Below are 119,556 nucleotides of genomic sequence, written 5' to 3'. Positions count from 1 at the left end.
GTCGGTATCAGGACAACCAGAATTGTAGAGTCACGCAGCGGAATAAAATAAGTGGAAAGCGTGTTCGGTCACAACTTAAGTTAAAAATGGTCCATTTTTATAAAGTTAGTTTTCTTAGAGAAAATTTATCGAACAGTTGATGTGCAGAAAATGTAAAGAGTGTAGGGAGTAGAAAAATTCAACATAGAATTTTTATCCTGGTTCGAATCAAAAGATTCTACGTCGAGTTGTTAATCACTATAAAAAGTGATCAACGTTTTCACTAAAAATCAGTTTCACAGATTTACAATAGGGTGAATAAAAGAGAAAGATAAAACCTTCCTTCGATGAACGAACCGGAAAGGTGCTTCCTTCGACCAACGAACCGGAAATAAGCAACCACACTTTCCTTCGACCAAAGAACTGGAACAGTGTAGTCAGAATCTTCCTCCGACCAACGAACTGGAAGAACAGCAGTGTTTCCAACTCGAAGAGAACCGCTCCGACCTTTGACCCACAAAGCGCGAGCTTCTCCTATTCACGAGACCAGGCAATGCAATGAACCCTCTAGGGGTTTTAAAATTTCCTCAGTTACACTATATTCTTAAAAAGCTCTGAGTTAACCCTCTAAGGGTTTTAAAAAAAACTATATATAGACAATTGGTCTGAAGTGAAAAGACAGATTACAACTGCCAATGATAATCGATTATTGTTAGTGATAATCGATTATTTAAGTCAGTTACAGGTTTTTTCAAAAAGTGATAATCGATTATTCTGAGGAACAATCGATTATTCCAGGGACTTGTGCAGTTCTCATCAAGACTAGTGATAATCGATTATTTGGAGTAATAATCAATTATTCCAGAGCAAAATGGTTTTTCAAGAAGGCTCATGATAATCGATTATTCTACCATATAATTGGTTATATACGTAACTAACTGAAAGATATGAGATTTCTAAGTGTTTACAAGTTGAAATCTTTCCTAATACATTTACAAACTACAAAAGTGCTTTTAAAACAATTATAACTTGATTCTTCGAATAACCCATCAAAATCATGCATACATTCACAGGGAAAATCTAAACAACCATGATAGAACCCTATCACCATGCAAAACATATTCTCATGCATCCACATGCATCAAATCAACATAACCCTTTCAAGATAACAAAAAAGAAGCCATATTCATCATACAAACAAATAAGAAATCAAACAAAGGTAATTTTCTCTATACCTTGGCCAATACTAGGACTTTATCTATACTCCAAAAACACCACAAATCCTCTTTTGCACTAAGGTTTTCTACAACTCTTCCTCTTTTCTTCTAGAAACGTCTTTTCTCTTCATTATCTCTCTCAATTTCGTTTTTAGAATTAGGGTAACAATGTGTAGACCCCTTTCTCTCCTTTTGTATTTATCTTATTTTATTCTATCTCTATCTTTTTTTGGTTAAAATAATATCTCTCACTTAATCTATAAAACCACCAAGATTTTCTCTCTTATTTTATCTTATCTTCTTTTTAAAATACCACCAACCACCAAATCTTTCTAAAGTTCACGTAGCTTTTTATTTTATTTAGATTTTATTTTCATTCTTTTGCTTTCCACACCAACTAAAATAATTTATACACCAATTAATAAAGATAAAAGACCATTTTGCCCTTGGATACAAAAATACAAATAAAACAAAAGTTTTCCTTAACTAAGGCAATATCACACACACACATAAAACATCAAATGACAACATACCAATCGTCGGTTCTACTTAATCAACAATAACATTAGTAATAACCATACCAATTATAATCATAAAAAGAAACACCTAAGCATTACACACCAATTACAAAACAATAATACTCAAGTCTCATTACCACTTTATTCCCTATTTACCACATTTTTCTTGGGTCTTATAGAAATAACGTCTATAAAAAGAATCGTATAGGATAACCACTAAACACAATATATGTGTTAACAAATCCTAAACAATATGCGTTACTCTAAACAAATTTTGCATAAATGCTAGAACACATACCATGTTAAACATTAATGAACATCTAACGTTTTAAATGCAATATATGAATATGCAAGAATCTATTGTGTTGTTTCTCTTTATCTATGCAGATCATAAAGATCAAAGCTTTATTCTAAAGTTTTGCATTGGTTAGAAGAACGTTAAGAGATAAAAGACATTATGAGAATGTTTTCTCAATGCCTTTTTATCTTCTCAACTTGTACAAGCAACATAGCATTTGACTTCTCACAAAAGGCTAAACACCTATGCCAAAGTCAACGCCTATGAGTAACATATCCTTACAAACAAGGTTTAATACTTTATTGTGAAAAGTTTTAAACTCTATTCAAACCCTACATTTCTAGAATTTACGTGTGATTTCACATTTTCGATTTTATATTATTTTTTTACTCATTTAAATCTTAGTTTTTGTTAAATAGAATTCATGTGATCCTTTCCATTTTAATGCTATTTAGAAATTGACCACATAACAATCTAATAAAATATTTATTTAGTAGTTTAATTTATATATATATATATATATATATATATATATATATATATATATATATATATATATATTAAATAACGATCAATCCTTTCATAAAATCAACGTTAACATATTTAGAAAGTAAACAATTGCAAGTCCAAACTCTCTGTTCTCTTTCCAACTCCTTCTATAATCATACTGAGATCACCACCTCCTTCAGATCCAATATTACATATCCAAGATTTTTATTTTTGTGTACTACTTCATCGGAGATGATCACACAAATCCAATTATGACTTTTGGATTTCACAAAAAAAATAACATCGTCTCTATATAAAAAGTATAGAAACTCAATTAATTAAGAAAAAAATATAAAAATCAAATTAATAAGTAAGCTTTAAATTTAAATTCATGAACGTCAATTTAAATTTAAAGGAAAGGATGACACTATTTAATAAAAATTGAAACAATGAGTAAAAAAAATATAAACACAAATAAATCAAAACAATATATATATATATATATATATATATATATATATATATATATATATATATATATTATAAAAGGGTTATTTCAAAAATTTTACTGAGAAAAGCTTGTTTGATAATGTATTTCATATTTCTCGGAAAGCATGTTAGAGAACTCTATTCCAAAAATACTTTTACATATATCATGTTTCAAAATTTTCAAAAAACTTGTTTCAAAAAAGTTTAAGAATAAATATCTTAAAATTACTTTTACGAAAAGTACAACTATAATTATTTTAATATTTTAAAATATATTAAAAATTCTTTTTAATTATCAAATTTAGTATAGCTTGAAGATGTAAACGAAACGGCATGAAAACGCAAAAAGAATAAATATAAATGTAAAGATCGAAATAAAAAACAGTCTATTTAATAAGATATTCTTATTTTTTTTCTTAAATATGTAGGAGAAATTATTATTTGAGTTTATATTAATTATTTGCGTTATAAATAATACTGCAAGGTATGGATATTGGTCAGAAAGGTTTAGCTAGACTTTGATAAAATTTCTTATCTAAATTAGGCTATATACCTACCATGCATGGTTGGGCTACCTACTACTTTTTGCAGATACATTCACCAAATTCATCAATGGGCAATGCTGTCATTCTAAGATCATCTAATAATTTCATTTGAAACAGAATCAATTATAGAGATGATGACTCATAAAATAAAAAGTAGTAGAAAGGAAAGCATAATATACCACTCATGAGGAGTTTTCCATACATAAGCCAGATAAGTGTTCAAATCTTGCGTCTACTTCTTGTACTGTGTGAAAGGATTTTATTCTAAAAGATACCATCTTAATATTAATTATTGAAACTAAAAGAAATATATATATAAGTCTTCTATGTTTAAAATTATTTAATTTGTTGTAAAAAAAAATTTACTATGTGTTTCCGACGCGTCTTTCTTCCTTTCGAAAGCTGGGATTGTCTGAGCTGCTTGTCTTTCTTCTCTCTTAGGCATGAATTTGAAGAACCTTGGTTCTTAGTTGAGTATTTAGTGAAGGGTTTCACTGTTGAATGTTTGGGTGTCATAAGTGTGAGTTGAATCTCTCTGGTGGCCCTGACTCTTTATTTATATTGTCTCATGGACCTTAAGCTGATATAAGCCCAATAAAATATAAACAGACTTACCTAAAAATCTGGTTGGTTGTTTATAACCTGCTTATCAATATCTTTAATTAGATATTCTTTGATTATTTCATCATCTACTCGACTATTGACCTAATAACTTAAACATTGGCCCAATTGCGGCCCAATCTTTGACATGATTGACTGTAGTAGATGAACCGAACGGTCATGAGTGAATGGACCGATCGGTACCAAATGTTAACCGTTCGGTCTCCACTAGGTACGATACATTATGTATTTTATATATATGTTTTGCTTGATTTTTCATATTTATGTTTTTATTTTTTATGTGATGACAAATAATTCATGTTTTTATTAATATTAGTCTAGTTAAGATTTCATATTACATAATTATGTTTAATATGATATTGTTTTGGTGCAACAAAATTAACATTTGAAACCTTTAAAAAAACCAAAACACTTAATTAAATTAAATGGTTGTTTTTGATTGATGAATGTCAACACTTATATAATGAGATTAAGAGTATTGTTTAATAGGTCAGGTTCATGATTGAATTGTTAGACAGTTTTAAACTATAATAACTATTATCTTTGATCATATCATACATAAAAAATTGTATATGCACACCTTTAATTATTTTTATTTTTATCCAACACTTGATAAATAATTAATATTTTTAATTTTTTTATTTAACTATTTATAAATTATTTCTTTTTTTTAAATAAAAATAGAATTTTATTGGTTTTAGGCATATGTAAAACAAAAAATAGAATTTACATATATCATCGCCTTGTTTAAATTCTCGTCTTGGTAGATATCATATTTGTTTGATTAGACTATATTTATGTAGTTGAGTCATATTAGTTTAAGAAAAAATTTTACAATACTAAAAAGTTATATATTTATAAAGAAATAAAAATGAACTATTAGTAATTGTGACATAAAAAAATCATAACTTTACCAAAAACAATAGAAGGCATAATGAGGAATTTGTGAGAGAGAAAGGTTGACACAACGAGTGGACATCTATATTTGGTTCAAGTAAGGACTATGCAATTATCAACCACAACAGTGAACACAATAATGACACAAAAAATTATTGATGCACACTTACAAATTTTTAAAATTAGGCTACTAATAAAATTTTAACAAATATAAAATAACATGAATTAATATGCCAATATAATACTTTTATATTGAATTTGTTTTAAATTAATTGATAAGAAGTATATTTTAAATTGTTTATAGTTTAAATTTTGAATAATTTTGAACTCTTGTAATTTTTTTAATGAGTTATTTGGTTATATTATCTAGTTTTAAATATTATAGTTTCGTATTGTATATTATATACTAATGATCCTATGTGTTTTCTTAAAATAGTTTAAATTGAATTCAAAATAAAAATACCATACTTAAATAAACGAGATAATTTCGCTGTATTGATTATGTATCTTAAATTACAGTAATTTGATTTTACTTTAAAAAATAAAATACTAATTTAATACACATTATAAAGACAAATATATAGTAAATATAGTAATTAACATTTGAAGTTATTGTAAGAACTAAAAAATAGAGTATTAAATGTAGTATAATGTTTTAAATAATGATATTCTTTTATTTTATTTCAAAATAATAAACGTTATAAATAGAATTTTCTTACAAAGAGTTTCATTATTTAAAAAGCACCATCTCTCTAAAATCTTCTTTCTTTAAAACATCATCTGTTTTCTTTCTAGAAACTTTAATTCTTTACTCATCTATTGGAAGATCAGACACCGTCTCAGGGTTCCTTGACGCGAGATCTTCACTTCTAGCCGATTGATTTCAAATTTAGAGCAAGTTGGTTTCTATCCTTCGTTCTTAAATTATGGTGTCTTTGCATGTAGGGTTTTTCTTCACTCTTTTGAGATATGAATCTTTTCATAAGGTTCTCTATTGATCAGTGATACTGAGGGTATACTTTGATTAAATTATCATGAATTGTAGGAGCAAATAGAGGTCTTGGAGCCGTAAGAGAAATTTTAAAGTTCTTAGAATTTTTGGACATTTAACTATTGCACATTGTATTTTTTCCAATTTGGTCCCTTTATTTTTATTGTCTCAATTTGGTCCTTGATTTTTATTGTCTCAATTTGGTCCTTGATTTTTATTGTCTCAATTTAGTCTTAATTTTTTTTAAAATTAAACAATTTTGTTCCACTTCAAATTCAAACAAAATTTAATTTTTATATAAATCTTAACAAAATTCTTTTATACAAATTGATATTTTTTATTAGAAAAATAAAAAAGTTATGAACTAACATATGACACATTTTTATTTACTTAGTACTAATGAAAATAACTTAATTGCATTAAAGTTTTCAAAACAAAAAAAATAGAAACAAATAAAAATACAAGGAGCGAATTGAGACATATGTAATGACACGGTGCTTGACAGTGATAAATGACATTATCAATGCCACATCACACTAACATTGTCACGTGACACAATGTCAGCTTGACACATGGCAAAAAATTTTATGTTTCAAAAAACATAAAAAATAAAAATAAATAAAAAAATATTTAAAAAATTCAAAAAAACCATGAGTTAGCACGTGACATCTCTATAACAATGTTAGTACGAAACTAACGGCAAAAATGTAATTGCTACAATTTTTCAACAATAAAGACTCAATTGAGACAAAAAAAAAAGTGTAAGACCTATTTAAAAAAATCACCAAAAATAAAGACTATATGAATTATTAAACCTATAAAGAATAAGAAAAAGCATTAAATAATTTTGTGATAAAAATGTTTATATGATAATATTTAGTAGAAGAATAATACGTGCAACATTTATAAATAGTAAATTAAGGCTTTTTCAATCGAGATATTAAAAGACTTACAAAAAATATATTTTTAAAGACTTTTGTAAGAATGTAATGATTTCTTAAAAGATTTATATCATTAAAATTTTGTGGATTTTATAGAATTTCTAAAATATGAAATTATAGTATTTATAATAAATTTATGAATTTATGTGAAATTAAAGTATGTTTTATATTAAAAAACTAAGTTAAATATATTTTGCACATTATAGGTGGAGTGAATATTATTTTTGAATTTCTTTTACAAAACAACATCTAATTACTTGTAAATAGAATATATAAAGATTGTAAGATGTTTAGACGCGAGTTTTTATAAGATAAGTAAATGCAAAACGTTTTGAACAACAAAACAATAAACTATAGATTTTTATACTGTTTCACTCAACGTAACCTATATGTAGTTCTCTTTTAAGAATTCTAAAGGATGTTTTACTAATCTTTTTTAAGATTACACAAGTTTTACTTTTCAAAGTTTACATCAAGAATTCTCACGACTTCCTAGTCAACACAACTAATCCGAATTTAACCACTTTCGGTTTAGAATGAGTATTCTTATCACTCTTAGTTTCAAAACTAGACAACACACCTAGAAAATAAAAAGTATAAAAAAATAATATCAAAATATAAAAAATTAGGAGTGTAGAAAAAGCATTAGCCTTGTAATAAAACTAAAAGTGTGTTGAAATAAGGATAAGAGAATACAATTTTTGAAAAGAGAGAAAAGAGTTGTTTGAGTGAACAGTGAAAGGAAGAAAGATAGGTTGGAAATTGAACTGTGATTAGGCACTATGGCACTGACTCCATGGAAGTCCATGTGTGAAATCATTACTCTCCTGACTCAACACATGAAGCAGAGGAAAACTTCCCACAAAATTTTCCTTTTGTTTTCTTTGTTTTTGAGTATTTTGGCAAATTGGCAGGCCCAGCAACAATGGCGGGGATCGTGATCCTCAGGAATCTACATGTCACGTCCCTCTCAATCCGCACCGTTTATAGTTAACCAGTCAACTCAATCTTTCAAAGTTGAATGATAGTTACAGTGCATGGAGTCCACAGCATAAGGTGGTGGATTGCCAGAATACCAACCAAGAACAAAGAAGCAAGAACAATTAACACACACACACACACACCAGAGGTTGAACACGTACAGCAAAAACCACAAAGATAAATAGTTCATGCCACTTCGCTGTAAAGTTCCTTCAACACAACAATAACAACGTAGCGTTGACCCATTACTTCGACCATCCTCAAGTCACGGTTCACCTCCACTTTCATGCCCTCATCAATCAATGTTATGTGTTGTGTTATGTTGTCTCTCTGTCTTTTTCTCTCTTATCCTAGTGTTTTGTATTGATTGCTTTGGTGGGTCTATTTATTTTTCTTTGTAACCAAATGGGTTGTAAATAATTTCTCAATTGGTTTCTGCTTCATTCACTTGTTTGCTCTCTCACCGCCAAGCATTCTCTTTAACAACACGGTACTCTTGTTTTTCTTTTTTTTCTGTCTTCTTCTGCTTTGTCTTGAACCTCTCGATTGTCCCGTGTTCACACGTGCTTTTGTGAAACCTTTTTCCTTATTCTCTCTTTTGTTTGCTCAATCATTTCAGCTGTTGTTCTTCCTGGCAAAATCAAGCCAACCCCTCATGCTTTTTTGGTTTGTTTGAGAGAAATGATGGCAGTGGACTATAGTTTTCACTTCCTCAATGGGGTTTATGTGATGATGTTGTTTTGCGTTGGCATTGTACTTGTGAATTCGGTTAATCAAGAGGGGTCAAGTCTCTTGATGTTCAAAGCTTCCCTTCATGACCCAAACAACAATCTCTACAACTGGAACTCGTCTGATTTGACTCCTTGCAATTGGACTGGTGTATATTGCACGGGTTCAGTGGTAACTTGTGTAAAACTTTACCAGCTTAATCTATCTGGTACTTTGGCTCCCACCATCTGCAATCTTCCAAAGCTGCTCGAGTTGAATTTGTCAAAAAATTTCATCTCTGGCCCCATTCCTGATGGTTTTGTTGACTGTGGTAGTTTGGAGGTTTTGGACCTTTGCACAAATAGGCTTCACGGACCCCTTCTGGCCCCTCTTTGGAAAATCACAACACTTAAAAAGCTCTATCTGTGTGAAAACTATATGTATGATGAAGTGCTGGAGGAGCTTGGGAATTTGGTGTCACTTGAGGAGCTAGTCATCTATAGCAATAATTTAACTGGGAGAATTCCCTCTTCAATAAGAAAGTTGAAGCAGCTTAGAGTTATAAGGGCCGGTCTGAATGCCCTCTCAGGACCAATACCTACTGAAATCAGTGAATGTGAGAGCTTGGAGATATTGGGGTTGGCACAGAATCAGCTAGATGGTTCTATTCCAAGGGAGCTTCAAAAGCTTCAGAACCTCACTACTATACTTCTGTGGCAAAATTCTTTCTCTGGAGAGATTCCTCCTGAGATTGGAAACATTAGTAGCTTGGAATTGCTTGCTTTGCACCAAAATTTACTAACTGGTGGTGTCCCCAGGGAACTGGGAAAGCTGTCCCAGTTGAAGAGGTTGTACATGTACACCAACATGCTGAACGGAACAATTCCACCTGAGCTAGGAAACTGCACAAATGCTATTGAGATAGACCTATCTGAAAATCATTTGATTGGGATCATTCCCAAGGAGCTGGGCCTAATCTCTAATCTTAGCTTGCTTCATCTGTTTGAAAACAACCTGCAGGGTCATATTCCAAGGGAGCTCGGTCAGTTAAGGGTGCTAAGAAATTTAGACCTGTCACTAAATAACTTGACTGGTACAATTCCACTTGAATTTGAAAACCTTACACATATGGAAGATTTGCAGCTATTTGACAATCAACTTGAAGGTGTGATTCCTCCTCGGCTTGGAGCTATTAGGAACCTTACTATTCTTGATATATCTGCAAACAACCTTTTTGGTATGATACCTCTTCATCTTTGTGGATATCAGAAGCTACAATTCCTGAGCCTTGGGTCAAATAGGTTATTTGGAAATATTCCTTATAGCCTCAAAACGTGCAAATCTCTTGTGCAGCTTATGCTGGGGGACAACCAGCTGACAGGAAGCCTGCCTGTTGAACTGTATGAACTTCACAATCTCACTGCACTTGAACTCTATCAGAATCGATTTTCTGGGATGATAAACACCGGGATAGGTCAACTCAGGAATCTAGAGAGGCTTCTCTTGTCAGCTAACTACTTTGAAGGCTATCTACCGCCTGAGATTGGAAGTTTGAAACAACTTGTCACATTCAATGTTTCCTCTAACCGTTTCAGTGGAAGCATTCCTCAAGATTTGGGAAACTGTGTTAGACTGCAGAGGCTTGATCTTAGCAGGAACCACTTCACTGGTATGCTTCCAAATGAAATTGGAAGCCTGGTGAACTTGGAGCTCTTAAAAGTTTCTGATAACGTCCTCTCAGGAGAAATACCAGGCTCTTTGGGGAATCTTATTCGGCTCACAGACCTGGAACTAGGTGGCAACCAATTTTCAGGAAGCATTTCTATTCATTTGGGAAGACTTGCGGCCCTTCAGATTGCTCTTAACCTGAGCCACAACAAACTTTCTGGGTCAATTCCTGATAGTCTTGGGAACTTACAAATGCTAGAGTCACTTTATCTCAATGACAATCAACTTATTGGTGAGATTCCAACATCAATTGGTGACCTTCTCAGTCTTGTAGTGTGCAATGTATCTAACAACAAGCTAGTAGGAACTGTTCCAGACACCACTACATTTAGAAAGATGGATTTCACGAACTTCGCTGGGAACAACGGTTTGTGCCGTGTCGGTACCAGTCATTGCCATCCATCAATAGCTTCCTCTCATGCTGCAAAACAAAGCTGGATCAGAAATGGTTCCTCGAGGGAAAAAATAGTGAGCATTATTTCCGGGGTTGTAGGACTAGTTTCTCTTATTTTCATAGTGTGGATATGTTTGGCTATGAGGCACCGTGGCCATGATGCTTTTGTCTCACTTGAAGGGCAAACTAACACTCATGTCTTGGATAACTACTACTTTCCTAAAGAAGGGTTTACATACCAGGATCTCTTGGAAGCCACTGGCAACTTTTCAGAAAATGCAGTTCTAGGAAGAGGAGCTTGTGGCACTGTGTACAAGGCTATTATGAGTGATGGTGAAGTGATTGCTGTTAAAAAGCTGAATTCGCGAGGAGAAGGAGCAAATAATGTTGACCGAAGCTTCCTTGCCGAGATTTCAACTCTTGGTAAGATCAGGCACAGGAACATTGTGAAGCTGTATGGATTTTGCTACCATGAGGATTCTAATCTTCTCCTATATGAATACATGGAAAATGGAAGCCTTGGTGAACAACTTCATTCAAGTGCAATCACTTGTGCACTGGATTGGAGTAGTCGATATAAAATTGCTCTTGGAGCAGCAGAAGGCTTATGCTATCTTCATTATGACTGCAAACCTCAAATTATTCACCGTGACATAAAGTCTAACAACATATTACTTGATGAGGTGTTTCAGGCTCACGTTGGAGACTTTGGCTTGGCAAAGTTGATTGATTTTTCTTTCTCAAAATCCATGTCTGCTGTGGCTGGTTCCTATGGCTACATTGCCCCAGGTGAGAAAATGTTCATTACATAGGTGCAGTAATTACAGCAGTTTTACCTGTCAAAGTAATTGAGTGACATTTTAATCTTTTGTTATGATTTACTTTACGATACTGGTTTTAGTCAGATGTGACAATGCTTTGGAGGGAAAAAAATTATTAAAATGCAGGCCACATAAAGACATGAAAATGTTTAATGCAAATTATTATGAGTTGATATTATGGTGAGCTAAACAGGTCATACTTTTACCAAATTTTGGCACAACAGATAAATTGTTGAGTCTTGGCTGTGTATGAAAAAGGGTTTGTTCTATTTTCATCAGCAGTAACACTCATTGTAATCCTTCTGTTTCATATGGTAGCTTAATTACTTTTTTCAGAATACGCTTACACGATGAAGGTGACTGAGAAGTGTGACATCTATAGCTTTGGGGTAGTTTTGCTTGAACTAGTTACTGGGAGGTCACCTGTTCAACCTTTGGAACAAGGTGGTGACCTAGTCACCTGTGTGAGAAGAGCAATTCAAGCATCAGTACCAACATCTGAATTATTTGACAAGAGATTGAATCTTAGTGCTCCAAAGACAGTTGAAGAAATGTCTCTTGTTCTCAAAATTGCCCTGTTTTGTACCAGCACGTCTCCACTTAATAGGCCTACTATGAGAGAGGTCATTGCAATGTTGATTGATGCCAGGGAATATGTCAGCAACTCACCAACCTCTCCTACATCAGAGTCTCCATTGGATGAGGATGATGCCATTTCTTCCAAAGGTTAGAAAACTTGAATGTTCATAATCATATTTGTTTCGGCTAATGCCTGAAAATATTATGGCTTGGGTTTACAAATAAAGGATCAATTCACCTAATGCATTTTGGAATCTGTATGTGGTAACCTATTCATGTTTATATTCAAAGGCATTGTTTTGAATTCAGTTTCCTCATAGACTGTTTCTCAGTTTTCTATGCTATTACTGTCCTGTTTGCAATGTGCTCTAATCTACCACTTCACATTTAACTATTTGTTGGGAATCCAAGTGTGAGTCTAAGTCTCACATTTAATAGAAATGAAAGAGTAGAGCATTATAGAAAATAAAGGTCAAAGACCTATTAATCCATTGTCTTAAGATTTTGGATAGAGAATGGTATCAATCCCTTATATGGTTCGGGCTCAGATCTCATTAGTGTTTGTATCTCCCCAGTGAACCTCTTTCTTGATAGACCCAACACTATTGAGTAATGAAGGTTAAATTATTTCATTGATAGATATCGTTCATCTAAGTTAATACTGCACGGTGTATACAGGCATAAACAAGAGTTCGCAAAGAAGAAAGCCAGTAACAGTCCTCCAAGTTATTACATTATTTTTCTCTGGTTCCATTTGCATACATTCTCAAAATATCTAGTTTATTCCAAAGTTGTTGTCTTGATCAATGTACTGATATTTTGGAAAACTAATTGGCTTGTTGTCATGGTTTGTGCAGATGATGGTGCTAAGTCGTAAGTTATAAACTCATTTATAGAGAGCATGTTTTTGGTACAGCTTCATTTCTACATGCTTGAGTCTCGGACAAAAAGGTTCCTTGGCTCAACTGAATAAGTAGCTTAACCTAAGATAATGTCACAATCAATTTGTTATACCTTCAGATGTATGACCATTCTATTAATATAACAAACCTCACTCTTCTCAATCAGGCATCCATTATTTGATGTATATGATAATGAGTTTGAACACAGATCGTCCAAAAGTAGGTTCATTCTGCTTATTGTTTATTGTTTTACACAATTTGGCTAAATGTAAGCTGTAAAGTTCTGATACGCCTTCTTATTTTCCCACGAGGCTTGTAATTGTAGAGATTCTAATTTGCAGCATTAAAGCTGTTTAATGTCACATGTATATTTCTTTGTAGAAAGTATGGGTTTTCTTATTTCAAGTTTCAAATGGACGTGGAAATTTGATGTCTATCTTACTCTCTTCATACAAGTTAAATTTAAAATCTGTGTATATTTATGAGGAAAAAGATAACTCCAAAACTTACTCGGGTTTTGAGGGTGGTAAAAGAAAAGATGAAAAATAAAACCAATGGTGCATCATTGTAATTATTGTCCACTTTATTTTGGATTATATGTGATAAGAGATGGAGATAAAATGACTTTAAAATCATCCTTCACCCCGGCTTATCACGAATCCATACTTGTATTTGAAAAAAAAATATAGGATGAAACTGAATTTGACTCAATTAATGTGACTTAAATAGATTTCAAACGGATTGAAGGTGAATTGATTGGTAACTCATCAATAATAATATTTTATTGTTTTTCCATCACTTTTTATTATTATAATTGTTTATTATTTTTTTGTTGGTAGATTAACAATTTAATCTTTTTAAATATTAAGAATGTTCAATAATATTGAATAATTTGTATTCTTAATTTATTTATTTGTCCAATTATATTAATTAACACTATGATTTTAAGCATATCATATTTGCTTATCATGATATATGAAAAAAACTATCATATTATATACTTTGCTTAATCGATTATTTCAACCAGAGATGTAATGTTCAATCTGTTTAAACTCATGATTCATTTACAAACAATGAATGCATATATCAAGTATCAAGCACAAACACAATAAGGATAAATCAATTGTTGTCTCAAGCACAAACACAATAAGAATAAATCAATTATGTCATTTGTTGTGAAAGAAATCATAAAGCATTTTTTTTTCATCATAAAAAACATAGGTATTTAGGATAGATATGGCTCCTCCTCAACACTAATAATAAGAGTTCTTTTAGGAAGGATATTTATTCTTATCTTTCATTTGAGGCGTTGGAGGAAGTTAATTAGCTTTTAGAAATGTTACCTTAGCAACTTAATTATATATTTATTTACAATATGAAGGTGTTTAAGTCCTTTATTTGTGACAAACTCCATCTAAAAACATGATAGTTTGTTAGAGCATAATAGTTTCCATGTCGACATCAAACTTCTTTCACCTCCAGTTAACCTGACAAATTCCAATGAGAGATTTGAAAGTTTTCAAAAAATTTAATACGGTTTTGATATATTAAATAGAAAAAATTATATTATGTAAGAACAAAAGAATTATAATATCAAAGTTAAAATTATATGTAAAATATAACTGTATCCCATATTTATACAAGCTTTAGCAATTATATCTTACAATCAAGATAATTTTTTGTTGTGTTAATTATGTATTAATAAATTAATCATATGATACATTTCTTACTATGAAAACTTTATTATTCTTAAACATCCATAGTCAAATATTTCTATAACCATATTGGCCTTAAACCGCCGTAGTCAAATGCTACTTATAAATCAAGATAATCATGTAAAGACTCAACTAGAATTTTTGTAGATTGATGCTTCCATCTAATAATCAATAGCTGAGAAAACTTTTTCACAAAGATACAAATTCATTTTTCATGTTCCTTAAAAGGTGACACAAGAAATCAACTTCATCTATCCACACATCACAAAAGAATAAAAGAAAATAAAAAATCTAAATCAATACAACTTTCAGATCCACCCCCTTTCCTTTTCCTTTTGACTGTTCTTTTGTTGAATATCTCTAGTTCCTCCTTTTCTACAACCTACTTGCCCCCTTGGTGCCAATCTACCCCTACTTCCAATGGAAACTCTAACTTTCTCCATCCCAACATTTACACCAACCTTCCTCATGTGCTGATGAAGTGGAGACTTCACTTGGATTTTCTTATGAAGGCTTCTTCTTAGTATGCTACCTATCCTCTTAGCGCCAATTCTAACTTCTTTGGGACTCTCACAATGAGTCTGTGCAGGAACACAGTTTGTTTCTACTTCCCCAATGACATCTTTCTGGTCAACTTGGTTTGTTAAATTTGGTAACAGTGGTGATTGGAACTGTGTTAAGCTAGGAATACTTGGGAGTGGAATCAGAGAGTTTCTCCTTGAAGCAATAGCTGAAGGAACACGTGGTGCCATCATGCAGATGGAAGAAGCTCTTCCAGGCCTCTTTGGCAGTAGGGCTTTTTCAGCCATGTCAGGATTGTTTTCTTTCTCAGCATGGTCAATGCACTTGATGGAGCTCTCCATCGTAGCAAAGGGCATAAAAGGTTTAATGAGGTTGCTTTCTGTGAGTGGTTTAGCAGAATTAATTTGTTGGTCTTTGCACCATCCACCACTCACTGAATCATTGAAATTCTTGAGACTTCCTAGAGGTCGACTTGCGAGTGCTGATCTCATAAGTGCATTATTTTGCTCTTCTTGATGTTTCATTTGGTGCTGCTCAGCTATCTTTGAGTCTACATGTTGACGTGCCAACTTTCTTTCAATCAGAAGCTGTGATTCCAGTTCCTTGACCTTTCACATGATACAATGATGAGATACTCACAAGTGAAGTAGAAGCCATATAAAGGAAGACTACGTATAAGCATAAATTTTTTAAATTTGCGCTTTGATATGATACCTTCTCTTGCAGATTTTTGTTTCTGATATCTCTTTCCTTCATCTTGGACTCTAATCCATGGATTGTTTCCTCCATCTTCTTGATTTGCATATCCTTCATCTTTATCTCTTGTTTAACTTTATCAGCCTAAAAAAGATGAGTAAAAAGAAAGATATCAATTAAGCAGTGAAATGTTAATACTTACTTTATGAATACAACAGCATTCCATCAACCATACAATTTGTTTGTGTCTCAAAAGCTCAACAGTGTCCAAATGCTTTCTTGCAGGGCCCAATTCTATTCCTCTTACTCTACTAGCAAAATTAAGAGAGCAAATTGTCTCACTTAAATCGTTTTCATTAGGACTGATCTGTACAAACATGAGTGCTTTTGAATCTCCTCCTACAAAAACAAAATTTTTCATCAAAATTTATAATATTTGTTTACATGCGGAGGACAGAAACTAGGCATGGAGATTCTATAAGATGTATAGATAAGTACCTAATGAGTCTTGCAACAAGTGTGTAAGCTTAGAGTTCCTGCATCATGAAGATCGTTAAAAACTTCAGTACCAACCAATAGAAACAAAATTTCAAAGCTGCAAGATGGGCCAATATTTGTATTTCCATGACCTGAATGGGATGTGTGAACTTTTCGTTGCAAGAGCTGATATGACATCACCAAGTGCAGACAGAGACCTGTTAATATTCTGTGTCTCCTTCAATCTATCACCATGAACTTCTGTCTTTGCCACTCGTTCACTGCCCGCTAGATCCACCAACCATAGCTTGCTTCTCGTGCATTCCCCATTCAACAAATTCTCTCCCTTAACCATAACACAGTGAATGCTGTATACAGAAAGAACATCTCACCATTAAGTAGTGTTTCTCTAACACCATAATATTTAAATAAGGATTAGGAATGTAATTAAAAAGAGCTGAAGCTGACCAGTGTGATCGACTGCTATGCTCATTGGAATTGGTTGAGCTTATTGCCCTTGCATTGCTTCCAGTTTGTAGGACTTCCCAGACTTCAGTCATATTATTCACACGTGCCTCAACCAACCCTGGAATGTGATGTATTCCTTCACTAGCTTGCCTTATTTCAAGTCTACAATTAACCATATTTTGGTGAACTACGCCAAAAACTATTCTGAAAAGCTTACAGAATACCCCAAACTAAGTTTCCCTTAATTTCCTTGTCGATGTTTTTGAAAGTACTATTAGGTTAAAAAGAGCAAGAAAATTAGGCAATTGGTTAGTAGTACCTTTTTGCAGCTGATCCTTGATGATTTCCTGCAACCAGCAAATCTCTTATTTGCTCATTGTACACTTCTAAGACACTTACTGAAATATCATAACAATAAAACTTCTGTCTCTCCTTGATTATGTCGAACATTTTTTCGAGAGTCCTAAAGTTTACACCTCGAGCCTCTTCACTGCCCTCCATTGTGAAAGTTTTTCCTGTTCCAGTCTGTCCATATGCAAAAATGCATACGTTGAATCCATCTAAAACTGATGTCGCAAACGGTGCTGTGTCTTCAAAAATATCAGCTATAATAAAAGAAAACAATACAAATGAGTCAAAATGAATCTCCAACAATACTAAAAATTCACGGCTTTAACCAAGAGTTACCTTGTTCAGCTTGGGGATCAAAGACAGCATCGAACTTGAAAGTCTTTTTAGGAGCTCCATTTGACATTACAGTTAGCTCACCATCTTTCGCAGATTCAAAATCTAAGGCCATGGTTGCTCCTGCGGCTATCTCTTCAGCATTGAGAGGCCTACAACGGCAAAAGACCCTTATGTTTCCTGTGAAGAAGAATAGTGAGTGAATCATTCTACATATTATTTTTATCCAACAAACTCTAGCAAAACAATATCTGCACAGCTTACCTCTCAACTCCAAAACCTTGTTGTAAAGCTCTTTCCGTTCCTTAACCCCTTCGGCATATTTGGACTTGAGATCTTCAAGGGACTCCAGTTGCTCATTTACTATAACATATAATTAGGAATTAGATCATGCACAAATGAAAAACCGCAAACTGTAGCGTGTACAAGATTGAAAGCCGTATTGCAGCAACATCTACTTACTTTTGGACCTGATAATATGCCCCATTTCTTTCATATCTGCTTGATAGTTTTTGCTTTCCTCAGCTTCTTCTAATAGCTTCATGTGTTCCATTTTCAAAATCTGTAGAATGAAATTGTTTAACGCATTTAAATATATCCTTAACCTTTTCAATTTGTTTGGTCACTCAATTTAGTTAGCATATCGGTACCTTCAATTTCCTTGTTAAATCTCTCAGTGACGAAAACCACCTACTTTTCTCTTTCACTTGTCCCTCAATGGCAAATGCTGCATAGCAAAATATTGGTTAATTACATCAACAAAACCTTATGCTTTTAGTTATATAATATATAACTACAGAAAGAGAGAAAGGGAAATACCCAAAGATCCTACGTGCATGGACTTGCGCATTAGCTCATTCTGAAGCTCTTTCAAGGAGTTCCAAGCTTCTTGACACTCTTTACTCTTCTGTTGATTCTCCTTCTTGACCTCTCCTAACTCCCTCCTTGTTTCTGCCAGCTCCTTTCTCTGACACTCAAAGTCTCTTTTCAGCCTTTTAAGTTTCTCTTCTACCCCAATATCATCAGCATCCTACAAAAACATCATTGTTTAGGGCACATTATCACTCTCATTTCTCTTGCTCAAAACAAAAATCGACCACTATTCACACAGAAGCATACTTCTGAGAACCCCAATTCTGCCTCCTCAGACACTCCATTATCTTCTGTCATCTCAGCATCTCCTGAGTTTGTAGCAAAATTTAGTTAAACAACAACCAGGAGTTTGAACTATAACCAGCAGCAGCGTAAAATGCCCAACCATGTTCAAATTTCAAAACATGTATTCACAATTAGAGATAAAAAGATTTGAACTTACTTGGAGGGGAATCATGGGGTGCCTCATCCTTGGTTAGAAGGGGTGGAAGAAGTTCAAAGGAGGCTTCAGGGCTCAGAAGCTCTTCCTCTTGCTCAAAAGTTTGACAGAGGTTGGAGAATTTAACAGTTGGCATCTTAGGGCCATTGTCAACTTCAACTTGAGACCCCTTGATTCCATACTCTAGAGAAAGCTCCACAGATGACTCCACATTCTTGTAATATTGGTTCTTCAAAAACTCAGGGGAATCACAACAGCTAATTCCAGCAATATCCGGTGAGCCACCACAAATAACCAAATCTGGGGATGCTAGAGAATACCCCAAAATAGATCTTCCTGTAACAATATTAGCCCATCACATTCTAACATAGTTTAACAATATTAGTCCTCAGGCAACACAAAATTTTAAAATTAAAGAAAAAACAAAACAAAAAGTGAAAAAAGCTTGAATTGTGCTAGAAAATTCCAAGCCCATTACCATCAAACACATCTTTCACAATTGGGTCATCGAACTTCATGCTGTTCCCTTCCAAACCTCCATTTTCCCGAGAAAATCCTGGAGCAGCAATTCCCAGCCCTCCTAAAATCACAAAAATAGGGTTCATCCAAGACCAGTAAAGATTCACCATTAGAACAAAAATATTTCATATTTTGATCTCAGTTCAGTGCCCTAACCGATACTGGCACTGTCACCACACACGGGCACATCCTCCATAGCCAAACTCCGAGAGCTCAGTGATGTTTGCGAAAGAGCTGTCACGTCAAAAAGAAGACAAAAAGTCACAAGCAAACCAAAAGGGTGAACGAGGAGATCATCAAATTCAAAACTTGGGAGTTGGAATCACTTTTTCGGTTGCTTCTACAAGAGAGAGAAAGGAAGAAAGAAAATGAATGAGAAAAGTTGAAGGGTACTTTCTTACAATTGGAACAGCGAGTATAAGAAGAGGATTCTTGTTGCAAAGAAACGTCGGTGAGAAGAAGTGGGTCATGGTCATAGCGACGCCATTGATTAGTATCCTCCATTGTTAGAATGACCAAACTGTTTGAACTTTGAATTCAGCAAGAATAATATAATTACGATAAAAATAAGTCGCAGAATAAATGAAAAGAAGGGTTATGATAACGATGATTGATGGTAAAAAAAGTGGAAGCTTTTTTCTGAAATAGAAAATTTTGATTTGGTTAGAAGGAAAGTGAGTGTGAAGATGGAACTTACCTTAACGAAAATTCGACCGTTGGGGTTTTAAATTTGAAATGGTGCAAGCGGGACAGAATTTACAGAAATCAGTTACAAAACGTGGATTTGGATTCTTGGTGGAGTTTCTGCTTTCTACTTTGGATAGTAACTTTGGATTCTTTGAAATACAGCAATGTTATTGGAACATGGGACTCGTTAAGTACTTTTTTTTTTTACTTTGGTGATGATGATGATAATTTGTTAATGTGTCTTTTCGTTGACATGAGTTGGAATGACTTATAGTAAAAAATAAATTATTTTCATCTCTATTCAAAACATTATTGAGTTTAAAATTAAATTTCGAATTAATAATTTAAGATAACTTGTGTTTAAATCAAATATTTATATTGATTTTTGTGTTTTCTGTTATTTTTTTATATCATTTTTTTATTCTTATGTATGTATCTATATTAACTTTTTAAAATAATAAGAAAGTAGAAAAATAATTATTGTAATTATAATTAGAATTCGTTTAAAATATAGGTTTTCATAGAATCAATTATTTCTTTAAGAAAAAGTTTTCTTAAAAAAATATGAATTTTGGCACTTATGTTAATCTTAAAAATAGTCAGTAAAGTTTTCTTATACCAAAATATTCTTCTTCTTTTTTTCTTTTTAAAGACACTAGTCCTTATTTTATTTTTTTGCTTTTTCAAAAGAAAGTTGTGAATTTTATTTTTCGTTTTGTTTTATAAATATCCAATTATCCAGCAGGAAATGTTTAGTTTAAATACAATTATATTTATTTAATTAAAAGAAAGATATGTTAAAGAATAAAAGTTTAGATCAGTGATAAGGATATAAAAATTAAGTTTCCATCAAAGAAAAATTAATTGTAAAGTCAATTTAGACAGAGAGAGAAATTCAAGAAGATTACTAGATATATTTCATCCTAAAAATTAAAGTCAACTTTTTTACTATTGAATATAATAAATTCATTTGAATACCTCAATCAACAAGTAATAAGAATAATATTTACTTAACTTAATTTAATTATTAATTTAAGTGGCTATTAAGTAAACAAAAAGTAATAAAGTGTCTATTTAAAAAAAATTAGAAGAGACATATAACATTAGTAGTTAACGTTTGGACAAAGAAGGAAAAATTTATTGTTGTCTCCAATTTGGTCTTTAGTCTCTTTCATCTTTTCCAAAAAAAAATTACTCTTATATAAAAAGGAGTCAACTTGAAGAACAAATCTCTAATTTTGGAGACTTGGCCTCTTCTTCCTTTTCTAGAGTACTTCAAGCACTCAAGGGTAGGCTGTTCTTCCTCTCCTCCCACCTTTCTCATCTTTCTAACACCATTATTCAAAAGGAGTTAAGAGAGAAACATCCAACAATTCATATTTTGATTGTGTTATCAAACAACAAAGTGTAAACAATGATCATACTTCGTCTATAAGACAAAAAGTTTTTGTTTATAAAAGATTATATAAGACATAATTGTTTGTATGACAAAATATATAAAACATTTTAGATTTTTTTTACATTTGATAAGTGTACCTATTTGTCCTAATCAAATACAGGAAAGAACATGACTCAATAATGTCCAAGTCATTATTAGTCTAAAGTGGCTAAATGATATTAACAAAGATATTTGTGGGTGTAATTATCGTGTATTAACTGAATATATGGTCAAATATCAGTAGTTTGATAGCGTAAGACCCAGAAAAAATAAAGTTATGGAAAGGTGTACTAAACGATAATTATGTTTAGTATTATAAGAAATTATATATGTAGTAGAAGTGAAGTGTAACATAAATATGGTTAGACTTCCTTGTTATGAGTCAAACATGATTGACAAACAATATCTGATATAATAGAAACATTTAAGTAAATGTTGAACTTAACACTAAAACTAAAGATTTAATATTCAAACAGTGTTGAGCCAATAAGAGTCTAACATAATGAATCGTCAAGGATATTAGTATAACGCGTTAAATGTTATATATGATATATGAATATATGATATCTCAACTGCATATAATGCATAAACTTAAAAAATGTTAAACGTTATAAAGCTTTTAACAAAGCGTCTAAATCACTATAGCATTTGAACAAAAAATGAAATATAGGGAAACATTAGAAAGAAAGGGGGGAAGGGTTATTTGAATAGTGTTTCAAATACTTTTGGTAAAAATAACGTTTAACAACTATTGTGAGTGTTAGATAAACTACAAAAGTAGTTGTTAGGCAGTTGTGTTTTTAAGTAAGCATTTAGGAAAATGTTTTGAACAGAAAAACAATAATACAAGTATTTTTATATTGGTTCACTCAATCTGAGCTACGTCTAGTTCTCCTTTAAAACCTGGGGTTACATTAATCTTATACAAGATTAGAAACGAGTATAAACTACTCTTGGTATACAAGTATTATCAACCACTTTAGTCAACCAAACTAGTCCGAGTCTAACCACTCCTGGTATCGACCCTAGACAACTGTCTAGAACATTTAACTCAACTAAGTTAAATAATACAAGTATTTTAATTCACTTCTGATTCTACAAACACAATCAGTGTTTGATCACAAATACATATTATAATAACTTTCAAAGAGAGGATAAATACAATACAACGAAATCTAATAACTTGAAAAGTTCTTTCTTGTTCTAAGAACATACTCAAACGATGTATGCTTTTAGAGAGAATAACAACTTAAAATTTCAATGATAGCAAAACTTCTTTTCTTCAGTGAGTCCTTCTTATATAGTTTTTTTCGAAAGATGACGGTTACTTAGAAAGAGTTAACTTTCTTGAAAATAAGTGACTTCTTGTACGAAGATTTGTACTTTTCTGCATCTTAGGAAGAGTAGCGTTGCTTTGGCAGTGAGAGCATATATTATTGTAAGATATAAAACTTAAAACATTCCAGGAATGTCTTTCTATTTCACATCTTCTTTCTAATTAATGTATAGTGTTTTTGAGTAAATCTTTAGAAAAATATTTGTAAAATCTTCTAGATTATTTTTTAATATATTGTTTTCTTATTTTTTTTAAAGATTAAATTGTTACAAACAGAGGTAAGGATAATATAATAGATATGAATGAAAATAATAAAAGTTATTCTCTTTTTGGTTTCTTTCGTAATTTTATCTAATCCAGTCATTAGTCCAGTCATTAGGGAATAAAACAAAATGCAGACAAAAAATTAACCAAAGTATTTACATTGTTGCACAACGTTGGATCATCTAAATATATTCCATCTAGGAGCAAAACACAGTAGAAATAGAAATTTTCAGATCAGTGTCACATGATGCATCTATTTTTTTTCTCCTTTTATCAAAAATATGATGATGCGTCCATTATATAGCATCATACAAAAAATGAAGAAAAAAACTGCAATTCTTCCCTTGTCTTATGTGGTTGTTACAAGTATTTTTGGGTCAAGGCGTTCAAACTTTTTCCCTTTACAAGGAGCTGAAACTGATATACTTTCTTATATACAATTTTACATCCAACAATGCAACAAATCATTTTGAACTCAGATCTTCAGCAGTGGCAACCTCAATATCAATATAATGAATGAGGAGGGAATTGTTACCTCTCTCCAATGTCACAACATCAATTGGAGAGAAATACAACGTATTTGAACCTGGAATGCATTTGGGCTGTGTCAAACACAGGATAGGAAACCAATCTGATAGTGGCATACATCAGTCATCATTCTACCGTGCAACTCCTACTCCCTCCACAGCAGCTGCCATTGATGCTGAGGCCTCTTCAAGGGTCCTCTTCTTCTCAACTGTGTTGAAGGCTTCAAGAATGTCACCCTCTTCCCAGTCATCAAAGTCTTCCAACCCAAGTCCACACTCAAGACCAGCATTTACCTGTTCACACAAGGGAGAGATAGAGATTCTGTATTCAGGAAGTAGCTACAGTAGCAAGGAGACAACACAGATATTCAACACAAAGAAACCACAGCTGAATTATACAATACACTGGCAAAATGTTGTTCAATCATTCTAAAAAGAAAGCATGAAAAAAGCTATTACACAGTAAAAAAGGGCAGCATCTGAATAAGCTTCACTCGGAACATGTAAAAATAGCGGTAACAAAACAGGTTACACAACCCAATGCAGGTTGTAGGCTATAGCGAATCAGACAAAAATTATCCAAATTCATTTGTGCCACAAATGAACTCCAAGCCTTCTGAAAGCCTGATTTTCCTGAGCTTTTCTGAAAACTAAGCCCGGATAAAGTCATGATCTGTCCAGGCTATAAAAAGTTTGCGTTTAATTTGAATTTAAAATTTAAAGCCCACCCTACATTTTATTGGGTAGATTCATGCAGTCCCGGATCAAGTACTAGAAAAACATAAAATTTATACCTGATTCACTATCCAGGTAAAACAGAATACAATATCATCTTTGTATAAGAAAGTTCCACCTTACTTGCCTAATGCAGGCAATTTCACTTGCAATAAAAAAATTTCATAGCCCTTCACATGTAAAACATAATTAAAATTCTACGATCCAAAGATTGCAATACAATTTTGATTTTGGATTTGGAGTCCCGTGGAGTCATACCACGTAATCAAACGAAGATATTCAAACTTAGTTGTATCATATCTTCTTAGAAAGTAAACGTTAAGGTTAGAAAGTACTTCCTTATATATTATAAGTTGGCTATATCTTTTGTCAATTTCCAACACAACCTCTCTTGTAGAGAACTAGATATGTCGACCACCAGACGAAATATTTTGTGGGTGGTCCAATAGCAGATGACAACATAAACCCAATAAACCTAACTAGAATAGTTAGTATCATCTTAGAATGTGAACATTAAACTTATCTCAATCTTACAAAACTAGCTTGAGAAGGTAATGTCTAGTTATATATTTAGTTAATGTGAAATTTCCAACATATCCTCATATTTTTCATATCTAATGAGCAACGAATTGACATTCATACCATAAAACAAAGTACTGTACATGAGAGACTCAATAATAATCATCATCAAAGCATCAGAGAGGAAAATTGGATAAATTACAAATTTCTCATTCAAGGTAACATACTCAGGTTAATGATAAAGTCTCAAAAGTTGCATGATGGGAATTCATTTAATGCATGTGAAGTACAAGATTCCCTTAAATAAGATTATTTTTACTCAGCAACATGATTGCAAATCCAACAATTGATAAATATGAAAAATACATGTTTTCAGACTTATTAATTAACTCAAAATTTATATTTATTCATGAAATAATGTGTTTTCCTCATTAAAAAGTTATAATTAGAAGTAGGAAAGTGTGTAGTAAATTGTACAGGAATTTATACATCAAAGTGGAGTGCTATCAGATGTTTCTCGCTAAGCCAGCATTAAATCGCTCAGCTAAATAGAGTTTTATTCGCTCAGCGCACCAGCACGACTCACTGAGCGAATAAAGGACAATTAAAGATATGCTGGAGTTGAATATTCGCTTAGAGCATAAAGAGTTGTGCGCTTAGCGAATTAGTTATTTTTTCAATTGGTTTTTAAAGTGGAAAATAGACGGAAAGAACTGCTGACAGAAGTTCCGGACAAAGGAAAGAAACGAAAACATCTCAGGAACTTTCAGAGACTACTTCAAGGCATCAAGACACCATTGTTACAAGGGATTGTTTCAAATGTGTACGTTCTAGATGACTAGGAGTAGTTAAATTTTTCTTTTATTGGAATTGGGTGTAATGAACTCACTCTGATATAATTTTCTTGTTCAATATATCGTTGTTCGTTCATATGCTCTTTCTTGAATTTACTATCATTGTATGGAAATATAATGTTATTTGAATGTTTCCGATTACTGGAAAGTAACTTTGAACATGGACATAGATAGAGCACCTAAGTGATTTGAGATCTAGGGATAGACTCAATAACTTGTCATTCTTAGCATCAGACTTAATGCAAATTGTATGTTAAATTGACTAAGGGATTAGCATTTTGATATATAAATTTATAACTAGTTGCTAAGGGATTAGGACTGGTATGCCTTGATGTGAATGTTTGAATGAAATAATGATATATTGTATAGAGTTTTATCTTCATATGATTCATGAAACTCAATTCCAATGAAGTTTCTTTTAAATATAAATTTCTTGCACACCAATTATTTGATAAAATACCAAAAAGAGTTTCTTGTATTGTTTTGTGCATTTTGATGTCTAATTGAGTTATAAAAGGAAGAATTGTCATGTATTGCACAAGTCTCTTGGGAGACGATACTTTTACTTATTCACTGTATTACTTGGAAGGATTTGGTATACTTGCCAAAAAGTTAACAAGTTTTTGGCGCCGTCGCCGGAAATCGAACCCGGGTCACCCGTAGGCGGGAATTAATGATTAAAATATATTTTCATAACAAAAATAATTATATAAGCTACTCAATTTTGTTGGATTTACAATCAACCAGGTAAATTTAAAATAGTGCAGATGTTGACAAAGAAGTAGCAAATATAGCATTCTTTTGAAACCAACTCATTCCAAACGCTCCATTACACTAGCATTATCTCCCGGATATGCATATTTGATAGGTAAAGGTCTAGAGTCAATATACTAACAAATGTTTACACTTGAAAGGATTAATTTGAAAGAAAGAAGATTCTTATTTTTGTTAATTGATTTGAAACAGTACATCAACTCCTATATACAGAGAACTCAAATCCTAAAGTAATAATTACAAGAGATCTCTAGAATCTTCTAACAACCTCTAACAACTTCTAACAACTTCAAGTAATACATTTAATATCCTACCAACAACTTTTAGTATTGCATTTAATATCCAACTAATAACACTCCCCCTCAAAGAGGTGAATGGATATCTATCATTCCCAGCTACATGTGAGATCATGAAATCGCTAAGTGGGAAGACCTTTCATGAACAGGTTTGCTAATTGAAGTCCAGATGAGATGTAGGAAGTAGTGATAAGGCCACTATCTAGTTTCTATTTAATAAAGTGTCTATCTATCTCTATGTGTTTGGTCCTATCATGCTAAACTGGATTGTGAGCAATGCTAATAGCTGACTTATTATCACCATAAAGGATCATCAGTTCTTCACATGACTTTAAGATCAATTAGGATAATTCTCATCCATAAAATTTCACACACCCCTTGTGTTAGAGCTCAGAATTCAGCTTCTGCACTACACCTTACAACAACATTTTGTTTCATACTTCTCCAAGTCACCAAATTTCCACCCAAGAACATGCAATATCTTGAAGTGGATTTCCTATCTACGTTAGAGCCCAATAATCTGCATCAGTATACACTTCCATTTTTTATTTTTCATCCCCCTTAAACTGTAATCCCCTTTCTGGACTTGTCTTCAAATATTGAAGGATCTTGATTACGGCTTGTAAATGTCACTCCCTTGGATGATGCATTGTTGGAAGTCCCACATCGACTAGAGATAAGGTCAATTTAGAATATATAAGTGGGTGCAAACCTCACCTTAGAAGCCGGTTTTGTGGGGTTGAGTTAGGCTTAAAGTCCACTTCTTAACATGGTATCAAAGTCATGGCTAGAGTCTATCCTAACGATATTTGTTGTTTGTTGGGCATATTGTTCCACTCGTTATCGAGCCACTATCGGACCACCCATTAATATATATTCTCACGCTCAAAATGTATATACCTCGGCGTGAGGGGGTATTTGAAGTCCCACATCAACTAGAGATAAGGTCAATTTAGAATATATAAGTGGGTGCAAACCTCACCTTACAACAATCATATCATTAACATAGCTAAGAGTAGTGTAAGTTTACCTTCCGGGGGATGCTTGATGAACGAGGTATGGTCACCTTGACTCTGTCAATACCCCATGGAGATCATAGCCTAAGTGAGTTTACCAAACCAAGCACGAGGCAACTGCTTGAGTCCATACAAAGCTTTTTTCAACCTGCACACTTTATTCCCTCCTTCAATAGATCCAAAACCTGGAGGAATTTCCATGTATACTTCTTCCTCTAAATGTCCATGCATGATAACATTTTTCACATCAAATTGTTGAAATTTTCAACCAAAATAAGTTGTCAATGAAAGAATTATTCTAACCATATTCATCTTTGCCACTAGAGCAAATGTTTCCTCATAATCAACACCATAAGTCTGAGTATATTCTTTGGCAACTAACCTTGCTTTGTAACGGTCTAATGTGCCATCAGATTTATACTTTAGACTATAAACCCATTTGCAACCTACTGGCTTTTTATCTAGTGGCTTGTCAACAATTTCATCCTTCAATGCTTCTTGAACTTATGTAGGGACTTTAATTGCATCAATGACAGAGAAAAAACTCTAGTGCAGTCATGGTTAGAGAGCAAGTACTAGAAGGTGGCTTACTTATAGACTCCATAAGAGATTTTAGACGTTCAATATCAGCATGTAGTGCAGGCATTCCTTCCTCAGGTGAAGAGGAAGAAGGTGTTTTGCCAAGATTTTGAGAATTTGAAGATGCCTAATAAGCTTTCCTTGAGGGTTGTCCTTTTAATTTTGTTAGATGATTGAGAACTTTCTCCTTTCCATGTAGCTTGAAGCAAGTGTCCTTGGTGTGGCCAGATTTCTTACAATGAGAGCACCAACGCTCTTCCTTACCTTCTAAGCCAAGTTTCATATTTGCAAGATTTGAAGTCCCAGGTTTGGAAGTCTTTCCGGAGAACATGGCAGCTTCTTCAGTGTATGGCTTATTCATGATGACCATTTGACAAGCCTCCTCACCTCGGGCAATAAAGAAGACTTCAGAAAGAGAAGGAAGTCTTTCCTTCCCAAGAATTTGAGCCCTAATAGGTTCATATTCAAGATTCAATCCTAATAAGAACTTAAATATTTGAAACCGTTCAACAAACTAAGCAAGTGTGCTAGCATCTCTACTATTCTCAAGCTTCAAATTTTGATACTAGTCCAACTCAATCCTGATAAGAACAAATATCCTAGATTTTTCAGCAAACTGAGCAAACATCTATGCTATTATGAAGCTTCAAATTTTGATATTGGTCCAGCTAATCCAAAGACCCTACAGCATTCCATAATATTCTAAAACAGAGAGAGTTCCCTGTCTGGCAGCAAAGATCTTGCTTTCTAATTCATAACATTTAGGATGTCCTGTCGCATAAAATAAGTAGTTGCAATGTCCTCCCAAATTTCACTGGCACTAGAGTAGAATATATACTTTCTACTTATTTTTGCAGTCATGGATCCTATTAACCATGTAATGATTTGTGAGTCATCATTATCCCAAATCTGAAAATTAGGGTCATATGGGGAAATGGCCTTTCACTTCAATATGATTGAGTCTACCAATACCCTTTAACGTATGTCTCATAAATTGAGCCCATTGGAGATAATTCCGATCATTAAGGCAATTGTCATCAGGCAAGTGCGGAAGATCAACATTGCTTAGTGGAGTTGCCATGCCCAAAAGAAATAATTGGAATTCCTTAGCCCTCTCCTAAATGAAAATGAAAGGTAAGACAGAAACTCCAATGTTGCCAACAGAAATGGCACCGGTGACAGCAGCTGTAATGGGCAGCACGACAGCAGTTGTGATGGCAGAAGCGCAACAGTAGCAGTGGTGCAGCAGTGACAGCAACTGTGATGCAGTAGCAGCAACGGTAGCAGTGATGCAGCAGCAGTGATACAGCAGCTATAGCTCCGGCGAAAGCTCCAACAATGGCTCTGACAACAACTCCAATGGGTGGCAGCAGATGGGGGCAGCAGCAGTGAAAAAACCCCAACTTGGGGGCACTTCAGGCCACCCAATAATTAAAAGAAATGGCTGCACTTTAGGCAATGCTAGCGAAAACTGTAACTAAGACAGGAAAGAAGAAATGCAAAAGCAGGGCTCCCTAGATCTGATACCAACTTGAAAGGATTAATTTGAAAGAAAGAAGATTCTTATTTTTTTTTAATTGATTTCAAACAGTACATCAACTCCTATATAAAAGGAACTCAAACCCTAAAGTAATAATTATAAGAGAGATCTCTAGAATCTTCTAACAACCTCTAACAACTTCTAGTAAGACATTTGATATCCTACCAACAACTTTTAGATTGCATTTAATATCCAACTAACAACATTTACTTTTCATAAAACTAACATAGCTAATGCCCATTTGTCATAGCCAAATGCAACAAAAATGGACTGCCAATTCTTGGGTTTACAATTGATAAATTTATATAAATTAAGAAACATTTGTCCAACCGTTTTCATACTTATATTATGCATTTGTTGCAGTGTTATTCTTGTGTGGGAATTCTAAAACTGGGAATTAATACTGGAAGCAGAGCCATACCTCCTTAACAATTTCCTTCACTCGTCTCAAAGAATCAATAATACCAACATGAACTATTTTTCCCTTCCGCTTGACTCGAATACCACAATCTTTTAGCACCTTCCCCTCTGTAATCATGCATCCAGCAACACGACCACTACCACTGCTGAATACAGCTCGTACTACTGCTGAACCAATTGTTACTTGTTCCTATCAAAAGATAGCAATAAGTCTCAGCAAAATAGGCACTATAATATAAATCTCTAAGTACCCTTTAGAAACAGTATAAATCAAATTTATATGTCGGTAAGATATTTTTACAAGTTTGATTGTGTTTAAATGCCATGTAATAATCAATTTCCTGTGCACTCAAACATAAGTGTGCATATGTATAAACTACATAATCTACACTAACATTATAAATTTCAAGATATGTTGGTTTACCTCAACTGGTTCTAGAAGCCCTTCCATTGCATTTCGTACGTCATCAATTAATTCATAAATAACTCTGTATAATCTAATCTCAACTGCTTTGTTATCTGCATAGCTTTTCACAGAGCCTGATGCTTTCACATTAAATCCCACAATGATGGCCTTGCTTGCAACTGCAAGGTCCACATCACTAGTGCTTACATCACCTGTTGCTTCCAACAAAAACTTCAATGTAACATTGTCTTGTGGCAGCACCTGCAGAGCTTTTCTTACAGCTTCAATAGATCCCTAGCCATGACCAAGAACAATTACATTAATTGCATGTGAAGCAATAACCACAGTAATGATGACACACAAAACATATTGCAGTTTTAGCAATTTGATACAATACAGAAGATGCCACCATCATTGCATGTTTACCTATTGTGGACATTTGACTAGGCATACAACAGATTTGCACAGGCTAGGTTATTGATAGTAAACAGGATAGGTTATTCACACTTCCATACAGGCTACACTAAAATTTACATAATACACTCATGTTTAACACTCAAACAGGCAATGTTGTTTCTTGATAGATAATAAGCATGTCTGGGTAATTTCTATTAGCATACACACGTTTTCCTGCAAGAAAAATCAAAGCCCTCTTTGGATAGTTAAAGCAAAATCTGTAAGATACATGCTGCGTAAGTTATGCTTTTATTTCTGTTAGGTTTTTTGGTGACAAGAAACCCAGAATTCTCTGGTTTAGGATGCAGGACACACTCACAAACTCACAATGGGGAAAAACTGTATTACTATTCTGGAAACAGTGAATATGTTTGAAAACATCCAAGGGACCAACCTCCCTTCACACAGGAAGAAACAAATCATGTCCTCTATCAAAGATCAAAAACAACGTGTCTGTCTCAAGACACCTTCCCCCCTTATATAGCTAACCCTCCTAAGAGACACTACACAACCTAACAACCCCAACACCTTCAAACAGACTATGTTTTGTTTTTATTCCCATTTTCTCCTAACGTAGACCCTCATGGTCATATCAATTTCAATGATTCAATACAATATATAATCACTGCATGATAAATGATATCCCTGATAAAGTCATTAATAGGTTCAATTAGGCAAGCAGTTTCAAATTAAAAATCAACCAGAAAGTGTACAAATTCAAGCAACAATAGAAAAAAGAAGTGATCATACCTGAAGATCAACCTTCAAAATAATATTTAATTGATGCAAGTCAAGTCCAGACAGCTTTCCTGAGGAAACTGCTGAAGCTAAGGAAGAAAGGGTGACTTTGCCATCTCCTGCCTTTGCTGAAATGCGCTCGTTTCGCAATGACTCCGCACGAGCCTCAGCCCTTTCACGTGCAGCATCAAGGGATTCAACAACCTCGAATTCATCACCAGCAATAGGAACATTATTCAATCCAATAACCTGTATAAATCAGAAAATTTTGAATTAGGTAAAATTTTGGCATCCACAAAGAGCCTCACAATTCTTGTGGCTCTAGAAAAACCTGAAGGAGGTAACCACAAAATTCAAAATCTAAAGGTGCTATACTCTTTATTCTCCACCTTATGCTACTTAGGGCAAAATTGATGCCAACAAAATTATTTCGTCTTTATGATTCTTTATGAGGAAAGTGTCACAAATAGTGACACAAAGTAGTTAGGAAAAATTATTTTCATGTATCTCAACTTTTATGCATTTAGTGCTGATGGATATTAATTCGTAGGAAATTGAACCAGTTATTATAATCCAGAGGAATAATCTCCACAGAGTCTATCAGAGTCTATAAATGGAGCAGAAATTATGGACTACAACAGTATGAAACTGCTTCATTCTCTAAGCTCTCTCTTAATTCTACCCCTCCCACTGAATTCGACTGGAAAAATTTTCTTTAATCAGTATGCTTGTAATATGAAACATCAATAGTTGGAGAAATGAAATCTACAGAGATAGAATGAGATCAATCACTTTTTGTAGTAATTACTAATGCAACAGCTGTGCAACTCTACTTATTCTTCCCAGGCAAATCTAGAAAATGACAGATGATAGATGCATCTGTTGTACAAAAACACATTGCAAAATCTTCTAATTACAATCTTTTATAGGATTGCTTCACCCCACACCTTAACCAGACACAAAAGCAGCTCATCCATTCACATTGAAGAGACAAAACCATTATTGAGTACAAAGAACCTCAAATTTGTGTTCTCCATAGTATTTGGTTTGTTCTTGGTTGTAGAAATTTTTGCATTGTTCAGCAATCATACACGGATGTAAATGTAGATACAACAAATATAACAGACATTAATTATGTAATTTAAATTGCAATTGCAGAAATTTCATGTCAACAATGAACTCTCACCAATGAATAAAAGATAATAGAATCTGGATTAGAAGCTAGAAATAAAATTAATTTTATAAAATATTCGGGGTGTTTGAAAGATCATGTTCTCTCTCCTCTCTTGGAGTAAAATTCTTTTATTAAATGATAGAGTAGCTCCTCTAATCTCTCCTCTTATTTATTTATTTATAGACAACATGCCTCATTCCAACTATTTCAGTCCACTAACCTAGCTATCTAACTCACTAACCATCTAGTGGGTACCTAACAGAAGATGAGTGAACTTACTAGGAAACTCATATTTGATACATGCAGATAAAGTGATCCAGTCCGTGTCAAGGGAAACCACATTATTAATGTGAATCATGCAATCAAATGAGCCATAACACTGATATATAGAACACTAGTTGTCCAATTTAGCTTAGTGAGAAATGCAATCAAACCTGTACAGGTACAGAAGGTGTAGCTTCATCAACACGCTTTCCACCATCATCAAATAAAGCCCGCACCTGAAAGAAAGAAATAAAAGATATTAAATACAGAGGGAAGCAAAGTAGAACGGCAGAATTCCCTAACCAGGTGTTAAGGTCATCTAGCATTGAATTTTTAAGTTTAGCCATCTACCAACCTTTCCAAAAGCTTCTCCACAAACTACTATATCACCCCGTCTAAGAGAGCCATTCTGCACAATAAATGTAGCAAATGGTCCCTTTGATTTATCTAGCCCTGCTTCGATGACTGTTCCCTTTGCACTTCTATCCGGATTAGCTTTCAGCTCTTGCAACTAAACCATTAATGCTTAGATCAGAATGAATGCCAGAAAGATAAAAGAAAGCCCAAACAAGTGTAAATTTTAAACGAACAATGATGCACAGTCAATTAGTCAATATTCTTCAGTCCCACAAAAGCATAAAAAATTAATCAAGGCATTTCCAACATAGAGGAGACTTTAGAATGCTAGGACACAACATAATAGTATTTTTTTTCAAACCACATGCATATTATTAAATTAAATAATGTTAAACTCCATATATTGGAGAAAAAATAAAGATGTGCTGAATGTGTAAACTTACTCTCGTAGTGGATTTATTACCATATATTGATCACAACTCACAAGTATATGCCATAAACAAGATTTTCAATCAATACGCAATAATATAACATTAAAATTTATAAATTAATTAGGCAAAGAGATAGAATAGTTATAAAGTAGCCTAAGTTAGTCATGACACCAACAGTAAATATACCTCAGCAACAAGCATAACAGTTTCCAGGAGATCGTCTAGATTCTGCCCTTTAAGAGCACTTATCTGTTGACATAAAAGAACAAGAGAAAATATAACTTCTTTGAAGTCAAAGAATCATAAACAGGGTACGAAATGATAACAACAAATAAGAAATACAAACCGGAACCATCGGGGTGCTACCACCCCAGTCTTCTGGCATTAAACCAATTGAAGAAAGCTCCTGCATCACTCGTTCTGGATTTGCTCCATCTTTATCTATCTGTTTAAGAGAAATAAATAATAATTTGACAACAATCTCATAAGCCATCGTCATGTAAAGCATAAGAATTATAAATAAGATTGCACCCATCATGTTGACATGCCTTGTTTATTGCAATGATTATGGGTACTCCTGCTGCTTTGGCATGAGCAATAGCTTCATTTGTTTGAGGACGAATCCCATCATCAGCAGCCACAACAATAATAGCAATGTCTGTTACACTTGCTCCACGAGCTCTCATAGCTCCAAATGCCTACGGGAGCACATATGAGATATATATTTGTGTATATATATATATATATATATATATATATATATATATATATATATATATATATATATATATATATATATATATAATTGAAGGGAAAGAAAAGTGAAAAGATGAGTTATAGCTAATAACTCAGCTAAAAACAACATGCTAGCACAAGTCATTATGTCCTGATAAGGACTAAAATACTTTACGATGATCCAGCAGAAAGAATTGCATTACCTATAAAGGAAAACATGGAAGTGGAAAATTTTATTAAAACTGTGCATACCTCGTGTCCAGGAGTGTCAAGGAAAACACAGGGTAACTTTTTGCCATCAACAGGTACTTCCACTTTATAGGCCCCAATTCCTTGCGTGATCCCACCAGCTTCAGAAGCGGCTACCTGTTAACAATTTGTGCATCAGGCTAAAATTGAATGAGTGTAATATGAGATCGACAGGAGAAGCTCCAGAAATAGCATAATTCTGACAAATTCTCATGCTTTGAAAAGAACAAGATGCAGCCAGCAAAGAAGCATCCAGAAAAGGGGGCAGACTACGACAAAGATTTCACTAACACAAACAACAATTATTACTAATTATTAAGCAACTATCTCTTATTGTATATTACAACTCACAATCTAGCAATAATTTTAATTTTCTCAGGTCAGTATCTCTTTCCATAAGGGCCATTGAAATGCTTGTGTTTTGAAAGATATATTAATCCCTAATCCTTTACATTAAAATCCATGGATTGCACATTTAGGACCATATCCTTCCTGGAAACCATAGTCCAACCAGCATTGGGAACATTTTATGCATGTGTAAACTACTGTACCTAATCATAATTCATAAAATTTGTGTAAGACATGGTCGTAAACATTGACATAACATAACCTTTATATGCTCATGATTCCTTAAAGAAACTGAAAGAATCATAATGATTTGATTAAATTTTCACTATACCTTGCTCTTCCGTATATAATCCAAAAGAGTTGTCTGCCAATTGAGAACATAAAAAATGTCAGCAAATGTTGGAATTCAGGGTAATAATAAAACAGAAAAATGAAAAATAAAGAGTGTATCACTAACCTTGCCATGATCTACATGGCCCATAATAGTGATTACAGGAGGCCTATCTTTGAGTTTATCGAGGTCATCTTCATCAAGAATTTCTCTTTTCTTCACTAAGCCTTCAACTTTGACCGGGTCTGCATCTATGACTTCAACATCATACTCTTTACAAACCATCTTTACCATATCGTTGTCAAGTGTTTGTACCCCATCTGGTTTAATCCCCTTGGAGTATAGATAACCAAGGATTTCACCTTCACTGGTTGCCAAACAATAGGCCAACTCCTCCACCAGCATACCACTGTCACCAACCTCCAGAATTTCTACTTTGACAGGAGCTGCATCCCTAGCAGCCTGGAGTCGTGCTGCCTTTCGACTTGCTTTACTCCATTTCCTTCCTTTTCTTGCTGTTGCGGCACCAGGAATAGAGACATCAAGCTCTGATGCCTCATGAATCACATCAGCATCATCATCATCCAAAATTCGTCTTCTACGTCCTCCCCCAGCCAGAGCACCTTTCTTCCGAAAATCATCTTTAAACTTTCCCGGGGAAGGTGCCTTCCCTGGTTTTGGAGGTGCTAGAACTGCTTGCGCAATTAGAGGATCAACTACTGGTTTCTTGGAAGCAAACTTGTCAATCAAGATAGGTGACTTCTTTTCTTTGGGTTTAACTGATGTTTCAGCTGCTCCTTTGTCCCTCAAGACAACAGGTTTTTTGACAGGTGGGGGAGCTATAGAAGGTTTAGATAATAACGCAGGTTGAGGTTTTGAAGGTGGTTGAGGTTTTGAAGGCAATTGGGGTTTCAAAGGTGGCTGAGGAGCACGAGTTTGAGAAACCACCTTCTCCCCTCCTCTAGTTTGAGACTTCTCCTCTTCAATCTTGTTATAATTAGGCTTTGGCACTTCCTTCACAACCTTCTGCACCGATGCAACACTATCCCCTTTACGCCATACACTCTTCAAGGTTTTAGACTTCTGAGATGCTGCTGAATTCACCGGTTTCTCAGCCTTAGGACTAGCACCAGCATTATTCCTTATTGGTTTGTTCACTGAACCATTGTTCTTATCACCATTCACCTTGGAATTCCCCAGCTTTTCCGCCTTCTCTAACACCTCCCCAAGTGATTCAATCACCTTATTCCTCTCTTCCACATCCCCAGGATTCCCAGCAGTCCTTGAGGGCCCCAAAATGGGGTCACCCTTATTCTCTGGTGACTTTAACACAGGCCTTGGAGGAGGCTTAAGCACAAAACCAGCACCATCATCTCCACCCTTACTACTACTACTACTACTGTTAGAATCAAGGGACACTGAATTCCCTTGATCAGCAATAAAATCAGTTGTGGTCACTGAATATCTACACACAGACAATGATAAACAATGCCATCTCTTTCTCCCCTTACAATTTCCTCTGGAAAAAGAGACCCTCTTCACCACAGAGTGAGACCTTCTAGAGGAACTCACACTCATGAGGCTCCCCAAACTCACTGGAGAAGCGAGGGAACTCATTGTTCCCTGTTTGTTCCCCACTAAAATTAACATAATGAGACCCACCCCCACAACACCAAAACACAAAAATGTTTCAAAACTAAAGCACCTTCTAAAACCTCATCAATACCCCATCATATCACGCACCCCTATCAACTACTCAACCTACCCAGAGCCCAAATTCCAATCAAGGGCAATACCAACACTTCTGGCCCAATGGAGCAAAAAAGGTACGGTACCTCCGTTCAAAGAGAGAAGAAACTTTAGGTGCCAAATTAAGGTGGAACATGCAAACAGGTTCTGGTAAGAAGAAGAAGATGACGACGATGACGATGATGAAAAGAATTAAGTTTGAGGTGATTCTGTGGCTATAGAGAGTGGTGAGTGATAGGTTTATGGCATTTTTCTAAGGGATGTGTGGATGGTTTTGTGCCTGCGGAATTATGTATGTGATAAGGCTTTTTCTTATTTTTCTTTCTTTTTTTTTCTTGTGATTTTTTATGCACTCTCTCGTACGAGGAAAATAAAAACAAAATAGGTTAAAATCCTTTTTGAAACAAAAACAAATAAAAGGTGGAATGAAATGTCGTCGAGTTTATGAAAGGTGGTAGGATGGAACACGTCGTGATTATAAATATAAATATTATTATTATTTTGAAATTACTATTATTATTATTTAGAATTGTGAACTCGAATAACTTATTTTTGTTAATGCAACCTCAGTAAAGTACAAAATATAGCGTGGATTTCTTTGACAGAGTTGGATATATTAATTGATTATTTTTTTCAAGCACGATAACTTACACGTCGCTTATGTTGTTTTTGGTTATAATGGACTTACACGTAGATTGGTTATATATATATATATATATATAACATCCCAAAATACAGTAATTACCATAAATCAGAATTAATTACAATTAATAGTTAATAATGCAGTCTTTTCATTAATAAAAACGAAAGCAGAAGTCGAACGGCTTAAGTACAGAATTACAATAGATAAAGACGAACGGTTTTACAAAAAGAAAAGTAAACGAACGTCCAATTCAGAAGCGAACGACTAAACTAAAAATGAAAGACGGACGTACTACTGCTCCGTTTTCACTTCCACTTCTACTAAGTTTTCTTCTTGGATCACCTCCTCTAAGGTAGCCTCGCCTTCTGCTCACATCCACACGGATGATCATTACAAGACAGGACGAACGTACATAGACAAATGGACAACACAAGGAAAACGAAAGGGTAAGCTTATATAATTAAATTCATACAATCAACATGTATATTTAACATTTCAATTCACACACACATGTAACTTAACATAGATCTATATATATATATAAATATACTAGACAGACCGTCCGGATTGTATGAACCGTGTAGCTACAGGCGTCCTCGCACCCGAGTGGTGTAGTAACTGGGATACACTCAACAGCTGCCACTCGAGGTTAGTCCGTTCTTACGTCGCCCATGTTAACTTATGGACTAAGGACCTCCTGCCATTCCCACACATGAACTACTCTCCTCTACGTGAAGATGAGTATCACGGAATATCAGGATGGACCATGCCAGCATTAGCATAACCACAGTCATACTTTACCCAATTCAAAAATCAACATGTATGAGACGTTCCTCCCTGGAACGCTCGTCCAAAATCCAATATCATAATATCGCTCCATATGGCGTTCACACTTTAAATTATTATAATTCCTCATCTTTTACATCTTTAGATTTAAGAGTATAAAATAACGAACGCTCAATCCACTGAAGAGTTATGACGAACGTCCAAATAAAGGCACTGGATGAACAGGAAAATATATATAACGAACGTGAATATCTATTTAGTCAGTTAAATGAACTGACTAGTATGAAGGTACCTTAATACTTAGAAAATCTCATGATGAAGACCTTAGACCAGATTTAATGTAAGAGGGAGGGTCAATAGTACTTAGGATTACCTTTGTAGAATTTTGCATATGGAAAAGAAAAAAAAAACGATGCCAGTAATTGCACGAACGTAAGGAACATGAATACTCTAACACTTGAACGGACGCTATTTTATTAAAGGGGTTATTCAATAATATGAGCGCTTGGTATAAGACCGAGCACCACTTATGGTGAACGCCAGGTAGATGACCGAGCACCATGAATGACGAACGCTTGGTATAAGACCTAGCGCAATATAGGACGAACGCTCAGTATAAGACAGAGCGCTATTTAGAACGAACGTTTGATATAAGACCGAACGTCACTTACTTCAGTATATTTTAATTTAAGGTGTACGACTTCCCTATGCTGAGCCGAACGCTCAAACATAGTAATTCAAATGAGGACGCTCGTTCTCAAACCGAATTCTTCCCTAATGAAAGAATTCTACCCTAAGTCTTTTTCAGGGGAACCGAACGGTATAAGACCGTATGATAACGAGCGTAATTTATCATAGAGAGTAATTTAAGATTCAGATTGTTCTTCTATCCTAACTCGATATTTCTCATATAATTCATACTTTATAGTTTCATATCAATATCAAATTTCCAGACTTTATACAAATCATATTAATCATTCATAATCATACGTATCAAACATGATCATACATCACAGCCAACATATACTCTTATTCATTCAATTCATCATCAATCATACAGTTACACTCATACTATACACATACATTCATTCGTTTATCAACAGGCATGCATTATCTTCAATCATACAACAAAATATGAATTAAATACATAAGCTTCCCTTACCCGTATCAGTATGTGAAACGTCCTAAAGCAAGGGTATGATGCGTCCTCTAACAGCGTTCTACTCCAAGATTCACTTACTAACTTTCACTTAATCTATACACCAAAAATCAAAAATAACTCAGATTTCACCCATGCATGAACCCAGAACCTGGTTTCCAGAAAAACCTAAGGACGAGCTACTGAAGGAGAACTTACCAGTTTCAGTTCTTGAAACTGTTCGGTCCAATGTGTAGCTCTCAGTTCAGCGAACGCTCCTACGGTGCTGAAACGTGATCGGAGAAAGACTTGGTGAGTTTACAGTAGAGAGAAGTTGGGAGATTCTAGAGAGAAGGTGGAGAAAATGGAGGTTTGAACTCAGAGGAAGATGAAGAGTGCGTGCAGGTGAGAGAGTTTTTCGAAAAATCCATTTTTGTTCAATCCACGTTCGTTCGGACGAACGTCTCCCAAGCCGACACCTGCACACCCACTTCTGAATTGGAAGCTTCTCTCGTGACACGTGGCATGCGTGCATGCGGTGCAAAGTGCGCTTTTAAGGTTTCTGAACCGTGAACGTGGGTGCATTAACGTGATGTGACAGAGATCATTATTACTAATTATTTAGGGTTTCACAATATATATATATCGGAATCTTAAATTTGGATTTTGGACACTAAAAAAATGACACATATTTGTAAAACCAATTCAATGATACACAATGCAGATAATGCAATGTTACGCACAATAACTGAATAATAATTTCATATATGGATCGAATAATAGAATTCACAATAATTTGTAAATTCCAACCATGTTTAAAATGACTAAATGTTAATAATATAGGATAACTAACAAGTTACTAATATCCTGAAAATCTTAATACTAATAATCCTTATAAGGATTTTCTAGATCTTGAGGTTGATTTTGTGGTTGGTCTTCATTTATGTATTTGGGCTGATTTTGTTGGTTTGACATTGGAAAGATACTTTGTGCAGTCATTGTTGTCGGAGATGAAAGATGCCGCATTATTGCACCAATAAAATTTTGTAATGTGTCAAATCTGGTATGGAATTGTGAAGTATTTGTCGAATTTGTTCCTCACTACTAGCTAGTCGCAACTCACTATTTGCTAGTCATGACTCACTCTATGCTAGTTTGTTTTCTAGTTGATTAAACTCATATACATTAACTTGTTGACTATGAGATGATTGTGTCTGTTGTAAGTAACTATTGACACAATCATAATGAGAATTCACATGTCTAAGCTCATAAACTCGTCCCTTGTACCTTCCACCCGCTGCTTGTAACCAACATCTATTCTTTAGTTTTTCCTCCTCAATAGGATATAGGGGACTGGTTTCTGACATACCAATGGACGCAGTCTCAGACAGAGAAAATCTAATTTGAAATTCTTCTTGTTCAAATAAAAAAAAATGTTTGCATTAATAATATATAGTAAATAATTAACATGTGTAATGTAATACAGGTTGTAGAAACTAACATGTGTTGTCTAGATCTATTATCTACAAATTCTCTTGTTGAACGTCGAATATGTGTTTGTTAAAATATTTCATAATATGAACCAATCGACCGAGTTCATGTAAACAAATAAATATGTAAAGTAAAGAAGGGGATGACTTATTTTAAAAGGAATTCATATTATATAAAGAAATCTAACCAAAGGAATAGTGTGATCATGCATGTTAATAGATCCTCCAGTGTGCAAACTTCCCATCCTCCAGTGTGCAAACTTCCTCGCTTTTCTGAATCACGGTTTCTTTTAGATGTGTCACACTTTTCTCGATATTGCACCAAGTCAATGAACTGCAGATGCATAATTTAATTCAACATAATCATGATGCAATGGAACAGGAATGTGAACCTAGATTCATGCCTATGACCACTTATGCAAAACAAACTAAAAAAGAACCTAACTTAGTACATATTATGAGATTGATGATGTCTGGTGTCTAATTGGTAATGTAAATATTTATATTCTCATTGATTACTTTTAGTGTATAATTGGCTTTGTAATCAATGGAGGACTAACATATCTAAAATATTAAGCTATTAGGTTAAGCCCAAAGAAAGGTTTACACCTTTCATGCACCCTCATTCAGATGGTTCTTTTGGCTTAAAGAATGGACAATGCATATCATTTACTCTACTGAAAGAATGGGAGTGGTGAGAATGTCCTATGTTATTTCTAATTATTTAGTCTTGGACTAAAGGCTATAATTTGGTAAAAGCTTAAGCTATTAGGTGGAGGCAGGGGGATGAGTTTAAATTTTTATATCTATAACATATATTTCTAAGATTACGTGCCTTAAGAGAAAGGATGAGAGGAAGTCATATACCCAACGATGAGAGAATCAAATTTGGTGATTTAGTTTGATTTATAGTGGAAACTGCTGCTTGAATTTTCAATCCTCTTCCTAAAAATCTTGATTTTGTGGTTATAGCTATGAACTTTTAACTTGTACATAGTTTTTTAGACCTTTCAAGATCAATGAGAATATTAATTCTTGATCATCAATGGCCTTATACAAAACTTGTTCATGATCAACAAGTGGCTTGAGAAACTTTTCAGTGTTTGATGAGTCTTTTGAGATTGTATCCTTCATGGTAAAGGGCATAAGCAACTCTTTTAAGGTCATGTATATTGTCTTGACGTTCTTCTGTCCTCTCTGGTAGTGTCTTGACTAATTTTTATTTGAAGTAAATGGTAACAAGATTTTGAAGATTAACGTTGTACTATATATAATCTGACAATTTTTTTCCATTCAGTCCCCAAATTAATAAAAATAAAACTTCTGGTTTGTTCTTTCATGTTAATTATTTTTATTATATTAAATGTTGAATGTTATGCATTTTAGCAGTGAGGCTAAAAATAAGTTGTCAGCTCGTCTTCAAGGCAAGACTAAGTACTTTGCCTAAGCTGTGAAGGAAATATGTGCAGCATTTGATGAGATGCAGAAATAGAAGGCCAGTGGTTTGACAGATGACAGTGACGATTCTTCAACTTTTTCTATGGACTCATGAATTCAATCCTTTCAAACAAAGACAGTCACCAGCTAATTGGCATTACACTTATTTAATTTTGAGCTTTTCATGTTGATAGGTACATTTTTTTTTAATTTTCTTGTGTTTCTATATTTAAATCTTTTACTTTATTTTTTGTTTCCACTTCTTTATTTATATTATTACAGGATTGTGGTGGGCATGGAAGAAGTAATGTATGTTTTGTTTCTAGGACTCCGTAAACTCCTAAGACTATGAAGAATCTTATTACAGCAACACAGGCAAAACAGAGACACGTAGCTGAAGCTCGATTTCAGCCTCTTTCCACTTACTATGTTGTGTTGGTGGAAAAGTCTGACGCAGAGAAGATGAATAGACTCAAAACAGCATACACTGAGAAAAGTGTTCCCTTGCTCATAGAAGTGTTCTCTTACACCAAGAAGCACCAGGTTTTGCAAAGTTTTTGTTACCCTTGGTTAATGGGCGTATTGTTAAGATTGTTTCACAGTAAAAGTTTGAACCTTTTTTGGTTTGGGTAGATGGGATTATGCGGGTTTGGTATCTTGTGGTGGGACAAATGTGATGGAGGTGTACTGACTTAATAATTTCTTTTAACAATTTTTTTACTATTTTTTTATATATATATATTTAAAATATACTAATCACGTACTACTGTAGAATAAAAAGTTGAATACTTTCTATATCCCTTAGTTCTATACTAGTTTGAAAATTAATATAAAAATCCTTTTTAATCGGTATAAAAGTCTCTTCTGGCATATTGTGTCGTTTTGGGCCTTCCTTTCGAAATTACTCAGTTCGATCATTGATCTTTGTTTCAAACTTAAGGTATTATTTTCAACAGTTAACTAAAATCTTTTAACGAGACCAAACACATCTTAAGATCCTAAACCACTTAAAAAGAGATTTTAGAGAATAAAATTTTTTTTTTCCTCTCATTTGAGGTCCCTGAAAGGAAAGCTTAGTCAAAACATGATGGATTCATAAGTTATTGACCAAATTAACCTATATATTTATCCCTTCTTGGATACCTGGATCCAAGATATTTATATTATTCCAAGTTAATTTGATAAAAAGAATTGGATACACTTGAATTGCTATCTCATCAAATAGTTAAATAAGAGTAATAAGGTGTTTTCTTAGTAAAAATAAGGTTTAATCATTCACTAAGTCCCTATTTTCGCATGGAATCTCAATTTCGTCCCTTTCTTTCTGAAAATATCAATTGGGTCCCAATTTTATGAAAATTGCAACAAATCGATCCTTTCCGTTAAATTGGCTGGACGGCGTTAAAAAAATTGCTGAGTGGATGCTGTGATGACGAACGAACGCTCGTCCACCAGCGAACGAACGTTCGTTCACCAGCGAACGAACGCTCGTTCACCAGCGAACGAACGCTCGTCCACCAGCGAACGAACGCTCGTGGACCTCTTACTACTGAACGACCGTTCGTTCCACACTGGACGACCGTTCGTTCGATGGTCGACGAGCGTTCGTTCGCTGGTGGACGAACGTTCGTTCGCTGGTGAACGAGCGTTCGTTCGCTGGTGGACGAGCGTTCGTTCGTCATCTCAGCATCCACTCATAAATTTTTTTAACGCCGTTTGACACTATTTAACGGAAAGGATCGATTTGTTGCAATTTTCATAAAATTGGGACCCAATTGATATTTTCAGAAAGAAAGGGACGAAATTGAGATTCCATGCGAAAATAGGGACTTAGTGAATGATTAAACCTAAAAATAAAAATAATTTTCAACTTGAAAATAAAAATTATCACATATTCTATGAGAACAACTTCCGAAAAATAATTAACTATGAAACAATTCCCTGAAAATATTATTTGGAAAAGTATCTTAAAATAGGAAATAAAATATTTATAAATTCAAATTTCCAAAATACTTAAATTCTATCGCTTATTAAATATATTCCTCTTTTATATTTTTATTTTAGTTTTCTATTACACTTTGTATCACATTATTTTTTCCTATTAAATTGTCCGCAAATGTTTTTGTAAGACCTTGGAAAATTAAACCAGTCTCCACCTGTTAAATCACATTTAATGCACTGAAAACCCTTCTATGATTTCATTAAAAACCCACTTCCTTAACTCTGCAACTTCCGCCAAGTGTCACCAGGAAGGAATTGAAGTCAGTAATGGGGGTGCAGGTGTCGACAGGAGAGACGCACGTTCGTGTGGACGTGAGGAGAACAAAATGGATTTTCTGAAAAACCCTTCCACTCTCCTGCACGCACCTTCTCACTTCCAAAAACTCAGATTTCATTTTCTCCAACTTCTCTCTAAAAAGCCTCCATCTTCTCTCTTCTGTAACTTACCATTCTCTACTCCGATCCCATTTCAGAGACCGTAGAAGAGATCCCGGCGTCCTAAGCTTTCCAGTAAACCGAACAAATTCACGTTTGAAGCTGGTAAGTTTCCTCCCTTAGTCATTCGTTCTTAGGGTTCATGCAAAACCAAGATTTGGATTGCATGCAAGGGTATGAGCTAAATTCTTCTACGTTTCTTTTGGTTAGATTTAGTGAAGAACTTAAGAAAATCGTTGAGGGTAGAAAGCCATAATAGAACGAGACCAAAGTACTACTCTTAGACGTGCACCACTATCCAGGTAAGGGAAGCTTATTGTGATTTAATTGATATTGTATGTTGTATGAATGATCGCTGTTAAAATGAATGAATATGGTATGCATTGGTTGATATATATATATGCTGATGGTTGATATGTATGAAAGATTAATGTGAATATGAGTTATTAATGTGGAATTCTGTAAAGTATGGAAATTGAGATTTGATAAGAAGTTATAAGGTATGAATTGATAGGTTAAAATGTGAGTTGAAAAGTATATGAAAAATCTGAATATGACATGCTTACTATGATAATGTACGCTCGTCATCGAATGGTCCTCTACCGTTCGGTTTTCTGGTAAACTGTTTGAAATGGAATTCTTTCATTTGGAAAGAACTCTGGTTGAGAACGAGCGTCCTCCAGTGAAGTACTAAGTTTGAGCGTTCGGCTCAGCCTAGTGGTATCCGAGTATCTGTAGTAAAACAATAATATTATACCCTCGTATTTTATAATAAGTGGCGCTCGGTCGTATACCTAGCGTCCGTTCTAATGAACTCGCGGTCTTACACCTAGCGTTCGTCTTAAGTAGTGATTCGGTCTTATACCGAACGCTCGTCATTACATTTGATTACCAAACGTGCGTAAATAGCGTTCGTCCAAATATTCTAGTAACGAGTATTATCGCGTTCGGTCATTGACCGGCAGTCGAACTCTTTAAATGGATTTTCTTTCATTATAGTCAATTACTCGTCTTATGATATCGTTATCCATTTGGATTCGGCCTAGAGCCTTTGTATTTAAATTATTCTGAATATTGATTGTATCTTTCTAGAATCAGTTCATTCAACTGATTTGAATAGTAATGACGTTCGTCAAAGAATCAAGCTTCGATTTATTCCGATTGGCAACGAGTCTTTCTAGATCTCGCCTTTAACGTTCGTCCTCGTCCTTCAGAGGGCAGAACGTTCGTTATTTTTGGTATTGGAAAATAAAGATAAAACTGAGAATGAAGTACAAGATTTTAAAGGGTGAACATGATATGGAATGATTATACGAAGATGGATTTTGAACGAGCGTTCCAAGGAGGAACGTCTTTATGATTTGAATATGGAAAATTGTATAGTATGACTATGGTAAAGCTGCTGATGGTTGTTCATCTTGATGTTCCGTGAGTGCTCGTCCTCAAGTAGAGGATGGTAGGTCATGTGTGGGAACGGCAGGAGGTCCTAGTCCTTAGGAGTACTTTGGACTGATAGGGCTAACCTCGGGTGGCAGCTGTTGAGTGTTTCCCAGTTACTACATCACCCGGGTGCAAGGAACGCCTGTAGATACATAGATTCATACAGTTCGGACTGTCTGTCTTATGAGAGTTTTCGGATGATTATATGTGTTGAGCTATTCTTGAATTGTTGACATGTTTAAATTATAGGTTGTTGCATGAATTAAATTACATAAGCTTACCCTTTCGTTTTTCCTTGTGTTGTCTTTCGACCTTGTACGTCCGTCTTGTCTTTGCAATGATCATCCGTGTGGATGTGAGCAGATGGAGGAGCGTTACTTGAAGAATTACTGGAAGAAGAAAATTTGGAAGACGCGAATCTGGTAGAAGTGGAAGTTAAAGCCGAGCCCTAGAGCGCTCGTTAAACTTTTAGATGTTAGCTGTTAGTTTTGTATTTTGAACGTTCGGTTATTTGGTTTTGTAAAACCGTTCGTTCATAACTCTTTCCTGTTGTATGGATTTTGATTTCTGTACTCAAACCTCTGTTGGTTTTTGAACTCTGATCTTTTAGTAAAGACTGCATGGTTTTACTGTTAAATGTAATTAATTCTAATTTATGGTGATTACTGTATTTTGGGATGTTACAGTTTTCCTTTCTCGTACCAGCTACCCAATATCCTTCCATTTCTCGGTCTTTGTTTCCATTTGACAAAAATACTTTGACAAAGGTTTTGATTTTTTACACTGAAATCTCTATTATAGCACTGAAATCTCGATTATGTCACTAAAATCTCGATCATGGCGATAAAGTCCAAACAAAATGGTTTTTTCTCTTTTCACCATAGAAAAGGGTTTTTTTGTTGTATAGTATTGCCACACTCACAGGACATTCTAAGTCCAACTCTTTGCTCCACAGTTTCTAGAACTCTCCAAATATTTGACCAACTTAAAATCCTTCATATATTATTATAGTATATATGTGTGTGTCCAAAATTCTTTGAATTCAAAGCTACAACAATGCCAAATTCACTAACATTTAAATAATTTAACTTCGTTTTTTATTCAGAAAAGAATCATAGTCATCAACCTCTTTATCATATTTGTAACTGAATACACTCAAAAGTTTTAGATTTTTAATTTTATTTCACAGCAAAACTTCCACATGTTTAAGATCATATCATTCATAAATACTTGTCTCCTTTAACTTAATTTACTAATATAATATATTTCGAGATAAACCATAAGTTATCTCGAAATCGAAAGAATATGTTTATATAAACCTTAAGTTAAATCATAAAATAATTATCCTAAAAGTTTATACTAATAAATTAAAATATCTAATTGGGATTATATTATATTTGAACCTGTGTATAGTTTTCTACACATTCATTTTTAAAGAACTTGCTAATTAATATTTTTAAAGAATTTTCATCCACACAATATTATTTCGCTTAAATGAAAAAAAATGATCGAACAAGAATAGTCCACTCTTGAGAAGCAGAAGGTTCTTCCGAGAACTATTGGTTCAGTCTTGTTCTTTGACCAGGAACCCTAGACCTTTTCACCTTCGTCACCTACTAACATTTTTTGGCACATTCTCAATCAAGTCACTCTCACATATGTATCTTTGACTTTATCTTTTGGACTGGAATTTTCAAAGTTTCTAACTCTTGAACACAATCTGGCTGTGTATGTCTTGAGTTTTCCTAATTTTAATAATAAATTTTTAGAATCAGCATACGTCATTGAGAACTTTGATTGATTCATATGAAAGGGTGTATCACATGGGATGTATGATACACTTTCATATTTATTTGACATAGGATATAAGGGTAAAATAGTCATAAAAGTTTAAACTTTTGTATTTTTTCAAGAAAGAAGAGAATAAAAAGTAAAAAAATATAGCATCAAATGAATATAAAAAATTTAGGTGTATCAAAGAATCATCATTCATCAAGTTGCTAAACAGACGGTAAGATTTTAGGTTATATGTGAGTAGGTATGGAAAAAAATATGGCCCTACAAATATATGCGGAAAAAATCCGCGACGGATAATAGATACCTGCGGATATTTACTATTCGCGGATTGCGAGTAGTGGATATTTTAATACCCGTTTATGAACGAGTTGAGTGCGGATATTATACTACCCAGCCCATGGAACCCGTTACCCACAAAAAATAAAAATAAAAATTTAATTTATATTTTATTTTATTTTATTTAAAATAAAATTAAGGGTTAAATATGTTTTTAGTCCCTAAACTATCAAGTGATTTTGGGTTTCGTCCCTCTTCGAAAGGTTTGCTCATTTTAGTCCTCTTAGTTTTGAAATTATGTTTAGTCCTTAAAATTGAACGACGTTAAATTTTTGTATGAGGTGGTTAACGGTGAGCCAAGTGTGTGCCACGTTTGGGGTTTCTCATCTCTTTCACACCCACCATTGTTTCCTCTCCTGAGTCGCCATTTTCATCCATTTGGGGTTTCTCATGGTGCAGGTTCAGATCATGCAAGAGGGCAACTCCGATCTCACCGCCCCTCCGCGCCCTCCTCTGCCTCCCCACAACCAACAGCAGCCTAGGGTCGGAGGGTCTCCTCCATTGCTTCAATTCTCTCTTTTAATTCGTCTCCAACCCTCTTTTCCCCAATTTCTCCAATTCAACCTAGGTTTTTTTCTTCCAACGAATTGATTCTCCTTCGTATCCCCAATTCCGATCTTTCGTGAATTTTCCTACACCCTTGGCTGTATGATGGTTGCCACTATCTAGTTCGTTTTTTTGTTTGTTGCTGTTTCGGTTTTACTGTAGAATTTCGGTCCAATTTTGTTTCTTTTTTTCTTTTTAACTGTTAGAGAGGGGAAATTCATTTTCGATTTTAGTAGTATTTTCTGAACTATGCGATGTTTGGCATTTAGTTTTATTCGTTGCGGGGGAATTTGGTGTTGTGATTTCGTGAAATTGGCAATGTACGTTAGGGAGTGTCAACCTTCGTTGAAATGGGATGGGATGGCTTCATTGATGTTAGTGGGAGCTTGCTCATTTTTCTATTGAGCGTCATGCATTAAGGAGTTTTCATAAGTAGTTTGTTTCAGCTTTCCTTTTGTCTTGCTCGATCTCGTGCTATAAATCTATTTGGAGCTATAAATTGATTCATTATTAATTTGTTTATAGTATAATAATGTACTTTAACATTGTTTGGATAAGCTTCTTCGTAAACACTTAAGGAGAAGAACATAAGGAAGTAAAATGAATTGGGTTTTTTTGATGAATTAAAACTAACCATCTTCCGCCCTTGGACAAGTTTAATGAGAAACTTATATTGAAGTGTAGTGCTAAAGTTGATTTTAACTTATGAGAGAAATTCAATTCATTTTATCTTATTTTCTTCTCTTACAATGTTTGTGGGAAAGTTTATCTAAATGTTTTCTAGCGGGTAATAATCAATATTTATGTTCTGCATTAATAGGTTTCAGGCAGGGATTGGGAGACTCAGTTTGATCTTGTAGTGCAAAAGAAAGTATTTCTTTTGACGTGCCTTCTAAGCTTTAGTGAGGTTGATAGCTTAATGTTGAGTTTTGGAAATAACTTGAACAGTAGCAGCAGCAGCGGGATAACTTCTTCGGATATGCCACCCTTGCCAAAGTGTTTGCCACTAGATTAAATTACCGTAGGCAATAGAAAATATACTAGAGAGCTAAGAAGGGTTCTTGGTGTTTGCCACAGTGCAAAAGAAAGTATTTCTTTTGACCTGCCTTCTAAGCTTTAGTGAGGTTGATAGGTTAATGTTGAGTTTTGGAAATAACTTGAACAGTAGCAGCAGCAGCGGGATAACTTCTTCGGATATGCCACCCTTGCCACATCTGAAGAAAATATGTCTAACAAAGCGCGAGAAAACCGCGCTCCACGATTGTCTCGAAACCATTGACAAGACCCTCGAACCCTAGGCTACCGTTGGTGGTGGGGAGGCGGAGGGGCGGTGAGATCGGGGTTGTCCTCTTGCATGATCTAAACCTGCACCATGAGAAACCCCAAATGGATGAAAATGGAGACTCATGGGAGGGAGCAGTGGTGGGTGTGAAAGAGATGAGAAACCCCAAACATGACATACACCTGGCTCACCGTTAGCCACCTCATACAAAAATTTAACGCCGTTCAATTTTAAGGACTAAACATAAGAGTTTCAAAACTAAGAGGACTAAAATGAACAAACCTTTCGAAGAGGGACGAAACCCAAAATCGCTTGATAGTTCAGGGACTAAAAACATATTTAACCCTAAAATTAATTTATATCTTTTTAGATTAAATTTAATTAAAATTAAATTTTAGTTTATATTTTCATTTATATTAAATTTTATATATTTTTTTGTAATTTTATTTAAATTTTATTTTAAAAATGTATAAAATATATATTTTTTAATATTTGCGGATATCCATGAGTTTTAAAATATCTGCAAATTTTTTGAAAATAGATATCATTCGCGCGAGTAGCGAGCGAGTTAGAGATGAAATTTTTGTTTTCGAATTGGGTTCCATGTAAGTACTATTCGTATTCAATCTAACTTGTTGTCATTCTTATATATCGGCGATTGCTTAATCAAAATAAATAATAATGAAATACACCAATGATAAAGAAATAATTAAATTAATGAAAAACAGTTTTTTTTATTATTTATTGGGTTTAAAAAAATAATAGGATCTATAGACCAGAAAAAGAAAGTCAAAATTAAAAGTCAAAATGAGAAAAACAGTAGATCATCATTCATCCAATTAATCTTTTGCGGCTAAAGAAAATCTAATTGAATTTTCAAAGGCACGGAAAAGCAAAATTTCATTGAGAAAAATACACATACTTTTTCTTTAATGATTTGTGAGAATCGCATAATTTTAAAATTCTATATGTGATATCAGAGCACTAGTTTTTGAATTGTGATTCTCCCCTATGCTTTTCTTGTAATGTTGTAAACTGATTATGAACTGTTTTTAATTTATGAGGATTATTTTATATAGGGTGAGTATGAAGAAAAGATTGCTTGTATGAATGCTCTTATTAGCTTTTATCAAATCTGTAAAGTTGGATAACAGTAAAATAGACATATTTACTTAGAATAAGGTAGGATGATATATATTCACATTCATTTGACATATTTAACGATAAAATTATCTTAAAAAAATAAAATTTGTAGTTTTTTGAAGAAAAAAATGTAAAAAGTAAGAAATTTAAATGAATATAAATAAAGATTGAAGTTATCAGTGAAAAGTATCTAACCAATATTTTGTAAATTCGTCGAATTTAAGTTTTTCTATTCTAATATTATCTAAGTTTTTTAGTTGCTACTTAATATTATCGTATGTTATTTAATTCAAATGTTATGCCCTTCAATTTGATTTCATGTTTATACTTTTTAATATAATATGTTATTTGGTGCGTAGTTGAATTTTTACTCGTGTATATCACCAACTTGCAAAAGTATACCTTGAAATTTTGTGCTTCTTTGACTTATGGGTTTCTTTAACCTAATTTGCTTAATTAGGTGGCTAGAGGAGTTTTATTTGTGGTCATCAGCCTTTCTTAGGAGCTTCTTTAAGATTTTATATTAACATAGTACTAGTTTATATTCGACTTTTGATTATAGTTCTAAAAGATTTTTTACACACTGTTGATGTTAGAGTAAATTATGTGTTTCAAAAACAACAGAAATTGTAGTTATTTCAAAATATGATAGCAGATTATGTGAAAATTGACTATAATAAACAAATTTAAATTCATAAAAATAAATTGTTCGCAAAATTGATAATAATTGTGATCCAAACGGTCGATAATTAGTATGCCCAACCTCATCTTATTTAAAAATAAAGTTTATCAATTACGCAAAGTGTAAAAATTTCAATCAACAAAAATCTAATATTATAAAAATTTATATTACTCTTTTATTTATTCTAAGGTGTTATAAATATTGACAAAATAACTTTTCTATAATTTACACTTGGTAAAAAATATAACTACTAATTAGTTAATTAAGATTAAAGATCACAATATTAATGGGTGATCCGATAACTAAGAAGTGGATTTTAAACTTAACTCAATTCCACAAAACTAACTTGTAAAGTGAAGGTTGTCTCCACTTATATATTATAAAATAAAAGGTTAAATATGTTTTTAGTCCCTAAACTATTGGCCGTTTCTGGTTTTCGTCCATCTTTCAAAGTAAGGTACAATTTGGTCCTCATTCTTTTCGAAACATTCGTTTTAGTCCTCGAAAACTAAACACGGTTTAAAAATTTGGTCCTCATTTAACAACAAATGAGGACTAAAACCAAAATTCCGAAGACTAAAACGAACGTGAGATTTCTAGAAAAAACCAGAAATGACCAATAGTTTAGGGACTAAAAAACATATTTAACCCTAAAATAAATTGACCTTAAACGTTGGATTTCTAGAAAAAATAATAACTAGTGCAAGAAAAGTTAAAGTGATTGCATATTTTATCAAAAATTTAAAAATTATTATTTAATTCTTACCTGTTATACCACATTTTATCTACGACTTGACCATTATAGTTTATCAGAGTCGTTATCTGCCGTCAAATTTTAGTTCGTGTTCTCAAAATACGGCTTTAAGTTCCACCATTAGTTCTCTAGCACTTTTAAGTTCGCAAGTGTTTGTATTTTTTTTTTCTTTAAGATGAATAGGATTCTATATAAAAGTTTCTAAAGACAAACGATAAAACCAAGCAGACGGCCGTAACAATCGTCAGGTTTTCACACTGTATAACTACAGTATTATTAGGGATAATTACACTCACTTGTAATTTCAACCAATCAAACGGATGTATTTGGTAATATTAATAAAATAACAAAATAATAATAATAATAATTATTATTATTATTATTATCCAGCTTAATAGATGACTCAAAGAGAGCAGCGTAACATTTATTAATTTTTTTTACCTTGGAACCTCTCAAAATGTATTTATCTAAGAAATATTATAAACGTAACTAATATCATCATATTATAGTTATTATTTAGGATAAAATATCACATTGTTATGTGTTATTTCAATAATATTATTTGATATCACAACATAGGTTAATGGTCCCAAAAAGTCTTATAAATATTCATTCATTTTCACATTCATTCTCTTTTTTACTTACTAAGATTCAAACTCTTTTAGTGACTTGAGTGTTGTAAAATTGATACCCAATTCATTGTTTGTAAAATTGTTATACTGATATTTTTTATTAAAAATAATTTTTAAACATATTACATTATTGTATATTATTATCCCATGATTTGTTAATAATCACTTTTAACCACTAAATTTTAATATAAATATTAGTATAATGTTTATACAAACAATAGATCCCATTTAAAAGAGGACCAACTTTATTATATGTATAAATGATATTAATTAATTTATTTTTATGAAAAACATGGATTAATAATTTATTAATTTTAAATACTTGCTTTTTTTTGTAAAAGTATTTATTAGTTTTAATCTTATAAAAAATAGATTAACGAAACATGAATTAATAATATATAACGTAATAGGTTAAACATTCATTTTTAATAAAAATTGTGTTTCATTTTAAAAAAATTAGAACTAAATTAATCAAAAAGACATGATTAAATTGAAATCAAGACAATAAAACTATCACGTAGCCTTGATATGTGACATTGAGAGTGTCATATATCACACTAGGAATCTAACACATGGTAACAAAAAAAGTTTAAAAGAAAATTTTTTTTAAAAAAAAAAAAATCACTTATTAACATATGATAATGTCATTAGCGTCAATATATTTTTTTCTTTAAAAAAATTTAATTGAGGCATTTCTTTAAAAGTTAGGATGTAATGAAAACTTTTTTAAATGGAGAGACTAACTTAGAATTTTTTCAGTGGAAACAGCCTTATGAAAATTATCCTTATATTTGAGAATCTTCATTCTATAATTGATGGATACTTTAATTATTTGGATCACGTATTCATGTTCTACATATATTTGTGTTGATACTTTATAGTATTTTACTGATATTTATTAATGAAGTATCTAATTTATAAAGGAGTAATATTTTTATGATAAGAATAACTTATAGTTTTTTATTTTTATTTTGACAATGTTTAATACATATGGTTTAATTTTGATTTATACAATAAATTATATATTTATCATTGTTTTTAAGAATTTACCTATGTGTTTTAATACCCATATATCACGTATAAAAAAATTTTATGTTCAAAATAAATATATGGGTACATCAAATATCTATCGTATACACAAATTTCTCGTAATAACATCAGAAACAAAGTTTATAAAATAGTACCGGTAAACCTAAATGACGCAAAATAAATATTTAATATATTCGTTTTCTAAAAAGTTATGTTTGTTTTTTGAATAAATAGTAAACTGTAGGGAGTTTTTTTCCATGTGATACAAAAATCTATATTAAGTTTATTTGTTAGAAAAAATGTTTTATATGACTTTAATAAAATATAAATATAAAATATTTTATAATTTAAGAAAATAAATTTTTATAATATTATTAAAGGCTAAAGAGATGAAAGAGAAAATAAGTAAAGTAATATAATGATAATAAGGATGGTTTTGTTCAGCGTGGAATGGTCACCGTACATGGGAAATGACTCATAATAATACAGGTCTGTGTCATTTATGATTCAACCCACGAAATAGGAGCAATTATTGGCAGCTTGTGTGACAAATGGAAGAAAAGTATTTGAAGGGAAGAGATCCATTCTATGCATTAAATAATTTATGAATTATCTAAGAAGATTTATAAGTCCTAAATGGTGACTTTAAATTAAACAATAGAACGAGTCTCAACCAAAACATCATGAGGGCACAAGTCAGAGTTCATGACTTGACCTGCATGAAAAACCTCTTCATTTATCCTTAGACTCTCTTCACACTATAATAATGGAAAGAAGCTTCTCCACTTCATTGAAATTGTTTCACCTCTTCTTTCTCTCTCCCTTTTATTCAGCCAAAAGCAAGACAAACTCACCCACACACAGAAATAGAGAGAGAGAAGATAAGATGGGTGTGAACGAAAATTTCAACAAGGATGATGATCATCATGAGTGTGTGGATGACGATGAAATCCCACTTCCTGGATTTCGATTTCATCCCACAGACGAAGAGCTTGTTAGTTTCTATCTACGAAGGAAGCTTGACAAGAAACCCATCAGCATCGAGCTCATCAAACAGATTGATATTTACAAATACGATCCTTGGGATCTTCCAAGTATGTTTTCTTGATCTTCTTCTATTTCTCTTAAACTTTCTAGAAAAGTGTCTCAAAATATCATGGAAGACTTTTCATCTATATGTATGATACAATTATAAGCTTTGAGGGTTTCCTAATAGATTCTTATATTATAAACTTGAACCAAATTTAGTACTCAGCATAGTTTTGTAAGAATAATGTAAAGTGAATACCCTTGAATTTCAGAGCCAACAACATACAGCATGATAGAATGAATTGGACTAACAAAATTTTATGAATCATAATAAAACTAATCAGAACTTCAAGTATTGTAACGAACCAACCTAGGTTTTTCAGTCTAGTGCAATTTCTTTTGTTTTTTTTTTTTATTTTTTCTGCACTGATTCCTTTTTATTATTGTGAATTTTGTTGCAACGTTTTGTGTGTAAGCAGAGAGCAATGGCAGTGGAGGAGAGAAGGAGGGGTACTTCTTCTGCAGAAGAGGGAGGAAGTATAGGAATAGCATAAGGCCTAATAGAGTGACTGGGTCTGGGTTCTGGAAAGCAACCGGCATAGACAAACCAGTGTACTCACAAGGTGGAGAAGGCAATGACTGCATTGGACTCAAAAAAACACTTGTCTATTACCGTGGCAGTGCAGGCAAAGGCACCAAAACCGATTGGATGATGCACGAGTTTCGACTTCCTTCTAACACAGACACCAACACAAGCCTTCCAAACTCCAGGAATTATGTCGATGTTCCCCTAGAAGCTGTGAGAAATTATATATATTATATTCTAGACTAAGCTCTTGTTTTTAATAGATTAATATTTTTCACTTAGCCTTAGCAAATATTCCTCAAATTTTTTCATACGATATGCAGGAAATTTGGACGTTGTGTAGAATTTTCAAGAGAAACGTGTCACAGAGGAAGCACGTGGCGGACTTGAAACAAGTATCTGCCAAGCGCCATGCATTTTATGACAAGAGCTCGAGAGCGAGCAACATGGAGTCTGACAGTGGTAACCAAGAATCGTATATAAACTTTGGTGGGTACTATCACAACGAGCAGAAACCCGTCATCAACTACACAAACTGTGATAAAAGGAATCAGTTTAGTGTGGTGAGTCAGTTGTGTTCTACAGTGGCACAGCAGCAACCTCAACTGACTGCACCGTCTTCTAACCTTTGGAGTAACCCACCTGGGAACGATTTCTTCACATTCGATAACTGGGATGAACTTGGATCCGTAGTGAAGTTTGCTGTTGATTCGCCTAGCTTGTAGATGAAGAGGTGGAATTCGTGTTGAGTTGATCGTAGTTAATTGGAGATGTTACAATGAAATCTATATCATGAGAGTGCGTTTGCTTGTTTTAGAGATTATTCATGCTGTTGATCATGATGACCTGTAGTTAACAGACTTGTTGACATACGATATGAATATGCTGTTTTTTTATATAGTTACAGACTTGTATAAATATTAATTTTACATAACTTAATTCATATAGTAAATTATGTTGGTCATGTAATTATAGAAGGAGGATGAATAGAACTCGTACAGAAATTTAAACAATTTTGGTGTAGAGAAATAATTAAAGTCAAAAAGTAGGGAGAGAAAAACAACCGATTTATACTCTTGCACCACACCATTTAGGTTATGTCCGGACTTTTAAGTAACTTAATATATTTTATTAATTAATTTCCTTGACACCAAGAACTAAGGATGTCAAGAAAACGCGACTTAGATCACATGTTTGGACTCGCCCGAAGGAGTCAGCTCGTCTGTCTTGTTAGTAACTCAACTTTGGTTGTTTTTGAATACTAAGCATTTAAAGTTATTTAATGCATGCTCGTTTTATACATTTTTTATCATTGAAGTGGTATTTATCTATTAAATTTTTTTTTTAAGATACCAAACATTGGGTAAGAGCTTCATCGTTGGATGAAACAAAAATTTTAGCTCATGTTATTATCTAGGTTGATGTTTTTGTGATATTATCTTTAGAGCAAAAGCATTTATCAAGTTACGTTTTCTTTATATTTTTTATTTAGGCTTCTAAAGAGTTTTGTCAAAGACATTGACTTGACACTTTTTTGTTTTTCAAGAGTTCAACTGAGTATCATTGAGTACATTATAACTTATGCGTTTAACATAACTCCTTTAGATGCTTTGACTTGTGAATCATTTAGCATTGCGCCTGGATGTTTTGATTTAGGAGTTTCTTTGTTTCCTACAATCCTAAGTGTTTTTCTAAGGTTTTTCTATGTTGGAGATTTTGAGCCTAATTCTTTTGTTTCTGTCTATTCTATCTTTCTAGTTATGACATTTTTATATTCTTATTTCGTTTAATGTTATTTGATTAAACTTCAAAATATATGAGAAAGTTTAGACGTATAGATGATTTTATCTTCAACAATTGGACATAACTTAGGTGAGTGAACCAATATAAAAATTGTTGTGTCTTCAATGGTTCTATTTTAAATGTTTTCCTAAGCGCTCTATTATATTTACATACATCCAATTGTTATTATATATTGTCTAACAACAACAATATTTGAAAGTGTTTACTTGCAAAATTTTATGAAAACACTATTCAAACATCCCACTCTTTTCTAGTGTTTTTGTGAACTTCTTGGTACACGTTGAGGGTGAACCATGGTTTATTTTTTGAAGATTTGTGCCTGCTATGTTGGAAAATTCTAGTCAAGCCTTTAATAGGGTTTTCTTTTTTTTTTTTTTGCAAGGTTTCTGTGTTCATTTTTCTTTATTTAGGTTTATGTACATAGAACTAGATTGATGTAGCTCTATGTTTCTATATATAACTGTTTAAACACCAATACACAACCAGAAGGCATATATAACATTATTAGTTATTTTCCATACCAAAACTGTGCTTGGCCGATCTATCAAAATGCCGAATTTAATCAATGTCTACATTGCAGTATGCTTTGTCTTGTAAATCTTTTTCCTCTTTCCAATTTTTAATTTTTATGTTCAATTTAATTTAAAATCTAATTTCAATAAAGAAATATACTTAACGTACAATTAATGTATTAATGTTATTTATTGTGAGATGTTTGAAAGAGGATAGAGGACAAACATGTGTGCAAACGAAACTAATGGCTCTTTTAAGTTATTACAATTAAATTTGTTAATATGAGTTGTATGTGTCATTGAAATATTTGACTAATATTTTAGAAAGAAGAGACAAGATCCTGGAAGAAATTAATTAACATTGCAGTGTCAGGTCCAAATCATCTTCCAAAGTGAGTATATCTTGGATTTAAATAAGAATTGTGTCAATGAAGCACATTAGATGTTTAACTTATCATTCTTTTATTTTATCTATTTGTAATAATCTTGTATAGGATATAGTGTATACGGAACGGTTACTAAGTGTTAACCGTTCGATCACTACCACAATAATGATCAAAGAGATCATCATCCACTGCATCAATTAAGGTCAATCGTGTTAAATGATGTTGGACCATAATTGGGCCAGCACTAAGGTATTATTGGACCAGTAGTCCACTAGAGGATAAAATAATCAAAGATATCTGATTAAAAATATTGATAAGTTGTTTATGAGCAACCGACCGAATCTAATGTCAAATCTAAAGGTAAGTCTGTTTTTATTTTATTGGACCTGTATCAATTCAGGATCCATGAGGTGACTTATAAATATAAGGTCAGGGCCAACCACCAGTAGAGTTCACAATACTCAATTACAATAAATACAAAACATTCATTTGTGAGCAAAAGCTCCTTCAAATACGTCAAACGAGTGGTAAAGATAGTCCCCCATGGACTATAAAACGAGTGGTAAAGATAGTCCCCCATGGACTATAAAACGAGTGGTAAAGACAATCCTCCATAAACTATAAAACAGAGCGATAAAGTCCCCCATGGACTATAGTCCCTCATGGACTATAAACTGAGCGGTATAAACAGTCCCCCATAGACTATAAACCGAGCGATAAAGATAGTCTCTCATAGACTATAAACCAAACGTTAAAGGCAGTCTCCAGATATGAAGGCTCACTAATAATCGTTTTACCATATCAATACTCTTTAATTGTAATTTGTGTAGTCAATGTCACCAGTGGGCTAAAGTTTTGTTGTTGTTGTATCATTACTCTCATATTAGGAGTTTTAAAGTCATTGAAATGATAATAGCTGCATATCATAATTTCTTATCTGTTTGATGTTGCTAAATAAGTTGTTATGTAGCCATTTTAAAACTGGATTTTTTTTCTTTTCATTGATTGATGAATTTATTGTCGCTATAAAAAAACCGTAGAAAAGTAACTAAAGGTGAATGGTGCATTAGTGTAGCAAGAATAAAAAAATTGTAGAATTGTGAACAGTGCATCAGTAAGTTAGGAAAAGAGAAAAATAAAGGCAAATCATCAAACAACTAATGTATTGTTTCTGTTATGCTTTTAAATGAAACAAGATACACCTTAATCTTGTATATTATAACACAGACTGATGTTTTTCATTCTTATAATGTTCTAATTCAACTTGCAGATGGGGGGAAGGTCCCAGACCTTGCTACAAGAGGGAAGAGGAGGATGCCGGCAATGCTTCCAGTCACGATGGTGGTGGCCGACAAATTTTATATGATTCCATAACAAATTGGGAAATCAGTGCATCTATAGTTATTTGACTCATCTTTCCAATCAAATTAATAAAACTTGCAATCTGAATGTTAAGTAAGATTGTTGTAAAATTCACTATCCAAATTTTAACCTGTTGTTAGCTGAAATTTCTAATCTATAATTGATACATTGTTAGATTTAACTGAAAGGTTTTACAAACTTCAAAAAGAATAAATCTTTTGAAAAAGTATCAATTCAAACCTTCCTTCTTTGACTTAAAATTTTTTTTTGTGATTAATAAACACCTAATTTAAAAAGTTTCACTGATCAAATATCCTAATTTCTTTACAACACGAATAGAATCTTTCCACACACCATAAGTTTAACTTTTCTTAATATAACGAGTATCAATCTTTCTTAATATAATGAGTATCAACCTCTCGAAATATAATGAATATCAGTCTCTCCTGATCAGTATAACGAATATCAAACTCTTTAGATAATATAAGTATCAACTTTTCCAAATTACGAAGTATAATACTTTCTAAGTATAACCCTTTTAATTTACCCTTGACATAAAAAACTATCAAATGGAATAATGATAGAGTAGAAATAAATCTGAGCAGGTATACTTCATAAAGTGAAGGTTTTTACATTGGTTAAGCACAAACACCCACTATTTTTTCACGACTGTTGAAATTTGACTTATGAGTTTAATATCTCTTTTTTTCCCTTTCTCATTTCTTGTGTATTTTACTTTACTCGTGCTCATTTTTTTTACGTATTCTTTTTCACTTCGGTCTTTGTATTTATAAAATTGTTAAGGAATACGAATGTTGATGTATTCATACCATTTCTTTTAACTTCCATTATTTTATGTATTCATACAATTTCTTTTAACTATCTTAAATAATATTAATTTATGGAGAATTTTTATAATCACTAAAAATAATTTTCACTAACTAACACTTTTCTTTAGTCCTATATTATAGAATTAAGAAGCAGATTACACTGTACATGCGGATTGAGAAAGATGAGATTAAGAGTAATTTCATGTTCATGACTTGATTTAAAAGCAAAAGCACAAACAGATCTGTGAGATTGTCACCACTTTCATCTCTGCATATTAGGAAAGATTTGGAGGGATTTAAAACTTTGTACTATATTACCCTGTACTTTTTAAATAATTTACTGGTGAAATTTTTTTTCTTTGTTTAATAAAATAATAGTAATAATAATAATAAATAAGAAATAAAATATCTTCTCTAAATAATAATACTAATAATAATAATAAATAAATAAATAATAATAATGTACCAACAGGACCGGATGCCGTACGGAAGGACACCCGCGAGCAGTTAACACAATGTCGCCCACCGAGGTCACAATCAAGACCGGACGTCCAAACTAACATTATGTACCGACCGGTACTCCCCAGTCATGAACCGAACGTCCACCCGGGTCGAGTACCGAGACCGAGCGTCCAAGTTAACGCTCTGTCATACCGCACATGGACCGAGAGACCTCCAAGGTCGGCCAGTCATGAACCGAACGTCCGCCAAAGTGGGCAAACAGGACCGAGCGTCCAATGTGACCGAACAGCAGAACCAGATGGCCGCCCACCCAAGTTGACATCCCTGGCCGACCATCTTTCCCACCGGCCCGCGCTTGGTCGACTACACGATTAGGCGCTAATGACTCATTTTAAGCCCTTAATGACTTATTAAGGTATGATTGGGTCGTTATCAGGCTCATTAAAGGTAAAAGAGTCGTTATCAGACCCACTAAAGGTAAAAGCCCATTACAATCAGTATAAATAAAGGTTTCAGGTATGAGTTATGGACCAATTTTTCCTTACGATGCAATATATACATGCATCACAGATCGCTCTGTCATATTACTGACTTGAGCGTCGGAGTGCCTTTGGCAGGTACCCAACCGCCCATCTGGGAGTAGGAGGACCACATCCGGGAGCACAGAGGGAGAAACCAGTCCGGCCTCCAACCCAGAACGTGGAGCAGCGTCAATCCGTCACCGTACCATACGCCACATACATGGCTCGCCCTTCTTCTGTTCGTGGGATTCAGCAACAAACGTCCGGTTTTTGTCAGCTTCTTGCGCCTCGGGCGCCCGAGCCGCTCGATCTGCTTCAGCTGGTGAGAAAGCGTCTGCCCGGTCCATGGCCGCTCCATTCTTCGTTCGCCAGCCTTTACCGTTCGTGATAGTCCGTCTGGTCTTCGACAAGCTTGTGTTTTAACAGGATCCTCACGGAAAATGTCGAAACAAATAATAAAAACAAATAATAATAATAATAAATAATGATAATAATAACAAAAATGATAATAAAAATAATAATAATAATAAATAATAATAATAATTATTATTATTATTTCAATTTACTAAATTATCATTTTTTACATTTTAATAATTAATTTTAATTTTTTTCTCCTTATAAACATTTTTACAATTAAATATAACATTATCAATTATCATTTTATATTATTTTTATAATTAGGAGCATTTTGGTAATCTTCAATTTATATCAATTAAATAATTTTTTTATCTGTGACATCGGTCAAATATTACACTAAATTTTACAAACTTTACTTCCAAATTCACTCTCATTCACCTCCAAATTCACCTCCAAATTCACCTCCAAATTCACTTAAATAAACAATAACAAATTCACTTTCAAATCCATTCACTCACTCTTCTCAAATCATCTCCCCAAAATGAACACACCAAGGATCATCTAAAATAATACCTATAAAATAAGTTATAAACAAAAGAATAAATATGGATCAATTTAAAGAAATACATACGAAATTAACATGATATAATTATAAATATAAGAGATGTCTTGTCACTAAACATACTTACGACATAAATTATTTTAGTTTTAAGTAATCGGATTTTTATTTTATTTTTAGTTCTTGAAGACTTCTCTCTGGACCTCTTCTATTATATTTTGACGTTGATTTTCTCAAAATCTATTTTTTTAAGATAATTATTAAGTAGTTTAATGTTTAAGGTGGTTATACTTGTTTATTAATAATAATTATTTATAGAACATTGAAATTATATTCCAAACACATGGTTTTATTCTTTAATGTGGTTAACTTATTAATAATAACTTATTTATAAAACATTGAAATTATTCCAAATATATGGAATAGGTAGGTAAATTTGTATAATTTAGAATTAGGTTTATCTGATTTATTTAAAATACTGGAGATACTTATTACTTAAAAAATATGAAATTCGTTATTTTTTTATTAAGTAAAACCATCAGAGTTAGTGGATTGTGAGCTTGTGGCACTTATTTATAAATTAATATTTGAGCCAATTATCACAATTCAACTTAGTATTACATCATCAAGGCATGATCTAGGCCTTTAAGGAAACTATTATTTTTCCTTATCTAGAACAAAATTTAATATTAATTGCAACTAAACATCATATTTTGAAATGCAAAACACCCAAACCAGTTGGTATCCACCCAGGTTATTAAACATTCATCAATGTAAGAACAAATCCATTTTGAAAAGTTTGACAAAAGCATAAGTTTTGAAAATGTAAAATTTTCTCCTTTAGTTTGAGATAACAAAATCGAATCTGTTTTTCTTATAACTTAATAGCATTATTGTTAATTATACTAGAAATTCTAAACATTACTCAATGCTTTTACATCAAATTATCCTTTTCTAAAGACAATGTTTTAAACTTGTAAAAGCATTTCATATTTATCATATACAACACAAATGTAAAGACTAGTTAGAGGAAATTTGTTTAAAGATTTAGAATTGTTTCTGGTACCAAAAAACTGTCAACATCCAATATATCTATAATTACTAGTGTGCATGTAGTTTTTTTAAAAAAATAAAATATATTTATAAATTAATTATTATATTAAAATAATTAGAAAACATTACTAAAAGTTATATGTACATATAAAAAATAATCGAAATAGTTTTTTTAATATTTATTACAATGTTATAAATTACATAATAGAATAATATTAATTAAAATTAAACTTAAAATTATAACAAAGTTGGTACAGAAAAAATAGTTATAAAATAATTTAATCTTTATAATTGTATAATAAAATAACTTCAAGCTTTATGGATATCATTTTTTAAATATTGAAAACAAACAAGTTATTTAACAAAAATAAAATCATAAATGACAAAAGAGCTAGAGAAAGTATCCAATAAAATGCACTTAGAAAATTCAATCCCAGTAATAATTTTTATAAATATTTATGAACATTTGATTTTCATGTCTTACTTTATGATATGTTTAACTAAATTTATTTATAAAAACTTTTAAAAAATAAAAGCAAAATTAAACTTCATTTATGCATATGTAAAAGTTTTTTATTTTCTGACTTAATTAATTTAAATTATATATAAATAAAAGTTATCATAGAAAAGCTTTTCAAAGGTATTCTTTTATTGTTGCTGTCATTTTCATGACAAAATAAGGGATCACTTTGCCATTCTTGGATTTTACAGCTCACCAACCTTTTGTAAAAGATGTTTTTCTTTAAGAGAAAATGTTGAAGAATATACAATTTGGACAGTAGAAACAATTTTAAAAATATTTAATTCATCTTAATAGTCAGAAAACTAAGCCCATTTCAATATTCTTAGTGGTTAATTTTTACTGTCGATGATTCAAATATCCTGAATTATATATCCTAATCCACTAGGAAAAGATATTATATATATATATATATATATATATATATATAATATAAACAAACAAAATCCTCGTCATGATCGTAACCTATGATTATATATCTTTTTCTATCAGTAGGGCTTTATTGAATAAGATAATAGAAAAACGGTGGATTATTACGTTAGAGTGAAATGAAGAATGTTTATAAAAGGCCAGAGAGCCCAACTCACAGCATAAACAAACATAGTGACTCAAACCTCCCACTGAAGGTGGATTTCCAGCAACATAATGGCCGCAGTTCATGCCAGTTGGTTCAAGGTTTGTTTATCATTTTATCATCCTCATTTCCTCTCTCTTAATTCATTCAAACTTATATTTCATATGTCCAGAATCCGTTTTTCTTGTACCCTTTTGCATTTTCTTCTCTTTGATGTTTTCAGTTGCTGTCTTTTTCTCTCAAAATAAAAACTTTTGGAATTTCTGACTGCAACTGTTTTCAAGGATGGAGAAGTTCATGACAGTGAAAATTTGGAAATTTAGATAAGGTTTTGGGTTTTTCTTCTTTTGATGGTCATCGAGGCTTACAACAGAGCAAGGATTTTAGGTCAAAATCAAAGTTTTCAGTGAAAATACTTAATTCCTTCCAAGTTTCATAAATTAAGATGCTAATTTACAAAAAGTAAGAAACCCTTAAATCCACTTACAAGTAATAAAATTTTTATAATGTGAAAAAATAGCAAATTCACACCAATTTTCATATATTAGTTAATTTTCTTTTTAGCTCGATCAAAGAGGAGAAGGTCAAGGAGCAAGAAGCTCACACGCCATTGCCGTTGTAGCACAGAAGGTGTATGCATTCGGCGGCGAATTCGTGCCACGTGTCCCGGTGGATAACAACCTACACGTGTTCGACCTAGAGACTTTGACGTGGTCTGTAGCCGATGCCTCAGGGGATATCCCACCGCCACGTGTCGGTGTCACGATGGCCGCAGTGGGAGAAACCATTTATGTGTTTGGTGGAAGGGATGGTGAACACAAGGAGCTCAATGAACTCTATTCTTTTGACACAAGGGCCAACAAATGGGCCTTGATTTCACGCGGGAATATTGGGCCTCCTAACCGGAGCTACCATTCCATGACCGCCGATGACCGACACGTGTATGTATTCGGCGGCTGTGGAGTTCACGGGAGACTTAATGACTTGTGGGCTTTTGATGCTGTTGAGGGCAAGTGGGTGGAGTTTCCCTCTCCGGGTGAGAGTTGCAAGGGGAGAGGTGGGCCGGGCCTGGCCGTCGCCCAAGGGAAAATATGGGTTGTGTATGGGTTCTCCGGGGAAGAAATGGACGATGTGCATTGCTTTAATCTGGCCCATAAAACATGGACGCAGGTTGAAACAAGTGGGCTGAAGCCCACGGCCCGTAGTGTGTTTTGCACCCTTGGCAATGGGAAACATATAATTGTGTATGGTGGGGAAATTGATCCTAGTGACCAAGGTCACTTGGGCGCTGGTCAATTTTCTGGTGAGCTTTATGCATTGGACACTGATACACTAGCATGGAAGAGATTGGAGGACAAGGCCAACTCCGACAACCACCCTGGGCCACGAGGGTGGTGCGCTTTCGCCGGAGCTCGGTGTGGCGGCCGTCAAGGGTTGTTGGTGTATGGTGGCAACTCTCCTAGTAATGATAGGCTTGATGACATTTTCTTCCTTGCTCTTTCTCAAGAGCGAGTGAATTAATTTGTGAAGGATTTTGAATGTGGTATTGATCATCATAGAACAATGGATGATGTGATGAATTAAAAATATGTTTATCCTCCTAGTGGGATTGAAATGGAATCTTCGATAGTTAAATGTTTGTAGTTTGTAATCTTGCTTTGGGCTTTTTAAGGGAATAAATTATTAAGTGTGAGATTAATTTTCTAATTGATGGTTTGGTGGTTCGTTTATCAACATTACGTAAAAAAAATTGAGGAATATCTTAATATGATGGTCGTAATGGAAATTGATATGCGAAAGAAGTAACCATTATTAAAAAAAAAAAGATCTTCCTTTTCAAACATTTGTAATATACAAAATAAGTATGATATATTTTAGATTAAAACTTGGTTCTTACATTTGTTTTGAAATCTTAATTTTAGATTTTAAGTATTTTTAATTGAGTATTTTTTTTAAATATATAATAAATAGACTTAAATAGTAACATAGTTTAAAGGTTTAATCCTTTTTGACATCCCTATTTATGTACGAATGTCTCATATGGGTCCTCGTTTTTTAAAGTGTATCCAAATGGTCCTTAATTTTGAAAATTGATATCAATTGAGTCCTTTCCGTTAAGTTGGCTGGACGGCGTTAAAAAAATTGATGAGTGGATGCTGAGATGACGAACAAACGCTCGTCCACCACCGAACGAACGCTCGTCCATCAGCGAGCGAACGCTCGTCGACCACCGAACGAACGGTCGTCCAGTGTGGAACGAACGGTCGTCCAGCAGTAAGAGGTCGACGAGCGTTCGTTCTCTGGTGGACGAGCGTTCGTTCGCTGGTGGACGAGCGTTCGTTCGTCATCTCAGCATCCACTCATCAATTTTTTTAACGCCGTCCAGCCAACTTAACGGAAAGGACTCAATTGATATCAATTTTCAAAATTAAGGACCATTTTGATACACTTTAAAAAACGAGGACCCATCTGAGACATTCGTACATAAATAGGGATGTCGAAAAGGATTAAACCTAGTTTAAATTATAAACATGAAAAACATCATAAGAGAGTGAGCATCTTATAGGTTTTCGAAAGATTAATAGATAAAAATATGTTTAAACGATGGTGTTTAAAAAGAGTTTTAAGAAAATGTTTGAAGAAGCAAAACAATAAAATATAGATTTATATTGTTTCACTCAACCTAAGCTACCTCTAATTTTCTCCTAAGAACTCTTAAGGGTTTATACTAATATTTAAGAAGATTATACGAGTTTTACCTTCTAGGCTTACAACGGATATTCTTACCACTCTTGATTCACCTAGTCAACATAACTAGTCCGATTTAACCACTCCTATTATACAAGTATTCTAATCACTTGTGGTTCAACCCTAGATAACACGTATAGAGTTTTAACTCAACTAAGCTAAACATGATTGATAACTATCAAAGAGAAATATAAACAATAAAAAAAATATGAGATTTTGCTAAGGCTTTTCTCTCTTTAAAATATTTTGCTTTAGACGATATATGATCATAATAAGCTTGTTTGAGCGTTCACGAGTTCACTATTTAGCTTTAGGCCATCACAGGCTGAGATATATGAGACCAAGGTTTAGAACTCAAGGATGAGATGTCACTAAAGTCCTTTTGTATTGCCATTAGCATGATCATCTCACTAGAGGAATTTTCAACTTCTCTTATACCTTTCATCGTACTTCTTGTAGACACCATATAACTTTTTCTTTACATATTATATCTTGGCCCCACAATAGGCACAAATTGTTCTTACAATGCTGAATATATGCTATGAAAACCCTTTAAACTCCTTCTACTAAAGACTCCTTACCCTTCAAACTCAAATGTTCTATGACTTGGATGATAACCTTAGATCGAGCGGGGTGTGCTTCCCACTTCATGTCTTCTATATGAGATTTTCTAGGTCAATTTCTTTTGAAGCTCAATAGGAGGTATGCCTCTAGAAGATACTGTGATGCTCAATTAGCCAAGTACATCATATAACAATAAATGTTGTAATAATGAATAAGTCATTTATTTACTTTGTGTATTGTACTATTTACACTATATTTATGTGTTTTTTTATCATGATGAACATGACTAATGTGACTAATTACCATTATTATCGTTTAATTAACCAATTCTATTAAGATACTTTAATCTTAATATTAATATTGTCAACATTTATCACGGAAATTGTTTTGGACTATATGTAGTCGACTAATCCTTGTAACATAAGAGTTGAATATATCTAACACACGTAGCTTATATATACTTAGACACATGTGATACACTTTCCTATTCTCTCAAAATTATATCTTTTCTAAAACTAAAATCAAAATTAAATCAATCCCACTCAAAATATAACTAAAATGTGGGTTTTTATTTAACGCAACAAGAAATAGAAAAAATTGGAAATGATGCCAGAGAGGACCACCAATAATACGAAATCGCTGTCGGTCCTTCTCCTTTAATTTTGTATTGCCTGTCTGACATCTTTTGGGTTCATCCCCCATAACAGATCTTTAAATTAAATTGAATTTTATAACATTTCAAACAAAGATTTCATTTATACATAGAATTAATTCTTAAGATGTATGATTTCACCTACTAAAGTTACAAAAATTAGACAGGTGATAATTTTGAATGATACAAAATTCACATTTAAATTTTAATTATGTAAAAAGTGTAACACTATACTTTGTTGTGTAACTTAATAATAAATTAGTTCTGGAAATTTATAATTTAATATTAAATTAATCTTCAAAGAATAATTCAATATTAAATTGATTTTTGGACATTAAAATGATAAAATAGACATGAAAAACTTATTGACAAGACATGGTCAGGAATTTTGGGATAAAAAAATATATTTTGCAAGACATAAACTTTTTACATTCATTTGACACTATTTTTTTTTATTTTTTATCTATAAAATATTATTTGGCATACCTAAATTTTTTACACTCATTTGACATTATTCTTTCTTATTTTTTATTTTTTTTTCTTAAAAAAATACAAAAATTTACACTTTTGTGACCAATTTCTTCTTGTATTCTATGTCAAATCAATGTAAAAGTGTGTCCTGATACCATTATTCTTTTTATCCTCTTCTTTCTTGAAATAATATAAAAATTTACATTTTTATAACTATTTTACCTGAATATTATGTGTCAAATCAACGTAAAAATATATCATTATTATTTTTTTGGGATATTAAATTGTCAAATAATTAAAACAATTATTTTTCATTTAAAAGTGATATGATTCAAAGAGATACAAATAAAATAGCTTATCTAGTTCAGTGATATAATAGTCGATATCTGTAGTTTATTCAGGGAAATTTGAAATGAAAACATTTCTTTACTTCTTTTGCTCCTCCTTGATCCTTTGAACCCTTCGTACTTACTTTCATCACAACTTTGATACACTGATAGCTTCAAAAAATGGTGACGACAAACACAGAAGAGATGGAGGCAGGAACAGTTCCTAGCTATGACAGAAGAAGTGAACTGAATGCATTTGATGGTTCGAAGGTGGGTGTCCAAGGACTGGTAGAAAATGGTGTGACAAAGGTTCCACCTATTTTCTATACCTCAAGATCTAATATCAGTGAAGACTTTACAACATCAAAATTTGCTATTCCGACCATTGATCTCATAGGCATCCATGATGACCCCACTTTGAGAGATGCTGTTGTGAGGAAAGTCAGAAATGCATGTGAGAACTGGGGCTTCTTTCAAGTTACAAATCATGGAATTCCAACTCATGTTTTGGATGAGATGATCAAAGGAATTTCAAGGTTTCATGAACAAGATGCTAACGTCAGGAAAACGTACTACACTCGTGATTTAAGCAAGAAAGTCGTTTATTTTTCCAACTATAGTCTTTTCCAAGACCCATCTACTGATTGGAGGGACACAATCACATTTTTCTGGACACCTAATCCACCCAAAGCTCAAGAGTTGCCTCAAGTTTGCAGGTCTGTGATGATTTTTTTTTAACATTGGTCTTTCTCATCGTGACTTCAACTTATGAATAATTTCTTAAGATAGTCTCATATTGGTGTGATGATATCTACATTACATTGGTGATGGGTTATTCCTTAATCCTCCTGTCCTTGCCTTAAGTGTCTTCCTGCTTTCCAATTTATTGCAGAACTTTTTTGTTGGATTAGACTTTTAAACAAATTTCAAATTGACTTTTGAAAGGTTAATATAGATTTAAAATTTACTTTTAATATGATATCAAATTATCTATAATCTATTTTAATTAAATTTATTTTTTGTTAAATTCATCTTCTTATATATTATCGTACCAATCATAAATAAAAGATCATAAATATTTAATTTCTATGTTCAAAATGTAAATTGGATTAAACTTTAAAGTCTACTTCTTAAATAAAAACTCTTGTTTATATTGAAAGTTCTGCCTCGACGAGAGATAAAGCCAATGTCAATTTATAGTATATAAGTGAGTACAAACATCACATAACATTTTATAGGGTTGAGTTAAACTTAAAGTTCACTTTTTAAGATGGTATCAAAGTTAGGTTAGAGTCTATCCTAGCGAGATTTGTGAGAACATATTGTTCCACTCCCAATTTAAGTATATAAGTGGATACAAACTTCACCGGTTTTGTACGATTGAATTAGGCTTAAAAAGAAAACTTCTTTAACAGCTTTTACTTTGGTATTTTAAAACAACTAATGTTGTTCAATTGCAGAGATATTGTACCAGAGTACTCAACAAAGGTAATGGCACTTGCTTCTGATTTGTTTGAGTTGATTTCGGAGGCTCTTGGGCTTGATCATTTGCACCTTAAAGAAATGAAATGTGAAGAAGGGCTTGTTCTTCTGGGTAACTATTACCCAGCGTGCCCTGAGCCAGAGTTATGTATGGGAACTAGTAAGCACACAGATGGTGACTTCATGACAATACTTTTGCAAGATCAAATGGGTGGTCTTCAAATTCTTCATCAAAATCAATGGATTGATGTACCAGCAATACATGGAGCTCTTGTAGTCAACATTGGAGATCTTCTGCAGGTGCGTTGATCATGCATGAACAACATTCTCATTCAACATTTTAAATGCTTTTTTCCTTTAGCTATGGTGTACTTTACAACAAAGAATGTCAGATTGAAATGCAATGCAAAATACTACCATAACAAGCTCATTAATATAATCGTCTAATAACTTTAATTGAATTGGAAAACAAAACAAGCAAATGAAATCAGGAATTTCAATTGGATTCATTAAAAGTTTGTGGTATTTTTGGTTGCAGCTTGTGAGTAATGACAAATTTATCAGTGTTGAACACAGAGTTTTAGCAAACAATCTTGGCCCAAGAACATCAATCGCATCCTTTTTTGGAATTGGTGATCGGTCAGAAGAGGGTGTCTCAAAAGTCTTTGGTCCAATCAAAGAACTGTTATCCGAAAACAATCCACCAGTGTACCGAGAAACTTCTTTAAAAGACTACCTGGCGCATCAATACTCAAAACAACTTGGCGCTTCTTCAATATCATTCTTGAAGTTGTGATTGTGTGAAAACTAAGTTATATTTCATTCTACTACTAGACTTTGCTACAACACCATGTGGCTTCAAGAACTGAAAACTAAGTTATATTGCATGCTTTGAGAAAACGTATCTGTTCGGATTACACAAATAAACTATGTACCTTAGCTTTTATAATTTAAGTTCATGTGCAAGCCCGTCTAGCTCAGTTGGTAGAGCGTAAGGCTCTTAACCTTGTGGTCGGGGTTCGTGTCCCACGGTGGGCGATGATGTTTTAGTATTTTGTTTTATGATAACTGTTCCTTTTTTAAGCCATAGGGATTATGAAATTAGATAATATTTTTCTTTGTTGGCCTTATTTATCTCAATGCAGCACCTTGATTTTTCACACCCTTCTGTCATGCATAATTTCAATAAAATCATGTGCTAACAGCATAAAAGGATTGCAACTGAGGATAAGATACCTTCCAATTGCGACCTTACGTGTAAAACCACTAAAATTGATAAAGGCGTATCAAACTTTTTTCTGTCCTCTTTCTTTAGTACACACACTGAAACCTTATTGCTCACATACTAAAACAATTATGTAGGTTTGAAAATTTGAAAGAAAACATTCTTCATCCTCTATTCCATATACATACTCTTCAATCGAGATGTTTTGAACTCTTGATAGTTACATTCATTACTCATATTTGAGGCATAATCAAAATGGTAGTAACAAGCACGCGTGAGTCGGAGGCAGAAGAAACACTTCCAAGTTATGACAGGAAAAGTGAACTCATGGCATTTGATGATTCAAAGTCTGGTGTTCAAGGACTGGTAGAAAAGGGTGTAGAAAAAGTTCCACGTATGTTCTATTGTGAGCACTCTAATGATCTGAGTTGGGGCTTAATCAGTGCATCAAATTCAAAGATCAGTATCCCCATAATTGACCTCACTGGCATCCATGATGATCCTAATATGAGAGATGGTGTTGTGGGAAAAGTTAGATATGCATGTGAGAAGTGGGGTTTTTTTCAGGTCGTAAATCATGGAATTCCAACTCAAGTTTTGGATGAAATGATCAAAGGAACTCGCATGTTTCACCAGCAAGATGCAGAGCTGAGAAAAGAGTACTACACTCGTGATTTCAGCAGAAAAGTTGCTTATCTTTCCAATTATACTCTTTATGAAGACCCTTATGCAGATTGGAGGGATACTATTGCGTTTTCCTTGGCACCTGATCACCCCAAAGCCCAAGAGTTTCCTGCAGTTTGTAGGTTTGTGATAACAGTAATAGTACTTTTAAAATTATTTACACTTTCCAGTACTACAATTTCTTGGCACAGTATCCAAATGGTTATATGATATCATTACACTGAATTTTTTTCAACTAATACTTTTTTGTGTTTGATGAGTTGACACACTTGTTGCAGAGATATTGTGGTTGAATACTCAAAGAAAGTAATGGTTCTTGCTTATGCTTTGTTTGAGTTACTGTCAGAGGCTCTTGGGCTTGATCATTTTCACCTAAAAGAAAAGGGTTGTGCTGAAGGGCTACTTCTTCTATGCAACTATTACCCTCCATGTCCTGAGCCGGCATTGACTATGGGAAACAAAGAGCACTCAGATGGTGACATCATGACAATACTTTTGCAAGATCAGATGGGTGGCCTTCAAGTTCTTCATGACAGTCAATGGATTTGTGTACCTCCCATGCATGGGGCTCTTGTAGTGAACATTGGAGATCTTCTGCAGGTGGGTTTTTTCATGCATATAAAAACATTCTTATTCAGTCACTGCTTATTTTTCTGTCAATCTCAGTCGTCCATGCACATTTTTCTCCTTACCCTTCCTATTTCTTGGTGGCAAAATGACACACTCTTTAGAATAATCTGATTTACTTATGTGTTACTACTTGTTTTGCTAGGTTGTGTTACAATTTATAGACTTATATTTTGGTTTTTCATCTCCAATCCATATAAACTCTATCATTAAGACACAATTATTATCTAATAACCACCGATAAAGATCCTAAACAAATAAGCAAACTGTTCCGGTATAAGGTCGAGTCACCTAAATCCGCACAATTTCCTCCATATGTCGTTCCGTCTACGCTCTCCCTGTTCTCTCCGTCCAGTCAAGCTTCGTTTGGTCAAGCTTCGTCCGGTTTCCTGTGTACCGACCGGAGATGTACATGTTAAAGGTGCTCCAATGCCAAAGTCAGGGATAGTCTAATTGGTAAGCTAAGTGTTGTAATAAATACGCAATTAATGAATCCCTTTACCTTTTACTTTTGATTTGTATTTATAGTTTTGACTGTGGGCTTTGGATTAACAAAGCCTTAATCACGGTCCAACCACAACTCAATCTTCTTTAATCAGTGTTTTATCTTAATCATATTCGGAAACCTATCTGCTACAGCCGTCTGGTCTTATTGTTGTCTGAACACCGGTCGTCGATCCCGTCTAAGAGTCCCCAATACACAAACCATTTAATTCTATCACATTTAAATTTATCTTAATAAAACTTTGCAAACTTAAATGCTTCTTTAGTCTTTCATCCTTCTTCCCTGCATTTCGACTTTTCTATGTCTATCATCCCATACCGAGGTTGCTCCTTTCATTGACAATTGGATTCTTCACTTTCTTTATGGTTGAATTTATAGGTACGTGGAAAAATTCAAATTTTATGGTGGTTGACAGGTCGATGATGAGGCAAGCCCAAATATTAAAAAACTAACGTTGTTTAAAGTAATGTTGCTATTATATGTTACATACTGTGATTTAAACAGAACAAAATTTGTGGGAATTTCGCTTGAAAATCTTAGAATTACTGAGGAATACATAATCTCCATTGCATTTATGGAATTTAGTGTTACACTTCTATGTAGACTAAATGTCAAAAAATGTATAAGAGGTGCTACATATCAAATAAGGATTGAACAGCAATGATCAGTTTCACTCTTTTTTCTGTGCAGCTTATGAGTAATGACAAATTCATCAGTGTTCAACATAGAGTTTTGGCAAATCATCAAGGCCCTAGAATTTCAGTTGCATCCTTTTTCAGAACACCTATATCAAAAGTCTTTGGTCCAATAAAGGAATTGGTTTATGAAGACCATCCACCAGTCTACAGAGAAATTTCCTTAAAAGATTACATGGCACATCGTTATGCAAGTGGCAGTGGAACCTCTGCACTATTGCACTTCAAGTTGTGATCTAATGAACAATTGCTTGCAATCTTGATGTGTTACACAATCAAGGATCTGATATGATTGTAATTATTGTCAAATATTGTGATTAGCTTAAATTGGGATACCTACTTAATATAGGAAAGATAGTTGCCTAGTTTCTAGAGATTTAGCTTATTTCTCTCCTAATGTTATGTAACGGTCAGTGTATTCACTTGTATATATTTTGCCTCTCGATCAATGAAATATATGCTCTCGAGGTTTACTTTCATGGTATCAGTAGCATCTCTATAATCAACTCTGATTTTTTTTACCTCTGTCGCATGTCTAAAGATCAAAACACAACTCTCACCAACAAAAACGACAATGCCAACTCCTCTACCTCCAGCAACATTAATCTGGAGAGCCCTTATTATCTTCCCTCTTCTGATAATCCTGGACAAACTCTTGTGAGTGACGTCCTTACAGGTCTCAACAATTACAATCCATGGTCTCTTGCCATGACAATGGCTTTAAAGGGCAAAAACAAATTTTGCTTTGTTGATGGCTCTTTAACGTCCCCTGCATACACTCATGAAGATTATCACCGTTGGTCTCGTGTCAATAATATGGTTATGTCATGGATCCTCAACTCCATTGATCGCTCTCTGGCCCATACTGTGCTTTATGCAGAATCTGCCGCTGCTGTTTGGACAGATCTCAAGGCACGCTTCTCCTCCAACACTGGCCCTCGCATATATGAGTTTGAGCAAAATATTGCTACTCTTCAACAACAAGATTTTTCAATTGCACACTACTTCAATCAGCTTCGCTCCCTTTGGGATGAGTTATCTCTTATTGATCCTCCACCAACGTGCACTTGCCAAGGTTGTACTTGTGGAGTCAAAGAGACTTATATCTCCCAACAAAACAAACGACGCCTCATGCAGTTTTTGATGGGACTCAATGACAGCTTCAGTCAACCACGAAGCCAGTTACTTCTTACTACATCCCTCCCCGATGTTGCTCATGCCTATTCCCTTCTCCTCCAAGATGAGGCTCAAAAGGCCCATACACATTCCCCACTGACTTCAGAACGTGCAGCCCTCCAAACTCAACCTGCACATGCTTTTTTGGCCAAACAACCACCTTCTCGCAGTCGTCCCAAATGTGCGCATTGTGGCATCCTTGGTCATACGGAGCATAAGTGCTATAAGCTTCACGGATATCCGCCAGGGCATCGCTACTACCATAAGGGGAAAACTCATGGACAGTCATCTACTTCATCCACTCGTGCTGACCAACGTAATGATGCTGTGAAAGATCCTTTATCTGCAGATTCGTTACAGCAACTTCTTCGCCTATTAAGGGAGGTAAACCAACCTAAGGCCAATCTCACAGGTGCGTCTCTAGCTCTTTATTCTGCCCTCTGTATGCCTACTGAATGGGTTATTGATACTGGCGCAACAGATCACGTTTCTTTCACCCCTTCCTCTTTTCAACAGCCACCTATTCCTTCTTCTCTTCATAAATCTATTTGTGTTCCTAATGGTCATTCGGTTCCTATACATGGCTTTGGAAATGTACAGATAACATCAGATATCATCTTGATTGATGTCTTATTTGTACCCTCATTCAAGTTCAACCTTTTATCTGTGCCAAAACTCACCCAGACTACTAATTGTTCTGTTTTCTTTTATCCTGATCATTGTGTATTTCAGGACCATTTGACGAAGAAGGAGATTGGTCGGGGCCATAAAAAGGGTGGACTCTACTTCCTTGATGTCTCTACCTTTGTTGCCGCCGTCATCACTACCTCATCCACCACTTGGCATGCTAGGTTTGATCATCCATCATCAAGTGCCCTCAAGTGTTTAGCTCCTGTTCTTGGTTTCAATAAAGACTCTTGTGACCATTGTGAAGTCTATCATTTGTCAAAACAAACAAGACTCCCTTTTCCTTTACACACACCCACTAGCAGTAGTTTGTTTGAATTAATTCATGTTGATGTTTGGGGAAAGTATGCCACACCTACAAAAAATGGTCATCATTATTTTTTAACTATTGTTGATGATTTTTCCCGTGTCACATGGACCTATCTCATGAAATACAAGTCGGATGCCTATTCTTTGTTAGTTCATTTCTTAGCTTATGTTCGAAATCAATTTCAGACATGTGTAAAAACAATTCGCTCCGATAATGGCACTGAATTTACAAATAATTCATTTCAGAAAATTCTTTGTGACTCTGGGATTCTCCAACAATTCTCTTGTCCAGGTACCCCACAACAAAATGGTGTCGTCGAGCGTAAGCACCGACATCTTCTCAATGTTGCACGGGCTTTACGTTTCCAAGCCGATCTTCCACTAATTTTTTGGGGTGATTGCATTCTTACTGCCACTTATTTAATAAATCGGACACCATCCAAAATTTTAACCGGTCAAACTCCTTATGAAAAACTCTATGGCCATCCACCTGATTTCACTCACTTGCGTACATTTGGTTGTTTGTGCTATGCATCCACTTCACATGATCATCCAAATAAATTCGCACCTAGAGTTAGACGTTGCATCTTTGTGGGGTACCCTGCTGGTCAAAAAGCCTTTAAACTATATGACATTGATCATCATACATTTCTAGTTAGTCGAGATGTCATCTTTCATGAAACAATATTTCCATTCAAGAATAGTAAGGCTTTGCATGATTTACACATGGAACGACACCCTCTTCCTCTACCCATTTGTGATCAAGAACCCATAAATTCACCCAACCCCACACCTCCTAGAAACACTTCTCCACTCCCTCCTACTGCAGAACCCAATGATAATGAACTCACACATACTGTTGAACCCTTGAACCCCTCCCTGCAGGTGACCAACCTTGAACCCACACATGCGGTTGACACCCCTACGGTGACTACCCTTGAACCAAGACACTCCGAACGTCTCAAAAAGCCTCCAGCGCACCTTGCTGATTACGTGTGCAACATGGCCTCCGCTCAATCTTCTTCCTCGTCTCCAGGTATGCAATATCCTATCTCAAATTGCTCAAATCCTTGCTCAAATAACCATCTCCATTTCATTAATTCTATTATCAAGCACATTGAACCCACCTCATATACTGTTGCCCGTAAAGATCCCCATTGGAGACAGGCTATGGAGGACGAACTAAAGGCATTAGAGGCTAACAATACCTGGACTTTAGAGTTTTTGCCTCCCGACAAAACAGCTATAGGCTGTAAATGGGTGTATCGTATCAAATATAAATCTGATGGCTCCATTGACCGGTATAAAGCACGTTTGGTTGCTAAAGGTTACTCACAACTAGAAGGATTTGATTTTACTGACGTTTTTGCTCCTGTTACTAAATTAACTACTGTGAGGACTGTTCTTAGTATTGCAGCAGCAAAAAATTGGCCAACTCATCAAATGGATGTTTCCAACGCCTTTTTACATGGCAATTTACATGAAGAAGTTTACATGCAGCTTCCTCCTGGGTTTCGTAAACAGGGGGAGAGTCGAGTTTGTCGACTCAACAAGTCACTTTATGGCTTAAAACAGGCACCTCGCACTTGGTTCACTACCTTTTCGAGTGCTTTGCTTGAGGCTGGCTTTACTCAGTCAAGGGTCGATTACTCCATGTTCTTATTTACCCGTGCATCCCATATAACAATTTTACTTGTTTATGTTGATGATATTGTAATTACAGGTGATGATGCGTTGGTTATTTCACTCTTAAAGAAATACCTTTGTAGCCGGTTCAACATAAAAGATTTGGGCTCATTGAAATATTTTTTGGGAATTGAAGTGGCACGTTCCAAGGCTGGAATTTTTCTTAATCAGCGGAAATATGCATTAGAAATTTTGCAAGACACAGGTCTTCTTGCTAGTAAACCAGTCACAACTCCATTGGATTACAATCACACTTTGGTTGCTGATCATGGTGAAGTCCTATCTGACCCTGCTTCATATCGGCGATTGGTTGGTAGATTGCTATACCTTACAGTCACCCGACCGGATATCACTTATGCAGTTAACTTACTGTCACAGTTTATGTCTTCTCCTCGTGACACACACTGGCAGGCAGCACTTAGAGTGGTGAGATATATCAAATCTGTCCCGGACCATGGTATCCTACTCTCATCTAATTCTTCTTTACGCTTGCATGCTTATTGTGATGCGGATTGGGCTTCTTGCCCCACTTCTAGAAGATCAACCACTGGTTATTGTATATTTTTGGGTCCAAGTCTCCTCTGCTGGAGAACCAAAAAACAGTCAACAGTTTCTCGCTCCTCTGCCGAAGCAGAGTATCGAGCCATGGCACATGTGGTTAGTGAGCTCACATGGCTGCACACTCTTCTTCATGAATTGGGTATTCCACCACATCCTACAACTTTATCTTGTGATAATCAAGCTTCCCTCCATATAGCAAACAATCCAGTCTTTCATGAAAGAACAAAACATGTTGAAATTGATTGTCATTTTGTTCGAGATAAAATTCAAGAAGGAAAACTTCGAACCACATTTGTCTCCTCAAATCAGCAATTGGCAGATATCTTCACAAAGGCTCTTCTTCCGGCTTCACATACTCAGTTAATTTCCAAGCTCATGTACCTTCCTAGTTCTTGAGCTTGAGGGGGAGTGTTACACAATCAAGGATCTGATATGATTGTAATTATTGTCAAATATTGTAATTAGCTTAAATTGGGATACCTACTTAATATAGGAAAGATAGTTGCCTAGTTTCTAGAGATTTAGCTTATTTCTCTCCTAATGTTATGTAACGGTCAGTGTATTCACTTGTATATATTTTGCCTCTCGATCAATGAAATATATGCTCTCGAGGTTTACTTTCATGATGATTTTGGAAATTTAAGAGATTTTAGAATGTGTATTCTATGATTGGAACCTAAAATAAGTTAGTTATGAATTAATTATTATAGTTAGTTATATAACTATTTGATTATGTTTATAAAGAACATAAAATGATTTAAGACTACTAGTTAAGAAATTAACAAAAGTAAATTTTCTATGTGGAAATATATATTCTCTTATGATTTTTTTATGTTCCTATATAATTTCCACAAAAAATTTCTCTTTTAATTCCTTAATCGTTATTTCAAGAACACAACAAGTTAGCAGGACTTTTATGCAACAGCTCATTATAGATGAATTCAATAGCTTTTTTTTTTTGTTTTTTCACAAGAGAATTGGGTTCGTCAAACCTAAATGTGGTTTTGGTGTATGGTGTATGGTATGTATGTATTTTAAGTCTTCTGAACCAAAAAGAGTAATAAAGAATGTAAATATTGACATGAACAAACTGGCGAGTCTGAGACTCGACAACCCCAATTTGATAAAACTATAATTAAATGTAATAAGTTTTTTATTTTATTTTTCCACATAAATTTATAAATTAATCAAATAACATATTCATAATGTGTGTACAAATAAACGATTTGCCCCACTTATCCAAGTCTTCATTTATGACTAGATGAACTTTCATAGTTTGAGAAGTGTGAAAAAACACGTCATATATATAAAGAAAGAAATGTTTTGTCATGTATATAATAAAATTTCATAAATTTTGTAAAATTACATCTATAATGTGATGAGAGATCAAATAGAAATATTAGAACACAATATAATATCAGTGAAACTGATTCAATTAATGATATGGTAACAATTTTGTAAATATTGATAAGTATATTATATTAGTTGTGGTTGAAATCAATATAATGTAAATATTATATCGTTTAAAAAAGTAACTCATCTAATATATTAATTAAAAATAAATAAAAAAGTTGTTGACTTATTAAATCGATTAGGATAAGAATCGATTTAACTGTAGACATATATATTAGATGTAATATAGTACCTTTTCAAAGACAATGTGAAAAGCTATTCTTTTTTCTCTCTTCTTCTCTTTCGCATCAGCATCATTACTAAGCACTTCGAGTTTCTTTATTCTTGTTCCATTGGTGAAGTGATGGAAATCATCCAAAGAGCTTGGTGGAGAGCCTTCTATTGGTGAAGTGATGGAAATCATCCAAAGAGCTTGGTGGAGAGCCTTCTAGGAAATTACAACTTGAACTCAGGTTAAGAGATTGGAAGAAAAAGAAGCACATCAAGGACTTCTCCTCTTATGGAATATGGTGTTTCCAAAATTGTTCTTTCCTCCTCTTAAGCTTTGTAAAAATGTACATAAATCTTTTCTTTCAGATCTTGTATTTTGACCAAGTTATCTTGCCCTTTTTTAGACCTGTCTCCACATCAACATTTTTCGAAATTCAACTCCATCTAGCTTAATAAACCTTGTTGGGCAATGCTTTTTAGTATACCTATTGGGTCAGGAAGGAACAACAACATAAATTTCTTTTATGATAATTGTATGTTCTGATAACAACTTATCCATCTCTAGTGACATACTTTAAGTGGGGACTAAAATTGAGGAATGTTAATGTTTCGAGTGTTAGGTTGAGAATTACAATTAATACTTCTTCACGCTTTTCTGTCAATCATTTGTCTTTAATCCTTTAGCCGAGCAGGTGATACTTGTCAAAGGGACTCCAATATTCAAGTCAATGTCTAATCGGTTAATACAGTAAAATCTTAAATTTGTAATAAATACAATCACCTACCTTACTTTAATTCTGTATTTATAAATTTCGAAATAAATTTTAAGTAGTGCGATGGTAGACGGAGGACTTACTGATGCGTCACTCAGTCTATAGTAACTTAGGATTGAAACTGATAAATCAAAGTTTAGTTGAAAAAATTGGTCGTCCGATCAACATTCCTCCGGAAACGTTGACCTCCCGATCAATGATAAATCGGTCCGTCATCCCGTACAATTAGTTTTTCTACCTAATATATCAAAACATAATTTTCGTGTAAACTAGGTTTCCTAAGAACAGTTAAAATTTCGCAGAAGAAAGAGATGAAGAACTGTGGGTTGCAACGTAGAACTTGAATCGTTATATCTTCAAACAGCAAGTGCTAAAATATCAAGGCAAGTGACACTACAGTATTCCAGTCCGAGAATACGATAATACGATAATAATCACATTGAGTTTGATAAATGTTTCAATTTCAAATGCATTTATTGTGGAAATTCAACCACATCAATCCAACTCAAATCCTGAAGTGATGAAGAGCAGAGATCCCATCAAGGCCTTTATCCATGTAGTAGTGCACATATTCCTTAACTGTGAATTCTCTGTATTTGGGAGGATTGTCTTCTGATAATAACTCTTTTATAGGTCCATAGAGTTTCTCTGATGATTGAACACCTTTGCTGAAAAAGCATGCGACAGATATTCTTGGACCTATGAGATTTGCCAGAACTCTGTGTTCTACACTCTTGAATCTGTCATTTGTCATAACCTGCAGTTCAAGAAAAAAAAAATAACGTCACTCATCTAAATTCAATGCACATATCACTTGTAAAGTTGTCAAGTGTATCAGGCTTTTGCTTTTTACTCAGTAAAAATATTGTTACAAAAATAGGAAAAGTTTGTGTAATTTCACAAAACTTGAGGAGTAATTAGTGTAATTTACTCTAAGAATAAAGCACTTGCCTGGAGAAAATCACCAATGTTAACTACAAGAGCCCCAGGTTCTGGGGCTACATCAATCCATGTGTTCTGGTAAAGAACCTGAAGACCACCAATATGATCCTGCAGAAGCACTGTGAGGAAACAATTATCAGAATGCTTGGTGGTTCCCAAAGTTAATTCTGGTTCAGGGCAAGCAGGGTAGTAGTGGCCAAGTGAAAAAATCCCCTCAGCACAACCCATGTCTTTTAAATGATTTGGATCCAGCCCTATAGCTTCTGATAGTAATTCAAATAATGCAATTCCAAGTTTCATCACATGTGTTCCATATTCCAAAAGTATATCCCTACAAGAAGATGCAATCAGTTATCAATTAATCTAGTGACTTATGGTTGAAATAGAAAGTTTAACTTTGCATTTTCTTCCTCTTTGTACCTTGGATTGGTCTGTATATTTGTTTGCCTAACTCCACATTTTATATAACAATTTGTATGCTACTAGAAGGTTGAATCTTATACAGGAAGATTGCACACAATATGAGCTCAACTTGCATCCAATAAATTATCTTAAGAACTTCTTTTAAAGTAATCATTACAAAAAGTACAATCATCTTGTCATATGTTGTCATATGCTAACGTTAGCTCTATCAAGGAGAAAGTTTAGAAAGTTAACGAGGAAAACACAAACATCAACTGACATCTGAATTCAGTTATATAAGAGTTATATAAGAGATTCATGTTGACCCAAAATCTCAAGGCAATATAGATTAATGAGTTTTTCAATTTAACGTGGAACTTGGACATCCAGTTGGATTTTCAACAACAAGTACATACAAAAACTTACCTGCATACTTCTGGCAAGTCCTCAGGTTTGGGAGGATTAGGAGCCAGACAACACACAAAAGTGTCCCTCCAATTGAGTGCTGGTGAAGTGTAGATATCAAAATTGCTGTTATACACAAAAGGTCTCATCTGGTCCCGAGTATATAGATCTTTCTTCACCTCAGTATCTTGTTCATAAAACCTGAGCACGCCATCTTTGAGGTCCTCTAGAACAGTCACAGGGATGCCATGGTTGACCACTTGAAAGAAACCCCATTTCTCAGATGCTTCCCTTATTCTGTCAATAACTCCTTGGCGTAAACTTGGATCCTTGTCAACTTCTGCAAGGTCTAGAACAGGGATACTTTCAGCTGTGCTGCCTGAATTTGAAACTTTCACATGTTCATCAGGTGGATGATGAAATACTCTTGGGATTTTTGTGATCCCATGATCAACAAGGCCTTTGACACCGGCTTTTGTGTCATCAAATGCTTTGAGTTCACGCTCCCTCTCAGTGTTTACTTCCTCGGAGTCTGAAACTTCAAACCCCATGTTCTTTCTCCTTGTTATGGTGGCAATAATGATGAAGAATTTTGGTAATATTTTGGGACGTGAGAAAGTCTTGGATTAGGTAGGATGAAAGTTACTCTGGGTCAGGGACCTCCTCGTCTACACGTCTCCATTCTAACGTAGAATAGTCAAGTATTGTTTGTTTTATTTCCGACCACCGATTTACACTATTATGTTTTTATACCACCGTTTAACAATCATAAATATTATTATTTTATTTTTTATTTGTGTTTATATTACTTTTTATTGGTTAAATATAATATTTTATTATTAAAAGAGGATGTTGGATGGATATAAAAAAAAAGTGGTTATAAGTAATAATTTTTTATTTCAAAATTGGTTGTTACTATTTGGTTGATAATAATATGATACCAGCTAAATAAAATACATATACTTCATAATTCAAAACAATAATATTTTAATCATATTTGTTTAAGTTTTTACTTAAAATCTTAATATAAATTATTATATTACTATAGTGGGTTATGAGGTGGGTGTTTTTTTAAGGATGTCAATGTATTATTTAGTCACATTATTTTTTTCTCATTTGGTGTTATTTTATAAATGTTTTTTCTAATACTTATTTTGTTCTCTATTTTCATAAGTTTTATTCAAAGTAGTTTCAAGTTTTATAAATTTTGTTTAATTTGGTCCTTTTTAGTGATACGTCTAAATTGTTAACGGTTCAGTGTCCGACGGATCAGCTATTAGTGAATGAGATGTACATGACAACTTAAATGAATTTGAGGTGGAATGGTGATAATTGAAAGTAGTTTCTTTAAAAGATGAAATTAATTTGAGTTAAGGATTAGAGTTCGTATATGAAGAGGGAAGAAAGCCTAGGTTTTTGAGTGGTTGGTGGAATTGGTTCCCTGATTAAGTAAAGTTGTTCTATCAAGAGAAGTCATGGTGGATGGTTCTTGAGTTATGCCTTTTTGCAGTGTTGTTCGTCTTGTTCGAATACCTAGGGCTAACAAAATTATCATTCGTCACATGCGGGTGGTTCAAGGTCAACTAAGATAATCCCCATTTGCAATTATAATGACATGACAATAATAAAAATGGCAGCAACTTCAAAAAATGCCGATAGAGAATTTTGGGATGTCGTCACTACATGATTTGATTAATAGTAACATTTTTTGCTATTTTGTTAGGATTTATGTATCAATAATTAACATTAACTTTGAATGAGTTTTTGGTGAATGACAAATTTCTTATAACTATTTCAAGTGGAGCTCTAAAGAAAATGTTGATGAAAGAGATGGTATAATTTCCAGGCAAAATCAGTGAAAGTTTTGAATAAAAGGATACAATTCTTAGTAAGAGTTATGTGTGTTGTTAGTGTACTGAACATTTTGATAATGATTTTATTTTTGTTGACGTAATATTAATGTTTAGGTTGAGGTGTTTAGGTTGATGTGTATAGGTTTATGTAATCCATCATATATCATTGTTTGTTGTAATGTCTACAAATTTACAATGAATGAAATTTGAATTGGTTATCAATTGTTAAATTTAGTCCCTATTTTACTTAAATATTTGTTAATGTGGTTCTATTCTGTGTGTGAATCTGATACATATGAAGGATATGTAACATAATATATTAAACAGAATTACAAATAGACTGGTCAATAGCTTTGGGTTTCATTAATCACTTAATAAGGTAATGTGAACATAGTCAAGCTGATGGAGATTGCTTTGAGGATGCTTCTTCAACATAAGATGATCTCCATGATGAGTTGTTGAAGCTTCTTCAAAGAGATGAACTCCATATGATCAATGAAAGTAGCATAAGCAAATAAAGATGAAGAGATGAAGATGTTGGTGTTGAGTGGTCTTGGTAGATGTCCTTCTAGGATGTGAGGCCAACCATGAAAGAAAATGTATGAAAAAGTCTAGATGAAAACAATTCATGAGGTGAGAACTAAGAAAGAGAAGACTTACAATTTTAGTAAAGTAATTTTACATTCAATGAAATTCTCCATATTATAAGAGGATTTCTTTTTGTAGTTGAATGAGAGAGATAAAGTTAAGTATACATGTGCCTTGAGGATATAACACACCGTTAGTTATGTTAGAAAAAAAAAGCTAACTGTCTTAAACATAGAAAATTAAATCCGAAACTTTTAAAAAAAGATGGATGAAAATGGATTAAACTTAAAAAAGAAATTGAAAACCAAAATTGAGTAGTAATTTAGAGATAATATAATTCATAATACACTAATTATTTAAGTTTTTTCTTTTAATAGATAAAATTTAAGGTTAATTATAACAAAAATATAATATTCAAATTGAGCAAGAGGAAAGATAACGTTTTCTATACTTTTTACCATTAGTGTTTTTTTAGTTTTAAACCAAAACAGTAACGGTCGGTTATGACAATTAATAGTGTGTTGTGTTACCATGATGTCCGACCTTTCTGAATTGTAATACTATATGGTCCACATACGTTTATAAAATTGTAATACTATATGGTCCACATACGTTTACAAAGACCGACCTTTCTGAATTCTTTCTGCCCACCTTATATTCTGTCCACCCTATATTTACAGCAAACAACACTTGGAAATTCTTTAATGTATGACACTATACACGTATGAGAAAAAATAAACGTTCAAAGAAAAAATAATTAAATTCACTTTTTAGTCCCTGTAAATATATAAACCACCAATTTCATTTTTCTTAACAAATTAATTACATGTTTAGATTATTATTAATATATTACGTAATTACTAACAAAAAATATTAATATATATTGGTAATGTTAACACGTTTATTTATTCACGTAAAATAATAATAATAATAATAATAATAATAATAATAATATAATAATACTATTTTACAATAAATTTAATACTTATTATCACGAAAAGCAAATTAACATTTTGTTTGTAAATATTCGTTAATGTTGGACCCACAGTTTAATTTTAGAAAATAGAAGGGCTATGTTCTGATAAAATTTTATGAAATCAAAATTTTACATTTACAAATGAGAATTAAAAGCGAATTTAAACTTAAATAAATAAATAAACAAAATCTTACGAAATGATATACAAGGTTGGCCAATAAAAATTAAGTTTTATATAAATTAGTTAAGATGAGCTGAAGAGAAATACGAGAATAGGAAGGGAAATGTTGAAACAATAAATGGGCCCATTAAAGAAGACATTATATAAGGTAAATTTCATCATTTTCCCAACTATGAATACAAAACTGAGCAATGAACATCTAAATTTGTTAAATAAACAAATAGAAAAATCAGAAGTTTGAAATTAACACAAGCTACTTGGATTTCTTGGAATTCTTTAAACGTTCAGAGGTTAGAAATGCAGCATCATCCCTAATGAAATTCCACCAAAGGTAGGTCAGAGGAACAGTAATGGCATTCCTAAGAGCTTGTGCATCCACATGTCCTTCATATGGAGGGAAATCATATATCTGTAGGGACACTGCAAGGCCACTGATAAGAACAGCAAACCGAAGCTTCCATCGAGCTGGATGGTGACTAACAGCACCCCAAATTGCCCATGTTGCAAGTTGTGCTACACTCATTGCTAGACAAACTTTGAAGTTCCATTCTGCAGAGTTTTAAACATTTTCATAAAAAGTCATAAGAAAGTGGAAAAATATAAATGGTATAAGGAAAAATGAAAGAATAGTGAAGGAAAACACAAATTAAAATTTATTTCTATAAAAACCACACATTTGGATGGAATAGATAGCTAAGAACATATTTCTGAGGGGAAAATAAAGTAAAATAATGGTTTCATGTGATTCTTGTCCTCAGGAATAATCAGCAATGTAAAGATTACTGGAGGATACTTACCATGGTCTAGTTTAAAGAAGTTGAGGTACATTATATGAGTTGCCACAAAAGATATCAATGGAGCAGGAATCATAACTCTAGTAGCTTCGTCTTTTACATTGAAGCTTCTTAAAATGGCCAAAATCAAGGAATATCCAATGAGGGCAACAGCAGAAAAGTTGTATAGCCTCTCTATTATCTCACAATATCTGCAGTTCATTGTGAGAAAGAAATTTGTCACTAAATTAAACAGATATTAAGATAGGTTGTTTCTTTTTCTTTCAACTAGTTTGGTGGGATTTTAGGAAATATAGTAATTTTTTGAAAGGAAGGAAATATATATAACCTTTAAAGGACAATAAAAGCATCAGCATGTATAAGTTAGACTACCATTTGCATTTGCTATAACTAAATCCAACTGTGTTAGAATACCATTTGCCTTGGTAAAATTAAAATATCAAAACTATCTGCTTTAAGTGACTTACCTACTATGAAAAATTGCACTCCAAAACCAGGAATTCAAGGACAATAGCCCATAAATATGCCACAAACCAGCATATTCATAGTAGGGCCTCTTGCGTGCCTTTAGAGGAAGTTTATTGTATATAAGAGTGAAAAAGGACATCCAACCATGTAAATGCATTACAAGATTGAGGGAAGAAAAAACCATGGAAGCAGGATCCTGAAAAAGGGATGACTTGTTAGATCTTTAAACAAAAACTTTATGACTTTGGACATCAAATCAAACGACAAAATTTGTATGCAGTTTCATAGGTATTGTCTGTATTATTGTCTAATCATAATTATACTTTTTTCTGATTATTCAGTAGTAAATTTGCATCAAACAATCATTAAAAAAAACCAAAAGTAAAAATTCAAGTTTGATTAGATAACAGAACAGATAACAACCGTGGATAATTTATGTTTAAATTGAAATGAAGCATAGAATGAATGAGTTATCAAGAAACATAACCTGTATTCCATATATACGCTTGAAGGGCCATCTACCATGGTATTTTTCTGGCTCTTTATTTAGTAACTCCCTTTCTTTCTCTCTATCAAGCATGCAATTGTAGTGACAGTTACTTTTGCAATGGGCCTTTTTCCATCGTGCATAAAGTGGCTCTAACATGCCCCATGGAGGACCAATAACAGGCACTTCATCTGGAGAAATTTTACAGTTTGGAAAACATCTTTTCCCAATGCATCCACTTTCATCACATTGTTTTACACAATTCCTAACGTCCAAAGAAAAACAAGAACATAAAAAACCCCAAAATTTGTTTTTGTGTAAGATGTATTCGAAATTGAAATAACAATTTACATGTTTTCACAAAAGAAGATTTGAAGAAAAATTAGAGTTATGTGTGTACCTGTATCGTGGATCAGCATCACCAGCACTTGCGTTTGATATGGCAATAAATGGTGAAAACACCAAAACGAAAACAATAACGTAACAATGCAACATCTGAACAAAAGATTAAAAACCTTCATTATAATTCAAATAGATCACAAATTCAATACATAACGATTCTGAATCGTAAACAAAAGAACAAACTATTATGTTCTATCTAACAGGCCATATTTCACAAATTGAGTATAAGAGTATTCGTGTAGTTGTTTGATATCCAATTTAGCTCTATTTTCCAGCATAATTTTTCCATTTCTAGGTAAAAATACAATTTTTATTTTCCTTCAAAACTATACTTTGAAAGAAGTATTAGATGGAAGAATCCAAATAACCCAAAAGAAAAAATAAAAAACGAGGTTGCAGAAAAGAAATGGAACCAAATGCAGCAATAGAGAGAGAAGGGGGAGAGACGCTACCTCCGTCCGTGGTGGTGACAAATTTGCAGAAACGAAAGTTTAGTTCAAAATTTGGAAGTGTTAAAAGGATTCCAGAAATGACGGAAACAAAAAGAAAAGAGTCAGGTAATAATTTATTACACTCTCCATTTCAACAAGACCAAGTCACATCAAAGGATCTAAGCCATTTTGTGATTTTTAAAATCAAACCAATGATTAACTCCCTAAATGTATATCTCAATATATATTTATTTTTTTGACAAATGCTTTCTTCTTAAAAGATACATGATTTATTGGTAAAAATTAAGCTTTTGTTTTATTTGATTAGTTTGAATTACAAAAAATTAAAGGTAAAATTATTTTTAAATGATTTAACTATCAAGTAATAGTAAGGTGCAATGTTCGATATTAACATAGTGACTTAATCATTTCTAAACCAACCTTGATTGTTTATATATTTTTTAAATAAATAAATATTTATGTTAGTATCATATTAATATAAGTTAACCATAACAACGTAATAGAGTAGGAACACATTTCATTCTCTCATCCTTATTATCCTCGTTTTCGAAAGAAAAAATCATATTCATATTTTTTTTTTGAGATTATATACTTAATAACTTAACGAGAACAAAAATCTCGGTGTGTGAAACAAAAAAGATAAAAGTTCACTTGATTCTGATTTCCAATATGAATAGGAACAGTGAACATGATCTATCGATCCTTTAGTCTTTTGAAATTTGAAGTCAGAGATGTCAAAAAAGTTATCACATGAATAACTAGCTTGTGGCAACCAAGTGATATATATATATATATATATATATATATATATATATATATATATATATATATAAAAGACATTTTAATTACCTAAAAAATTATTTATTATCATTTTAGCAATTTAAATGAAAAATGAGAATAAAGATAGGAATGAGTATTGAAACAGGCATGGAGATGAGGACATGACGGATATGTGTATACACATTCCTATTTCCATACCCAATTAAAAAAATTGAATTCATAGTTCTATTATCAAACTTTGATCGATTTTCATCCATCTCCTTTTAGAAAGTTTCAGATTTAGTCCTCCATGACCAATATCGTTTGTTTCTTTTTGACATAGCTAACAGTGTGTAATGTCCTCAAGACACGTGTATAGTTAACATTTTAAATCAAATTAAAATCAGGGTTAGCGTTCAAACAAAGGGGAGACTTGTGGGATTTGTCTTAGAATCAACGAAGACGAGAAGAGCTATAATTAATGGAGTTCGTGTTCAAAGACAAAAATTTGATAAACAAATCACGATTTAACATTCAAAGATTAACCAAGAGGAAGAGAACTAATTTGTGGAGTTTGTCTTAGGGAAGATATGTAAATTCATTCTTTCATCTTTATGGGAATAAAGGGTGAGATCGGGGATCATGTAGAGTTTTTCATTATTGTAAATTATGTGATTAATAATGAAGCAGTATCCCATGGCTCAAGCCTTAGTTGATAACTTAAGGAAACCTTCCTTGGTGGGTTTTATTCTGTAGCTAAAGCCCTCAGGTGGCGCTCTAGTCGTGGCAAGTCAGATTCTTCCAAAATGAATGCAAATCTTCTTATTTTCATCAAAAATGCAGATTTAACTCCTTGAATTTGGGTGTTTTTGCAAAACAAGTAAAATTAAGGTAGTTATCATATATAATCAAAACAAAATAAGTGCTAATTAAGTATTGAAATTCACTAATATAAAGCACTTATCACAAAGTGAGGTAATTTGAAGTTCGTACCTTCTCGCCTGTGCGATGCAGTGGAGAGGGAAAGATGTTTCGTCGTTGCTCCAACTCATTGTTGAGTATAGTGCCTGGTGTGAGATTCACTGAATTATTTACTCGTAAGTCCTTGAGGGGCAAGGGAAACAAATCTTAGTGTGATGGTAGGATGACTCGAACTGATCGGTTCTGATGTATAAGTGGTATGGTAGGATACGGAGGATAGAGAACTGATTTTTGGTAATGACGTGTACCTTCTTTGACTAATTTTGTGTGTTTAATATTGTGATGAATGTATGACATTTGTGAGTTATTTTACTTCAGATTATGTTTGATTCTCTATTAGCTCACCCTTGTGTGTGTTTGTTTGTGTGTATGTGATGATCGTATAACTCGTGTCATTATACGGGAACAAATAATAATGCAAATAATTTAGATACAGTGTAGCGTAGTGAGTTAATTGAGAGTTAAGGAATTTTACGATTTTGTTTATAATAAACTTTTTTATTTTGAGTTTTATTTTATAATAAATTTGAATTATGGTTTATTTTTTGTTAATTAAAAAGACTAACTGAATTTGGATTTTCCACAATGGTATTGTGTTTTTAAAATTTTAAATTTTTATGCTTCGACCCTAAAATGGGGAGTAACACTATGGGGAAGGTTGTTGTTATTGAAGGCAATCACTTTAAAGAACAAAGGAAGATTATTTTTTAGATATAGAAATTGGGCACTGAGTGAAAAAATGCATTACTTATATTGATGAAGTTTTTATTGTTAGTTAGTAATTCTTATTTACAAATTCACATTGTAAATACTTTGAATGAGTTGATGAGTGAGAATCTAAAATTGAAGCTACTATCTTGGCCAAAACTGAAAAAGATTAAGTTTATTTTGAAAAAGAAAAAGTTATACTAGACCTAAAAAAGAAGAACGAGAAGTTGAAGAGGAAATTATAAACAACATAGAAAAGTTGGAAAAATTATGCTATTTTTGTTTATTGTATTGTGGACATTAACAATTTTTACTTTTTTGTTATGTTTTTGTTAAATATTAATTGTAATTAGTATTTTAATATTGAATAGTGCAAAGTAATATGAAAATTTTGGCTTGTACAAGTGATGTTTTGGCTTGTACTAGTGATGTTGGTAAACCGTTTGCACTTTAGTTTATGGTTATTCCTTAAACAGTAATATTGTTAAACATTAGTCTTGTTATGTTATATGAATTTAAGCATGTTATAGAATAATGCATATGAGAACTCTACATCAATTATGCATGTTATGTTATTTCAAATTTACATATCTGAGCATTCCACTTAATTGAGGTTGGGCTAAGAGTTTGATAAAAGGTCAGTAAGGCAACTTGACAAGTCAGGAGGTCGGGAAGTCATGTTTAGAGATTGAGAAGACATGTTGTGAGATTGACAAGACATGTTGAGAAGTCGACAAGACAAGTTGAGAGGTCAACAAAACATATGGAGAGGTTGGAAAGAGTTATGGAGAGGTCACATGTTCAGAGGTCTAGAAGACATGTTTTGAGGTCAATGGGCATTTTGAGAGGTCGGTATGATGTCTACGTGTAGTTTCAATATTATTTTAGATCATAGAAGTGGTCCATAACAACATTCAATTAACTAAAATATACTAAATTGAATTAACGGTCTTTTTAAAATTATAGTTAATAGAGCCAAAATGGTATTCAACTACTATATATATATATATATATATATATATGGGGTTTGCTAACGCGCGTACGCCTGTTTTTCAGTTGGTACATTTTAGCAATGTGTACCGGGTTTTAGTAGACAAAAATATCCATATATATCATGGATTCTAAGTTTTAAGGTTAAGGGTATTTTAATAATTTTCATTCTCAAAACTAAAAAAAAAAAAAAGAAACCCCCAAACCCTTACTCATCTCTCTCATTCCTCTCAACCCTTTCTTTTTCTTCTTTCTCACTCCAATCTTTTCTCTGTCATCCCTACTGTAGCCCCAATTGAAAAAATCAGAAACACTTGCCGTTAAACAATCTTACGTTTTCATCTTATTTTCATCTTATAATTTTTGTCTTATCTAATTTTATCCAATTTTCACAAGCATAAAGGAATTGGTAATTGACCTGGAAAAAAAATCAGAAATACTCGCTGTTAAACAATTTCTTACAAAAAATGATTTTATAATGAGTTTTTATTTTATAATTTTTGTCTTATCTAAGGAATTAGTAATTGGCCTGGAAAAAAAACAGAAACACTCGTTGTTAAACAATTTCTTACAAAAAATGACTTTATAATGAGTTTTCATTTTATAATTTTTCTCGTATATAATTTTATCTAATTTTTACAAGCATAATGACATCCGAAAGAATTGGTAATTGGCCTGAAGGGTTTTTTTAGAGATGATGATTCAACCATATTAAAATTAGAGAGGTTAGTGAAGATAGTGAAATTGAAGAGATCTTGAATGAACCTTTGCCTGAAGGTGAATATGTCAATGACTCAACTCTTTACAAAGGCAAATTTTTTAGAGGCAAGTGTTTCTGATTTTTTCAATTGGGATACAGTAGGGATGACAGAGAAAAAGGTTGGAGTGAGAGAGATGAAAGAGAAAGGATTGAGAGGAATGAGAGAGGTGAGTAAGGGTTTCGGGGTTCTTTTTTTTTTTTTTTTTAAGTTTTGAGAATGAAAATTATTAAAATACCCTTAACCTTAAAACTTAGAATCCATGATATATAAGGGTATTTTTGTCTACTAAAATCCGGTACACATTGCTAAAATGTACCAACTGAAAAACAGGCGTACGCGCATTAGCGAACCCCTATATATATATATATATTTATTTATTTATATTTGGTAGTGTCTATTTATGTTGGATTTTTTCAAATAGGTTGTTTTTATTGTCTTAATTGGGTCCTTAAATGTGAAAAACCAGTTAAATTAGGATAACGAAGTTAAATTTAAGCTAACCTGTGTCGCTATGACCTGGTTTTCATTAAATTACGTGACAGATTGGAGGACATGGTACCTCAATATCCATATACTAAGCATTTTTAAATTTGTTAAAATTTGAAATTGGGAATATTTGTCACGAAATTAGGATTCTAGCATTCGAAATTGTTAATTGATTCAGTCGATATTAGGATTGACAGAGGGATCGAAATTGAAGAGTGATTGAGTAAAGTTCTTCCTATTCTTGTTTCTATCATGTTTTCACGAAATTAGGATTCTATGATAGACTTAGTTGTTGTTGAGTAAATCGAAAATTTAATTTTCAAATATTTAAGTCAAATTTAAGTGATTTGATTAAGATGAAATTTCTGTTAAGGTATAAATACAAACTAATTTAATTGTTTTTTATTTTTAAAATAGTTAGATTAATCTAAATGAATAACTAACCCTAATTACAAGATAAAAACCACTTTAAATTGGTTGCACGATATTGAAATATTTAATGAAAGTGATATGGTAACAAAATCAATGTGATTATATCAAATTATTTCTTTTATTGAGAAATAGATTCCATCCCATCTGAAATATTCCTACTTTGCGTCCAATTTAAATAATTTTATTTGAATTATTTATAAATTTAAAACATTGTAAATTATAAAATATATTTTAATTTTCAATACAGTTGTAAAATAATTGTGGTTTATTCCAAAATTACAAAACTGTTGAATTTAAAATATACGTTTTTCAGGTATAATATAAAATATATACTATTAGTTTTTCATATTAATCGAATTTGTAAATCGAAAATTTAAATTTCAAATCATTTAAGTCAAATTTAATTGGTTTGATTCAGATTTAAATTTCTGTTAAGGTATAAATATCAACTAATTTAATTGTTTTTTATTTTTAAATTAGTTAGATTAATCTAAATGAATAACTAACCCTGTTTCCAATATGAACCACTTGTAATTGATTGCATAATATTAAAATGTTTAATGAAAGTGATATGATGACAAATCGATGTGATTATAACAAATTATTTATTTTATTGAGAAATAGATTCAATCCAATTTGAAATATTCCTAGCATCTAATTTAAATAATTTTATTTAAATGATTTATAAATATAAAATATTGTAAATTATAAAATATATTTTAATTTTTAATACAATTGGAAATAATTGTCGTTTATTCCAAAATTACAAAACTGTTAAATTTAATATATACATTTTTGAGGTACGATGTGTGTTATATATGTTTAAACTTTTAAATAGATTAAATATGTCTCAAACATTTTTGGTATTGTCATGTTCCCCTAAAATGTAAACATCTTTCAAAATTAATAACAAAATAAATGGAAAGGGGATGCTAATAACTTTTTAAACTAACAAATTTTATAACTAAAAAGTAATTTTGTTAGATAAAAAAATAATACAAAAATTTTCGGAAACATATTTAATATTTTGGAAGTTTTATAGAGAAACAAAAACATCTTTCCCTCTATTTTAAAATTTAAATATATATTTTACATAATAAAACTGTGAATATACGGCCCATTGTAAAATATTAAATAAACTCTTCGTTTTTTTTTTTTTGGTTTTTATAGGGAACAATATATGTCTCCTCCTAATTTACTTTTATTTTCAATTTTTATTAACATTAAGGTTTTAAAATAATTAAAATAATTGATCATTTTTATTTAAAATCTAGAAAAAGATTATAACATAAGCTACGCTCTTTTTAAAATTTTCAACATAAATTTATCGTAAAATTTTATAAAATTTTCAATAAAATATAAAATATGTCAGTTAGAATTTGAAATCAAATATAATTTCTCTGCTAGAATATTTTTGAAATTGAAAACAATTAATTATATTTATTTCATAAAATTTAGATTTAGATTCATAAACAAACACCACTTTTTCTTTTGATTGAATATTAGAAAAATAAATAAAAGAAAAATACAGAAACCATACATAAAAAAGGAAAACAGATTCACTGGTACATTATTGTTATTTAAAAATAATAATAATTTTCTAATAAAAGGGAAATAAATATTATATTGGGCCGAAAAGCAGTTAGAGATGAAGGCCCAAGGCCCATGCTTGAGGATTGAGTTTGCGTTGAGTGGTGGAATAGAACCCTTAAATTCTCTTGAGGTCTCACTTTGTCTCACCACACACCGCTTTATATACTTTCGTTAGAGAGGGCAGCACTACTCTCTTCGCCGCTCTCCCTCATCCAGGTTCGTCTTCCTATAGATTTTCTTCATTCAATCTCTTTGTATTTTTGAGGTTTCAAGCAGATCGGTACTCTCCTTTGTCTTGTGTCAGTTTTTTCCTCAGATCTATTTGTGTTGTTATTCCACTTTTAGTATTTTTGGATCTTTTCTTGCTATCGTGTTTTTATGTATTGTGTTCGTGTTGTTCGATTAGCTGTTGCTAAATAATTCATATTTAGCTCTCCTTTAATGAGATTTGATATCATTGGTTCGAAAGCAGATGATTTGAATCTGAACATTGACCTTTCTTTGTAAGATATGTATCATGGTTCATCAGACACTCACTCTCTTGACTGCTAACGTGTTTTAGTTTTAACCTGTTGTTGCTGTTTTGTGCTGATTTGTTGGATGTAATTTGTGTTTCTTGAATGATACCCTAGGGTTTTGAAAAATTGAGATAAGTCATGTTCGGTTTTTTCTTTTAATCTGTAGAGGCTTATCAGGTTTAATTTATAAACACCAATGATTTTTTATGTGGTCATGCTAAATTTTTTATGTTGTCTTTCTTTAATTTTTCTGCAATTTAATTTTTGATCGGGGTATTCTACAACATTCGTTTTTCATGTTTTGCCTTATGTTGCCTGCTTAATATATTGCTATTTATCTAACCTTGGTGTTTTAATGTATCAGCTTTGACTCATTTTTTGTTGGAAAATAAAGACTAGTCAAAATGGTAAGTCTTATACTGTTCGAATGCTTTCATAAATTTTATGTTGTTTGAATGTTCTCAATCTGAATAGAGAATTTTTATGGATGCAGGTGAAGTTCACAGCCGAAGAGCTCCGTCGCATTATGGACTATAAGCACAATATCCGTAATATGTCTGTCATTGCCCATGTTGACCACGGTATGGATTAACACATTTCATATTTTATGTTTACTTCTCTTTCATGCACTTGTCTGATTCTAATTTTATGTTCCCTCACGTTGTGTTATAAATGAAAATATTTAATTTAATTTCCGTTGGTGTTTCGGTATTGTTTTAAGTTATGGCTTTTAACAAAATCCTTGCGTAAAAAACGATTATTTATGAGATATATTTTATACAACAGTTTTGCTGTTGCGTTTTGCTATATATTGTGTGTTCGTAAGATTATGAAATCATGGTACTTTGCTTGTTTTTGCTTTTCTATTGCAGGAAAATCAACTCTCACCGATTCTCTTGTTGCCGCTGCTGGAATTATTGCTCAAGAGGTGGCAGGTGATGTCCGTATGACTGATACCCGTGCTGATGAAGCTGAGCGTGGTATCACAATCAAGTCTACGGGTATCTCACTCTATTATGAGATGAGTGACGAGTCTCTCAAGAATTTTAAGGGAGAACGTAATGGGAATGAGTATCTCATTAATCTCATTGACTCCCCTGGACACGTTGACTTCTCATCTGAGGTTACTGCTGCACTCCGCATTACTGATGGAGCCCTAGTCGTGGTGGACTGTGTTGAAGGAGTCTGTGTCCAAACTGAAACTGTGCTACGTCAAGCTCTGGGAGAAAGGATTAGGCCTGTCCTGACTGTCAACAAGATGGACAGGTGCTTCCTTGAGCTCCAGGTGGATGGAGAGGAGGCTTACCAAACATTCCAGAGGGTTATTGAGAATGCAAATGTGATCATGGCTACTTATGAAGATCCACTTCTGGGTGATGTTCAGGTCTACCCAGAGAAAGGAACTGTTGCTTTCTCTGCAGGGTTACATGGGTGGGCTTTTACCTTGACGAACTTTGCCAAGATGTATGCTTCAAAGTTTGGAGTTGATGAAGCCAAGATGATGGAGAGGCTCTGGGGTGAAAACTTCTTTGATCCAGCCACAAAGAAATGGACCAGCAAAAACACTGGAAGTGCTACCTGCAAGCGTGGGTTTGTTCAGTTCTGCTATGAGCCCATCAAACAGATCATTAACACTTGCATGAATGACCAGAAGGATAAGCTGTGGCCTATGCTGCAAAAACTTGGTGTCACCATGAAATCTGATGAGAAGGACCTCATGGGTAAAGCATTGATGAAGCGGGTGATGCAAACCTGGCTTCCAGCAAGTACTGCTCTATTGGAAATGATGATCTTTCATCTTCCCTCTCCATCAACTGCTCAGAAGTACCGTGTGGAAAATTTGTATGAGGGTCCTCTTGATGATCAATATGCTGCATCTATCAGAGCCTGTGACCCTGATGGTCCTCTGATGCTCTATGTGTCAAAGATGATTCCAGCATCTGACAAGGGTAGATTCTTTGCTTTTGGACGTGTGTTCTCTGGCAGGGTTTCAACTGGTTTGAAAGTGAGGATCATGGGACCAAATTATGTTCCTGGAGAGAAAAAGGATTTGTATGTCAAGAGTGTTCAACGTACTGTCATTTGGATGGGTAAGAGACAGGAGACTGTTGAGGATGTGCCATGTGGTAACACAGTTGCTTTGGTGGGTTTGGACCAATTTATCACTAAGAATGCTACATTGACGAATGAGAAGGAAGTTGATGCTCACCCTATTAGGGCCATGAAGTTTTCTGTCTCCCCAGTTGTGCGTGTTGCTGTTCAGTGCAAGGTTGCCTCAGATCTTCCCAAACTTGTGGAAGGTCTCAAGCGATTGGCCAAATCAGATCCTATGGTTGTTTGTACAATTGAGGAGTCTGGTGAGCACATTGTTGCTGGAGCCGGGGAGCTTCATCTTGAGATCTGTTTGAAGGACTTGCAGGATGATTTTATGGGTGGAGCTGAGATCATTAAATCTGACCCGGTTGTGTCATTCAGGGAGACTGTACTGGAGAGGTCATGCCGCACAGTGATGAGCAAGTCACCCAACAAGCACAACCGTCTGTACATGGAAGCAAGGCCAATGGAGGAGGGCCTGGCTGAAGCCATTGATGATGGCAAGATTGGACCAAGGGATGACCCAAAGGTTCGTTCTAAGATCCTGTCTGAAGAGTTTGGCTGGGACAAGGATCTTGCCAAGAAGATTTGGTGTTTTGGCCCAGAGACCACTGGACCCAACATGGTGGTTGATATGTGTAAGGGAGTGCAATATCTGAATGAAATCAAGGATTCTGTGGTTGCTGGATTCCAGTGGGCATCAAAAGAAGGTGCATTGGCTGAGGAGAACATGAGAGCTATTTGCTTTGAAGTATGTGATGTGGTCCTTCACGCTGATGCTATCCACAGAGGTGGTGGTCAGATCATTCCTACTGCCAGGAGAGTGTTCTATGCTTCACAGCTTACTGCTAAACCAAGGCTTCTTGAGCCTGTCTACCTGGTTGAAATCCAGGCTCCTGAGCAAGCTCTTGGTGGTATCTACAGTGTCCTCAATCAGAAACGTGGACACGTCTTTGAGGAAATGCAGAGGCCAGGTACCCCACTCTACAACATCAAGGCATATCTCCCTGTCATTGAGTCTTTTGGTTTCTCAAGCACATTGAGGGCTGCAACATCAGGCCAAGCTTTCCCACAGTGTGTCTTTGATCATTGGGACATGATGTCCTCTGACCCATTGGAGGCTGGATCACAGGCTGCACAACTTGTGGCGGATATTCGCAAGAGGAAGGGCTTGAAGGAACAGATGACTCCTCTATCTGAGTACGAAGACAAGCTTTAAAATGTTTTATTTTAGAACTATTTATTTTTCAACTTATTAGCTGAATTTATCTTTCCAAACCTTAGTTTTAAATTTTTGTCGAGTTTTGTTTGTGGTTTTGTCAGTGACTTGTTGTACTTGTTATTTGTGCTTGCATCGATGTATTTTTGTTGCTCCGTAGGATTTTGCATCGATGTTGGTTCGAACTATTTGTGCGAATTTTGCTTGAAAGATACTATTTCAATATTTTTGTGTTGCAAAATAATCAAATTATATAGATTGAGTGCCATAGGGAATGACAGTGTGCTGTTGCTAGAAAAGGATAGATTTGTTTACCGTGGTTTCTTAAGCTGTGAGGGCGATTGGTTTTGATCGGCATAACTAAAATTCATTTCATAACTGCTTGGTGGGTATTTTGGTTAAAGATATTTTCACCCAACTGCCATTTTTTCTTCGTTTTTCTTCATCAGCACAATGTTCTCCTTATGGATTTAACGATCATACGGGATCATTTGCAATATTTTTATTTTCAACACATAAATGAAAAAAATAATTAAAAGGCACGTTTGCCAATGAATAGCTTATAATATAAGAAATAGAGAAGTTGGGAGAACGTAGTAAAGAAAGACGTAGTTTGACTTATGTTGTTTTTGGAAAATAGGCAGTGTAAATGCTTTCTAATCCAGTGCTTGGCTTTACATAAGTCTCATTTAATTTTTATGTATAGACAATGGGATTAAAAAAGAATAATTTTTAGTCTTATATATATATATATTTATTTTTATTTTTATTTTTATTTAAGCATTATTTTGTTCATTAAAATAAATTTTACATTGAAGCTTGAAGTAGTTTTTAATTTTTTCGAGTTTTTTTCTATTTTATAAAGAGTTTTAATATTTGTATAATAAAATATAACTTAGATAAAAAAAGAGTAAGAAATTATGGAAGGAGTCAATTTGACACTATTATTCAATTATGTCTCTTTAAATATCATGAACATTTTTATTCTATCATCAATAAATCCTTTTAAAATCACTTCAAACTATATTCTTTAAACATGAGGGTTTGACCTTATTTTCGTCTCAATAAAACTTTCTTTTGTAACAGAATTTGGTATTTGCGGAGGCACCGAAAGTCCTCACTAATTTGAGTCAAATAACCTTACCCCAAAAAGTATATCATTTAAAAATGGAGAATATCACTATAAGACTTAATAAAACAATGAGAAAACTGAAAAAATAAATTCTTAGGACATGTTCATGATAAAAATCACTTAATTTAATTTTATATATTTCTGTCACCAGCTTTATATCTTTCTATTATTTTATCAGTTTTATGTTTCATTATAAATATTCATCTAGTCTTTTGATCTATTAACAATTTCTTAACTTGAATTTCTTTCTAATGTATTTATTTCTTCTTTTATAGCTTGATTTCTTTTCATGGTTTGATTCCAATGTTCAAGTTTATGATTTCCTAGATTGATGAAGGAATTTTTATGGCATCAATGATAGTAATAAAACTTATTGTTAGTACAAATATACTCAAAAAGATTTAACAAATATTATTTTTTGATATTTATTGATAGTTAAATAAGATAATTATTTAACAATATCAAATAAAATATCTTAAGATATATTTTTTCCGAATTATCTTTTATCAATTATCAAAGTCCTTTTGTAGAAAAAATAAAGAAAACCACAAGGTCCAAATTTTGTTGCTCGGCCTCTTCTTGGTTTAGCTAAATTCCATAACTTTTTCATGCTTTTTTTGCCTTTCTTATGCAATGTTTGACTTCATTTATTGTGGTTTTGATAATTTGTTATTCTTAAATTTATTTTTAAGGTGTCATGAAACTTTAACTAATTTATTTTCATACCTCAATCATCTCAACTTAGCTGTAACTGCACTAACATACCTTAAAATATTCAAAGAACATTTATGCAACTAAAAAACTATTATTAACATGTTTTTGTATCTTATTCTTAGTAAATTCAATTATAACAAATCCTAATTAAAACTTTTAAAGTAGAAGTATGTTTAGGCTGTTCCATAATGAAGAGGCTTAAAGGATCTTATTGGGTCGTGCTCTTTAATATGCATATTGAGCCGGCTAGGAACATGTTCCTATCACATCTAATAGTTTCACATCATTTAGGAGTCGATGTCAAGTACAATTTAAATATCCCTTCTCCCTTTCATCATTGGAGGGGTGTTTTAAGAATAAAATCGTAACATATCTTTACTTTCCAAAACCGACAATATTAATGATACTATTTTTCTTAATTTATTTAAAAATTAAAATATCATATTGTTAAAACTTAAATAGAAGTTATGAAAATTAAAGAAAAATACTCTTTTACAAATATAAATATAATGAAAGAAATGAATTTCATTGTATTGGAAAAACATAAAAGAATAAATGACACTGATAAAAAGTACAAGAAAATAAATATATTTAAAAATCAAAAGTACAAGAAAATTACGTTATCAGTGTTCCACTAAACTATAGATTTACTTTCTTGTGAAAATTTAAATTCCGGCAAAAAAATCAAACTGATTCCTGTACAAATCCTCCCTAACACAACGATATAATTTATATTAACTTCAAGTTTAAAACTACAATTAAATGATAACAAAATCTTTTAACTATCTGCAATTTTAAAAAAAAAAGACACACTAAGATTTTTTTTTAATTAATCCTTCTTCGTTTTATAAGCAGCTAATTTTTAAATTTAGTCTCCTTTTCATTTTCTCATGAAATATAGTTTTATCGTTTGTCTATTTTTACACCCAACAAAAAAAATGCAATAATTCATTTTGTACTTGGAGCAAAGCAGACTGTACAAGGCAGCTTCTTTTCCTGCAACCATCATAATTTCTTCTGCGAACCTATTAATTTCGAATTTCACTGGAATACATTTAATCAATTCCGGAAATATTTTTTCTGAAGACACTCATGACAGCCTTATTCCGGATCAAAATTTCCGGAAACTTTAATGGGGTGCAGGACAAATTTGATAGGATGCAGGAAGAAGCTGCCACTACAGAAACATCTGAGTCTCCTCCAGATAGTCCATGGTCAAGTCAGAAAATAATTTAGTTTGTGTCACCGATATTTATAGAAGTCAATTTTCTTGCACAACACTCCAAGAAACTTTCTGAACGGATCACTCTACCAAAAGTATACTAAGGTTATCGAACTCAAAATTCTGGTCAAAGATTTTTTATGATTAACTTCATTAAACATGGTTTTTACACAATCAGGATCTTCTATAAATGTCATCTATTGGTCTTAGACTCAAACTACCACCATCTTCTTGAGCCCTTTTGCCTGCTGTTTCTCTCCTAGCAAAAGGTAACTTCTGCTATGATATTATCCACAGTGAATCAATATGATATTTTCAATCATCAAGCGGTTTTGTAACTTTCTTTGGCATTTTTTTTAATTTCTGTTTAATACTAAACATTTTATTTATGCGTTCATTAATCATCATCGTTGATCTTTTCCAAGTCAGCTCGTGTTTGAGAGGATTAAGAACTTGTTAAGATGGTGAGTTGGCATTATTTTCCCATTTTCTTTTTCTCTCAAGGGATGATTTGAACTACTAAACTGGATAATCATGTACAGGTGAAGTTCACAGTTGATCAACTTCGGCGGATTATGGACCGCAAACACAACATTAGGAACATGTCTGTTATTGCTCACGTAGATCATGGTACGTTGTTATAGTTTTTTGCGTTGATGTGAAGTCCTTCTTCCTAGCTTTTAATGGTTGACATTGTTGAACAATAGTTTTCGCTGATTAGCCTTTGTATCTTCTTTGTCACGGGGTATAAAACAGAAAAGATTTTCACATTCTCCTTAAATTTCTGGTCCCTGATAGCTCAGTACTGTCACTGCCTTGTAAACACTGCAGTATTTATTTTAATTAGCTTCTGGAATGCAGGAAAATCCACACTGACGGATTCTCTTGTGGCTGCTGCTGGAATCATAGCACAAGAGGTTGCAGGAGATGTGAGGATGACAGATACCCGTCAAGATGAAGCTGAGAGAGGTATCACTATCAAGTCCACTGGTATCTCTCTTTACTATGAAATGCCAAAGGGTGATTTGAAGAACTTCAAGGGAGAGCGTGAAGGGAATGAGTTCCTTATAAATCTCATTGACTCACCTGGGCACGTGGATTTCTCATCTGAGGTAACGGCTGCGCTTCGCATCACCGATGGAGCACTTGTGGTGGTGGATTGTGTTGAGGGTGTATGCGTACAGACTGAAACTGTGCTAAGACAAGCTCTTGGAGAAAGGGTTAAGCCTGTTTTGGCAGTTAACAAGGTGGATAGATGCTTCCTCGAACTCAACCTTGATCCAGAGGAGGCATACCTTACATTTCAGAGGGTTGTTGAGAGTGCAAATGTGACCATGGCAACATATGAAGATGCTGTACTTGGTGATATTCAAGTTTACCCTGAGAAGGGAACAGTTGCATTCTCTGCTGGTTTGCATGGATGGGGTTTTACCCTCAACAACTTTGCCAAGATGTATGCTTCAAAGTTTGGAATTGACGAGGCAAAGATGATGAGTAGGCTTTGGGGTGCGAATTTCTTTGATTCTGCCACCAAAAGGTGGACCAACAAACACACCGGAACTGCTACCTGTAAGCGTGGCTTTGCTATGTTATGTTATGAACCGATCAAACATATTATTGAGCTTTGCATGAGCGACAAGAGGGATGAGCTGTGGCCTAAGTTGCAAAAGCTTGGGGTAAACATGAAGTCAGAGGAAAAAGATTTGACTGGAAAGGCTTTGATGAAACGTGTAATGCAGAGTTGGCTCCCGGCAAGTAGTGCCCTTCTGGAGATGATAATATATCACCTTCCCTCTCCTGCCAATGCTCAGCAGTATCGCGTCCAGAATTTGTACAATGGTCCCCTGGATGATCCTTATGCTTCTGCTATCAGAAACTGTGACCCTGAAGGACCTCTAATGCTCTATGTCTCAAAGATGATTCCTGCATCTGATAGGGGTAGGTTTTATGCTTTTGGTCGAGTTTTCTCTGGCAGGGTTTCAACTGGTTTGAAAGTCAGAATCATGGGACCAAACTATGTCCCTGGAGATAAAAAGGACTTGTATGTTAAAAGTGTTCAGCGAACTGTAATTTGGATGGGAAAGAAACAGGAAACTGTTGAGGATGTGCCTTGTGGCAACACGGTAGCTATGGTGGGTTTGGATCAATTCATAACCAAAAATGCTACATTGACGAATGAGAAGGAAGTTGATGCACATCCCATTCGAGCTATGAAGTTTTCTGTGTCACCCGTGGTAAGTGTTGCTGTTACATGCAGGGTTCCGTCAGATCTTCCAAAGCTACAAGAAGGTCTAAAACGTTTAGCTAAGTCAGATCCTATGGTGGTGTGCACAATGTCAGAGACAGGAGAGCATATAATATCTGCTGCTGGTGAGCTTCATCTAGAAATCTGCCTGAAGGACTTACAGGTCGATTTTATGAATGGAGCAGAGGTTTCGATATCCGATCCTATTGTCTCTTTTTGCGAGACTGTGTTTGAGAGATCTTGCCGTACAGTGATGAGCAAGTCACCAAACAAACACAACCGCCTATACATGGAAGCAAGGCCTATGGAAGATGGACTAGCAAAGGCTATTGATGATGAAAAGATTGGACCGGGGGTTGACCCAAAAAATAGGTCTAAAATATTGTCAGAAGAGTTTGGTTGGGACAAGGATCTGGCCAAGAAAATATGGTGTTTTGGCCCTGAGGGTAAAGGACCCAACATGGTGGTAGATACATGCAAGGGTATACAGTACCTCAGTGAAATCAAAGACTCAGTTGTTGCTGGGTTTGAGTTAGCATCAAAAGGAGGTCCAATGGCTGATGAGAAAATGCGAGGGGTCTGCTTTGAGATTTGTGATGTGGTTCTTCATGCTGATGCTATTCACAGAGGAGGTGGCCAGATCATTCCAACAGCTAGAAGGGTCTTCTATGCAGCCACACTAACAGCAAAACCGAGACTTCTCGAGCCTGTGTATCTGGTGGAGATACAGGCACCTGAACAGGTCCTTGGCGGTATATACAGTGTTCTTAACCAAAAAAGAGGGCATGTGTTTGAGGAAATCCGGAGGCCAGGCACCCCACTTTACAATGTCAAGGCATATTTGCCTGTTGTTGAGTCATTTAAATTCAACGAATCACTAAGGGCTCAAACCGGGGGGCAGGCTTTCCCCCAGTTAGTATTTGACCATTGGGATATGGTGTCATCTGATCCACTAGAACCTGGCACTCCTGCTGCTGCTCGTGTTGCAGAGATAAGAAGGAAGAAAGGCTTGAAGGAACAAATCACACCTCTCTCCGAGTTCGAGGACAGGCTTTGATGTGTCAATAAGTTCTCTTAGATAGAAATATACATTAATTTCTTTTCCATTTTCCTAGTTTGTATTCATATTTCTCAATCTTAATGTTACATGATGTTTATTGTAGTTTTTCAACTTTACTGTTGCATGTTACACTCCAAATGATCATTCTTTCTCTCTTTCTTTATTATCATAACTTCATATTTTATGTTTCAATTTCGCATCTTAGCTTCCCCGTTTGTAAATTAGATTTTGGGATAGCTCTCCTAAGCTTATATAACTAGCATGCTACGAAGATTGAACTCAAGTTCACCACAAAAAAACTAATCCAGAAGCTCTAGTATAATAACCTCACTTTTTCATGGAAACATATGGATGTTCAAAGGAAATGAAATCCTAAATCCTGATACCAATTTCTACAGAGAACACCTATTTGAAACTTCATACAAAGAAAGTCAACAACAGACATATGTTTGAAACCCTGCTGCATAGCTATTCTGTACAAGGTGACTCCGACTTGGATATTGCCAAAAAAAACTCCATGAAATCTGCATGCAACCACTAGATGCAAATCGCATTACACAACTCTCGTTGTATTAGGCCAACAGCTTATCCATTTTTTCTGTTAGAGAAGTTAAAGATGTCTTCTAAAGAATCAACAGATTCAAAATCTTGACAAAACCTGCAAATTCATATGCTCATATTTTAAAAGTTCTCAAGAGTAAGACCAATTGATAAACCGCATGTATCAAGACAAGTAGAAAAATAGTAAACTACAACGAAATGACAAAGTGCATAGCCTAGCAGAATGAACTTGCCTCAGATATCAGTGGCTTTGCATGTTCTTCCCATTCAGTAGTCCACCTAGCTGAAGAACCAGTTTCTAATGCACCATATTTGAGGACCTTCAATGCATCACAGTCATCAGGAAATCCCTTGAAGAGAAGCTGTGTAGATTCAGGGAACCAAATTAGTACGCTCAAGATTAGACATTTAGACTGTATACATTATAAAACAAAAGTTTTTAACCGACAGCAATCTTAAACTGTGTATCCACATTCAAATAAGAAAGTTGAAGCTTGTAATTATTAACAGACATACCAGAAGTTCATCAGCTAGCTCTGATGAAGAAGAGAAGAGAAGACCATTTTTGTCAACTCTAACCAGTTCTTTAATGCTTCAAGAAGGTAAAAGCTTTGACTCAAATGAAAAGAAAATTTTTTTTGGACTTCATAAGAAGTCACAGACAATTTTCAAGGATGTATTTAGCTTACCAAGAGTACGAAACAGCACAAACAGGCAGCCCACAGCCAAACATATCCACAACCTGGTACAGTTAAAAAAAATAAAAATTTAGAAATAAACAAAATATTTAATAAGATTCAGTAGTTGTTTTATAAACCTTCCAAAATGCGTCATACTCAATGTAAAACTGACATCCTCTTAAAAAGCCTACGGTTTAGGTATGAAAATATCCAATTTCCAATACAGAGTTCTAGACATTAAATTAAGAGGAAGAAGAACTAGAATGTAATATCACACATAAATAAACATTAGAGATTCAAAGCTGGATCCAACCTGAACCTATCTCATGGTACATAATTAACAGAAAATGGAAAATTCAAAAACCTCAAGAAATATAAGCAGTTATAGCCCACTCAGTAAAACTGAATTAAATTAGCCAGAACATGTATAGAAGAAATAACATCATCTTTTTATGACACAACTAATATTAGACTGCACAGATGGATATATATTCCAATGAAGCACATAATTTAATATGAATACTGATGTAATTCAAGAATTTCAATAATTTTATAGGAAAACCCATTTAATCAACATAACATTTATCACAGTTTGATGCCCTAGATGCTTATGAGTGCAATGCCTTAAATGATTCAAAACAGCAGATTATTACAGGGAGGATTTCAGTATAACCATGTAAAGACATTTGCTTTGTACACCAACATATAATAACGGATACCTTCATTGGAAGGTCTAATCCTGATGATGAAGTATGCAGACAAACACCTAGATCAGCTGATCCTGAAATGACCAAAAACTGTTAAATGAAGAATTTCACCACTGTACAAGATCACTTTTAAAATAAGGAACACGATACCTAGTAATAATGGATAATCATCAGCTGACAGCCACATAGTACGAAATGCCACACGTTTAAGTTTTAATCTCTTTATTTTTGCTTCATACTTTTCTTTTTCTGGACCTTTGCCTTTATCAATGAAGATCCCACATCAGAAAATTCCATATGATTTCCAATACTTCAGAAAGAAAAACAATAGTTATACCAGTTATGATGAATAGCAATCTGGGATATAAACATTGTTTTCCATCAGATATTTCTTTCCACACGACCTCCTCATCTACTGAATCATCTTCACCCAATATGGCAGCAACGCGTCTATCATACATTACAGCAGCTTCCAAGAGAATACCAAAATCTTCATCAGGTGTCCTGAAAGTGCCACAAGTCTGAGAAATAAAGCACTCAAGTTTGGCTAGTACAAATCAAAATTATCCTAGTCAATGGAGGTTTTCCATGGCTTTATATTTTTCTATTTTGCTTCATTTCTCTCACTGAAGGTCCATCTAACAAACTTTATAATCCGCAGGAAAAAAGAAAGTGCTATTTTAAACGGATAAAATGTTGTCTTGTACCCAGGTTTTCACTAAAGAAAAAACAAAAACTCCTGAGCATCAGAACATGAATGCAAGGTTTTGTCACGTTAGAAAAGGAGGCAATTCATACTATGATAAACGTACCAGCTCGTACTGCTTACAACAAGTGCTGGTCGATTTGGCTTGAAATATATGCTTGAACCAACCTCATTTGTAAACAGGGTCTCGTTTTGGCAGCGGCTAGCAATCAAGGAAGTTCCTGTAAGAAGTAAGGATATAAACAAAAAATGTGCTAACGACTACGATTGATATATGCCTAGATTACAAAAGCAATCTTACCATTACTGACACAATCTCTGACACCAAGAGGCTGAAACAGGTCCTCATTTAATCTGCAAAACAACTGTAGATTGTCTATATTATATATGGAAATCTCTAAGGATTCTTGATAAATAATAATAACCAGAGTTACCTTATGCCTCTCCTCCAATGAAGCTGCATGAAAGATGTCCGGAGGCTGATCATACAAAACTGTAGCACTATAAAATGAAGAATTAAGATATAGACATCAGACATCAGATTTCTCCGCTGATCACAGAAGCAATTTTATGTTAAATAATATATTTTAACTTTGAGTCGACTCTCTTACTTTATTCCCCAGTTTTGAGCCAATTCATGCTGCATTGCTTTTGTTACACAAAGAGATGCATCTGCCATTTTCCCATAATGCTTCTCAAACCTAATTGGAGCCAAGAAAATAATCACATTTGCAGCAACCTTGAAAAAGCAAAGCCATATCACCAGTAAAAAGTTCTCGAGTAAAATTAAAAAGATGCTACAGTAGTACCATTTATATAAGGAGACAAAATGACTATTTCTTCCCAATGACAGTGCAAGTAGAGTATACCCAAAATTATGCCAATCTATAACAAAAGATGATTTTCTCAACCAGCTAGCCCATTTTACGGCCACAAGGGTTGGAACTGAAGGAGGATTCTGCACAAACAAGAGTGAGATAAGTGATGCAAAAAGCTACAAAATCAAAATTGCCTCCATTTCTGGTCATTTTGCTTTGTTTATCAATGAATCTGATAGGTTTCTTGGTGACAAGAAGCCCAGAATTCTTTGGTTTTGGTTACAGGACACACACACACACACACAAACTCACAATGGGAAATCTGTATTATTATTCTGGAAACAATGAATATGTTCGAAAACATCCAAGGGACCAACCTCCCTTCACACAGGATGTAACAAATCCTGTCTACTATCAGAGATACAAAAGCAACATGCTTGTCTCAAGACACCTTCCTCCCTATATAGCTATCACCCCAAGGGACACTACCCAGACTAACAACCCCCGCCTAACATCCCCTACACCTCCTAACAAACTATGTTTTGTTTTTATTCCCTTTTCTCCTACCCTCAGGGTCCTATCAGAATCATTACACATTTAATAAAATATCCTTCAAAGTGTTGAGTTCCCAATATCATATATGAAAGAGGCATAGTGAAGTTCGGCACATCAGAATTTCTCTAGTAGTCCAAACTGACCTATAACAAAAAATACTTGGCAAAGATAGTTTTACTGTTTATTTGCTTATAAGGATGCTTCTCAAACAAAGGCTATGATCCAAGACAACAATCAAATTTTGCAGGTATAAGCTTTCCAATATTATGTCTAACTTAGTAAGAACAAGGAGTATTGAATCTATCAAGGAAGCCAAAAAAAGTAAGCTTAAATACCAAGATGGAAAAATAGGAAGAAAACTTAAAAGACTAACCTGGACAATAAAAACATCAGGAGATGGTATTTTTACACAAAGGAACCAAAGAAGCATGAGAAATTGAACTATCGGCTTCAACAAAAGCATAATGGGCTGAAGTATCTTTGGTAAGCGTTGATTGGCTGTAAACCACTGCTTCTGAAAATTTGATAAAGTTCCACTCTAGATCAAATTAAGTAAAATACGAGGATAACTTGCCCGGAAAAGATTAGATCTAGGCAACATTGATACCATTATGTGAAAATGAATAGATGGGTTGGCAAGAAGTGCAGTATGGGGCTCTGAACCTGTTACAAATCGTTATTAAACGATAAAATGTACTCATTCTGCACTAGAAATTTAGCATATAATTAAATCTAACTCTAATTATTCATTATAAAAAACTTGAAATTAGAAACGATACCTCCATATGCAACCACGTCAACCTCCAGGGAAGCCTGCAATACCATATATAAGTGTTTGAAAAGTTTAAACATTTTAAGTAACTCATGAATCATGACTAAATAGTGTGAATATATAACTAATCCTCATTCCTAAATATGAAAGAAAGGTCATTTATGCCCAGTTATGGAAATTCCAAATTATTATGTGTAGATTTAACAATATCGGTAATACATGACTAAACCAATGAGGTTTCAGATAACAAATAACGACTTAACCACTGTGGTTAAATGAATCCCCAAGACTACATCATCCTTAAGCAAACATTACATTACAGAGAAAAAAGTGAAATTATGAGCATCAATTGGGTCTCAGAACATCTAATAGCCGAAGCTACCAGGTAAGGAGCTCTCAATTGATTACACAAAACTTAAAACACATGACATGAAAATGTCTGCACTGAATTTAAGAATCATGCTGCAGAAACCGTCAGAATTATGGCATGTATGATCCAACTCCCTAAACATTATAAATCAAGACCATTCTCCAATCCAAACATGAAATCAGAAGAATTATTCAAAAGGCATTAACATGATCCACGTTCTGGCAAACTTACAACTAACTAAAAATACTTTCATGAATTCCGAAACAAAATGAAAACAAAAAAAAAAACTGAAAAAAATAGATAGTCAAATCAAATTAAACTAAATTAAATTACTACAGGAAATTGGAAAGATGAGGGGAGAAAAAAGAAACCTGATTGCCGAGTGAAAGAGCGTGATACTGCATTCGAGGGCTCCGTCCAATGTCGCCCAAAACCACCACGCATGCTCTCCCTCTTCTGCCTCCCTTCTTTTCGTTGTTTTTCCCTTTTGGAACCCAACATCAAAATCCAACGTAACGATTAAGCCAAAACCCTAATCCAAATGCTAATTCTCTCACAAAATGTGGTGAGAGAAAATCAAAATCTATCAAAATCTCACCTGCCATTTCCCTTGTCAATGGAAAATCAAAATCCCGTCGTTGGGGTAGTGACTCAGTCAAGAAGAATTTTAGAGTGTAGATGAAGGAAGACGAATATTCGGGTCATAAAACCGACCCACTAAGCATTGGTGAGATCCGAATCAAATTTCGGGTCGATATAGCGGTAAATTTGTAATTTTCATAACTTTCATGGTCTAATAGGAAAAGGCTTAGTTTGTTTTCTTCAGTTGGAGTGTGTTGGGGAACTGAATTTGAAGAAGATGGAACGCAGGCAGAATCAAACTCCGCAAGGTTTGAAATTAACCAATAAAAGTTTTAATTTTTCATCAATTTCATAATAGGTCTGGAGTTACCATTGTTCTGCGTGGAAATTTGCAGGCCAAATAGCTAGGGTTTTGGTTGAATTTTTGGAGGTGGCTATTACCGCTGTTGTTTTTCTCAATGGGGTTTATCCTTCTGGTTAGTTGGTTATTGCATACGCTTTTTCCCTTTTGTTTGTGGCAAGAAGAAAAAAAAAAGGATTGATTGTAAAATTCACTTTGAATTTTTGTTCTAGTTATTGGAAACTAAATTAATTGGAATTAGTTTTCATTATTTGAGTTTGTGTGTGCAAAAGGTGCCTTCGAACGGAGAAGGTATAGGAATGTGGTGATTCAAAGGGCTCGCCATCCTCAGCTTAGATATTACATACATGCTACTGTTACTGGGCTTCTACCCTTTGTCCAAAAGGTTGGTCTTGTTTGGTAATTTCAATTGTTTTCTTCTTTTATGCACTCAACCTTATATTCTAAGTAGTTGTTGTTTGCTGCCATTGGATTTGAATTATCAAATATTGGTTGCTAGCCATGTCATGTCAACGTATAACAATGTAATATGTGATGATGTTGTGTTGTGTGTGTCTAGTTACAACATACTCCTTTGTAGTTATTGTTTTCAAGAGGAATCATTAAATAATTACTAGTGATTTCTCCGAGTGATACGTGTGTTGCAGACTAATTCTTTTTCGGAAGATTTAAATAAGTTAATGCTTCACTTAAGGTCCATTATCCTATACGAACACACACTATCATGTTGCATCCAAGCTTGCTTGTAATTGCTTTGTTTAGGCATGCTGATTTCTATACCTTACATTTGCTAGGGAATGGTGGAGAGAGTAGCTGTTATTTTCTTCAATGCTGACAATGTTCCATTGGAGAAATTTGTATTCAAGCTTGCAGTAAACCAAGCTTATGGTTCAGAGGTGGAAGAGGTTGATCTTGAGATCTCTCTCAGATCATTTCTGATAAAACTGTCAAACTCAAAATCTCTTTCTAAAGGGCTGCCTCCTGGTAAATGCGAGTGTAATTATGTTTGCTGCAAAGAGTTCTGCGACCCTTTTGACTTCTCCTTGATTTCCCTTTGACTTAATGCCACATTTGGTCTCTCTACTATGATATGAATAGCATGATTTTGTCTCCCAGTAACTTATGTAACTATCAAATCCCTTAATTTTCCTAATTAAGAAAAGCAGGTTCTTCATCAGTCTAACTCTAATCCAATTAATAACAGAAGTTAGTCACACGGCTAATGATCTACTTATCTAACAACATTGTACTGAGTTAAGAACCTTAATGTACCTGCTGATGACTCTAATTTGCTTATTCTAAAATCTGTAACCGATTTCTACTTATTTAAAAGTATCTAAAAGCTTTTCAATAAGTCATTTTTTCAAAAACTGCTTATTTCAGAGGAAAAACATTTATTTAAAGTTGAACCAAGCTGACCCTATAATGTATCTATATTGATTTATCTAGTAATTTAAATAGATTGGATTTATCAATGTATCCATGAAAACGCAAACTCAATAAAGTGTCATCTAAGTATGTAAATGTTGGCCATGTCACTAGCTTTTGTGGTAATTGGATGACAAACAGACACACATACTCTTTTTTTGAAATAATGATGGGATTTCATTGCTGCAAGACATTATTGATAGCCAAAATTGGACATTAACGATAAAAGAGGGATCAGAAATGCAATTTAGCCTTTTATTTTTTCACTTCATAATGATGTGCTCTTTTTCTTGTGAAATAAACAATTCCTTTCTTTGTGTGTGTGCATATTTACCAAATCATCTGCTCATTTTTTATGTCAATATCTTATCATCAACTTCAGTTCATAGTCACATATTAGATAGAGGTTGCTAGTTTTGAATCAAGTGGATGTGGTTTGTGACTTCTTTGATACTTTTGTAAAGCTCATGCTGAAATTTTTCCTTTGGTGTGTGTAAACTGAAACACACGTTTAAACTTTTTCTTTCCTTTCCTGTAAACAGATTGCAGGTGGGAGATTACTGCTTATTTTCGATCCCTACCGGAGACTGGTACAAGCAAAGAAGCAGAGTTGTGGATCCCAACTGACACGAAACAGTGGCAGCAGCCTCCACTTATAACCCCTATCAAATCAATGAGTAGTGAACCTCTGTGTTTGCAATTGTACTTGGAGCATCCAAGTTTATCAGAATCATTGCTTTGAGAATATATAAACATTTGTGGTAAGAAAGTAGGAACAAAATTTCATAGCAAAGTTTGAAATTTGGTTGATACTTTTGAATGTAATTTTGGTCTGTAAAAAATTTTAATCGATAATATGGTTGTTCAATTTTTCAAAATTAAGCAATTTAGATCTATCATTGACATTATGTAATCCTTAACAGAAAATGTTAACACATCTGTCATGATAAATATTGAAGAATGGATTCACTAACCTCGTCGACCATTTTCTTAGGTGAATGAATTTTGAAATGGCTACATGTTCTGTATTCATGTTTGTCTGTTGCTAATCTCAGTGGATCTTACTTTTGCATGTGTTGTAATGGCAAACCACAACATGTGGAATGGAGTAAGAACAAGACATGTACAGCTAAAATGGCTGTGCCTTAACACACTTTGGCCTCAACTCCTGACACCAACAGATAATCGTGTTTTGTCGCTTTCTTTCGTTGATTTGATGTTGGAAATAATTTTTTTTAATTTGTCATGTCAATACAATTCTATACTAATTCTCACAAAATTTATTTTCAAATTCACTCTCATTTATCTCCAAATTCACTCAAATAAACGACAAAAAAAATTATCTTCAAATCCTCTCAAATCCCCTCAAATCCATCCTCTCAAATCCACTCAAAAGAACATGGCCTAAGTGAGAAAAAAAGGTGTAAATTAGATGGTGTTTGATGGAAAAGAAAAAGTTGCGATAGTCAATTAAGCACAAGACAGAATTTGGACAACACTAAAAGGACATAGAAAAAAGATGTGGGAACCTAATACCCTTTACTAAAAACAACATCATTTTTGTATTTTAAAACTAAATATTAAAAAAAAAAATAAACGCATCAATGATGACAATGCAAAGTGATCATCACAGTCATTTTATTAATAACAAGACCGAATGACATACACCTAAACAAAATTATAAAAAAAATATTAAGTACTTAATATAATAAATTCTTTTAATAGAAACTCGATTACAAATCATCATAAGATTTAAAACGTATTTCAACGTAAAAGCTGAAGATGAAATAGAAAGAAGAGAGCATAAAAGATAATAAAGACTAATTTCGTCTGTATTATTACTAATAGGAAATTTTTTATTCATAAATACAAAAAGTAATCAAAAAAATTATACAAATCAAATAATTAATACAAATGTTTAAATATCATAAAGAGTAATTATTCATATGAGTAATTATAGCAAATCAATCCATCATATGAGTAAATGCAGGAAATCAATGGACAACCATTAATTCATAACACATTCTTCTTATGTGTTCATTAAGATAATGTATTTCTTAAAACCTTACTAGGAAAAATCCTTTGGGATAAAAACTGAAAGAAAAAAAGAGTACATCATTCTTTATTTTTCAATATAATATAGTTAATTACATTTTTATTTCTCTTTCTCGTGTAAACATGTATCATTAAGACGACAAAGTTCAATCTTATAAATCAATTGCTCAAAAGTTCTTCTTGACAAATCTTTTGGATTTTTATACAATCTTTTCAATTGAACAATGCATTATTGTCTTCATATTTGGCTGTTGAGTCCATTTTCCTTAGGATAGACCACAAGTTTGTTGCATATGTTGAATTATAGACCTTAACCAAACACATTCATGACTTACCACATGTAGTGCAAAGATTCTACACGATATGGTGATGTTGCTGGTATAGTTTGTTTCATAGATCGCCATGAAATTGTTGTACCACCACATTTGAACAAATATTCTGTTTGTGATCAACCACTTTGAGGATTTGATAAATAACTTACACCTGCATAACCAATTAAATCTGATTTTGAATAATTTGGATAAAATAAGTTGATATTCATTTTACCTTTAAGGTAACGAAGTATATGTTTTACTCTAGTTTAATGACTTCTTTTGTAGGTGAAAACTATATCTTGGTTGACAAATTTATACCAAATGTTATATCAGGTCGAGTATAATCGAGGTAAAAAAATGTTCATTTTTTATCTTGTCTTAATATGCCTCAATTTTAGAATTGTTATCGATTTTCGAAAAAACTGTTGTCGTATCTCTTCCTAACACTAATGAAGATGTCAACTTTTATTTTAAGGTCATCAAATATCATCTTCATCTAAAGTCCTTAACCACAACTTAAGAAAGGACTTAAAATTCTATTTCTATATTAGAGCCAAAATACTTTATCCCACTTTTTGTTTTTTTTAGGTTACTAGGTTTTCTCTAAATGTAGATTTTTTTTTTGTTACTAATATAACATGCATAGTCTACATTGATATGTCATCATGGCCAAAATGTCTTTTTTTTTCCTGAAGAATAACTCTTTTCTTGGGTTTGATTTCAAGTACAGAAGAATATTGTCAGCTGCTTACATGTGGTTTTCTTTAAGATTATGCATAAATTGGACACTAATTTCATAAGCAATGTCTGCCTATGTATGTGATAATTAAATAAGTTTTCATACCAATCTCTAATATTTGGTTTTTTCCTATTGAAAAGCTTTCTTCACTTCAACTCTGAGAGTTGAGGTTCTACATCCCAACTTACATGTTTATTTAAAGAGATAAAGTTCATATTTTCTTTAGGAGAAATCTCCTTTTGTCAATAAAAACCTTTTATATAAGGAAGTATTCAAATTTTTTTCAAGTCTTTCATTTCAAATTGGGCCTCAAATTTTCCTTTAAATTCAATTTCTTTGTTTAACCATTTTTTACAATAATCATGTCATCTACGTAAACCAATGTACCGTATGATCGCCTGGTTTGTGACTTATTGGATGGTCAACCTTGGCTTAGACTATCCAACAAGTAGACTTGTTAATGTGGCCCCATCACATGGTTTGGCCTTGACCCACATGGGTTGGGGCAAAAAAAATTCATAGGGTCAAAAGCCTCTCATTGAAAAAGTCTATGGGACCAAAATAGCCTTGTGGGTTAGGGCCAACCCATGGGCCTTCTTTTTAGAAAAAATATTTATTTTGAATACAAGAAAAAATACAATTAACTTCTAATTTGTTGCAAATCTAAATAGTTTTAATTTGTCAAAGAACTATATACAATCATTTTAATCAAATTAACATAGACTTTGTAAGTTTCAATAAACTTGGTTGCTTGTTTATATAGGAAAATTATGCACTAAGATATGATGTTGAAATCCTTGACTCATTAAACATATTTAATTTTCTTTGACGGGCTAAACATATTTCTAAAGTATATAAGATAGTCATTTAATTTTGTTATAAAAAAATTCATCTAGATCTAACTTAAAACTAAATACAACATCTCAATATGAAAGTTTAAAATAATGAATTTGTCAATAATAAGTTTATGGATTTTTTTTATTATATGTTATTTTTTTTTTAATGTATGACTTAAATTTATACTTAAATTCTACCAATTATTTATTCTCTTTAATATATATATATATATATATATATATATATATATATATAATAATTATAAAAAAAATAGTGAGTTTTATTAATATTAATCAAATATTTTTACATTTTGGTTAGACTACATATTTCTTAGTTATCTTTGAGACTTTATCACAATATAGGTACTCCTTTATTAAATGTTATAAGTTTTATTTTTTTAAAATTTATAAAATTAATAAATAGATTATAGTCAATAACTGTATCAAATTATATATTATATATTTTATTTAATAACATAATAATAAATATGATATAAAATATTGATTTAAATATAATAAAATTAGAACATATTAGACTATTTAATAAAATATATATTTTTATATGTGTACTT

General features: G+C 33.4%; 12 protein-coding genes, 1 non-coding gene and 1 pseudogene across 16 annotated transcripts; 9 read left to right on the top strand and 5 right to left on the bottom strand.

The window, feature by feature from the left end:
• The first annotated feature begins 7,558 nt into the window (after positions 1 to 7,558).
• LOC124832947 (Leucine-rich receptor-like protein kinase family protein) lies at positions 7,559 to 13,482 on the top strand. Of its 2 annotated transcripts, XM_047307298.2 has the most exons (4): positions 7,561 to 8,456; positions 8,586 to 11,585; positions 11,954 to 12,343; positions 13,054 to 13,482. In XM_047307298.2, exons 2-4 carry the CDS (start codon positions 8,648 to 8,650, stop codon positions 13,071 to 13,073), a joined length of 3,348 nt encoding a protein of 1,115 aa, XP_047163254.1. In that variant the 5' UTR covers positions 7,561 to 8,456; positions 8,586 to 8,647; the 3' UTR covers positions 13,074 to 13,482. The 2 variants fall into 2 exon arrangements, with proteins under 2 accessions (XP_087967072.1, XP_047163254.1); XM_088110946.1 differs by lacking the exon at positions 13,054 to 13,482 and having other exon boundaries at positions 7,559 to 8,456; positions 11,954 to 12,348.
• Positions 13,483 to 14,934: 1,452 nt separating this feature from the next.
• Positions 14,935 to 20,147, bottom strand: LOC124832948 (Di-glucose binding protein with Kinesin motor domain-containing protein). The gene is made up of 17 exons (XM_047307300.2): positions 19,893 to 20,147; positions 19,648 to 19,725; positions 19,451 to 19,552; positions 18,976 to 19,308; positions 18,780 to 18,841; positions 18,480 to 18,690; positions 18,311 to 18,387; positions 18,123 to 18,222; positions 17,925 to 18,023; positions 17,664 to 17,840; positions 17,296 to 17,581; positions 16,977 to 17,138; positions 16,661 to 16,876; positions 16,530 to 16,567; positions 16,267 to 16,430; positions 16,050 to 16,175; positions 14,935 to 15,943 (listed from the first exon to the last, which is right to left on the bottom strand). Exons 1-17 carry the CDS (start codon positions 19,993 to 19,995, stop codon positions 15,122 to 15,124), a joined length of 3,156 nt encoding a protein of 1,051 aa, XP_047163256.1. The 5' UTR covers positions 19,996 to 20,147; the 3' UTR covers positions 14,935 to 15,121.
• Positions 20,148 to 23,436: 3,289 nt separating this feature from the next.
• On the bottom strand, positions 23,437 to 37,974 carry FUG1 (Translation initiation factor 2, small GTP-binding protein). Its single transcript, XM_047307278.2, has 12 exons — positions 36,092 to 37,974; positions 35,966 to 35,998; positions 35,290 to 35,403; positions 34,851 to 35,000; positions 34,649 to 34,747; positions 34,489 to 34,551; positions 33,870 to 34,025; positions 33,685 to 33,750; positions 32,089 to 32,325; positions 30,901 to 31,176; positions 30,478 to 30,666; positions 23,437 to 24,037 (listed from the first exon to the last, which is right to left on the bottom strand). The coding sequence occupies exons 1-12, from the start codon at positions 37,613 to 37,615 to the stop codon at positions 23,876 to 23,878; spliced, it is 3,069 nt and encodes a 1,022-aa protein (XP_047163234.1). The 5' UTR covers positions 37,616 to 37,974; the 3' UTR covers positions 23,437 to 23,875.
• An 18,049-nt stretch (positions 37,975 to 56,023) lies between these two features.
• LOC124832950 (transcription factor JUNGBRUNNEN 1-like) lies at positions 56,024 to 57,798 on the top strand. The gene is made up of 3 exons (XM_047307302.2): positions 56,024 to 56,379; positions 56,794 to 57,113; positions 57,224 to 57,798. Exons 1-3 carry the CDS (start codon positions 56,052 to 56,054, stop codon positions 57,623 to 57,625), a joined length of 1,050 nt encoding a protein of 349 aa, XP_047163258.2. The 5' UTR covers positions 56,024 to 56,051; the 3' UTR covers positions 57,626 to 57,798.
• An 8,004-nt stretch (positions 57,799 to 65,802) lies between these two features.
• On the top strand, positions 65,803 to 67,546 carry LOC124832953 (Galactose oxidase/kelch repeat superfamily protein). The gene is made up of 2 exons (XM_088108782.1): positions 65,803 to 65,940; positions 66,404 to 67,546. The coding sequence occupies exons 1-2, from the start codon at positions 65,911 to 65,913 to the stop codon at positions 67,358 to 67,360; spliced, it is 987 nt and encodes a 328-aa protein (XP_087964908.1). The 5' UTR covers positions 65,803 to 65,910; the 3' UTR covers positions 67,361 to 67,546.
• A 3,108-nt stretch (positions 67,547 to 70,654) lies between these two features.
• On the top strand, positions 70,655 to 73,094 carry LOC124832944 (1-aminocyclopropane-1-carboxylate oxidase homolog 1-like). The gene is made up of 3 exons (XM_047307294.2): positions 70,655 to 71,319; positions 72,064 to 72,385; positions 72,624 to 73,094. The coding sequence occupies exons 1-3, from the start codon at positions 70,784 to 70,786 to the stop codon at positions 72,879 to 72,881; spliced, it is 1,116 nt and encodes a 371-aa protein (XP_047163250.1). The 5' UTR covers positions 70,655 to 70,783; the 3' UTR covers positions 72,882 to 73,094.
• On the top strand, positions 73,052 to 73,123 carry TRNAK-CUU (transfer RNA lysine (anticodon CUU)). Its single transcript has one exon. It is a non-coding gene; the product is annotated as a tRNA-Lys (tRNA).
• A 260-nt stretch (positions 73,124 to 73,383) lies between these two features.
• LOC124832945 (1-aminocyclopropane-1-carboxylate oxidase homolog 3-like) lies at positions 73,384 to 76,300 on the top strand. Its single transcript, XM_047307295.2, has 3 exons — positions 73,384 to 74,116; positions 74,273 to 74,594; positions 75,817 to 76,300. The coding sequence occupies exons 1-3, from the start codon at positions 73,566 to 73,568 to the stop codon at positions 76,054 to 76,056; spliced, it is 1,113 nt and encodes a 370-aa protein (XP_047163251.1). The 5' UTR covers positions 73,384 to 73,565; the 3' UTR covers positions 76,057 to 76,300.
• A 6,662-nt stretch (positions 76,301 to 82,962) lies between these two features.
• LOC124832933 (1-aminocyclopropane-1-carboxylate oxidase homolog 1-like) lies at positions 82,963 to 85,072 on the bottom strand. Its single transcript, XM_047307276.2, has 3 exons — positions 84,407 to 85,072; positions 83,588 to 83,909; positions 82,963 to 83,393 (listed from the first exon to the last, which is right to left on the bottom strand). The coding sequence occupies exons 1-3, from the start codon at positions 84,934 to 84,936 to the stop codon at positions 83,142 to 83,144; spliced, it is 1,104 nt and encodes a 367-aa protein (XP_047163232.1). The 5' UTR covers positions 84,937 to 85,072; the 3' UTR covers positions 82,963 to 83,141.
• A 3,039-nt stretch (positions 85,073 to 88,111) lies between these two features.
• On the bottom strand, positions 88,112 to 90,699 carry LOC124832934 (Per1-like family protein). Its single transcript, XM_047307277.2, has 6 exons — positions 90,587 to 90,699; positions 90,133 to 90,227; positions 89,733 to 89,997; positions 89,245 to 89,441; positions 88,781 to 88,968; positions 88,112 to 88,532 (listed from the first exon to the last, which is right to left on the bottom strand). Exons 2-6 carry the CDS (start codon positions 90,225 to 90,227, stop codon positions 88,237 to 88,239), a joined length of 1,041 nt encoding a protein of 346 aa, XP_047163233.1. The 5' UTR covers positions 90,587 to 90,699; the 3' UTR covers positions 88,112 to 88,236.
• A 6,710-nt stretch (positions 90,700 to 97,409) lies between these two features.
• On the top strand, positions 97,410 to 101,395 carry LOC124832932 (elongation factor 2). 2 transcript variants are annotated; one of them, XM_047307275.2, is made up of 4 exons: positions 97,410 to 97,512; positions 98,179 to 98,221; positions 98,308 to 98,395; positions 98,687 to 101,395. In XM_047307275.2, the coding sequence occupies exons 2-4, from the start codon at positions 98,219 to 98,221 to the stop codon at positions 101,125 to 101,127; spliced, it is 2,532 nt and encodes an 843-aa protein (XP_047163231.1). In that variant the 5' UTR covers positions 97,410 to 97,512; positions 98,179 to 98,218; the 3' UTR covers positions 101,128 to 101,395. The 2 variants fall into 2 exon arrangements, with proteins under 2 accessions (XP_047163231.1, XP_087965011.1); XM_088108885.1 differs by lacking the exons at positions 97,410 to 97,512; positions 98,179 to 98,221 and having other exon boundaries at positions 98,302 to 98,395.
• Positions 101,396 to 104,065: 2,670 nt separating this feature from the next.
• Positions 104,066 to 107,611, top strand: LOC124832929 (elongation factor 2 pseudogene; annotated as a pseudogene).
• A 189-nt stretch (positions 107,612 to 107,800) lies between these two features.
• LOC124832930 (UDP-Glycosyltransferase superfamily protein) lies at positions 107,801 to 113,407 on the bottom strand. Its single transcript, XM_047307267.2, has 17 exons — positions 113,268 to 113,407; positions 113,041 to 113,153; positions 112,307 to 112,340; positions 112,135 to 112,190; positions 111,901 to 112,041; positions 110,964 to 111,112; positions 110,766 to 110,855; positions 110,589 to 110,655; positions 110,456 to 110,519; positions 110,261 to 110,375; positions 109,786 to 109,952; positions 109,599 to 109,709; positions 109,461 to 109,522; positions 108,751 to 108,803; positions 108,578 to 108,653; positions 108,295 to 108,423; positions 107,801 to 108,158 (listed from the first exon to the last, which is right to left on the bottom strand). Exons 1-17 carry the CDS (start codon positions 113,272 to 113,274, stop codon positions 108,141 to 108,143), a joined length of 1,452 nt encoding a protein of 483 aa, XP_047163223.1. The 5' UTR covers positions 113,275 to 113,407; the 3' UTR covers positions 107,801 to 108,140.
• Positions 113,408 to 113,419: 12 nt separating this feature from the next.
• Positions 113,420 to 115,934, top strand: REV7 (DNA-binding HORMA family protein). 2 transcript variants are annotated; one of them, XM_047307270.2, is made up of 5 exons: positions 113,420 to 113,559; positions 113,647 to 113,727; positions 113,885 to 113,997; positions 114,407 to 114,596; positions 115,583 to 115,934. In XM_047307270.2, the coding sequence occupies exons 1-5, from the start codon at positions 113,529 to 113,531 to the stop codon at positions 115,780 to 115,782; spliced, it is 615 nt and encodes a 204-aa protein (XP_047163226.1). In that variant the 5' UTR covers positions 113,420 to 113,528; the 3' UTR covers positions 115,783 to 115,934. The 2 variants fall into 2 exon arrangements, with proteins under 2 accessions (XP_047163226.1, XP_047163229.1); XM_047307273.2 differs by having other exon boundaries at positions 113,424 to 113,559; positions 113,869 to 113,997.
• The last annotated feature ends 3,622 nt before the right edge of the window (positions 115,935 to 119,556 follow it).

This window comes from Vigna umbellata, chromosome 3 (assembly GCF_029865625.1).
Source record: "Vigna umbellata cultivar VRB3 chromosome 3, Vumbellata_1.0, whole genome shotgun sequence".
Lineage (NCBI taxonomy): Eukaryota > Viridiplantae > Streptophyta > Magnoliopsida > Fabales > Fabaceae > Vigna > Vigna umbellata.
Note: the sequence above shows the minus strand (reverse complement) of the source record. Positions and strands in the feature narration are given on the sequence as shown.

Bases quoted from the DNA above. Each gene is read 5' to 3' on its own strand.
- LOC124832932 (XM_088108885.1), top strand. From the start codon at position 98,302: ATGCAGGTGAAGTTCACAGCCGAAGAGCTCCGTCGCATTATGGACTAT. The intron at 98,396-98,686 runs GTATGGATTAAC...TTTCTATTGCAG, and splicing joins CATTGCCCATGTTGACCACG to GAAAATCAACTCTCACCGAT.
- LOC124832944 (XM_047307294.2), top strand. From the start codon at position 70,784: ATGGTGACGACAAACACAGAAGAGATGGAGGCAGGAACAGTTCCTAGC. The intron at 71,320-72,063 runs GTCTGTGATGAT...GTTCAATTGCAG, and splicing joins GAGTTGCCTCAAGTTTGCAG to AGATATTGTACCAGAGTACT. The intron at 72,386-72,623 runs GTGCGTTGATCA...TTTTGGTTGCAG, and splicing joins ACATTGGAGATCTTCTGCAG to CTTGTGAGTAATGACAAATT.
- REV7 (XM_047307270.2), top strand. From the start codon at position 113,529: ATGGAACGCAGGCAGAATCAAACTCCGCAAG. The intron at 113,560-113,646 runs GTTTGAAATTAA...GGAAATTTGCAG, and splicing joins GCAGAATCAAACTCCGCAAG to GCCAAATAGCTAGGGTTTTG. The intron at 113,998-114,406 runs GTTGGTCTTGTT...TACATTTGCTAG, and splicing joins TTCTACCCTTTGTCCAAAAG to GGAATGGTGGAGAGAGTAGC.
- LOC124832948 (XM_047307300.2), bottom strand. From the start codon at position 19,995: ATGGAGGATACTAATCAATGGCGTCGCTATGACCATGACCCACTTCTT. The intron at 18,691-18,779 runs GTATGCTTCTGT...ATGTTTTTGTAG, and splicing joins CAGAATTGGGGTTCTCAGAA to GATGCTGATGATATTGGGGT. The intron at 16,176-16,266 runs GTATGGTTGATG...CATCTTTTTTAG, and splicing joins TTTTGAGACACAAACAAATT to GCTGATAAAGTTAAACAAGA.
- LOC124832934 (XM_047307277.2), bottom strand. From the start codon at position 90,227: ATGTTGCATTGTTACGTTATTGTTTTCGTTTTGGTGTTTTCACCATTT. The intron at 89,442-89,732 runs GTTATGTTTCTT...TCCCTTTTTCAG, and splicing joins AGCGTATATATGGAATACAG to GATCCTGCTTCCATGGTTTT. The intron at 88,969-89,244 runs GTAAGTCACTTA...AATGAACTGCAG, and splicing joins AGTGCAATTTTTCATAGTAG to ATATTGTGAGATAATAGAGA.
- FUG1 (XM_047307278.2), bottom strand. From the start codon at position 37,615: ATGTTAATTTTAGTGGGGAACAAACAGGGAACAATGAGTTCCCTCGCT. The intron at 35,001-35,289 runs GTATGCACAGTT...GTGCTCCCGTAG, and splicing joins TTGACACTCCTGGACACGAG to GCATTTGGAGCTATGAGAGC. The intron at 34,748-34,850 runs GCATGTCAACAT...TCTCTTAAACAG, and splicing joins TAATCATTGCAATAAACAAG to ATAGATAAAGATGGAGCAAA.
- LOC124832953 (XM_088108782.1), top strand. From the start codon at position 65,911: ATGGCCGCAGTTCATGCCAGTTGGTTCAAG. The intron at 65,941-66,403 runs GTTTGTTTATCA...TTTTCTTTTTAG, and splicing joins TTCATGCCAGTTGGTTCAAG to CTCGATCAAAGAGGAGAAGG.
- LOC124832947 (XM_047307298.2), top strand. From the start codon at position 8,648: ATGATGGCAGTGGACTATAGTTTTCACTTCCTCAATGGGGTTTATGTG. The intron at 11,586-11,953 runs GTGAGAAAATGT...TACTTTTTTCAG, and splicing joins CTATGGCTACATTGCCCCAG to AATACGCTTACACGATGAAG. The intron at 12,344-13,053 runs GTTAGAAAACTT...TGGTTTGTGCAG, and splicing joins TGATGCCATTTCTTCCAAAG to ATGATGGTGCTAAGTCGTAA.
- LOC124832945 (XM_047307295.2), top strand. From the start codon at position 73,566: ATGGTAGTAACAAGCACGCGTGAGTCGGAGGCAGAAGAAACACTTCCA. The intron at 74,117-74,272 runs GTTTGTGATAAC...CACTTGTTGCAG, and splicing joins GAGTTTCCTGCAGTTTGTAG to AGATATTGTGGTTGAATACT. The intron at 74,595-75,816 runs GTGGGTTTTTTC...TTTTCTGTGCAG, and splicing joins ACATTGGAGATCTTCTGCAG to CTTATGAGTAATGACAAATT.
- LOC124832930 (XM_047307267.2), bottom strand. The intron at 111,113-111,900 runs GTTAGTCTTTTA...TTGTTTGTGCAG, and splicing joins CTGATGTTTTTATTGTCCAG to AATCCTCCTTCAGTTCCAAC. The intron at 108,424-108,577 runs GTATGTCTGTTA...GAATCTACACAG, and splicing joins AGCTAGCTGATGAACTTCTG to CTTCTCTTCAAGGGATTTCC.
- LOC124832950 (XM_047307302.2), top strand. From the start codon at position 56,052: ATGGAAAGAAGCTTCTCCACTTCATTGAAATTGTTTCACCTCTTCTTT. The intron at 56,380-56,793 runs GTATGTTTTCTT...GTGTGTAAGCAG, and splicing joins CGATCCTTGGGATCTTCCAA to AGAGCAATGGCAGTGGAGGA. The intron at 57,114-57,223 runs GTGAGAAATTAT...TACGATATGCAG, and splicing joins TCGATGTTCCCCTAGAAGCT to GAAATTTGGACGTTGTGTAG.
- LOC124832933 (XM_047307276.2), bottom strand. From the start codon at position 84,936: ATGGGGTTTGAAGTTTCAGACTCCGAGGAAGTAAACACTGAGAGGGAG. The intron at 83,910-84,406 runs GTAAGTTTTTGT...ATCTTCTTGTAG, and splicing joins GACTTGCCAGAAGTATGCAG to GGATATACTTTTGGAATATG. The intron at 83,394-83,587 runs GCAAGTGCTTTA...CTTGAACTGCAG, and splicing joins ACATTGGTGATTTTCTCCAG to GTTATGACAAATGACAGATT.